Source organism: Hypanus sabinus, chromosome 7 (genome assembly GCF_030144855.1).
Source record: "Hypanus sabinus isolate sHypSab1 chromosome 7, sHypSab1.hap1, whole genome shotgun sequence".
In the NCBI taxonomy this organism is placed as follows: domain Eukaryota; kingdom Metazoa; phylum Chordata; class Chondrichthyes; order Myliobatiformes; family Dasyatidae; genus Hypanus; species Hypanus sabinus.
This window is the reverse complement of record NC_082712.1, coordinates 39310499-39419552: the sequence shown is the minus strand read 5'-3', so window position 1 is coordinate 39419552 and position 109054 is coordinate 39310499. Positions and strand designations below refer to the sequence as shown.

The following is a 109054-nucleotide window of genomic DNA, read 5'->3' as shown; positions in this document are numbered from 1 at the left end:
TTCCAACATGACAGTCCATGGTTGCCTCTACTGTCATGATGAGGTCACACTCATGTTGGAGGAACAACTTTTATACTGTCTGGGTAGCCTCCAACCTGATGCCTTGAACGTTGATTCCTTGAACTCTCAGTAACTGGCCTCCCCATATCCCCTCTCCTTCACTATTCCCTATTCCGATTTTCCTCTCTCATTTTATCTACTTACCTGCCCATCACCTCCTGGTGCTCCTTCCTCTTCCCTTCCTTCCATGGCCTTCTGTCCTCTACCAGATTCCCCTTTCTCCAGCTCATCAATCAACTTCCCAGCTCTTTACTTCACCCCTCTCTCTCCTGGTTTCACTTATCACCTCCTGCTTTGTATTTCTTCCTCCTGCCACCTTCTTACTCTGACTTCTCTTTTTTTTCCTCCGGTCCTGATGAAAGGTTTCTGCTCTAAATGTTGACTGTTCACTCTTTTCCATTGATGCTACCTGATCTGCTGAGATCCTCCAGCATTTTGTGTGTGTTGCTTGGATTTTCAGCATCTGCAGATTTTCACTTGTTTGTGATTAGGCCAAATATCTTCCCATGTTTCACCTTTTCAAATTGAAATGTGAAATGCCCTGGGCCTTTAGTAAAGGCTTCCTGAAAATATGAAGGTCTCGGACTAAATTCCCACAAGAGATGTGCTCCACTATTTTGAATAGGTGTAGCAAGACATCCTTGCTCCTATATTCAAATTTTCTAATGAAGCATATGAGACTGAGTAATAAATAGGCATGGATTAAAAATTGACATGAGTATCAATGGGAATATATTTTTGGGGTTGCAAGCCCCAACTGTTACGTACTACAGGGATGAATGAGGAACAGCTATTCATGATATCAGTGATCTGGATGAAGGAACTATATGTAGTTTGTCAATGACAAGAAACCAGCCTTGTGAGCTAAAGAAAATGCAGAAGCTTTAAGGGAGTTTCAACAAGTTCAATTAGTTGGAAAACACATGACAGATGCAATATGATTTGGCTCAATGTAAAGTCATTAATTTTGATACAGTATTTAGTGTTTCACTGTTTAAATACTTCATCAAAATTGAGAAATATTGGTGTAGAACAGGAACTCCACCCTTTACTAATCACTAGCAAACATGCAGCTAAGTCAAATGGTACTGGCCTTCATAACAAGAGGCGTTGGTTCCTAAGGCTTTCATAGATTGGGAGGGAGGGGACAGGGATGACAGTGGGGATAAGCTCCCACTACTTCTTCAATGCTCCCAATCGTGCATCTCAAAAGGCCTCTGACAGAGTCCAGCGCCTGGCCTTCACATGTGGCTCAGTTACTAAGCCTGGCAAAGCTGCTTCTACTGATAGGAGAAGGGGCAAAGCTGGGTTACTGGTGCCTTAAGATCATTGCTTCGAGCAGATGGGCCTCACCAGCTGTGTTTGGCAGCTCACCTAGGAGAAGGAAAACACTGATCTCAGACTTCCACTGCCTTTGCAGCTATACCCACTCATGGGGAAGTTTTCAAGAGTAAATCCCGAAGAAAAATCCAAAGCTAGAGTCCCTAAGGTAGTCCTATGCTGAGCACAATACTGACTGGCAACTCCTGTGACACTGCTGGTGCCAAACTGTATCGATCTCTGCCGTTCCTTTGGATTCTGCAGCTGCATGGGGTGCTGGAGCCTGCTGCATCGACAACAGCTTGCTCTCTGCCTACAAACCTTTCACTTCTGTTTCAACTCCAGTTTCAAACTTTCCACTCTGAGATTTTACAACCTCCTGTTTGTGTTTGATCATCTTCACAAACTATTGTAACACACATGCAGATGCTGGATATCTAAAACAAAAGCAAATTTCGGTAACCATTCAGTCAGTTAAGCTGCAGCAATGGATTCGACATAAAGTGTTGTAAAGAAGCATCCTTGAGCTGAAATGTTAACTGTGTCCCTGTAGATGCTGCTTGACCAATTAAATGCAACTCTGTACAAAATTCTGATATTAAGAATTCTGATAAGCTCCTTTCAACGGATGCTGCCAGACCTGATGTTTGTATGTGCTGATTTGACCACAGCATCTGCAGTGTACTTTGTGTTTAAATGCAACTCTGACCTGCTACCTAACTATACACATCTACTTGGTAGGCCGCTTGAAATGTAAATAGGTTCATGAACCACTAAAGCAAATTTTAAACCACTTTATAGCCCAAATTCAGGAACAGCTTCTTCCTTATCAACCATCTGATTTCTTAACAGTCCATAAAGATTATCTCATTGTTCTTTCTTCAGCATCTGGCTCACCAGAGGATGTTTGCCATGCATCTTTTCCCGATATTCTAAACTACTCAAGTTTACTGGAAATTTTACAATACGTTGTAAATACTGAATATCACAATAACAAAAAGTATGTTGGGATATTTGTCTGAGAATCATCCAATAGTCCAATGGAAGCTACAAAGTTGTGATTACAACAGATTATCAGGATTATCGTAACATTGTAATAAGTCAAAATAAATTTATTACCAGAATAGACCCATAGAGGAAGAAGTTCTCAAATGGCAGGGGTAGATAACTGTGGCTGACAAAGTAAGTACATAGTAAAATCTGGGACATTATGTTGCAGTTGTACAAGATGTTAGTGAAGCCACATTTGAAATATGTCCAATTTTGGTCACCCTGCTGTAGGAAATAAACCATTAAGCTGGAGAATGCAGAGGATATTTACAAGTATGTTTCCTGGACTCAGGGAAGTGAGAGGTTGAACAGGTTGGGACTTTTCTCATTGCACCATCAGGGAATAAGGGGTAAACTTACGGAGGTGTATAAAATTTCGGTGTATATGTAGAGTCAATGTGCACAGCCTTTTTTCCCCAAAGGGTCGGGGAATCACTAGCAAGAGGACATGGGTCTCAGGTGAGGGCGGAAGGATTTAATAGGAAACTGAAGGGCAACTTTTCCACTAGAGTACACAGTATATGGAATGAGCTGCCAGAACAAGAGGTATATGAATAGGAAAGGTTTACTGCTGGGGTCCACAGGCCCTTGGTTAAAGGTAGGGGTCCATGGTATTAAAAAGTTGAGAAGCATTGTTTTAGAGGGATATGGGCCAAAAATTGTCAAATGACACCAGTTCAGAAGGACTGGGATGGACCAGATGGGTTCAAGGGACCATTTCTGTACTCTATGACTACTGTATGAGAAACAATTTTTTACCCACATCTGTGAAGAAATCATTTTGCATTAGCATTTGCTGCATTATTTTTCCCAATTGATATAAATGGAAATATTTTTGATCAAGCAGTGTTACATTTTTCTTCAATTTTATAGCAATTGCAGTGTTACTGTAAATGTGAGAGCTGCCTATTTTCTAAAGAAAAGTTGGGATGCTGTTTAAATATGCAAATTGTTATGTCAGGTATTCTTGGGGACAAAGAAAACCACATAGTACACTCTCAACCTACCAGTAGCTGAAGATTTGCAGTTCTTTACGGAATTGTTAATGATCACTCAAAGTATAGTATAAATAATTGTTTTGGGTTTAGGAAGAATATATATATTTTGATGTAATTTGATGGTTTACCTTTGAGCTGTTGTGCTCAAATCCATTTAAGGACTGGGCATTTCCCCCATAGCTGTAAATTTGTTCTACTTCTAGTTTCATTGGAGTTCACTGCATCTGTCAGCTCCTGATTTTGTTGGATGAGTTTATAGGATTTGTAATTAAATTTCCATTTAGATTTCAACTTTAGGCTAGGAAACTGGAATTAAACAGGTTCTGCAGGGGCAATATGTCTGTCACCTCCAGCATAACCATGTATATTGTATAACTCTACATTTCAACAATTAATTCACAGCCAATGAGCTTTTCTATTTGGCCCAACAATATATATTTTTCCCCCACAGATGCACTTTGAGCTTATCAATCTAGTGGTGTTGCTTTATTGTGAGTTTTGTAATCCTTATCTACTAAACACTGAGAACTTTGACACTTAAACCTGATACAAAAGGTCAGGCCCAGCAAGTGCAAGCACAGCACACTTAACCAAGTGACTAAATCTTTTTAAAGCTTGATGTAACAACTCCTTGTGCATTTGGCAAATTCTTTGTAAAAATCAAAATGGAGGGTGAGATCCTGGAAGTGTTTTCTTATATGAGATGACTATTTGATTTAAGGAGTTCAATGCAATAACATTTTAGAATAGTTCAAGGATCCTATACAACAAATTTACAGATTTTAAACTGAGAGACAGAGGGACATGAGTGAAATTACCAATAGCAATGTAAAGAAGATGATAAAAAAAATCCTTAATTGGGCCCAAATGTAGTTTTATTCAGTTATTTTGAAAATAACGCTTCTGGTTAGATGCTAACTGCATTTCATTGGCTTTGTATTTGGACTCAGCACAATGACAAAAAAGTTGAATCTAATCAATCTAATCTAATTTAGATAAATAAAGCAGAGGTACAGAGAAAAGTAACACAGAGAGGTCAAAATATACTTTGAAAGTTAAATACAGTATACGACATTGATGGGCCATAGATGGCCTATCAACAAAATTGAAAGACTAGGTTGTAGATGTGCCCGCTTTGTCTTTGAAGCTGTTTTTAATTAATAGAAAATCCAAAGTGTAGCAATCTAAAAAAAAAATTGACACAAAATTTTTGGAAGAAAGAGTGTGTTCTGGGCAGTGTTTTACATGAGCTTCCTGCAAACGCATAATAAAACTAGAGTACTAAGCACAGGAACAGGCCCTTTGGCCCATCTAGTACATACCAAACTGTTATTCTCATCCCATACACCCGCACTTGCACCGTAGCCCCCTTACCCGTCCCATCATTGTACTTACCTAACATTCAATTAAAAGTTGCAATCAAACCCACATCCACCACTTCCACTGGCAACTTGTTCCAGTCGCACCACGCTCAGAGTGAGGAGTGCCTCCTCAGGTTTCCTTTAAATATTGTACCTCTCACCCTTAACTATGACCTCTAGTAATAGTTTCACCAAAGTGCAGTGGAAAATGCCTGCTTGCATTAACCCTATCTATAACACTCATAATTTTATATACCTTTATCAACTCTCCCCTCTTTTTCCTACACTCCAAGGAATAAAGTCCTAACCTATTCAGCCTTTCCTTATTACTGAGGTCCTCAAGTTCTGGCAACATCCTTGTAAATTTTTTCTGCACTCTTTTAATCTTATTGATAGCCTTCCTGTAGGTAGGTGATCGGAACGGCACATAAGACTCCCAATCAGATCTCGCTGATGTCTTATACAACTATAAGACATCATTTTCAGCTGACCTCACAATCCGTTGCAGGGTCTTGTGATCCAAGATGGTGCAATTTCTGAACCAGGCAGTGATGCAGCTGCTCAGGATGCTCTCAATACAACCCCTGTAGAATGTGATGAGAATGGGGGGTAAGAGATGGACTTTCCTCAGCCCTCGCAGAAAGTAGAGACGCTGCTGGGCTTTCTTTGTTATGGAGCTGGTGTTGAGGGACCAGGTGAGATTCTCTGCCAGGTGAACACCAAGAAATTTGGTGCTCTTAACGATCTCTACCGAGGAGGTGTTGATGTTCAGTGGGGAGTGGTCGCTCCGTGCCCTCCTGAAGTCAACAACCATCTCTTTTGTTTTGTTCACATTCAGAGACAGGTTGTTGGCTCTGCACCAGTCCATTAACCACTGCACCTCCTCTCCGTAAGCTGACTCGTCGTTCTTGCTGATGAGACCCACCACAGTCATGTCATCGGCGAGCTTGATGATGTGGTTCGAGCTGTGTGTTGCAGCACCATCGTGGGTCAGCAGAGTGAACAGCAGTGGACTGAGCACACAGTCCTGGGAAGTCCCCATGCTCAGTGTGATGGTGTTGGAGATGCTGTTCCTGATCCGGACTGACTGAGGTCTCCCAGTCAGGAAGTCTAGTATCCAGTTGCAGAGGGAGGTGTTCAGGCCCAGTAGGCTCAGCTTTCCAATCAGTTTCTGATTGTGTTGAATGCTGAACTGAAGTCTATGAACAGCATTCAAATGTATGTGTCTTTTTTGTCCAGGTGGAGGGTGATGGCAATGGTATCGTCTGTTGAGTGGTTGGGACGGTACACAAACTGCAGGGGGTCCAGTGAGGGGGGCAGCAGGGTCTTGATATGCCTCATGACGAACCTCTTAAACCACTTCACAATGATGGATGTGAGTGCAAGGGGACGGTAGTCATTTAGGCAGGACACTGAAGACTTCTTCGGCACGGGGACGATGGTGGCGGCCTTGAAGCACATTGGAACGGTGGTGCTGCTCAGGAAGATGTTGAAGATGTGAGAACACCTGCTAGCTGGTCTGCACATCCTCTGAGCACTCTACCAGGAATGTTGTCTGGTCCAGCAGCCTTCCGTGGGTTGACCTTGCACAGGTGAGACACAGTGAGGCCCATGGTGAGACACAGCACCTGGTCATTTGTAGGAGGGGTGGACTTGCTCGCCGCCACGTCATTTTCTGCCTCAAAATGGGCTTAGAAGTTATTCAGCGCATCTGGGAAGGAGGCATCACCCGCACAGTCAGGTGATGCTGTCCTGTAATTGGTGATGTCCTGGATGCCCTTCCACATGTGCCGCATGTCGCCGCTGTCCTGGAAGTGGCTGTGGATTCGCTGGGCATGTGCACGCTTTGCCCCTCTGATGGCCCGGGACAGTTTGGCCCCTGCTGTTGTTAGGGCTGTCATGCCTAACAACAAGTCATACCTTGGTGACTTAACTAACTTAATACCTTTCAAAAGCCCCAGCATAATGTTATATACTCAAGTATTTCAGTCCGCTGTGACTCATCCCCACAACCCAAGATCCTTTTCATTGGTGAATACTGAAGCAAAATATTCATTAAGTACCTCCGCTACCTCCTCCGGTTCCTTGCACCTTACCACTCTTCACTGCTGATTGGTCCTATTCTCACATGGCTCATCCTCTTGCTCTTCACATATGTGTAGAATGCTTTGGGATTTTCCTTAATCCCGCTCACCAAGACCTTCTCATGGCCCCTTCTAGCTCTCCCAATTTCATTCTTCAGTTCCTTCCTTACTCCCTTGTAAATTTCCAGAGCTCTAACAGTACCTAGTTTCTTGAACCTTTTCTTTTCTTAACTAGATTTTCTACATCTTGTGTACACCATGGTTCTTTTACCCTACCATCCTTTCCCTGCCTCAATAAAACATACCTATGCAGAACACCATGCAAATGTTCCCTGAATTCTGCTGTGCATTTCCCTGCAAACATCTGCTTCCAATTTATGTTCTCAAGTTCCTTCTCAAGTAGTGTTGTCAACAGCAGGGAATACTGTCTATAGCAGGATATTGATCAGTTTATCAAAGTTTTCACAGTTGGAAGTGAAGCATTTGGGAAGTCAGATAGGGGTAGGACACACTGTAAATGCTAGGGTACTAAGAGATGTTGATCAACAGAGGCATCTTGGGATTCAAGTCCATAGTTCTCAGAAAGTGTCAAGACAGAAAGGGTTTGAAAAAGGCATCAAGCTTGTCTTTATTCGTCAAGGATAGAATGGGAAGATTGTGACTTAATATTACAACTTTATAAAATAATGTTTAGACTGCACTTGGAATTTTGTGCATTTCTGGAATCCACACTACAGAAAAGAAGTAGTTGTCCTAGAGAGAGTGTAGAGATTCACCCTAATGATGCTTGAATGGGCGATCTTAGTATGGGGAGAGATGGGATAGGCTGCTTTTGTTTATCCTGGAGTGAAGAAGGCTGAAAGAAGAATACATTGTAAAATTATAAGAGGCACATATAGGGTAGATATTTGGAACAGGGGCATCAAAAATAAAGTACAGGATTTAGGAGAGATGAGTGAGTTTGAAAAAGGATTAGATTTTTTCTAAAACATTGAGCGATTGATATCTGGAACATGCCAGCAGTGGAGGTAATAGACTCAGATACAATCACCATGCTTAAGAGAATCAATTAGATCAGTAGTTCTCAAATAATTTTGGGTTACCACCCCCTTGGCTCCCAGACTCCATCCCCAGCGCACCTCCCTCCCTTTCTGGGTATTTACATGAAAATTATAAAGAAATTTGATTTACAATGGACAGTGAAATAAAATAGGAAGTGCAAATTCAAAGCAGTGACAAGTAATTGCAAAAATGATTCAAACCTATTTAAAGCTACAAACAAAATTAGATTATTTAATTACAATAAAAACAATTTTCATCAACAATTTTAGAGTATATATTAGTAGTCCAACTATTCACCATCACCACATTTTTTTTTACCTCTGAATGAGATGGAAGAGCTTGGTGCAGTAATATCTACTTCACAACATCAGGCTGAATGTCACTCAGGAGCCTCAGATCCCCATGTTCAGTAATTTGTGGTTTGTTTTGATGATTTGAAAGAAATTGGGCAACTGCACTGGAACCGTGCTTTTCTGAATATGATGTTGGAAAGGCAATAAAGAAAATCTTGACTTTCTTCAACAGTGCAGGATAACATTCAGAGATTTCTTTCTGCAACCAAAAGTCTTGATATGATTTTTTAAATCTAGGCTTCAGCTCAGTCATTTTGCAATGAGAGCAGTTCTTCCTCCATCCTCTTTGTTAATTCCTCATTACAAGTGTTTAGGAATAGATTGATTATCTGATCTGGTATTTGGATCAAGATTCTGAAATCTCCCTGATCGGTCTTTATGCAGTCTCACCCAGGTGGGCACAATATACTTGAAGATCATCATCTGGCATTCTTTCTTTCTCTTCCGACGGTGGACTTAAGTCGGGTTAACTTGAACAGAAATGTGGAGATGACCGATTTTACTTTGGTAAGATTTGCATAATTTCCTTGCAATTGAAGATTGATTTAGAAACATACAGCACAATACAGGCCCTTCAGCCCACTAAGTTTTGCCGAACATGTCCCTACCTTAGAACTACCTAGGCTTTACCTATAGCCCTCTATTTTTCTATGCTCCATGTACCTATCCAGGAGCCTCTTAAAAGACCCTATCATTTCCACCTCCAACACAGCCGCCGACAGCTCATTCCACGCATTCACCACTCTCTGCATAAGAAACTTACCCCGACATCTCCTCTGTACCTACTTCCAAGCACCTTAAAACTATGCCCTCTCGTGCTAGGCAATTCAGCCCTGGGGAAAAGCCTCTGACTATCCACATGATCAATGCCTCTCATTATCTTGTACACCTCTATCAGGTCACCTCTCATCCTTCGTTGCTCCAAGGAGAAAAGGCTGAGTTCACTCATCCTGTTTTCATAAGGCATGCTCCCCAATCCAGGCAATATCCTTGTAAATCTCCTCTGCACCATTTCTATGGTTTCCACGTCCTTCCTGTAGTGAGGGGAACAGAATTGAGTACAGTACTCCAAGTGGGGTCTGACCAGGGTCCTACATAGCTGCAATACTACTTCTCGGCTCTTACACTCAATCCCACGATTGATGAAGGCCAATGCATCTTAAGCACAGAGTCAACCTGTGTAGCAACTTTGAGTGTCCTATGGACTCAGACCCCAAGATCCCTCTGATCCTCCACACTGCCAAGAGTCTTACCATTAATGCTATATTCTGCCATCATATTTGACCTACCAAAATGAACTGCCTCACACTTACCTGGGTTGAACTCCATCTGCCACTTCTCAGCCCAGTTTTGCATCCTATCAATGTCCTGTTGTAACCTCTGACAGCGCCTCCACACTACCCACAGCACCACCAACCTTGGTATCATCAGCAAGTTTACTAACCCATCCCTCCACTTCTTCATCCAGGTCATTTATAAAAATCACAAAGAATAGGGGTCCCAGAACAGATCCCTGAGGCACACCACCGGTCACTGGCCTCCGTGCAGAATATAACCTGTCTACAACCACTCTTTGCCTTCTGTGGGCAAGCCAGCTCATTAAACTCTATGAATATTTATGACAAATAAGCAATGTCACGTCTAATATTCTTGAGTTGATTACTGAATGAAGCATTCGAATCTTCAAAGAGTTTCATCAGTTTCAAAAAGCGCATAAAAGTCTCACAATTTCCTTTTAAGAGCAATCTGAATATTGTGTGCAACAGCAAGTGTTCAAACTGTTCATTCTCAATACAAAGCTCTTGAAATAGTCGAGAATTGAGAACACTGGACTTAATTTTGTTTATGAGGTCCTCCATTGGTAGGGGTTGACCATGGATATTGTGTCCTAGCTGTCTACATGGTACACAAGCCAGGGAGAACAAGCTGTTACCATGCTGCAGGCTCCACCTCTCCGCACAGCTGATGAATACAAAGGAACAGCAGAGACGGATACAGTTTAGTACCAGTGGTGTCGCAGGAGTTGCCAGTTAGTGTTGAACTCAACGTAGGACTGCCTTAGGGATGACAGTTCCAGATTTTACTTTGGGGTTTACTCCCACAGCCCCCTCATTAGTGGATATAGCCACAAGGCAGCAGAGGTTTTAGATCGGAGTTTTCCTTCCTCTAGAGGAGCTGCCAACTTCGGCTGACGAGTTCCATCTGCCCAAAGCGACTGGTTTTAAGACACCAGTAACCTACCTTTGCACCTTCTCCATTTCAATAGAAATGGTTCTGCCAGGCTTAGTAGCTAAGCCACATGGATGTCAGAGGCTATTTGAGACACATGCATTGGGAGCATTTAATAGACAGTGGGAGCTTACCTCCACCACGTTTCATCAATAAAAAAGTGATTTTATTTACTGCTGTGATAACAGTATATAATAATTTGTGCATCCAATCACTTTGGTTTTCGTGACACAATGTTGTCTGTGAGTTACACACTGAATGTGTAGCTACAGCTTTTTTCATGGAAGTTATAACCCCACCATGGCATCCTGTCATTGATAGTTCCCCATCCATTGTACAAGCAAGAATATTGGTTAGTAGAATGTCCTTCTCTTTGAAAAATTTTTCAACAACCCAAAATATTGACTCCTCCTTTGTATCTGTCTATAGTCCCATTCAAAGTAACAACCTATGAAACATGCTTTCACCTTTAATGAAGCAAATATAACCAAGAAGGAAAGATTGGCTATTGAGGAATTAAAACATGGAAGAAAACGTCAGACTCCAATCACCCAAGGACAGTGGGAGCAGACAAACCTTTGTTCTTTGTTCTTGCCATGAGGTTGAAGGAGATGGAGGCTGCCATTTTGTAAAATGACTGCGTCCTCCATTTTGTGGACTAATATTGCTTGGCTAAATCAGATTTTTAAAAAAAGTTGACGCAATGATGCTCCAGGTAATCTGCTGGATTAGAGAAAATTTCTAAATAAGAAGTTATTTGTGAGGTGTTCATTGATATAACATGCAGGTTTGTGAATGTTGGGGTCTGTGTCTGCTCTGAGTGATTCGAGCTGATTACTGAAGAGAACAAAGAGCCATAAATTACCAATTGTCACTTGTGGAAAGCAGAGCAATAAATGGATGCTGGCTTGGACCAGAGCCAATTAGAAGGTGTTAAAGGCCAGGCAGATGTCCCATAGCCACTAATGCTGAAATGCAACATTTGAACTCGTAATTAATGAATATAAAAGCAGAGATTTTCAAATACAAGCCAGCGATAACTCTTTTTGGGGACCTACTATCACAAGGAAGAACTCCCATGCCATTGACTGAGAGAAGAAATAATCAATTGTCTGGCCAACGGAAGATCCCCTATTTCAGTATTTTAAATTGGAAAGGTGGTCTGAATGAATATTGGTAGAGAGAACAATAGGATTCATGTTTTAAGTTTTTGTCCCAGGGTCAACATAGTTATATTGCTGTTTGTGCAAAAACAAAGTCCGAGTTTCAATTAATTGAAAGTTGCGTAGTGAATTTCCTAACGTTCCATTGATGTATGCTCAACACAAGCAAAGTTGACTCAACCAACTGCAGAGCAAAATCTTTGTCCTGACTATGTTGCACAATGTGTCTTCCACATTCTCAAGACATTTAATCTATTTGACTTAGAACAGAATTGTTGCAAAGCAGAATCACTTGAATTACTTGGTCAGGAGATTTATGCAAAACAGTACTCAGAACCTCCCTTACTGCTGGCAGAATCAATTTTTCTCCAATTGTATGGGGCTTTACAGATTTAGCAATGAGCAATGAAATGTGTGAAGCACACTGTTTTGTTGTGAGGTGCTGGTAAACATGCTTTGAACTGCTTTTTTTTAGTTTCTGAAAGTTTGCATGAAATGGCTGAAAATAAGCCAAGTTCTTGTTTGCTTTATCAGAGTGTATTCTCTTCAAATGTTCAAGGAGCCCAGACAGTTTCACTGCCTCACTTGAAAAACTTGTTTGCATAACAGTCACATTGGCTGCTAGTGGTTGCTTGGTTCTGGTATAAATCTATATTTCAGATACTCCACTCTATACTGTCTACACTTTTTCATTTGGTCTGATTCTGCCATTTTTATTATGGATCAACGACCACAGTCAATCATCTATTGTTTCAGTCCAACCTCAAGCACTTCCATCAATAAAGGGGAGAGTTATGACATCATCATAGCTCAAGCAAAACATGCCCATCTGCCTGAAGGTACATAAAGTGGGGCAGCGATATTTCAGTCGGGCCATGGGCTAGAGAAATGCAGCCACGACCATTCAAAAGGTCAGATTCTGAATTTTAACCCACTTCACAGGAATTGCATAACTGTGTGCTTACAATATGGGAATTGTACTAGCTAACACTATACTACAGTGGTGAACAGCAATAACGCGTGGGCTGGGCCCAGAAATAACGTGATATCTTCAGTCCAGATTTCTCATGATATACCAAATACATAAGTGTCACATAGTCTTTCAACAACCATTACATGCTTTGAACAAAGCCTAAGAGAATGGTGAGTTAACAAGAAGTGAGGTGATTACGTGATCATTGTAATCAATTACGCACTAAAAATCAAATGCTTATAGTAACTAATTCATTTCTTGAATTAAACCAGTAAACTCTAGCTGCACCCGTCCTCCACCACCCTCTTAGAAACTTTCACCATTCCCTGGGGTGTGGGGGAAGAGGGTGATTTCTATGACTATAAATATGTGTAAAATGACGTGATAAGATTGTTTTTATATTTGGATGCTAATTTGAATAAGAATGTTTAAAGTGAAATTGGACAATCATTCATGGTAATTCTGTTTTTCTCCTAAGAAAAAGCTTTAGCTATGATATTTAAAGTCTCCTATGATTGTTTTATTATGCCGGATACCACATTTTAATTAGATTTATGCCATGCCCAATATTACAACTATTTGATGGTGAATAAATAACTCATGGCAATATTTGCTATCCCTTCTTATTTATTTGACAGAACCATGCTAAGTCTAGTTCTACATCATCTTCTAAGCAAGCCCATTTCTTACCACTGAACTGATCTTTGCCCTTATTAAAGTTGCACCCTCATTTATCCTCTTGTGAATGCTGTGGGCATTCAGATGTAGGGGGCTTTATTTTTGGCATTTTTAACAACTTTTTGTACTTTGACATCCGTTACTGTTCTTTATTTATCCTTTGCCACCTATTCCACTTATTATGCTTCCAGCTTCCTCATTCTGCTCTAATTCCCTGCTATCCAAATTCCCTGAGTTTCTCATCTTCCTTCCAAGCTGCTTTAAGTCCTCCCAATAGCTTCACCTGCTGACCTCTCATTGAGTTCTTCAGCCTATCTATTCAGAGAATTTTCAGAGTAAGTCCGTATTAATAGAACATCACAAGCTGAGAAAATGCTGGAGATATAGAAGAAACAACATTTCAATTCTCCCCTGGTCAATGTTTTAATTGCTTTAAAATGAAATTAGAATTGAGTTTGGACGAATCAGACAAATAATTGATCATTCATCCAGCATTATTTTCTACAACTGAATACAAGAGATTACACATGCTGGAACCTGGAGCAAAAAAAATTGAGGAATTTAGCAGGTCATGCAGCACCTATGGAGGGAATTGAACAATTAACATTTCAGGATAAGACTCTTCATTAGTCTGGTGATTCAAACTGAGAAAGAAAATTCTGCCCTTATTTGTTTTGAAATGCTTAGAATAGTAAATGTAAACTGCTTAAGGGTATGTGATGAAACATGACTGATAGCATTTGAAAGTAACATCATTTAGATACTGCTTTATGTCCATTCTAGCTCAATAATGTGAATTATAGATGTCTAAATTTCAAGTATTGGGAAGAGAATTTAAGTCTCAACAAGCAAAGTCATGAATACTATTACATCTTCCACAATTGTACCTTCAAGTGTAAAATTAAAACTATACTTCAGTTTTGAAATAATAAGGAACATTTACAATAATATCTGAATTTTAACTCAATGGACCCTTTTGGCATATAAATAAAAGCAGTAAAAAAATTTCACTATTAATCTTATTGGGTCCTTAGATTCAGTTGAAAATGTCCTGAAGGGATCTGCCTCACAACTCCTAACAGTATGTACTCATCCCCTCAGTCTTGACAATGACCTTAGTTAACATAGATTGGGGATTTTGAATCATAGATCAATCTAATCTGAAATCTGTCCCAGGAAGATGATGTCTTTTTCCTCAATAGGATCACTGGAACATCGTGTGATACTGCAGGTGAAGTATTTTCAGTTCTAATATGAAAGTGCACCTTTACAGTACAATTTCCAGTATCTGTCCTTACTCAGTTTCTCCAGTTGAACAGGACCTTACATGGTGCCCATCATCTTGTTAAAAAGTACGTTTTGGTCTTGTGAACTCATCCGCTCATAGTTGGACAGCTCCAAAGTGAAAGTAGCGTTGCCCGAGGTTAAAGTACGAAGAACAGTTGAGTAACCCTGCACCAATCAATAAGAAATGATTTGTCATCAAGTGCAGCCATTTTAATCGTGTGCAAAATGAGTTATAGCACATAAGCACAATGTTTTAAAACCTAAAGTAACATTCATATATTTGAACCCATCCTTCCAAATCTGAAGTTTTCAAAATTAGGCAAACTCACTACTGAAGTGTGAAATATATTTGAAGAACACAACATAAACAGCTGGAATTAAAATTCTTCTCTCCACATATGCTACACTGACCTGCAGTTTCTGTTCTTAATTGAATGACCTTCTTGTACAAATAAAGACAAACTCTATGTCTCAATATACCTTTTCATGGCTCCTGCACCTACCTGCACTGCACTTACTCTGTATCTATCATGTAACAATTGCTATTGCTATTGCTTTTCCCTTTCTATTACCTCAATGTACATGTTCAGGATGATCTGTATGGATAGAATACTATGTTTGAAATGATCTGTATGGATGACACACAGAACAAAATTTTTCATTGTATCTGGGTACATGTGAGATCAATAAACTAATTACCAAGGCACAGGATGGAGTCTGGTTTACATATGCAGCCAGGCATGGTATACACCTCCAGAATGAGAGGGTGTCCTAAAACCCCAAATTAAACAACTGCCCTCCTGCAGGTGCATATCCTTCTGACGACATTGAAGCACAGGTTTTGGTGCTGCACTACTTCCTATGGACACAGAGCCATTTGTTGCCCCACTCTGGGTTTCCATTCACTTCACTTAGATTTCTCACATTTCACTTCTCTTGATTAAGGCTGATAAACAGGTGCCATTGATAAACTCTTCTTAGGCTTCTAGCTGGGTACAGGTATCAATTATCACTGACGTTTCAATGACAAACTCTGCCATCTTCATCAGCGATGATGCCTAGGTATCTCCAGTCCAGAGCTATTTATACCCCTATAGTCCGTACCTTCTGATTGGTTAGTCCTCATCCAATCAACATTTCTGTTCTCCCACCTTGTTTACATTTGAATTCCAGTTCTTACTTAGAGCGAGACCTTCAGCTTTGTTAAAAGTTCTTTTCCTCCAGTTTTATTTCAATGGCTTCCTTTACCAGGCGATCCCAAAAGCAATTGGCATGGCACAGTAGTCTTGTGCCATTGAAGTTAATCCTATGGCCGTTGCGAATGCATTGTTCTGCTACCACTGATTTCTCTGGGTAACCCAAACAGATACGTCTCCTGTGCTCCTTGATGCGGGTTTCCACTGTGCATCATCTGGACAATATATGCTGCTACGCATTCACAGGGAATCCTCTGACCCACATAAGTTGTGATTTGAGTTTCCTTACTGGTTTGTGGATGGTATTACTCCAGTATTTCATCAGGATCCTGGCAATTCTTCCAGAAGCTGTGGAAAATAGGGAAGAGAGGCGATAGCTATGGGTTCCTCCTCATTGTTAGGTTTCCTGGATTTTCCGTCGGGCCTTTTAAGGGCCTGATTGATTTCCTTCACCTTGTAGCCATTCTGTGGGAACATCATGTGTAATCTTCTTATTTCCTCAGGGAGACTCTCTGGGTCCAAAATAGTTTTTGCACGGTTAATCAAAGTAGAAAGAACCGCTCTACATTGGGAGAGATGACAGTCTGTGTGAGTAGTTTTCTGTCATGTCCAAGGCTACTATCCAGTTTCCGTTGTATTAGAATGGATGGAGTGTTCATAGGACTGCCCTTGTCCCCAACTATTTCCAATTTTTACATAGAGGACTTTGGGGAAAGGCCCCTGAGTTCATTGTCCTTGTGCCCCAAATGTTTCTTCAGATTCGTCAATGGCACCTTTACAGTGTGGCCTCATGGACTCCAAGCACTCCAACAGTTCCACAACCATCTGAACAATATAAAACCAAAACGTTCAATTTAAGATGGAGAAGAACGGTTGCATTCCATTTCTGGACATTCTGATAGGACGGAAACTGGATGGTAATTTCAGACAGTACCTATTGGAAACCCATAAAGAAGCTCAAATCACAGCTTCTGTAGGTCAAAATTGACCTGGGACTCAGGATGGTTGGCATCAACAGTATTCTCTGTGAATGTAGAGCAGTGAATATCGGCCAGGCGATGCATGGCGGAAACCTGTACCAAGGAACACATCAGCGCTAGCAGAACACTGCATTCGCAACGGCCATAGGATTGACTTTGACAGCACAAAACTACTGTACTGCGCCAAGGCTTTTGGGATCGCCTGGTAAAGGAAGGCACTGAAATTAAAGTAGTTGAAAAGAATTATAACAAAGATAAAGGTCTTCTTCTAAATAAGAACTGGAATTTGATTGTAAGCAAGTTGGGAGAGCAGAGACCTGAATGGATGAGGACTAACCAATCAGGAGGGATGGACTACAGGGCTATAAGTATCAAGAGACTAGACATGCCCAGGCATCATCCCTGACAAAGATGGTAGTTTGTCACTGAAACGTCGGTTAGAGTTGATATCTGTACCTGGCTGGAAGCCTGAGAAAAGTTTATTCATCATATACACCAGGAAAACACTAGATCCTTTATCAGCTGCCATTTATTTTGAAATTTGATAAGGGTATAATATTAAAATAGATCTGTTGGACAGATTTTTTCCCTTTTTCCTAAATGATACCAAGCCATTCATCTAAACAGAGACAGAAAGGATTAAAGACAGAGAATGCTTATATAATAGTTTGAACTTTAGCCTGAGAGAGAACAAAGAACAAACACAACTCACTTGCAAAACTGCTAACAAAATTTTGAAAAGCAAAGGACCACGATGAAAAGATACTGGTTGGGCAATTATATCACCCAGCATCAGGCAGCAGATGTGGAGATTAGTGATAAATGTACCAAAGGCAAATCGCCTGCCAACATGAAAGAGTGTAGCTACATTTCCCATATAAAAGCCATAACTCGATAATCTTGTATACCTCACCAAGACACTCCCTTCACTCGTTCAGAGGGGAAAAAAAACAGTCTATCCAATCTCTCCTCAAAACTAAAACTCTCTGGTGCATGTATGCATGTGAATCAACCAAAGACCACAAAGTGTTGAGCCTATTGTTCAACACCACTAGATACTCAATTTTCAACTTTCAACACTACTTCAATAATCAGTTAGACTCCCTTCCAGCAGGAGGTCACTGCTCTGAGGCACTGGTAAGCTAACAGTGAAAAACGAGGGCAAACAATTAATTTCAAGAAATCACGTCAACAGGAATTTTAGTCCGTTCACAGTTTTGGTTTAAAATTCCACAAATCCCTTCAAGCGCATTATCTACTGAGTGCATATTTAGCTAATTTGCTATCCTTGGTGGTTATATCTTACCATCATTTCTGCAAGTGGCACAGTTGCCAAGACAACCTGGTTGTCTAATCGGTTTTGAATTTCTTGAATGTTTCCTCTTCGCTGAGCCAGATCAGCCAGCACCACACTCAGGCGATCCTCATCCACTATAATTTCCAGATTCATCACAGGCTCAAGCACCTGGATTCCAGCCTGCTTTAATGCCTGGATGCAAATAAAATAGCGTTACATTGATTAATATTGAAATCAGGCAAAGGAGTTGAAGAATATCCAGCTGAGCAGGCAGGGAAACGAAAGGGTTTCCCCTTAACCAAGAAGGTAGAAGCACTTTACTGACTAAATCAAATGTAAAATAAAGATACAGATGAGGATTAAAGAGTGGAAAAGAAAAGATGTATTGGAAAAATAAAAGTCAAAAATTTAAATTTTAGTGCTTTAAATCCTAAAAACAATAAATAATAACTTTATTTATAGATCACTTTTCATACAGATGATGTAGTTCAAAGTGTTTTACAATAGGATGAAAGTACAAACATGAAAATAAAATAAAAAATTAAAATAAACATGAAAATAAAAGGCAAAAAGATGTTAGTTAAAAGCAATGTTAAATAAATAGGTTTTGAGCTGGCGTTTAAAAGTGTCAACTGATTCTGCATATCCTTATAGTTTTAAGTACTGAATTCCACAGTTTAGCAGTGTAGTTCAAAAAGCTGACCTGCCAATTACCTTTCCTTTGAATTTAAGATGCTGGCAGAAGAAAACATGAGAGCTTGGGAAAGATTATAAAATAAAAATGATTCTGTAATATACTCTGGTCCCAGCCCAGCAAGAGCTTTAGAAACAAATAGGAGAACTTCAAACCCATGTCAAACAGATACAGGTAGCCAACACAGAGTAGCTAGTATGAAAGTGATGTACTTCCTCATCAATAGATTGCTTTGGAAAGCTAGTAAAAAATGCATTGTAAAGGCATGAATTAGTTTTTCAGTATTATGTGACAGTTACAAATCTACCTTTTGCAATATTTCTGTGTAGAAATACTGCTCTGGTCACTTTCTTTATGGGAGATTTAAAATTCAAATCTGAGTCAAGTATAATACCCAGGCTAGTTACTTCTAATTTTACAAAGGGAGCCAAGTTCTCAAGTTTACCAAGAAGTTTATCTCTTTTGGCTTTGGAACCAACCAAACACTTTTCAGTTTTACCTTCATTTAGTTTTAGGAAATTATTGCTCATCCACTTATTTATTGCAGCCATACCAGAAGTCAAAAAGTAAAAAGAAAAGTAAATTTAATAATAATAAAGTACATATATATCACCATAGACAACTGTAAGATTCATTTTCTTTGCAGGTATACACAGTAAATCCAAGAAACATAACAGAATAAAAGAAGGATCACATCCAACAGAATGGCCAAACAAGTGTGGAAAAGACAACAAACTGTGCAAATACAAAAGAAAAATAATAATGATCATAAATAAACAAACAATAACTATCCAGAACATGAGACAAAGAGTCCTTGACAGTGAGTCCATAGGTTGTGTGAACCTATGAATGATAGGACAAGTGAAGTTGAGTGAAGTTATCCCTGCTGGTTCAAGAACCTGTTAGTTGATGGGTAATAATTGTTCCTGAACTGAACCATACCAGTTTAGACTTCTGGTATGGCCACAATAAACAAGTGGATGAGCAATAATTTCTGTGAGGCTTCAAGCTCCTGTACCTTCTTCCTGATGGCAGCAGTGAGAAGAGAGCATGGGGGTGGTGGGGCTCCTTGATGATGGATGCTGCTTTCCTGCGACAGCATCCATGGAGATGTGTTCAGTGGTAGAAAGTGTTTGACCCAGAAGATCAGAATCAGGTTTATTATCACCAGCATGTATTGTGAAATTTGTTAACTTAGCAGCAGCAGTACAATGCAACGTGTGATAGTACAGAAAGAAAAAAAATAACCAAGTAAATCAATTACAGTAAATATATATATTATCAAGCCCCCATACCAGACAGTGATATAGCCTGCCCGAATGCTCGGCACTGTACATCTACGGAAGTTTGAGTGTTTCAGGTGACAAACCGAATCTTAATAAAATAAAGCTGCTATCTTGCTTTTGTTATAGCTGCATCGATATGTTGGGACCAGGTTAGATCCTCAGAGACCAGACAGCCATGATTGACTGAGCCATATCCACTATTTTTTTAATTGGTGCCTTCAATACCATACAGCCCTCACTGCGGGGGTGGGGAGGGGGGAAGCTCCATTCAATGCAGGTTGGCATTTCTGTTGTCACCTGGATAACAGACTACCTGACTGGCAGACCACAGTTTGTGCAGCTTCAGAGCTGTGTATCAGACATGGCTATAAGCAACACTGGGGCCCCACAGGGGACTGTAATGATTCCCTTCCTATTTACCCTGTATACCTCAGACTTTAGATACAACACTGAGTCATGTCATCTGCAGAAATTCTCCGATGGCTCAGCAACAGTTGGCTGTATAAAAGAGGACGGGAGGTTCAATACAGAGCCCTGATGGAGGAAGCTGAATTATCTGCAGCTCAACATCAGTAAGACAAAGGAGATGGTGATGGACTTTAGGAAGCCTGCACTATTCTGTTATTATTGAAGATGAGGATGTGAATGTGTACAGGACCTACAAGTACTGGGGATGCACCTGGATGACAGACTGGAGCAGAGCACTAACATAGAGGCTGTGTACGAGAAGGGCCAAAGTTGCCTCTAATTCCTGAGAAGACTGAGGCCCTTTAGAGTATGCAGGCCCCTTCTTCACATGTTCTACCAGTCTGTTGTTCCCTGTACAATCTTCTATGAAGTGGTATGCTGGGGCAATTACTTCAACACAGGTGATGCTAGCAGGCTCAATAAACTGATTAGAAAGGCTGGTTCTGTTATAGGAGTCAAACTGGAGTCACAATGGAGACTGTGGAAGAACAAAGGACCCTAAGGAAAATCCCAGCAATTCTGGACGTTTCTCATCCTCTGCATGCCACCCTGGCTGAACAGAGGAACACTTTTAATAATGGACTAAACAACTACGCTTCTCCAAACAGCGGTATGAGATCTTTCTTACCCTCAGCCATTAGGCTCTATGAGTCAACCTATAGCCAGGGAAGTGATGACCCCCTCCTGTTAAGACTGTTTGAGGTAACTTATTTGTTATTCTTTGTTACTACTCTTCTAATATTTGTAAATCTGTGCACTTGTAATGCTAATGTGACACTGTAATTTCCTTTGAGATCTATCTATCTGTGGTGTTTCCATACCAGGCCATGTTGCAACCAGTCTATATACTTGACAAAGTTTTAGATGTCATGCCAAATCTTTACAAACTTCTAAGGAAGTAGAGGTGCTGCCATGCTTTCTTCGTAATTTCGCTTACGTGCTGGGCCCAGGACGGATCCTCTGAAATGTCAGCACCAAAGAATTTAGAGTTGCTGACCCTCTCCAACTCTGATCCCCCAATCTGTTCTGGCTTATGGTTTCCTCATCCTGTAGTCAATAATCAGCCCCTTAGTCTTGCTGACATTGAGTGAGAGGTTGTTGTGGCACCACTCAGCCAATCTCCCTCCTGCATGCTGATTCTTCACCATGTTTGATTTGGACAACTACAGTGGTGTCATCAGCAAACTTAAATATGGCACTGGAGCTGTGCTTAGTCTCACATTCATATGTATAAAGCGAGTAGAGGAGGCAGTTAAGCCCACAGCCTTGTGGTGTAGCTGTGCTGATGGGGATTGTGGAGGAAATGTTGCCAATCCAAACTGATTGGGGTCTGCTAGTGAGAAAATTGAGGATCCAATTTCACAAGCATTGAGGCCAGGGTCTTGGAATAGTTTCAAAGGGATTATAGTATTGAATGCCAAGTTGTAGACAATAAAAGCATCCCGATATATGCACCTTTGCTGTCCAGATGTTCCAAGGTTGAGTGAAGAGCCAATGAAATGGCATCTGCTGTTGTCCTGTCATGCCAGTAGGCAAATTGGAGTGGATCAAAGTTGCTTCTCAGACAGGAGTTGATCGATTTCTACACCAACCTATCCAAAGCACTTCATCACAGTGGGTATAAATGCTACTGGATGGCAGTCATTGAGGTGAGTTACCACGTTCTTCTTAGACGCTGGTATAATTGAAGCCTGCTTGAAGCAGGCGGGTACCTCAGTCTGCTATAGTGAGAAGTTAAAGATATCAGTGAACACTCCAAGCAGTTGATCTGCACAGGTCTTTAGTACTCAACCAAGTATTGCATCTAAGTCAGATGCTTTCCGTGGGTTCACCCTGCTGAAGGATGCTTTCACGTCGGCCTGAAGAGACTGAAATCACAGGATCATAGGGGCTGTAAGAATTCATAACTGTTCCTTCACGTTTTGGTTCATTTGAGATATACAATTGTGTGCCATCTGCATAACCGTGGAAATCAACTTTATGCTCTGTAATGCTGGCCCCTGCTGCAAATTCAGTTCTATTAATCATGCCTTTCAAAACACTTTAATGGTAAAGCAGAAGTGAGCTAGTGGTGAAATAGCACAGCAACCACGCACAATTCAATTTCACTCAAGCATTTCTTCCTTGCTGTAAGTTTCTGTACAGTTTACACATCAGTATTACTTAATTTTTATCCTGACCCATGAAATTATCTTTGGTAAATACTAGTTCTAATATAGTTGTATTGTGAAATCACAAAATTGAGTTTTTATGTTTAACTGTAATACAGATTTAATGACCACGTAAGAGTACTTAAAGCTACAATAATGGGAGGAAAACAGAATGGTGAGAAACCACTACACAATGTAACCTTATGCAGAACCCACAGAAACTGCATGTGACACAGTCAAAGCAGAAGTCACGTTGGAGCAGAAAAGAAGCTGATGGAGGATACATTGAGTCAGACACCAGCACAGGCTGAATGACTTTTTGCATCTTGACACTGCATCTGTCCAAGTTGAGAAAGATCTCAAGTTGAAACCTCAACCATGCCTCTGCCTTCACCCATGCTATTGAAATTGTTGAGTTCCTCCAGCAGTTTGTGTTTTTTTTGCAGTAGATTACAACATTCTCTTGCATCTCCAAAGTTACATTGGTCTAACTGTAAATGGTTTGTTGTGCAAAATTACGTAAGTCTTCCTGTAATTAAATAGAGCTCTAATAAAATTATATCTGTGGTAATATATGCAATTTTGTTTTCTATATTTAAAAAATATACAACAAATGATTTATTTCTGGGATGAAGAATTGCAGGAGCCTGATGAGGAGAGGGTGAATAGAACATATTTTTACTCTGGAGCTTAGAAACTGACTAAAGGCCTCAGTGAAATACGTAAGATTTGTTCGTGACGAGATGGATTGACTCAGTTTCCCATTTCTGTGACATCAGGAGGTTCTGAACATTCTAATATCTGATAAATGGAGAAATTTGAGCCCAATGTAATGGTTTTATGAGCAGATTTTAAAAAAAAATGTAGAATCAGTTTCAAGTAACACACACAAAATGCTGGTGGAACACAGCAGGCCAGGCAGCATCTATAGGAAGAAGTACAGTCAAAGAAGTACAGAAGTACATCAAGATGAAGGGTCTCGGTCCAAAACGTCGACTGTACTTCTTCCTATGGATGCTGCCTGGCCTGCTGCGTTCCACCAGCATTTTCTATGTGTTGCTTGAATTTTCCAGCATCTGCAGATTTCCTCGTGAATGAGTTTCAAGTTCCCATTTTACTCTGGATTCTTTGTGAAAACTACAGACTTCTTGTAGCTTTTATTTGACAAAGAAAATGTAGATAATCCAGCAATTAACAACATGAAGAAATCATAATCTCAGTTCTGTAAAACTACATAGAAGAGGCACGTTTATTCCCCGACAGAGGAAATAAAACTAGTTTGTCATACTCCTCACATCAGCTGATTTCACAACTTCTTTTATGTCTTGAAGAATGCAATATTCTCCAAAGATCAGCAGACAACTTTCACTCTGGACTCAGGTCAATATTTGAAATTAACAAATGATGTGAACAATTCATCCAGATATTGTTATTTCTAACACTGAAGCTTGGTTTGTACGCTTTACTTCCTCATTTAGATATCTACACTTCCCAATATTGCTGCAGTTTAGGGGGGCTGCATGAAGCTGTGCCTCTGTACCTCCCTCTGTAAATGGATCCTCGACTTCCAAACTGAAAGATCACAATCTGTGAGGATTGGTGATAATACCACCTCCTTGCTGACAATCAACACTGGTGCACCGCAGAGATGTGTGCTTGGCCCACTGCTCTACTCTCTCTATACACATGACTGTGTGGCTATTAGCTCAAATACCATCTATAAATTTGCTGACAATACATACCATTGTTGGTAGAATCTCAGATGGAGGCGAGAGGGCGTACAGGAGTGAGTTATGCCAATTAGTGGAGTGGTGTCGCAGCAACAACCTTGTACTTAATGTCAGTAAGACTAATGAGCTGTGGACTACAGGAAGGGTAAGACGAAGGAAAACATACCAATCCTCACAAAGGGATCAGAAGTGAAGAGAGGGAGAAGTTTCAAGTTCCTGGGTGTCAAGATCTCTGAGGACCTAACTTGGTCCCAACATACCAATGCAGCTATGAAGAAGACAAGACAGCAACTATACTTCATTAGGGAGTTTGAAGAGATTTGGCATGTCAACAAATACACTCAAAAACTTCTATAGATGTACTGTGGAGAGAATTCTGACAGGCTGCGTCACTGTCTGGTATGGGGGGGGATCTACTGCACAGGACCAAAAGAAGCTGCAGAGGATTGTAAATTTTGTCAGCTCCATCTTGGGTACTAGCCTGCAAAGTACCCAGGACATCTTCAAGGAGTGGTGTCTCAGAAAGGCAGCATCCATTATCAAGGACCTCCAGCACCCAGGGCATGCCCTTTTCACACTATTACCATTTGGTAGGAGATACAGAAGCCTGAAAGCACACACTCAGTGACTCAGGAACAACTTCTTCTCCTCTGCCATCTGATTCCTAAATGGACATTGAACTCATGAACACCACCTCACTTTTTTAATATATATATTATTTGTTTTTTTTACAAGATTTTTAATCTTTCCAATATACGCATACTGTAATTAGTTTATTTATTTTTTCCCCTCTTTCTTCTACATTATGTATTGCATTGAGCTGCTGCTGCAAAGGTAACAAATTTCACAATACATGCCGGTGATAATAAACTTGATTCTGATGCACTCAAGATAGAATTGGGTTGGCCTTTAATTTAAAAACAGTATCTAGTTTCCCACCACTTTTATACATCATATTAAACAGGACCTTAACACCACATCTCTACATAAACACTACATGAACCAGGAGGAAGATGGGTGTCACTGCTTCTCCTCCAAGCAACACTCAGGTCAGGAATGTCAGGATATTCACCAATTCCTTTGAAATGTGCAACTACAGCAATTAGGAACCTTGTTGCTAACGTTACATAATAATTTGCCAGCTCAATGCACTGCACACAACAGAGTAGACACTCCCACCACCTCCTTCCACCCACCGTGGTGCAAGAGAAACAATGCATCACCATCATCTCCATATTCTCAGCACATTACCAAAAGTATTCCTTTTGACCCTGCTGTTCATTATCATAAACTCTCCATTTTCTCTCTTCTGCCCTGAGCACTCTCCCAATTTATAAATGGATTCCTTATCAATGCAGAGAGCTGTAAGGTACCTGTCACTGCAAGACAATGACAAGAGGAAATAAGGCCGATGTTTGCTGAGCAATACAATTTGCCATTCTATTGCAGTTTCACCTCAAATCATCAATCTCTCCAACTTAAGTCTTTCTTCACCTGTTTAACACTTCCCTTCGTGCCCCTCCTCTTTCCCTTTCTCCCGTGTCCACTCTCCTCTTCTATCAGATTCCTTGTTCTCCAGCCCTTTGCCTTTTCCACCTCTCAACTCCTAGCTTCCTACTTCATCCTTCCTCCCCCACCCACCTGGCTTCTTACTTCGTCCTTCTTCTCCCACCCATCTGGCTTCTTACTTCATCCTTCCTCCCCCACCCATCTGGCTCTGCCAATCACCTTCTAAGCTGCTTGTTCTCCTTCACCTCCTCCCATCTTCTTATTCTAGCATCCTACCCTTTCCTTTCCAGTCCTGATGTAGGATCTCAATCCAAAGGGTTCACTATTACTTTGTTTCCAAAGATGCTGCCTGACCTGCTGAGTTACTCCAGCATTTTGTGTGCGTCACCACAAATTAATGTGTTTTTAGTAAAACAATGGTATGAAATTAGCCTGTCTTCTACCGTCAGATCAATGTCTTTTTAAGAATCAATCTGTTCTTTATTCTGAGACTGCACATTTTAGCGTGAAAATCAAGGACACACTGAAAATCAAGCAAAGGTGATCACTTGGTCTACTACTGGATTCACCACCGAGATCAACGCAGTTCAAAATCTGTCAGTTACACTTCAGATCTGGCCCCTCAGCCTTACTCCACTCACAGCTAAAGAATCTTGCTCCATACCATTCATTTAAAGTTTGACTTTAAACTTCTTTAAAGTAAACTTAGCTAAATTGTTTATGTTTCTTTATTTGTGCGTAATTAGCAAGAGATGAATGGTTTCTAAAAGCTTTCATTATGTTTTTTTTTCATTTGTTTAATATATTTGATTCTATTCCAAATGTTTTTATGAAGTCTCAAATTATCAGAGACAGATGAAAGGGGTTTTGAGTGACAGAAAGTCGCTCTGCTTGAAGCCCAGTAGCTAGTTGCAGGCTCTTCTGCTTTGCGGGCACTTGAAAAGTGTTGGGATAATTGGGTGCTAGATGACTGCAGGATATAAAAAAGGAATGTACCGAATGTAATTTGGGCCACTCATCTTTCAGTGTGTATGATTTATTAATGAGACATATTGAAAATTGCATTTAAGAGCATTTAACAAAATTATCAACAAAATGAACAGTGTATAAAACTGATGACTTCGATCACTTTTAAGGAAAAAAAACTAATTTCACAGTTAATTGCTGACAATAAAATGCCCTTCTCCAGTATGATGTTGTTAGAGCTGCTCAATCAGCTAATGAAAATACAGAGCTGTCAGTATCTACAAAATTACCATGTTAACTTCCCAAGGCCTTACCTTCTGCACGCAACGTGAAACACAAGCAGAAATCATTGGCGTGGATGTTCCAGGGTATATATTTAGAGACTGTAAGGTAACCACCACATCCTGAACTGGGAACCTTAAAAGAGGACCTACAGAAATAAGCGATAAAGTGATTTACATACCACATACTATACAGTTCACTTTTTATGCAATATACTGATTTATACATTTCAATGAAAAAGATTAACTTATCATGTGGCACCTTGAAGAAATGAGTTTTTGATTCCATTTTCTATAGCATGATGAGTTTCTGTAGAAAGCTGTTTCATTATATGATCTGAAATTTCAACAAGAGGTTTTGTCTTTGATCCTTCTCCCAGCCATGGGTGGGCAGAAAGCTCCACTGTTACCAGATTACGTTTATCCCCCACTGTTCTGTCAAGAGTATCTAAAGGAATACAATAAATTATACAGTTCATTAATTGTTTATTATAGATATAACAACACTGACTCTGCAAAGTCCTCCAATTCACTGGAAAGATAAACAAACTGATGTCAGCATCCTCTCTCAAGCCAACATTGAGTCCTTAGTTATACTCGTCAGCTAGGACGAACAGAATATGACATTCATATGCCCCAAACCAGACAAACTATTACAAGATCTGACATGGGAAGAGATTAACCAGCAATTAGACAAAACAATTCAAGGATTTGCTGAAAGCTTCCTCAAGGGAATACAAACACCGACTCCAGGAAACATCTGTCCCTTGACTACTCAAAGTGGAAACAGTGTATTTGGGACGATACTAAAAAATTTGAGTCTGAGAACCAAGAGCATTAATGCTGCAAAGAGCACACCACCTCATGAATTACCTACCCAGCAATTCCTTCAGCCACCACCTGCCACATCTATGAAAGAGACTACAGCATCCATACTGATTTTATTACTATTTCAGAATGCACAAGAGAACGTCTATCTGGCAGAATTGAAATTAAATATCAAGACAATCTCTTTTAGTGATATTAGTTGAGAGAGGATGTTGGTCAGGAAACCCAGGGATCTTCAAATAATATTGTAAACTACTTAACCCTTACTTGTGCAGGAAGATGGGGCCTCTGTATCTAAAAGATAACAGAACTGAATTGCCAGTCTGGTTTATGTATTCAACTTGTAATACTGTACAGATATTCTTCTACCTTATTTAAATTAAATTGAAAATGAGAGTGATTTAATTATTTTACAATATTGCGATTTTCTAGAGGTTTTCGTGTTTGGAGAATCCTAATATGACTTGGCCGGGTTTCAATTATTGTTGGTGATAAAGGTGGATCCTGCTTTTGTGCTGCATCTCAGCCTCTGAGGGAGAGATTAACTGTAGACCATTCAATTAAAATCTTGTGGGGAAACTGAAAGTACACCTCTTCAGCAACATTGTTAAATGTCAGAACAAATAATTGTCCTCTGCAATCAATATTACTAGTACCCTTCAGTGTTTTATTGTTAACCACAAGTGACTGTAGCACATACATTTTGATGTGCCACATACCTCACTTCACTTTTGGTGTAAAATATCATAAGCAAATGTGGCTGTGTAAAAAAATTAACAGATTTTCTGTGTCTGTTGCAGCAATTTTAAGATCCTATAAGATATGTAACATAGAATACCTTAGTAATAGTAAATTGCTGAACGTTATAGTGAATTAAGACCTTACCACTTGAAATGGAAGACTGTATTATAGTTTCTCTATAGGCCACCTGGAGAGGTCCAAGGTATGTCTCAATTCCATACTCTCGCTTGATTCGATCATGAATTATTTCAATGTGCAGTTCTCCCATTCCACATAAAATAGTCTATCAGAGTAGAAGAAAATAGTTCCACATTTCAAGAAGATAAATAGAATTAAGGTCTAAATCAACCATAACCTAGATGGAAATCAAATAGTTTCAAGGCCAATAATTACCCTGAATGATCTCCACCTACACTTGTTCTCTTGCGATGAATAAATTAATCTGTACTGAGTAGCAGAATGAATGTTCACCACTATATGGAATATTCACCAGTTTTAGCAACAAGCTTCATTTTAAGTGATATAGTGCACTAATCCAGCCAAAGAAGATCAAGAGTAGTACAATGTAAAGACAAAGTGCAAATACATATATGAATGGTAGGGAAAAGGGGACAGATGAATTGACTTTCTAACTTGTTACACTATGTATTAATTCTAGGATTCTCAAAACACATGTGTAATGGCTTCTTTGTAATGTTTCACTGCTAAGGCTAATGTAATGGCTTCTTTGTAATGTTCACTAAGGTAACTGTTTCTCTGTAGCAGCAATGTTTGGGTTATGGCTGGAGATAACAGGACTGTAGTATGCATATTAGCCAATTGGAGATTGTTGCTTTGTCTTGTATATTTGGAAGGATGTTTTTTCATGGTCTTTTGTCAAGGAGAGATGAAGAGGGAAGACACGTGTGGAGAGAGCTGGTAGACCACCGGACGGAGTGGACTGGGATCTGAGGTCCGAAGGTCAGCGACGCTCGGAGCAGACCGATGGTGGAAGAATGACTACAGAGTGAGCTCTAATGTGAACTTTTGACTTGAATTGGGCCCTTTTTTATTTTCATTACTAACCCTATATTCAGATTAAGATTTATAAAGTTCAATCATTTAATTGCATGTGGTGTACTACCTGATATTTTGCGTTGTGGGTTTGTAACTGGGGGTACATTACACAGCATCCACACAAATGTGATTTCCCAGTTTGGTGGGGCCAAAGGCTGATTCCCCTAGACGAACACGAGCTGGGTGAGCCTGAGGGTTACACATGGTTCTTAAAAAAGGGAGAGAAAAGTTCAGACATACAGGTGTCCCCCGTTTTTCGAACGTTCGCTTTACGACACCTCGCTGTTACGAAGGACCTACATTAGTTGCTTGTTTTTGCTAACAGAAGGTGTTTCACTGTCACGAGAAAAGGCAGCGCATGCTCCCCGAACAGCATTCTAGCCAGCATTGCTTAAACACATGCTTTATGTCTATTTATTTTGTGTATCCGTTAACAAGATGAGTTCTAAGGTATCGGAAAAGCCTAAAAGAGTGCGTAAGGGTGTTACATTTAGCGTAAAACTAGACATAATTAAGCGTTTCGATCATGTTGAACAAAGTAAGGACACAGTGAGCTTGGTTAAGGAGGCTGGGTTTGTGGAAGTTGACGAAGATGATGTTGAAGAGGTTTTGGCATCCCATGATCAAGAACTAACAGATGAAGAGCTGATGAAGAGGAAAGAATAACAATTGAAACTAAACGCAGTAGTGAATGGCCCGAAAGTGAAGTCATCCAGGAACTGAACGTGAAGTAATTGCATGAGATTTTCGCTGCAATGATTGCAGAAAAGTATGACTTTAATTTAGAAAGGGTACGTAGGTATAGGGCATATTTGCAGGATGGTTTGAGTGCTTACAAAGAACTGTATGATAGAAAAATGCGCGGGGCTAAGCAGTCAAGCATACTGTCGTTTTTCAAGTCTTCCACTTCAGCCTCAGCAGACGACAAACCTCGACCTTTGACATCGAGGCAGGCAGGCAGACATAGAAGGTGGTGACCTGCCTGCCCCGATGGAAACAGACGACAAGATGACACCCCAGTCTCCCACCATCACACCCTCAGCCTAACACACCATCATCAGTGCTCGCTGTCTTCTCGATTCCAGTAAGTGAAACTACACTGTACATACATTATTTCTACTTTATTAAGGCTGTGTATTTTTATGTGTTATTTGGTATGATTTGGCAGCTTCATAGCTTAAAGGTTACTGGAAAGAGTGCTTCTGCTGAGAGCGCTTGCGTGAGATTTTCACTAAAGTGGACAGTGCTGCAATGATTGCGGAAAAGTATTCCTACTTTATATAGGCTGTGTATTGATCAGATCATTCCTGCTTTTATTATATATTACTATTATTTTAGGTTTTATGTGTTATTTGGCATGATTTGGTAGGTTATTTTTTGGGTCTGCGAATGCTCACAAATTTTTCCTATATAAATAAATGGTAATTGCTTCTTCACTTTACAACATTCCGGCTTATGAACTATTTCATAGGAACACTCTACCTTTGAATAGTGGGGGAAACCTGTACATATAGGGACATTTTTTGCACTGTCAAGAAGTGGTAGGGCTGCAGAGTGGGCTTTCAATTACTCAACATTTCCATGTTTATTTCACAAGATTTCACTCATGCATTCATTCTTCACAGATTCCAATGTAACTTTTAGTAGCCATCAGCAAAATGAAATTAGCTTCTTAGCTACAGAAATTACATGATTACAGTATTGTGAGATATACACATCACTTGGACAATAAACTTCCAATTGATGAGCAGTGAGTGACTTTACCTGACCAGAATCTGGATCAATCTTCACCTTTAAACTGGGATCTTCCCGCTGAAGGCAGGCAAGAGCATGGTCCAGATCTGTTGGAGAAATATGCCGTCAAATACCAATTTGAAAATATAAAAAGACAACAGCAAGCACTGCAAATACAATCTCATTGTTTGACAAGAAATTAAGAGTTGCATGTTAAAACAACTTTGCACAACACCTGGCTGTTTTGCCATAGATGGTGGCTCAATCGTACAGAAGAAGACAGGTTCTGGAATTTCAACTGTAGCCAGTACTTGCTTCTCCTGCTCAACGTGCCTCTTCGCAGAGCCCACCCCTGCTCGATGGGCTGCAGTTGCTGCCAGCGACTTTGACGAAACTATAGTGTCACCTGTGGCTGTCTGCAAAAACACAATGCACAAAAATTCTGCTTGTAATGGACAAAAGAGACTCTGTGCACACCCTCAAAACAAACTGCTGCTTATATTTCCCACCACTAAGTGCCTCCAAAATTACACTCTTAGACTAGGGAAAAGGCTAGATTGCACTTAATCTCCACTGAATAATTAAATGAGGCCAATTTTATATAGTAAATGTTTACACAGCTAAATCTGTGGGAAAACCCTCTCCATTTAAAGCTTCTCTCCACTACGTGGGGTGGCATGGTAGTTTATCAGTTACAGTGGCAGCAATAAGATCGGGATTCCTGCTGCTGTAAGGAGCTTGTACGTTCTCCCTGTAATCATGTGGATTTTCTCCAGGTTTCCTCCCACATTTCAAATATGTACGGTTTGGGTTAATGAGCTGTGCACGTGCTATGCTGATGTCAGAAGAGTGGTGACACTTGTGGGCTTCCCAGCGCAATCCTCGCTGATTTGATTAGATGCAAACAAAAAAAATTTCACTGTATGTTTTGATGTTCATGTTGCAAATAAAAAGCAAATCTTTGTTAGTTTATAAGTCAGCTTAATGTAAAGGAACCCTTAGGAGGCAGTGATCATAATATGATTGAATTCAAACTGCAATTTGAGAGAAAGAAGCACAAGTCACATGTATCAGTATTGCAATGGAATAAAGGGAGTTACAGAGGCACGAGAGGGGAGCTTGTGCAGATGGATTGGAGGGGGATACTGGTGGGGATGACAGCTGAACAGAGGTGGCTGAAGATACTGGGAATAGTTCAAAAGGTGCAGGATAGATATGTCCCACAGAAGAAGTTGTTCTCAAAAGGCAGGGCTAGGCAGCCATGGCTGACAAGGGAAGTTAAGGACTGCATAAAGGCCAAGGAAAGGGCATATAAGTAGCAAAAATGAGTGGGAAATTAGATGATTGGGGAGCTTTTAAAATCCAACAAAAGGCAACCAAAAAATCTATAAGAAGGGAAAGGATGAAATATGACGGTAAACTAACTGATAATATAAAACAGCATACTGTACTAAATTTTTTTCAGTTATATAAAGAATAAAAGGGAGGTGAGAGTTGACAATGGATCACTGGAAAATGATGCCGGTGAGGTAGTAATGGGGCACAAAGAAATGGCACTTGAACTTAAAAAGTACTTTGATTCAGTGCTAACTGTGGAAGACACTAACTGTATGCCAGAGGTCTGTGAGTGTCAGGAGGCAGGAGTGAGTGCCATTGCTATTACAAAGGGAAAAGGGCTAGGCAAATGAAAAGGTCTTAAGATAGATAAGTCACCTGGACCAGGTGGACTACATCCCAGAGTCCTGAAAGAGATTGCAGAAGAGATAACAAATGCATCAGTCATGATTTTTCTCGAATCAATTGATTCTGGCTTGGTTCAGGAGAGATGGGAAATTGCAAATGTCACTCCACTCGTAAGAAGGGAGGAAGACAAAAGAGAGGAAATTCTCATCAAATCCTCAGTGGTTAGAGAAGTGTTGGAACCCATTATTGAGGTTATATATGAGGTTTCAAGGTACTTGGAGACTAATGATAAAATAAGTCAAAGTTAGCAAGGGAATTCTTGCCTGACAAATTGGTTACAAGTTCTTTGAGAACAAAGGAGAGGCAGTGGATGTCATTTACTTAGATTTTCAGAAGGCTGCTTAACAAGATAAAATCCTATGGTGTTACAGGAAATACACTGCCATGGATAGAGGAATGACTGACAGGCAGGAGTCAGTGAGTGGGAATAAAGGGGGTCTTTTCTGATTGGCTGCCAGTGATTAGTGGTGTTCCTCAGGGGTCAGTATTAGTACATTGTTAATGATTTAGATAGCGGAATTGATGGCTTTGTGGCAAAGTGTGCCAATGATATGAAGACAGGTGGAGGGGCCGACCCTTTTTCTTTATTTCATGGTCTTCTGTCCTCTCCTATCAGATTCTCCCTTCTCCAGCCCTGTATCTCTTCCACCAATCAACTTCCCAGCTCTTTACTTCACCCCTTTCCTCCTCCAGGTTTCATCTATAGCTTTGTATTTCTTCCTCCCCTCCCCCCACTTTCTAACTACTCATCTTTTTTCTCTTTTCCAATCCTGATGAAGGGTTTTGGCATGAAATGCCAACTATACTCTTTTCATAGCCTGGCTGCTGAGTCCCTCCAGCATTTAGTGTGTTGCTACTAAATCTATACACAATTGTCTCAATCACTGCTGTTCTTGAAATTCAGGAATTAGAAGTGGACAAAAGTAAGAAATACATTAACAATGCAGGGTTTGACGTGAAATACTGATCATTCCCATGTCATCACAAGGGTTGTGGGAGCAGATAAAATTTTACACAGCAATTTTTTTAAACCCCTTCAATAAATGTCTCATCTTTTAATGCACAGCCCTCAAATATTGTTAGCGAACAAAATCAAACTGTTTCAAAAGATAGTAACTCACTGTGTATTCAGTAGCACATTTTCCCTCCCCCCAAAGATTAATAAACACTTTTGGTCAGAGAAATACAGATAGGATGACATTTCCCTTACCCCAGAAGCACAGAAATAGGCCTATGGTGGGGAGGATACATTTAAATGCAGGGATTTTCCCTCCCCCCCAAAGATTAATAAACACTTTTGGTCAGAGAAATACAGATAGGATGACATTTCCCTTACCCCAGAAGCACAGAAATAGGCCTATGGTGGGGAGGATACATTTAAATGCAGGTAATGTTAAACATTATGAAATAGAAACGGAAAATGCTAGAAATGGCTGGTAGAAAAATAAAATAATTCAGAACGGGGAAAAGTTAGTGGCAAAAGAAAGTCTAAAGATGCAGAGAAAAAGTTAAGGGAAAGTAGAAGGTTCATTGTCATTTGTAATGTAATGACCCATTTCCTATCCCATCCTGATTTGTTGCTCAGATATTATCTTCATTTTTCTGTCTCTGATCATCTCCAGCATTGCCTCCTTTTATTTCAAATTTCTGTAGTGTTTTTCATTCATATTGGAGGAAGTTTAAATTTTAAGAAAATAGACTACTCCACCTGTTTGAGTCCCACAGTCAGCGCAATGTTTCCGGCCTGCAGTGCAGGGATCTCAATTTGCTGATCAGCAAAAGGTAGCAAAAGACGGCTCATCCGTTCTCTAAATAGCACAAACAGAACTCCAATTACAATGAAAAATGCTAACTTTCAAAAAGGTATCTGTGAATATTTAGAGTCAGGAATGCACAACTAGGGGCAAGGATGGGGGAATTCCCAAAGTGATAGTGTTCATAACTTTCATTTATATGGTGCCTCTAGCGGGTCTGGTACCCATTTCATTGGAGCTTTCTATGAGGTGGTTTCAATAAGCATCTTAAAAGGAGAAATGAGCGACAGAGAGGTTTTTTTGCAATGGTTCTAAGTTCAGGGCCTTAGCAGTTGAAGACCTTGCCTCAATGATAGGGTGATTAAATCTAAAAACGTAAGATTCCAGACCGATGGGGGGGGGGGCGGGTGGGAAGGTGGGGTTGATTCAGGTATCCTGAAGCATTAGTGGATTGGGGACCCAGATGGGGAAGAGGTAGACAATAGAAAGATTAAAAACTGAATGAGTTTGGAATTTTAAAACTCATTATTTTGGTCAACTAGGAACTGGTATGCATCAGCAAGCTCAGGGGTAATGAGTGCTCAGAGTAAAGATGTGTTTATACGTTCTGAAACTGAATTTGACACCAAGATTGAAAATAGTCTGGTTCAGTTTCTGACATCTTTGTTTTTAGGTTTAGAATGGCCATTATCCGCACAGTGGAGCAGAAGACCTGTATTTTATAGCCACTAAATAAATACGCACATGCAGTTTTTATTGATGTTATGAACAGCTGACTGAGGTTTCAAAGTCCCAGAGTAGACACGGAGAAATACCAATGGTCCACGTTGTTTATCATGAACAACTTTAAAGGCAAGAGCACAAAGGTCACTCCCATAACAAAGCCTGAAAATAAAATATGTCAACATAAGAAAATCCTTAAAAATAATAACAATTTTGTTTTTATTACATATTCTAGAAATTCATAAAGTAAATCAAAATGACTCATTAAAGCAAAAATATAGAACTTTCAACAGCACATATAACATCTGTGGAAGGAAACAGTAAACATTTCAGTTCAATGGCTTATCATAACTATCAGGCAAGTCATTATTACGTTAAGTGCAGACTAACTCACCTAATCTCTTTACACAAACATAGAGTGTTATGTTGTAACATGTTGCATTCAATGAGTGCTGATAATCAGCTTTTTGCCTTAAACATTGTAGAATAACATTAAAATGTCAAATCCTGCCTTTAGGTCATGGGTTCATAGGCAAAGCTTACAATATTTCAGGGATGCAAACAAAACAACAATTTCCAATTAAATACACCCTTAACTAAGTAAAATGTTCCCAGTGCACTTCACAAGAGAATAAAATTAAAGAATTGTTATTGGAAAGCCAACTCAAAGTTTTAATGTGTTGCTCCGAAGTCCAGGATCTGCAGTCTCTTTTGTCTCCAAAAGTTTTTGACTGTTTGGTTAAGGAGCCCCTTCAGGAAGGAAGGAAGGTAGGAATGATAGAAGTCGCCTTTGGGTTGTCTGTTGAATGGTTCAATGTGAACTTTACATTACTAACAGTTCCTATTTTACTTCAATGTAAGTAAGCCTTGGTAGCAAAAAGTTTACAAAATATAATTGAGAAGTAAACATTCCATTACACCCATAGTGCTTGCACAAATATTTACCTACATCTGCCTTGCAACCTTGCTGGTCCTTAGACTGAGAATGAATACATCTGAAAAATGAGAATTGCAAGGATCTCAAAAGTCCTTTTTCTACTTTTTAATTACAGCACAAACTATTTCTAGTTTATTTTTCAGTTCTATGTTATTACACAGTGCTTGAAGGGTATCAAGTGTTCTAATTGTTCAAAAGAATTCTAATACCCAACCTAGATGACAACAAAGATTCCTAACTTATATTCCCTCCATCTAAATGTCTGGCTATGATCACCTCCTAGCATTCCTCATGTCTTCCTTCCCAAGTGCCACTGAATCCTCATCCTTGCATTTTGTCACTTTGACACTTTACTATTCCATTACTCCTCTGATTGGTATCCAATCCTGCACTTTCCATTCACTTCTGCTCATCTGAAGATTTGACCATACTCTAATTTACAGCAAGTCCTGCGCTCACTAACGTGTCACACTTACTCAAAATCTAAAATTCAATTTTCACACTCAATTGCTTTCACATGCTAACCAATCATTATTTCAGCAGTTACTCTAAAAGTTCTCTCCTAATTCTATGGGCAGTAGAGTAACGTGGCTGACAGAATTGCTGCCTGACATCTTCAGCAGGTGTCTTCAAATCTTTTTCCATTCACACCAGCAAAGGTGACTGTACCTCCATAAATCCTGATTTATAGCAGGCAAAAAAAAACTGCAGATTCTGGAAAGATAAAACGTGTGGAAATACTCAGCAATTGTGACAAATGGTCTTTCACCTAAAGCACTAAATATTTTTCTCTTTCACAGATACTGCCTGGCCTGATAACTTACAATTTTACCACCCATCTAATCCACTCTACATGAACTGCCTCTAAAAGGCTCTTTGAAGTAAAACTTTTGAACCAACATTTAGCGACTCCAATACTGGTGAATGTATTTTGACTTAGTATTAATCTTAATTTGATAATACTAGTGTGAAGGTAAGTACTTGCATTCTTAACACCCAAATACTCACATAAAATCACGCTGGCATTCATTTGGGGCTGGCAGATACATTAAGATGGCATCCATTAACAGCTGAACACCTTTATTTTTCAGTGCGCTTCCACACAAAACTGGTACTGCTGTTTGTGCTAGTGAGACTCTGCGGATGGCTGCAGTTAACTGAATTCAAAATACCTATGGTTAGTTTTTCCCCCACAGCATAGTATTTCAGTTTTAGTTTACCCATTACAATATTGCAATTTCAAGAAACTGCACATCATATATAAACAAACTACCTCTATGTAAACAGTTTTCTGATTTATTAAAATATAAAACAACCAAATTTAATTCCAATTTCTAAGTGTAACTGACCAAACCTACATCTCCCAATGAAATTCTCTCGGTACAATGATGCTTCTTCATAGGAGTGATCTCAATCAGATTTTATTGACCTTAAGCTATTAATACTTAGGTGGCTTATGTTTATTTCATTGTTACACGGTGAGGCTGCTGCGTTTTTGGATGACAAGCTTTCGTATATAATGTGAAATTGAAGACCTATTGTATGTACACAGTGGCTGATCAGAATAATCCAGAAGAGACAAAAAAACTTGCTGACTTTGCCAGTGATGTCCACATCCTGAAAGAAAATGATGAATTGCAACACCATTTCACTGATCACGTGATACTTTGCAGCACCTGTGGAATGTGAAAGGCACCAGGTAAACGTCTTTCTCTGACTCTTACGGAGGAGGGACGGCAAAGTTTCATTTTGGCAGCACAGAAACATAGGTTGTTGACAGAATAAAACATCAAAGGGCCAGCTCAATTTTTCCACTGCCTCACAAATCTAAACCAATGAAATTTCCTCTCCAGGCTCTGCAGCAACCTAAGTGATGGGTAGTGATGCATAAAGGTTAAAGAAACTCACATTTTCAGCTGAAACAGCATCCATGTTCTCACTTAACATTTCCAAAACCAATTCAGCAAATTCATCATCCAAATCTGCTACCTGTATAGAAATGAGTATCATTACAAGTTTGTTGAATTAATGCACATCATTATACAAAACTAATTTTCTATCTTCAAAGTAAAATTAAGGACAATCTTTTTGAAACAACTGAAATCTATCTGCTTACCCTCCAAGAAGCAACAAAGATGTTTATCGTAGGATAACAAAATAACCATTTTTCTGTGCCTTAGTTATTAATATTGTGGAAACAAACATCAAATTTTTCTTAGGTGTAGAAAAGATAAATTGTGACAAGCTTTTAAGTTTACTTTTATGCCCAAGAGTATAGTGGAAATTATAAAATCAATAAAGACAAAAGCGAGCCTAGGGTCTTTTGCAGTTGGTCTGACTTTCACCTTCGGGTCGGATTATCTGAAGTGCCGAGAATCCTGTTTGGAGGAGCCAGGCTACAACAGCAAGAACTAGTGGAGTTTACAGATAAAGAAAAACTGGCACACTGGTCACATCACTCACTGTCAATCAATGGAAAGAATTATGTCATGGGTAACCTCACTGTTGTTGTTCCTGGTGCAAACACCCAACACTCTTTCCACTTCATCTGCAGCTCAAGAATGGAGTTAGTTTAAAGAACCTTTTCCAGAGGGAAAAGAGAGTATGAAATGTACCCAACATGGACCTCATTCTGATGGTTCCCGTTGGGCATGGTTGTACCACGCTGTACATACACTGTGGTTATGTTATACAGCTGCAATGCACGTTACAAGAATTAATGCTACGTATTCTTCAAAATAAACGCCTTTGTATTATCTGACTTTCTTCCCTTAGCTGCAAGTCTGTGTAGTTACTTTATAATAGTGGCTCCAGTTTTGTCATGGTTTGTCAAATGTTCGACACCCATCCACTCCCTAATGATCATACCCACCATAAGCATTTTACAAGCCACATATTTTCAACCTCAAATTAAGATACATTACCTTAGATTAAATAATTCTCAATCTTTGTGATTTATTAAATCTCTGATTCAGTACATTTACACAATCAGTAGTAATCGTCATTCAGGACAAAGCAGCCCACTTGATTGACATCTTAGATACCACTATAAACATTCATTCTCTCAGTCACTGCTGCAACATATTCCGTTTACAAGATCAACAACGTTCATTCTTGGGCTATTCTAACAGCAACTCTCAAAAACCCGACTTCCGCCATCAAAGACAAGAGCACAGAAACATTAACACCTTCAGGTCACAGCATGCTGACTTGCTATAAATATTGGAACTTGCTACCCACTGGTATTATAGCAGTAACTTCACCAGAACGACTACAGCAGGGTCAAGAAGGTGGTTCAACATCACCTCCTGAAGGGCAATAAATACTGGCTTTGCTAGTGAAGTCCAGGTCTTGAAAGCTTTATAAAGCCAACATACACTAAGCATAACCTCAGAAATTACCATTAAGCAATGTCAATCGCACTCATAGAGTTAATCACATATAATGTAGGTTATTAAGTGCTTTAAATATTTACTTTAAAACTTTTACTTGTTCTATGAGGCTATATCTTGCATCTCTAGCTTCTTTTAATAGTCCATGGCCATCCGCTGGAGTCAAAGGATCTCGGCTGAAGACGGCGCCATCATCATTATCAGTAGAGTCTGGGCACCAAAGTACCTTTTCATTTGTGACTACATCAACTACCCCCTTAAATGTCTTTCCTGTTCCAATGGGCAGCTGGAATTAGAGACAAAATATTACAAGAAGGCACCACAAAATGTATCTGGATAATTAGTGACAAACCAGAATCTCTATAACATTTAGAACTAATTGTCAGCAAATCAACATTAAAGAAAGTACTTGAATGAGTGTTAAGTAGAAACCATATAAGATATATATTGCTCGGTATACACATGATACATAGAAATGATTGTAAAGGGCAATTAAAAAAATTGCATGAACAGAAGTAAACCCATCAGATTTTCAAAGTACAAATTAAAAGGAGAAAAATTAAACATTATCCTTTATTCACCCAATTTCTTGGTACTACTCTAGTAATCTAACATTCTCTCCAGAAAATTACCTGTAACTTCACTGATGATATTGAGCGATAATGTTCCTTTTGATTCATCCCTAAGTTTAACCCAGTGATAATATCAAGAATTTGTAAAGTTAATGTGTAAAAATGAAGAAAGCACAGAAGAGCCTAAGTCACAGCAGAGGTTATTGAGTCGTAGAAGAACAACATATTAGAATTAAATCTCTACACACCATTCATCAACTTTACTATTATTGCACAACTCCACCAGTTTCACTGAATATTTTGGAACACAACTCATGGGAAAATGCAGAAATAAGAACAAAAGCAAATAGGGTGAAAAAGTATTTACAGTTAAAAGAGTTGTATTTTATATTTCTGGTAAAATGACGTAGGACTCACACCACCAGGTTCAGGTACAGTTACTACCCCTCAACCATCAGGCACTTGAACCAAAGGAATAACTTTACTTGACTTCACCCCTCCATCATTGAAGTGTTCCCACAACAATGGATCTCGTCATCTCATGTTCTCGATATTTAATTAGCTTATTTATTTATTATTATTTCCTCCTTCTATAGTTGAATAGTTTGTTGCCTTCTGCATTCTGGTTGAATGCCCTAGATGGGCAGTCTTTCATTGATTCTGTTATGGTTATTATTCTATGGATTTATTGAGTATGCCACAAGAAAATGGATCTCAGGGTTTTATACACTGACATACATGTACTTTGAAAATAAAATTTATGTTGAAGATGTCATCTTTTCAAATAAAATTGTTAAAAAGAAAATAATATTCTGGAATCCATTATAGAATTTTAAAATATTGCTGCTGGAGCATCAACTAAAGGAGGTTAGCCACAGATTACTCCAGAATTTAGCATTTCCATTTCAACTGAACCACAGTTATATTTATAGACTGATTAACTCTGAGAAAGACAGTGCAGCAACTCAGCGTCTCAAGTGAGCCCCCTGGTGACTGCACACCAAGTTGCACCAGAACCAATCATTTACAGCATAACCATCCACCTTCCTCCAACATATGTTCAAGTTAAAGCTTACCTGTAGCAAAAGAGGTTTAACTTTCAGCTTCTCTTTAATGCTTTCAATGGAGTAGGAAAAACTGCAAGTTAAAAGAACCGTTATAATTACCTCTTCTATCAGAACCACATCAAACCAATAAATCACAAGATGTTCAGTTAGGACTCTCTAAATATTCTCTGGAATATTACCCAGACCAAAGGCATTTACTAATAATTTTTCTTCTTAAAACAAAAGCTAATGATGCTGAAAGCAGTATTTGCATCCCCTCCCCCATATGGTAAGAGAAAAGCTAACATTTCAAATGTGAGTGTTTACAGAATAAACTAACAATCCAAGTTAAATAATTACTAGCTTGCTTTCATAATTTAATTACTAACTTCAAAACACAAGATGCAGCATTTCATTGTGAAGTGGAGAATCAAAATCAGGTTTATTATTACTAACCTGCATCATGTTGTTTTATTGTAGCAGTACAGCGCAAGACATACAAAGTTATTACAAGTTACAATAAAAAATTAATAATATGAAAGAGTAAGTTAGTGTTCATGGACAGTTCAGAACTCTGATGGCAGATGGAATGAAGCTGTTTCTAAATCACTGAGTGTGGGTCTTCAGGCTGCTGTACCTCCTCCCCGATGATAGAGGAGGTAGTTAAGGAAGATGCAGGTAAATTTTAGAAAGGTTTTGGAATTTTTTCAGTTGATTGGAGTTTTTCATTTGTAGCAACTAGAGGAGCAGTATTCACCAGTGGGATGAACCCTGCCGAATACGAGGGCAGTGTAAAACTGACAGATACCCTATCAATGTTAAGGAGGTGCTGGAACTTTTGGAATAGGATAGTTAAGTCCCCCAGGGTCTGGCAGGATATACTCAAGGTTACCATGGGAAGAAGGGGAAAGACTGCTGTGTTTCTGGCAATGATCTTTACACCCTCACTGGCCACAGGAGTAGTACCAGAAGATTGGAGATTGGCAATTTTTTTTGCTCTATTGAAGAAAGTTAACAAGGATAATTGTGGGAATTTTAGACCAGTGAGTCTTACACTGGTGGTGGGCAAACAATTAGAGAGTATTTTTAGAGACAGGATTTATGTGAATTTAGAGAAGCATAGTCTGACTAAGGATCTGCATGAGTCGTGCCTCATTAGCCTGACTGAATTCTTCTAGAGAGTGACAAAACAAAATGAGGAAGGTAGAGCAGTGGGTGTCGAATATTTGGATTTTAATAAGGCATCTGACAAGGATCCCCATGGTAGGTTCATTGAGAAAGTCAGGAGGCATGGGATCTAGGAAAACTTGGATACATAGATTTAGAAATGGCATGCCCACAGAAGACAGAGAGTAGTACTAAACGGAGTGTATTCTGCCTGTACATTGGTGATCAAATGTTAGTCCACAGGGACCCCTACTCTTTGCAATTATTTTTTAATATAACTGATTTGGATGAGGAAGTGGAGGGATGGATTAGTATTTTTGCAGATGACACAAAAGTTGGTGGTGCTGTAAACATTTGCTGAAGAAATGGCAGGTGGAGCTCAAAAGGCAGTGTGGGAGGAGCAGAGGAATCATGGGTCCATATCCATAGATCTCTCAAAGTTGCTGCACAAGTTGATAGGGTGACTAAGAAGGCACATGTTGTGCTGGCCTTCATTAGTCAGGGGACTGAGGTCAAAAGTCCATCAAAAGTCTTAACTGTCCCAATAAAATTTTGGTTTGACCACATTTGGAGTATTGTGTTCAGTTCTAATCGCCTTATTCTAGGGAAGATGTGGAAGCATTAGAGAGGGTAAACACCAGAGATTTGCCAGGATGGTGCCTGGATTAGAAAACATGTCTTATAAGGATAGGTTGAACGATCTAGGGTTTTTATTTTTGGAGCAAAGGAGGATGAGTGGCAGCTTGACACAGGTATATAAGATGCTCTGAGGCAGAGATAGAATCAACAGACTGCACTTTTTTCTCAGGGTCAAAATGGCCAGTACAAGTGGGTATAATAATGTGAATGGAGTAAAGTATAGAGCAGAGACAGGTTTCTTCTAAACACAGCAAGTGCTGGGTGTGTGGAACGTACTGCTAGGAGCGGTGCTAGACGCAAAAACATTAGGACATTTAAGACTCTTAGATGGGCACATGGATGAAAGAAAAATACAGAGCTATGTGGGAGGGAAGGGTTAGATTAATCTTGGAGCAGGTTAAAAGATTGGCATAATATTGTGGGCTGAAAGCCTGTATTGTGCTGTATGTTCTATGTTCTTGTTACTTGGTGCTCACTAAAACCCTCATGATGAGCTCAGGGAAGCCCTTGTTAAGGGCTTATCTTTGCAACTTAATGTGAAATTCATGACATGACTGCTTTGCCACTTAATATTCAGGCTTTGTATTTTCAGGGAGGGATCCTTCAATGCTAATAGAAGTATATTTTTGGTGTCTGGAATTTGTGCTCAAAAGCTTTCAGACCAGTGTTTGAATTATTCTGTGAGCCAGTAGGGTTGGTTGGTACCATCTGAGGGGAATAATGCTCATAGTTAATTTTGGCAATCTTGTCATTCACAGTTGCATATAGAATCTTCTCCTGTAGCCTTGCTCTGTACTCCACCATCCTCCATTCATGGACTATGAAGCTAACGAGACTATCTTTGTTACTGACTTTGGTCAGGAAGCTCCTCCACTGCCTCACCATCTGTGTGCCTGTGATACCTTGCAACTCATGACCAGTCTCTTTACCCCATAGAGACCTTTCACTATTCTTGATAGAGTTCTCCTTGTATGTGTCGAACACAACATCTATTCTGCTACTCTGACTGCCTTCCCTCAGAGCCATGCCCAGAATTGTTGTGACAACATCTCTGAAAGTTACTTGATCACCTTTCACTCTTTGGACCAAGTTCATTCCATCAACCACTGTAGCAGAGTTTCCTGGGAGTTGCTCTTCTACTGCTACATTTTTCCGCAAGGTTGTGGTTAAAGTAGCTTTAATTGTCTTTCTCAGCAATCCTTCTGGTATGGACAGGGCCCAGGGCAATGGTCCAAGGGGATGAGAAAGGATATCTTCTATACGTAAACTGTACCCTTGTGCCATCACTATGATGTGTTCAAACACATCAGAAAGCTACCATTGCAAAGCTATCATGTAGCGGTGTGCTACATGCAGCGCTAAAATTACGACTCATAGTCGGTAACTGCAGTCGAAGAAAAAACTTTATTCGAAATCCTCAGCCTCACTTTTAAGCCTCCCTCAACCTGCCCCCCATGGCGCAGAGGCTCCAAAGCTCTGTGCTTGCAAACCCCCGTAGGCTATCTAATTGTGAGCCGGTTCAGATGTGCCAGGAAATGGGTCGCCACATAACCCCCCCACAGAACCGGCGATACACCACCCAATGTCCACAGTCCGGGCTGGAACCTGCTTGGGAGGTCGGCCTCTGCGCCGAGGTGCCGGAAACTCGGCCGGTTACGCCAGGTCCACATGGGCCGGCTTGAGGCGGTCCACCGTGAAAACCTCCTCTTTCCCCCCAACGTCCAGCACGAACGTGGACCCGTTGTTCCGGAGCACCATAAACAGCCCCTCGTATGGCCGCTGCAGCGGTGGCTGATGCCCGCCCCTTCGTACAAACACAAACTTACAGTTCTGCAGGTCTTTGGGTACGCAGGTCGGGTTCCGCCCGTGCTGTGAAGTGGGTATGGGGGCCAGGTTACCGAGCTTCTCACGTAGTCTGCCCAGGACTGCTGCTGGATCTTCCTCTTGCCCCCGTGGGGCTGGTAGGAACTCCCCGGGGACGACCAGGGGCGCGCCGTATACCAACTCAGCCGACGAGGTGTGCTGTGCGGATGCCGAGTAGGACCCAGGGAAGCTCGTCCGCCCAGTTGGCTCCTCGCAGGCGGGCCATGAGGGCTGACTTCAGGTGACGGTGGAAACGCTCCACTAGCCCGTTCGACTGTGGGTGGTAGGCAGTTGTGTGGCCATGAGTCCCCAAAAGGCTGGCCATAGCTGACCACAGGCTGGAGGTGAACTGGGCGCCTCTGTCGGAGGTAATGTGGGCCAGTACACCAAAGCGAGATATCCAGGTGGTGATCAGGGCTCGGGTGCAAGATTCGGAGGTGGTGTCGGTGAGCGGGACCGCCTCTGGCCATCTCGTGAACCGGTCCACGATAGTCAGGAGGTGCCGCGCTCCGTGCGACACTGGCAGGGGGCCCACGATATCCACATGAATGTGGTCGAAACACCGGTGGGCGGGATGGAATTGCTGCGGTGGGGCTTTGGTGTGCCGCTGCACCTTGGCCGTCTGGCAGTGCATGCACGTTTTGGCCCATTCACTGACCTGTTTGCGGAGTCCGTGCCAAACAAACCTGCTGGAAACCATCCGGACAGTCGTCCGGATGGAGGGATGCACCAAGTTATGAATGGAGTCGAAAACACGGCGCCGCCAGGCTGTCGGGACGACGGGAAGGGGCTGGCCGGTGGCGACGTCACAGAGTAGGGTCCTCTCACCCGGGCCTACGGGGAGGTCCTGGAGCTGCAAACCGGAGACTGCGGTTCTGTAACTCGGAATCTCCTCATCTGCCTGCTGTGCCTCTGCCAGTGCCTCAAAGTCTACCCCTTGGGAAAGGGCATGAACGGTAGGGCGAGAGAGCACATCCGCCACGACATTGTCCTTACCCGAGACGTGCCAGACATCCATCGTGTATTCAGAGATGTAGGACAGGTGGCGTTGCTGGCGGGACGACCAGGGGTCGGACTCTTTCGTAAACGCAAAGGTAAGCGGTTTGTGGTCCGTGAACACGGTGAAGGGCCGACCTTCTAGGAAGTACCTGAAATGCCGGATTGCCAGGTAGAGCGCCAACAGTTCCCGGTCGAAAGCACTGTACTTGAGCTCGGGTGGCCGCAGGTGTTTGCTGAAAAACGCCAGGGGTTGCCAGCGACCTGCGATGAGTTGCTCCAGCACCCCACCGACTGCCGTGTTAGATGCGTCCACTGTGAGGGCGGTAGGGGCGTCCATTCTGGGATGTACTAGCATTGCGGCGTTCGCCAAAGCTTCCTTCGTTTGAACGAAAGCGGCGGCGGACTCCTCGTCCCAGGTAATGTCCTTGCTCAGACCCGACATCAGGGCGAACAGGGGGCGCATGATCCGGGCAGCTGAAGGGAAGAAGCGGTGGTAGAAATTGACCATACCTACGAATTCCTGAAGGCCTTTGATCATGGTGGGTCGGGGGAAGTGGCGGACCGCATCTACCTTAGCCGGCAGAGGGGTTGCCCTGTCTTTAGTAATCCTGTGGCCCAGGAAGTCAATGGTATCGAGTCCGAACTGGCATTTGACAGGGTTGATTGTAAGACCGTACTCACTCAGTCGGGCGCAGAGTTGACGGAGGTGGGACAGATGCTCCTGACGACTGCTGCTGGCTATGAGGATGTCGTCTAAATAGATGAACGCGAAGACCAGGTCCCGTCCCACCTCGTCCATTAACCGCTGGAACGTCTGTGCGGCATTCTTCAGGCCGAACGGCATGCGGAGGAACTCGAAAAGGCCAAACGGGGTGATGAGAGCCGTTTTGGGGAAGTCGTCAGGATGCATCGGGATTTGATTGTACCCTCGGACGAGGTCTACCTTGGAGAAGATCCATGCGCCGTGCAGGTTTGCTGCAAAGTCCTGAATGTGCGGCACAGGGTAGCGGTCCGGTGTGGTAGCCTCGTTCAGCCTGCGGTAGTCGCCGCACGGTCTCCAGCCTCCCGTCGCTTTGGGCACCATGTGCAGGGGGGAGGCCCATGGGCTGTCGGACTGCCGGATGATCCCCAATTCCTCCATCCTCTGGAACTCCTCCTTCGCCAGTTGGAGCTTGTCCGGGGGAAGCCACCGAGTGCGGGCGTGGAGGGGTGGTCCCTGGGTCGGGATGTGGTGCTGTACGCCGTGTCGGGGGAACTGCGGTGCCAGAACCGATGGGAAATCCGCCAGGACCCTGGTGAAGTTGTTGTCGGACAGCGTGATGGAGCCGAGGTGAGGGGCTGGCAACTGGGCTGCACCCAGGGAGAACGTCTGAAAGGTCTCGGCGTGTACCAGTCTCTTCCTGGGCAGGTCGACCAGTAGGCTGTGAGCCCGCAAAAAATCCGCACCCAGAAGCGGTTGGGCTATGGCGGCCAGTGTGAAGTCCCACGTGAACTGGCCGGAGCCGAACTGTAGCTGCACCTGACGGGTGCCATAGGTCCTTATTGTGCTGCCGTTCACGGCCCTCAGGGGGGGACCCGGTGCCCTGCTGCGGGTGTCATAACTCGTCGGAGGTAAAACGCTGATCTCGGCACCAGTGTCGACCAAAAACTGGCGTCCCGACCTTCTGTCCCACACATACAGGAGGCTATCCCGATGGCCAGCCGCCGTAGCCGTCAGCGGCGGCTGGCCCTGGCGTTTCCCAGGAACTTACAGGGCGGGCGACAACGGCGGGCTTCTGCGCCCCACCGCTGGTGGTAGAAGCACCAGTGTTCATTGGGCCGGGGGTTGGCGGGCTCTGCGGCCGGGCCTGGACTGGTTTGCTGCTGGGAGCGTGGCTGGGAGATCTGTGCGATGGACGCCCCACTCACCTTTTTGGCGTTCCACAGCAAGTCCGCCCGGGCTGCCACCTTCCGGGGGTCACTGAAATCCGCGTCGGACAGCAGCAGGCGTATGTCCTCAGGCAGCTGCTCCAGGAATGCCTGCTCAAACATGAGGCAGGGTGTGTGTCCGTCGGCCAGAGACAACATCTCATTCAGTAAAGCCGAAGGAGGTCTGTCGCCCAAGCCATCCAGGTGCAGTAAACGGGCAGCCCGCTCACGCCGTGAGAGTCCGGAAGTCCTGAGGAGCAGGGCTTTGAATTCCGTGTACTTGCCGTCTGCCGGGGGCGACTGTACGAACTCCGCGACCCGGGCCGCTGTGTCCTGGTCGAGGGAGCTCACCTCGTAGTAGTAGCGGGTGTCTTCTGAGGTGATCTGGCGAACGTGGAATTGGGCTTCGGCTTGCTGGAACCATAGGTTCGGTCGCTGTGTCCAGAAACCCGGCAGTTTCAACGAAACCGCATGAACAGAGGCGGCATCGGTCACTTCTGGTCCAAAAATCGTTTGGACCGTCGGGGTCACCAATTGTAGCGGTGTGCTACATGCAGCGCTAAAATTACGACACGGAGTCAGTAACTGCAGTCGAAGGAAAAAACTTTATTCGAAATCCTCAGCCTCACTTTTAAGCCTCCCTCAACCTGCCCCTCCTTGGCGCAGAGGCTCCAAAGCTCTGTGCTCGCAAACCCCCGTAGGCTATCTAATTGTGAGCCGGTTCGGATGTGCCAGGAAATGGGTCACCACAATCACATATTTTCTCGCACTAGGGGTGTATACCTTGCCAAAAATCACCATAAAGACTATTCCCCCCCAGATGCTACCATTGGCCCAAATTTGGGGTACTGGGGACTAAATATTCTAAAGAATTTGACTAGATGGGATGTGCTGTCATTGTAAATACTTAAATCTGCAAATGGTAACTGTCTGCATTCAAAATTATATTATAGCCATTGAAAATGTGGTTGGTTGCTTATTGTTCTTTCTGTTTTGAAAACAAACTATCACAGTACTATAAATTACGAGGAGATGGAAAACTGGAGTAGGCCTGTTTGTGATGAATAAATACCATTTTTATCAGACATATACAGTCTCCGAAAGACTTCGTTCACAAATTGCTGCAACAATTGTAAGCAGTTTTATTACCCTACATGTCATCAAGCAGTCCTGAGTGTTAGATGTCAAGCTGAAAGCCAAAATAGGAGAAGTCTCAATCCATAACATTGACCATGCTTCTGCCTCCAGAGATACTGTCTAACCCACCGGGTTCTTTCAGCAGGTTACTTTCACTTCAGCTTTCCCTTTTGACTCCTAAGAAAGTGTTCTTATATATCAGCCCCTCCTGAAAATGAAGTCCACTCTGAAAATAAACAGACGGTCTACGCCCATGAAATAGAATAATTTGCGGGGTTACAGGTAAGAAATGGGGGACTGATTGTTAAGTTTGCTTTTCGAGGAGCTGGCAGACTCAATGGATCAAATGACACTGAAGATCAAGTCTGAAAGTCGACTGAAATTCAGAATTCGTGGTCTGATGGCCAAAGCCGGGGGTCCTGGAGGCCCATCCTAGAGTTGGAGGACTGTCTGTATGTGTGGGTGGGAAAGAGGATAAAAGCTTGTTTTGACGTTGTTGATTTGCTACCTGCTGTGTTCTGCGTTGTTCTGCCGAGCATTATGGGCATGCTGAGGTGGTGCCGGAATGTGAGGCGACATTTGCGAGCTGCCCCCAGCATGTCTTTTGGTGTGCTGGTTGTTAACACAAACAACACACTTCACCGTATATTTTGATGTACAAATGATAAACAAATCTGAATTTGGGATCACTGTGCTATGTGCCATGATTATACATCAATTTCTGACTATAGACGATGAAATGTTACCTGGCTCTGGGTTTATCCATCTTGTTCAAGAAACATATACGAGGAATGTGATGTTTGTCTGCCTGTCGCCACACTGTCAGGGTTTGTGCCTGAAATATAAACACCACTTCAATGTGAAAGAAAAGAACAAGTGCTCATGCTTCAATCCATCTAATGAATAAGCCACCTGTGCTCCAATTGAGCAAGATATGCTTAATGTTTGGTATCCATTTTTCTGTTACACGGTAAAGAAACAGTCTTCTTGGCTGCAACTGAGTAAATACTGCTTCTCACTTCATTTCATTTTAAGCACTTTATAAATACAAAAACATAGAACAGTCACCAACGATGACAAAGATGTTGCATTGTGGTGAAGATATCATCCAATTTTACTATTTTCAAGTCAAGTCACTTTTTATTGTCATTTCGACCATAACTGCTGGTACAGTAAAAACGAGACAACGTTTTTCAGGACCATGGTGCTACATGAAACAGTACAAAAACTACACTGAACTACGTAAAAAACACAGAAAAAAAACTACACTAGACTACAGACCTACCCAGAACTGCATAACGTGCACAAAAATAGTGCAGGCATTATAATAAATAATAAACAAGACAATAGGCACAGTAGAGGCAGTAAGTTGGTGCCAGTCCAGGCTCTGGATATTGAGGAGTCTGATGGCTTGGGGGAAGAAACTGTTACTTAGTGTGGTCGTGAGAGCCCAAATGCTTTGGTGCCTTTTCTCAGATGGCAGGAGGGAAAAGAGTTTGTATGAGGGGTGCATGGGGTCCTTCATAATGCAGTTTGCCTTGCGGATGCAGCGTGTAGTGTAAATGTCCATAATGGTGGGAAGAGAGACCCTGATGATCTTCTTGGCTGACCTCACTATCCGCTACAGGTAAAACACACAAACTTTAAAATCCAATAATACTTTTTCTTTTGCTTTCCATTTTAATAACTAATCCTAGCAAATGAAAAAGTGATCTTCCACAGGATAATTTCATTGCCCATATAAATGTTTGATCTAATGGGCATAACACAGCAACGTGACCAGAGGTGAAATTAAAATATTGTATATTTGATATTTGGTAATGGGAGAAAATTGACAAAGGACATATGTAAGCTCTTTACATACCAAAATTAGGATGAAAGAGAGCAAAGAGTTTGGTTCAAAAGATCAGAAAGTAACATCAGAACAGAAGAAGATAAATAACAGGAAGTTTTAAAGAACATTGATGGAAAGGCTTGTAGTTCACCTAGTAGTCTTGGCATTCTATTCAAATTGAAGATGGGTTAAAGGGATGAGAAAATAGTAACAATAAGCAAGCCATGTCTTGATTGGGAAACTTACTGGCGATATTGGAAGAACAAATTAGTAATTCATTTTAATAATGGAAAGACTTGATACAGCATTTAATCAGATTTAGCAAGAATACAATGCTAGATAGGAGAGTAAGCATTATGAAGAACACAGAACCTGCAAAAGGATAGTAGCCTAAAATGTGAATTTAAAAGTTGTTATGTGGTGCATCAATCGGCACTGCATTTGTGTGTAAATCTATTCAAGCTCTGATACTTGCTTCTCATGGAAGAGTCACTCACCTCGACACCAGCTGAAGCATCAAATACTGCTACTGCTCCATCAAGAACACGTAAAGAACGCTCAACTTCAATTGTAAAATCCACATGACCTGACAAAGTAAAAGGTCCAGTAAGCATTCATTAGAATTTACTTTAACTACTGAGCACAATTTGCTGAAGAATATTGCTTATTGAAAGGATATACAAAAGGAAAATACCTGTCATAACTATATATGTTTCAATGTTGTTAACAATCATCTGAATTCAGGAGACAGTCTCCCCTCATCCTGCCTATGCTTGGAATAACAGTGATAGAGTTCCCTACATCCTTGTCTTTCACCACACCAGTTTTGCATCCAGCACATTATTTAGCATTCTTGCCAGATTCAATAATCAGTCACTCTGGATGATTCCAGGAATGAAAGGGTTGCCATCCTGAGAACATTTGATGGCTCTGGGCCTGTACTCACTGGAATTCAGAAGGATGAGGGGGGAATCTCATTGAAACCTTTCCAAAGTTGAAAGGCCTAGACATAGTAGATGTGGAAAGGAAGTTTCCCATGGTGGGAGAGTCTAGGACAAGATGACACAGCTTCAGGATAGAGGGCACCCTTTCAAAACAGAGATGCAGAGACATTTCTTTAGCCAAAGGGTGGTGAATTTGTGGAATTTGTTGCCAAAATGTGGAAGCCAGGTCGTTGGGTGTATTTAAGGCAGAGATTGATAGGTTCTTGATTGGACATGGCATCAAGGTTAGGCAGAGAAGGCCAGGAACTTGGGTTAAGGAGGAGATTAAAAAAGGATCAGCCATGATTGAATGGCGGCAGATTTGATGGGCCAGATGGCCTAATTCTGCTCTTATGGTACCCATTCCCAAGCACCTTAAAACTATGCCTCCTCATGTTAGCTATTTCAGCTCTGGGAAAAAGCCTCTGGCTAACCACATGATCAATGCCCCTCATCATCTTATACACCTCTATCAGGTAACCTCTCATTCTTATTTGCTCCAAGGAAAAAAGGTCAAGTTCACTCAACCTATTCTCATAAGGTACACCCTGCAAACCAGACAGTATCCTTGTAAATCTCCTCTGCACCCTTTCAATGGTTTCCACATCCTTCCAGTAGTGAGGTGACCAGACTGAACACAGTACTCCAATTGGGGTCAGACCAAGGTCTTATATAGCTGTAACATCACCTCACAGCTCTTGAACTCAATCCCACAGTTGATGATTGCCAACACACCAAACGCCTTCTTCATAACTCTGTCAACCTGCACAGCAACTTTGAGTGTCCTATTGACACGGACCCCAAGAACTCTCAGATCCTCTACACTGCCAAGAGTCTTATCTTTCATATTATATTTGTTTTCAAACTGGACCTACCAAAATGAACCACTGCACACTTATCTGGGTTGAACTCTATCTGCTACTTCTCAGTCCAGTTCTGCATCCTAGCAATGTCCAGCTGTAACCTCTGACAACCCTCCAAACTATCCACAACACCCTCACCTCACTTGACAGCTCTTGCCCAAACCTTTCCCCTCACTCCTTTATACTGGACACCTACTTTTTCAGTCCAGACAAGAGGTCTCAATCCAAAACAATGACTACCATTTTCCTCCACGGTTGCTACCTTACCCATTGAGTTCCTCAGCTTGTTTTTTGCTCTACACTTTATGTTCATTTCTAACATTTGTACTTTCTAGCATTTTATGTAACTGTGAATCTTATACTGAAATTACCTGTAATGAAAAAAATAATAAGTGTTCACAATGAGGTTGTTTTTTAAACTATGGTTACTGTTAATGTATCCTTTAGAAACACAACAAAATGAAATTTCACATGTTAACAATGTCACTGCCTTGAAAAAAATGTTACTACTCCTTTTCCCAAAAAAGTCTTTTCCTTGAGAATAATGCCTATTTAAAACTGTCTTACACAAAGCTGCATATCTGTTAGAAATGTCTTTGTTTTCAAGACTACATAAATATCTAGAATTAAATGACCTCTTTTCTCTTCCCAAAATACAAACAGGTTACAGGTATCTTCTTATCCAAAGTGAACTAAGTAGAAGAATGCAAATTTTGACACCAGCAGTTTTATTGCTTCTATCAATCTAGTTAGAACCAAAATAAAATGGCCTAAACAACCATGTACTCTAGTGGTCGCCAACCCGTCGATCGCGATTGACTAGTCGATCTTTGAGACTTTCCCAGTAGATCCCGAAGAAAGAAAGAAAAATAAATACACAAATACCGTTGAGAGATTGTTTCCAGGTTGCGGGGTTTTAGTCCCGTTCTTTCTGCCCGGTGTGCATGGGTGTAGCTCCCCCGCCATGCACTACAGTGTACTTTAGTGTCCCCACTCACTGGGCCGCGAGGAAACGATATGAGTCAGCTGCACCTTTCCTCATTCCCTGTCAGGCCCACTGTTGAACTTGAACCCACGCGAGGTCATTACCCAAGTGCGTCAAGGATCACTGGTTGGCCTTGGGTAACCAGCCACTTCGTGCAGCCGGCGAGAAGTGCCGTTGCTACTGGCCTGGAGTACAGACAGATGGATGCTGCCTCTAAACCTGTTTAGCACACTGAATGTTCATGGGGAACCCGGTGCTAAAGTATTCACAGATGACCTAATTCGGGCTCAGGGTTTCATAAGCACTCGCTGCGATCTACTGAAACAAACTTTTGTCAGCCGTTAGATCCTACAAGGGGGGCAGACGTGCGCCCTGTCGCACTCCTCGCTCAGTCAGTCGGTCGCTCTCTCTGGACTGCGACCGCCACAGCCCCAGCACGGGAACAGCCGCACCTGGCCAAGGCAGCTGGCGGTGGATGGGCAGGAGGCTGGAGCTCGGGACCGGAGGCTGTCTAATGAGGCAATGAAGCCCTCAAAACTGCTTCGGTACCTTGAGTCCAAGCACCCTGCACTTAAAGAGAAACCCGTTGAGCTTTTTTCCGGCGGAAAAAATGCAAGCAAGCGGGACAGCAGCTGAGAGCCACGTAAACTAAATTGCGGAATAGACTGGACATAAGGAACCTGCTTCGAGTATCGCTGTATTCCGGTCACGTTTAACACCCCCCTCCACCCCCAACGGCAGGTCCGTAAGAATATCGTCAATATTAAACTGGTCTGCAGTGCAAAAAAAAGGGTAGTGACCCCTGGTGTTAATACATTATTTCTACTTCCGGGTTGCGGGTTTTACTTCTGGTCTTTTCTGCCCCGGTGCACATGCGTGTAACTAATAGATTTGGAGTCGATCTTGCCTTTCACTAAGGCCTAGATAGGGGATCTTGGGCTTTAAAAAGTTTGGTGACCACTAATATACTCCAACTGAAGATTAGTAGACCACTCATAAAATTCTGTCCATTGAGAATACAGATCTACCGTATATTTGTGGATAATTTAAGATTTAGCAGAAGCAATAATATAAATAGTTTGTGGCTAAAATTGCATGTTGCGCAAGTCCATATCATGGCTGTGAAGGCCAAGCCCTTGGATATACAGTATTTAAGGCAGAGGTTGATAGATTCTTGATTGGTCAGGGCATGAAGGGATATGGGGAGAAGGCAGGAGACTGGGGCTGAGAGGGAAAATGGATCAGCCATGATGAAATGGCTGAGCAGACTCGATGGGCCAAATGGCCTAATGCTGCTCCTATATCATACAATCTTAGGATTGATTCTAGGACCCTATTTGTATATTCTGCTTATTGCTACGTTTCTAAATGGGAGAAGATGGGATATCATGAATCTGAATGCTTTAATAAAAGTTCTGCATGAATCAGGTTAGTAATATTTGGGCCCAAACTTATTCCAAAAGCACTAATCCAATACAGTTAGCCACTTGAAAAAATTCTGAATGACGATATAGCAAGGCTTTTGAAAAGTAACGCCCATTTACTTAAATAAATATTCCCTTTAAATGGAGTTAATGATTCAGTCACATGATCTTGAGTTTTTCCGGATGCTTTGCTCACCTGGTGTATCTATCAAATTGATTCGATGGGTTTTCCAGTCAAAGGTGACTGCAGCTGATTGAATGGTAATCCCACGCTCACGCTCCTGTGTCATGAAATCAGTCACCGTGTCCCCATCATCAACATCTGGTAAAGAATAATAAAAGAAGCTGTAATGTGGCAAAATTATTTGGGCAAATGTTAACTACTCCAAAATTAATGGAACCACACAAAATGGAACCAAGATTGTAACAAAAAGAAATACTGTTCTTAAAAAATTGTGCTAAAAGATAGCCAAAATAATTAGCAATTATCAAAATAATCAGCATTAACATACATTGTGCACATTCAATAGGATAATTTAGCACAGGCATTTAGTTGTTGCAAATAATATTAGCATTACTTTTAGCAAGAGCCACCTATTCCATTCAGCCAGCTTTCCTCTACCTAACCTGTTAATAAGCCATCAGAACCTTAAAACTATGGAGGAAGTTGTTCAGCTCATTGCTAATGTCCCATCTCTTTTAAAGAGATTCCCAAATTGTCTCCTTCCTCTTTCTTGCCAGCCCTGCAAACTTTCCCCAAACAAGCATCTGTTCCATCCTTCTTTGAAAGTGTTTACCGAATTTCCTTCTTTTAAATAGTACGCTGAAATTCTCAAGCTGTATTATTTGGTTTTCCCAGAGGCCATCCCCTCTCCTTTATTAATGACCTGAAAATTGTGACCATCAATTTTATTAGATGATTTTTATTTAGAGAACAATAGAAACGTATCCAAAGCAATAAATAGAAACAATAAATATCAATTGCATGCAAACCATCAACTAAATCATGCACACAAAAACATTAGGAAAAACATAAATGTTCAAGTTCAAATGTTTTGGATACACAGGAAACAGTGCACAACTTATCTGCAATGTACTTCTCAATATTAGATTAGGTTACCAATGGGAACAGTGTGACAAGTCTTTATCAACAGAGCATATCCTCACCCCCAAGTGTCCTGGTGTATCCTGCATAATAAAGTATCCTCTCTGTGGTTGTAGTTTTTCCTGCGTCGATATGTGCCATGATCCCAATGTTTCTTATTCTGTTAATGTTTATCAATAAGGACAAAGTTACACACTTCTTCAAAACTCATTATTATGTATCATAAATGAAGATAACCCTTACCAAACTATGTTTGTCAGTATAGTCGAAATTCTATTTAACTTTCCTGTAAATTTCAACAGTAGAAAAATCTGCAAACTAGCTACTATAAGTTTTGAACAAAATTGAATGCAATCTAATGATATCAACAGATTTACTGAGATTCAACAGCAGCATCAGAATAAATTTAATCAGTTTCAATTAGGATAGGAGAGAAGGTAAAAGGGCTTGGAAGAGGATAAAGCAGCTGTTTTAACGTGGCAAAAACAGCAAATATTGCTGCACACATGTATCTGCATCATATCGTGTTTTTATGCAATTAATTTCAGTGTTTAAGAGAATATCTACTCATAAAATGCTAAAGATGTACTCTGAGATTTTTTTTCTCAGTAAGATCTTTTGAAAATTTTAGAGACATCTAGTTTAACTGTTCTGTGGTCTTTAGTATTGCATAAATTCGTACTTACTTAGAGATGTCAGGATTAATAATAGTGCGCAATGACTTAATGTCCCCTGCAAAGTAGGAAAAACCAAAACTTATTTCTCTGAATATGATCAATACAATGTTAAACACATCTTAAGAAACAAAGTCACATAGCTATACAGCATGACTCTAGGCCATTTGGCCCAACTCACCCATGCCAACTATATATCAACCATTCTTTGAGAAAATGCTGCCCCTTGTTCCCTTTCAAATGTTTCCCTTCTCACTTTAACCCTATGCCCTCTAGCTTTGGACTCTCCTACCCAAAGTTACACTTTGGCTATTCACCCTGCCTATGCTACTCATGATTTTAGGTAGGTAGGAAGCATCCATTAGTCTTGTGAGACCATGGATCTGCACCTGGAAAGTCTTGCTTCAGTCTGTGTTGGTAGAGCAGCGTCTGCTGTGTCTGTAGAGGCCCACACACAAGTGACGGTCTCGGCTGCAGCGTTTGTACTTGAAGGCGCGGTCCTCCAGTGTTGTCTTGGTGCTGTTTTCTTGGCAAGTGTGCTTTTCTTCAGCAGCAAGCCTCAGTTTCTCTTCTCCTCTTTAGACCTCTGCATAGTTCCAGCCTCCAGCGAGAGCAATTGCTTGCAATGTCCTCCCACCTCTCGATGTTCATGTTCAGTGACTTCACGTCTTTCTTGCAGACATCTTTGAAACTTCTAAAGGATTACTCCTCAGCCTCTGGGTGATAAAGTCCTAGCTAACCCAGCCTCTCCAAATGTGGCCGTACCAAACTCTTGTACATCTAGAACAAGACCTCTCAACTCCTGTGTTCAATATTCTGAATCAGCTTCAAGGACTTGCATATCTGAACTCCTAAGTCCGGTCTGCAACACTTCTCAGGACTCTACCATTTATTTTACAAGTGCTACCCTGGTCTGTCTTATCAAATACAGCATCTCCCATTTATCTGCTGGGAATGTATAAAAGATGGCCCTGGTGTCAGCTGGCAACTCTCTGTGGGCTGCAGCAATTGGTACCAGTTTTCCTCTTAACAACACACTGCAAAATTACATCAATGATCTTCAGATCTCACGTTCGATGGTTAAGTGTGGAACAGTTAAGCGCGGCATCTTTAAAGGTCAACGCCAAGGCCAAAGCCGAAAATGCAGCAGGAGAAGCAGGATTCAAATCAAGCTGAAGAGTAGAGGGGTGAGGCCTCCTCTTCCGAGCATCTTACTGGCAAATGTACAGTCACTTGAAAATAAGATTGACAATCTCAAGGCAAAGCTGCTGTATCAGAGGGAAATGAGGCAGATACCAATTGATGGTTGCATTGAGACTTGGTTAACAGCGAACACACTGGATGTAACTATCTGACCAGAAGTTTTTACTATTTTCAGAATGGATCAAACCTCGAATTCTGGTAAGGAAAGAGGTGGCGGTGTATGCTTTTTAGTCCATTCTCATTAGTGCACGGATGGTGGGATTATGTTGACTTCTTGTTCTCCTGACTTAGAATACCTAATGATTAAATGTGGACTATTTGACTTCCCTTGAGAGTTCTCAGCCATGATCCTGACAGCAGTTTTCATACCGCCAGTGGCCGATTATAGAAACATAGAAAACCTACAGCCCAACACAGGCCCTTCAGCCCACAAACCTGTGCTAAACATGTCATTACCTTAGAAATTACCTAGGCTTACCCATAGCCCTCTATTTTTCTAAGCTCCACGTACCTATCCAGAGGTCTCTTAAAAGACCCTATTGTTTCTGCCTCCAACGCCGTCACTGGCAGCCCATTCCACACACTCACCACTCTCTGCATAAAAAAAAACTTACCCCTGACATCTCCTCTGTACCTACTTCCAAGCACCTTGAAACTATGCCCTCTCACTGTAGCTGTTTCAGCCCTTCAGCCGAGTTCACTCAACCCATTCTCATAAAGCATGCCTCCCCAATCCAGGCAACATCCTTGTAAATCTCCTCTACTCCCTTTCTATGGTATCCACGTCCTTCCTGTAGTGAGGCGACCAGAACTGAGCACAGTACTGGGGTCTGACCAGAGTCCTATATAGCTGCAACATTACCTCTCAACTCTTAAACTCAATCCCACAATTGATGAAGGCAAGTACACCGTATGCCTTCTTAATCACAGAGTCAACCTGCGCAACTGTTTTGAGCATCCTATGGACTCTGACCCCAAGATCCCTCTGATCCTCCACATTGCCAAAAGTCTTACCATTAATACTGTATTCTACCATCATATTTGACCTACACTTATCTGGGTTGAACTACATCTGACACTTCTCAGCCCAGTCTTACATCCTATCAATGTTCCTCTGTAACCTGTGACAGCCTGCCACACTATCCACAACACTCCCAACCTTTGTGTCATTAGGGTTAGGGTTATAAGAAAGCACTTGCAAAACTGCTTGATGTTGTCTCGAAACAAGTAACGGCCCATGCCGACTCATTTCAAATTATAGTCAGCGACTGTAACCAGGCTTGCTAGAAGAAAACCTGACCCAATTATCACCAGCACGTAACCTGTTGCACCAGAGGTCCCAACACACTAGACCACTGCTGCATTACGATAAGGAATGCCTGTCATTTGTTCCCGAGACAACATTTTGGCAAGTCAGATCACTGGCAGCACTTCTACCTGCATACAGACAGAGTTGGATTGAATTGAATTGACTTTATTACTTACGCCCTTCAAATACATGAGGCGTAAAAATCTTCTATGTTACATCTCAGTTCAAATGTGCAATTATAATAATTTATAATAAATATTATGTACAACAGGATAGTCAATATAACATAGAAATACAGTACCATCAGCATGAATTAATCAGTCAACAGGTGTAGTTATGATCTCCGTAAAGCCATTTCCCAGGCAAAGTGATGATTCCAGACTAGACTGGAATCAATGAGGGATGCTTGACAGCTTTGGAAGGGTTGAATGCCATAATTTTCTACAAAGCTAAATATTGTGACATAAGGGACAGCAGAACTTCACTTCCAGATGAGTTCAATACCTTCTATGCTCCCTTCGACCACCAGAACAGGGAGGAACCATCGCGCACTCCTACGTCTCCCGATGATCCTTTGGTCTCAGTATCTGAAGATGACGTGCAGTCTGCCTTCAAGAGAGTGAATCCAAGGAAAGCATCCAGTCTGGATGGAGAATCTGGCCAAGTGCAGAAAGTCTGTGATGACTGTTACGAACGTACCACAACTCTGAGGGGCTGAAGGGTACGAAGTAGCCCCCTCCTTTTTGAGAATCGCAAGATCACTATTAAGTCAGTTCAGGAGACCCAGGAAATGAGAGAAAGACATGTAGAATCCACAAAGAGTTTGGAATGTGTCCTGGCCTCCAAAAGGCAGGACCATTGATAACGGCTATTGTCTCTTGGAGACGGGATTGTGTATTGAATCCTGTACGATGCATCGAAGCCCCCAGGCAATGAACCAAGGGGGAGGTTGGTGGAGGGATTGCATCATCCCAACCTGATTGACATCTGAGACCCTGTGAGTCAGGATAAAAGAGGGTCTGTGGGAACAGCCCCTCAGACACACCAGAAGAAACGCTAGATCTCCTGTAACAGCATAATAGCGAAAGCCGGTGGAAACAGCCCACGTGCGTCCCTTTCCACTTGCCTCGGAATTGGTGGGTCTTGCCACGGAAGCACAGCTTTAGCTAACCACAAAGGGGAAACCAGTCCCCCAACGACTCTCGAAGGATTGACATCATAAAAGGAATGGGCAAGTTAAACCTCCGTCTTTCTCTCCAACCAAAGAAGGCTGCAGCCTACAGCTTGAATGAACTAAAGTGACTTTTATATTTCCATCGGACAATACATTATCCCTTAGACAACGATAGAGCTATTTCTTATTGAGTATTATTATACCCGCGCTTTTAGATTTAGTATTGACGACGCATATTATCTGTATGTTTGCATTGATATTATTTTTGTGTATTTTTATCAATAAATACTGTTAAAAATAGTACCATCAGACTTCAACGGACCTCTCTATCTTTGCTGGTAAGTGACCCAGTTACAGGGTACGTAACATGACCAACTGGTTGGAGTATTCACGGATATCTTCAACTGCTTGCTCCGGCAGTGTGTAGTACCCACTTGCTTCAAGCAGGCTCAATCAAATCAGTGCCCAAGAAGAACGTGGTAACCTGTCTAAATGACTATTGCCCATTGGCACTTGCATCCACAGTGAAGAAGTGTTAAAGCCTATCAGTTCCTATCTGAATGGCGACTTTGATCCGCTGCAATTGCCTATCAAAGCAACAGGTCTACAGTAGATGCTATCTCATTGGCTATTCACACAACCCTGGAACATCTGGACAGCAAAGGTGCATACATCAGGATACTCTTTAACACCATCATCCCTCTAAACCTATCAGTAAACTACAAGACCTGGGCCTCAATAACCCTTTGTGTAATTGGATCCTGGATTTCCTCACTTGTAGCCACCAAGTGGAGGAAATTGGCAAAAGCATTTCCTCCGCAGACTCCACCAGCACAGGAGCACCACAGGGATGTGTACTTAGCCTCCTGCTATACTCCCTTTATACCTATGACTCTGTGACTAACGTTATGAAGGTACCACAGCTCTGAGGGGCCGCAGGAGCGGGAGCAGCTCCCTCCTTCCGGAGAATCGCAAGATCGCTATTAATTCGGGACTCGGAAGTGAGAGACAATGCAACGGTTTTGACCATTGTTCGTAGAGGCACCTGTGTCACATGCATGTCCCAGATACGTGACAACTACCATGGACATGAATACCCTCGGGCAATGTGGGGGTGGAGATTGCATCACCCTACTTTGATGGACAGCCACAACTCTGCAAGTAAAGATAAAAGGGGACTGCAGGAGGCAGTACCCCCAGAGAGAGACGCTCCCGAAGAACTCGATTGCTCAACACTCCCGTGAGAGCTGGAAGTCGCGCAACGCCACGTGCGCTCCTAACACCCTTGGCCTAGGCAGTGGGTGGCTGATGATACCGAGAAAGACCTCGAACTAACAACGGGAAAAACAACGCTCCCCTGATTTAACGGAGTGGTCTGCGTAAAGACCCGGGCAAGTTTTCTTTTCGTTTTCCACCGATCCCTCTAAAACACGTGAAACCCAGCGATTCCCCGGAAGTCAAAAGTCTGCAGACTTCTGAGTGACTTTTATATTTCCAACGGACAATATATTATCCCCTAGACAACAGTCGAGATTATTTCATAATGATGATTATTGCTATACCCGCGTTTTAGATTGAGTTTTTACCGACATATATGATCTGAATGTTTGTGTTAACCTTGCTTTTTGTGCTCCCCTTTTGAATAAAACGTTTGAAAATAGTGCCATCAGACTCCAACGGACCTCTCTATCTTTGCTGGTGAGTTATCCAGTTACGGGATACGTAACAACTTGGGGGTTCTCGTCTCGGGATTTGACACCAAATTGGGAGGCCAGTGAATCGGGCTTGTAAATCAAAAACGTGAATCTGGTTACGCGGGTAGCCAGACGGGAAACCAGCAAAGATGGACGTGGGTGAACTTATGGAAAACCCGACTTGTTAAATTTAGCGAAGGGGTTGAACCTCACAGAAGTGAGGTCGTCCATGAAAAAGCGGGAGGTACGAAGGGCCGTAACCCAGTATTACATTGGGAAGAAGGTGTTTGAAGCTGAGGTATTGGGAAATATCCCTGAAAAGGTACCATCAAGTGGGACGGTTCAGTTAGAGGTGGAGAAATTAAAGTTGGAACGTGAAATTAAGTTAAAAGAGCTGGAAGCGGCTGAGAGGGAGAGAGGGAGAGAGAGAGGGAGAGGGAGAGGGAGAGGGAGAGGGAGAGGGAGAGGGAGAGGGAGAGGGAGAGGGAGAGGGAGAGGGAGAGAGAGAGAGAGAGAGAGAGAGAAAGGGAGAGAGTGAGAGAGAGAGAGAGAGAGAGAGAGAGAGAGAGAGAGAGAGAGAGAGAGAGAGAGAGAGAGAAAGGGAGACACAAAGACAGCATGAAATTCACCTAAAGGAGCTAGAAGCAAACGAGAAAGAGAAACAGAGGCAACATGACCGGGAAATTGAGAAGATGAAGAACGTGCGAAGAGATCAAGGGTTAGACCAAGCAGAGCGGTTTAATGTTAGTAGGGAGTTGAGATTGGTGCCCCCGTTCGAGGAGACAGATGTCGATAGTTTATTTCTTGCTTTTTGAAAAGGTGGCAGTAAATCAGAAGTGGCCAAAAGAGCAGTGGGTGGCGTTGTTACGAAGTGTGTTAAAGGGGAAAGCCCAACGAACATATGCGGCGTTGTCCCTGGAGGAGGGAGGAGCGGAGAATTATGATGAGGTAAAAAAAGTCATTCTCCGGACTTACGAATTGGAACCTGAGGCCTATAGACAAAAGTTTAGAAACTTAAGGAAAGGGTGGAATCAAACGTATACCGAGCTAGCCCATGAGAAGGGGGTGCTCTTGGACCGTTGGTGCACCACGGAAGGAGTGGACGAGGATTATGGGCGTCTCAGGGAGTTACTTTTGATTGAGGAATTTAAAAGTTGTGTTCCGGAGGAGATCCGGATGTATTTGACCAAGAGGCCGACTAAGTCCGTCTCAGAATCTGCTAGGTTCGCAGATGAATATACCCTCACTCACAAGACAAGGTTTTCTTCGACAAAAAGTTACCCGAGAGACTGTGGGAATGGTAGGGAAAGCCCGCCGGCTAAGGTGGAAACTCAGCTGGGAGCTAGCCAAAAAAGTGAGGATACCAGGCCAGAAACCTGGAGATTTCCTGGTTTGACCTGTTTTAATTGTGGAAAGGTGGGCATATTGCATCAAAGTGCTCCGCTCCGAGGAGGGAGCCAGAAAAAGGGAAAGCAGCTATTCCTATAGGATGTATCGCGTCGATCGGGAAATCGGCGAGAGGGCCCCTGGTAGATGGAGTACAGGAGGGGCGTGAGACGCTTAGTTCCGAAGGAACCGTGTCCCTGGAGGAGGGAGGCCCACAAATTTCAGTACGGATCTGGAGAGACAGTGGGGCTGAGCTATCATTGATTAGCTGTAAAGTGCTAGAGTTCGGACCTCTGACTGGAGAGGTAGCCCTGAAAGGCATAGAAAAAGGGATCGAAGTGGTACCCTTGCATAGGGTCATTCTAGATTGTGAGTTGGTGTCGGGACCAGTAGAGCTGGGGGTCCTGCCGGAGTTGCCGGGGGAAGGCGTGGATGTCCTTCTGGGGAACGACCTAGCGGGAGGAAAAATGGGAGCAGCAGTGAAGCTAACAACCCAGCCTGCAAGGATTGAGGCCCCTCCCTCAGATCTGGTATACCCCGCCTGCGCGGTCACTCGCAGCATGTCAAAAAAGACAGCTGAGAGAGAGAGCAGATTAAATCCGGCCGCTTTTGATTTGGCTGACACATTTTTACCGACTCTGTACCAGCGAGGGTTCGAGGAAGGTAAACCGGAGAGTAAGGAGGAGGGAGAGAGTAAACAGGGGAAGGTAGACCTGCCACTAGCCAGACGAGAGTTTGTACGGGAACAGGAAAGTGACGAGGAGCTGATAGCCTTGAGAGAGTTGGTTCTTTCGGAGACCGAGGTTGAAACTGAGCCCGAAGGAGGGTGTGTTGATGAGGAAGTGGAGGCCCCCCAAGGTGTCGGTCGAAGAGGACTGGGCGGTGGTACATCAGATAGTAGTCCCCAAAGTGTATCGGGAAGAAATTTTGAACTTAGCTCATAAGGGACCGTTAGGTGGGCATTTGGGAATAACGAAGACAGTGGATCGGGTTCAAAGAGAGTTCTATTGGCCAAACCTGAGAAAGGAGATTATTGAATATTGTAAAAGGTGTCATACCTGCCAAATGGTGGGTAAGCCAAATCAAGTTATCCCTAAGGCACCCCTACGAGCCATCCCCGTGTGCGAGGAGCCCTTCTCCCGAATCATTGTGGATTTTGTGGGATCCCTACCAAAAACTGCGAGGGGGCGGCAGTACATCATGACCATGATGTGTGCCGCTACACGATTTCCGGAGGCTGTGCCTCTGGGTAATATTAGAACCGCTGTGGTGGTAGGGGCCCTCATTAAATTCTTTACCACAGTGGGGCTGCCTAAGGAGATACAATCGGATCAGGGGAGTACCTTCACATCTACCGTATTTAGGCAGATGATGACCCAGCTAGGGGTAGAACAAATTCTAGCCTGCACGTACCACCCGGAATCCCAAGGGGCGATGGAAAGGTTCCACGCTACGCTAAAGACCATGCTTAAAACTTATTGTCAGGAGAACGTTCAAGACTGGGATGAGGCTTTACCCCTTGTTATTTGCCGTCAGGGATACAGTCCAGTGCTCACTGGGGTTCAGCCCGTTTGAGCTCGTTTTCGGTCACAGGCCCAGGGGCCCTCTAACCCTCCTGAGAGAAAAGTGGTCTAGCCCGACCGTTCAAGTCAGTGTGATCGACTATGTTCTGAAATTCCGGGAGAGGCTGCATAAAGTATGCGCCTTGGCAAAGGAAAACCTTAAAGAATCCCAGGAAAAAATGAGTCAGTGGTATAACCCGAAAGCGAGAGAACGAGAGTTTAACGTAGGCGACAAGGTTTTGGTTCTATTTCCGGTAGTTACCCATCCCCTTCAGGCGAGGTTTCAAGGACCATATACCGTGCGTAAGAAAATAGACTCGCTGAATTACGTGATTGAAACCCCCGATCGGCGAAAGCCGACCCAGTTGGTTCACGTGAATATGATGAAAAGGTACCATGACACCCCCTCCGTGATGGTCGGGGCGGCCATGAAAACCGATGAGGTAGGGGAGGATGGTCAGGAGGGACCAGAGCGGGTCGAAAAGATAGGTATAGTCCCCACCAGATTGGAGAACTCTATGGTATTGGCAAGCCTTGCGGATAAAGTTATACACTTACAGCCTGAACAGAGGGAGCAGATAATACAGCTCATTCACCGGCATGCAGACTTATATCCAGATGTTCCCCGAAGGTGTAGTGGGACGCAACATGATGTGATAGTTACCTCAACTCAGCCCATAAAACAGGCACCTTATCGTATGAATTCCAAAAAGAGCCAGCTAGTAGGGAAGGAGATTGAACATATGCTAGCTGCTGGGATAATCCGCGAATCCTCTTCTGCGTGGGCTTCTCCTTGTGTGATTGTCCCAAAACCGGACGGTACCATAAGACTCTGTACCGATTACTGGAAGGTCAACGCGGTCACCCAGACAGATACTTACCCTATTCCCCGGGTGGATGATTGCATTGACCAAGTGGGGAAGGCGAGGTACATCACAAAAGTTGACTTGCTAAAGGGGTACTGGTGTGTTCCTTTAACGGACAGGACTCGAGAGATTTCCGCCTTTGTCACCCCGTCCAGGTTGTACGAGTACAACGTTATGCCGTTTGGGATGGAAAATGCACCAGGGACATTTCAGCGGATGATAGACGCTGTGATAAAGGGGTTAACCCACACCAAGGCTTATCTTGACGATGTGATAATGTGGAGTGACACCTGGGGGGAGCACCTGGAGGCTGTGGAAAATCTGTTTACCCAAATGTCGACAGCCCACCTTACAGTAAACCTTGCCAAGAGTGAATTTGGTCATGCCACTATCACCTATTTGGGGTATGTGGTGGGAGAGGGACGGTTGGCTCCTGTGCAGGCGAAGGTACAGGCTATTTCTGAGGTTCCTGTACCCTACAATAAAAGGGCTCTGAGGCGGTTTTTGGGCATGGTGGGATACTATCGGAAATTCTGTAGAAATTTCGTGGACATTGCGCTCCCCCTTACAAAACTCCTGCGGAAGGAGGAAAGATTTGAGTGGGGTCCCTCCTGTCAGAGTGCTTTTGAAAAGTTAAAAGCCGTATTGTGCCATCATCTGGTGTTAAAAGCACCCGATTTGTTAGCACCCTTCTCCTTGGCAACGGACGCCAGTGATGAGGCTGCAGGAGCGGTCCTCTTACAGCAAGCAGGGGATGGAGTGGAGCACCCGGTAGCATATTTCTCTCGGAAGTTCAATGTACACCAGAGGAATTACTCTACCGTAGAAAAGGAATTGTTGGCACTTGTGTTGGTGATACAACATTTCGAAGTGTACATTTGTCCCGCGCAAAAACCCCTAGTGGTCTATACCAATCACAACCCGTTGGTATTCCTGGCCAATATGAAAAATAAAAACATGAGGTTATTGAGCTGGAGTCTGATGCTGCAGGAATTCAATATTAAGATACAGCACATTAAGGGGAGTGATAATGTGCTAGTGGATTGTTTATCTAGATGCTGAACAAAAGGTATAACTGTATGGCTCTGTAAAAAAAAAAGCAAGCTTGGGTATTGTAAAAAAAAACCCTGTAAGACACGGTACAACTTCGTTTTTTTTAACTGCTGGTAAAAAAAACGCTGTTTAGAGGGGAGGTGTTATGAAGGTACCACAGCTCTGAGGGGCCGAAGGAGCGGGAGCAGCCCCCTCCTTCCGGAGAATCGCAAGATCGCTATTAATTCAGGACTCGGAAGTGAGAGACAATGCAACGATTTTGACCATTGTTCGTAGAGGCACCTGTGTCACATGCATGTCCCAGATACGTGACAACTACCATGGACATGAATACCCTCGGGCAATGTGGGGGTGGAGATTGCATCACCCTACTTCGATGGACAGCCACAACTCTTCAAGTAAAGATAAAAGGGGACTGCAGGAGGCCGTACCCCCAGAGAGAGACGCTCCCGAAGAACTCGATCGCTCAATGCTCCCGTGAGAGCTGTAAGCTGCGCAACGCCACGTGCGCTCCTAACACCCTTGGCCTAGGCAGTGGGTGGCTGATGATACCGAGAAAGACCTCGAACTAACAACGGGAAAAACAACGCTCCCCTGATTTAACGAAGTGGTCTGCGTAAAGACCCGGGCAAGTTTTCTTTTCGTTTTCCACCGATCCCTCTAAAACACGTGAAACCCAGCGATTCCCCGGAAGTCAAAAGTCTGCAGACTTCTGAGTGACTTTTATATTTCCAACGGACAATATATTATCCCCTAGACAACAGTTGAGATTATTTCATAATGATGATTATTGCTATACCCGTGTTTTAGATTGAGTTTTTACCGACATATATGATCTGAATGTTTGTATTATCCCTGCTTTTTGTGCTTCCCTTTTGAATAAAACGTTTGAAAATAGTGCCATCAGACTCCAACGGACCTCTCTATCTTTGCTGGTGAGTTATCCAGTTACGGGATACGTAACACTAATTACAGCTCCAAAACCATATACAAGTTTACTGATGACACCACTGTTGTGGGCTTTATCAAATGAGGTGATAAATCAGTATATAGGGAGATTGAAAACTTGGCTGTGTGGTGTAGTAACAACAATCTCTTACTCAATGTCAATAAGACAATGTCAACAAGGAACTGATTGTGGACTTCAGCAGAGGGAAACCAGAGGTCCATGAGCCAGTAATCATCAGAGGATCAGAGGTGGAGAGGGTCAGTAACTTTAAATTCCTGGGTGTCACTATCTCAGAAGACCTGTCCCGGTCATATAAATATCATATAATGATTAATCATATAATATAATATACCCATCATATTAATATTATTGCCAATTAAGCACATCAGGGCCTCTACTTCCTTGGGAGTCTGCGGAGGTTAAGCACATCATTGAAAACATTGGCAAATTTCTACAGATGTGTGGTGGAAAGAGCTGGCTGGCTACATTATGGTCTGGTATGGGAACAACAATGCCTTTGAGCAGAAAATCCTACAAAAGTTAGTGGATTCAGCCCAGTACATCACAGGTAAAGCTCTCCTAACTATTGAGCACATCTATATGAAACGTTGCCATAGAAAAGCCGTATCAATCATTAAAGATCCCCACCACCCAGGCCATGCTCTTTTCTTGCTGCTGCATTCAGGTAGAAGGCACAGATGTCTCAGGATTTGCACCACCAAGTTCAAGACAGTTACTACCCCTCAACCATCAGGCTCTTGAAGAAAAGGGAATAACTACACTTAAAGGACTCTGTTATATTGTTATTTTATGCTCATTATTTATTGCTATTTATATTTACATAGTTTGTTTAGTTATCAGATCCTGATGTTTACAGTTAATAGTTACTGTTCTATAGATTTGCTAAGTATGCCTGCAGAAAACGAATCTAAGGATTGTGTGTGGTGACGTGTAGGTACTTTGATAATAAATTTTACTTTTAACTTTCAATAAATGGGTTAACCTGTGAGGAGCATTTGATGGCTCTGTGGGAAAGGATTGCAATCCAAGGTCTTACCACAGCAGGCACTGAGGACTGAGTCCTTTGCAAGAGCTATTGACAGGTGTATTGTGGCCACATGAATGGTATTGATGGAAGAATATATTATTGTAACAACTCTACAGATATAAACAAAGCCAAGTACTGACTTTGTATATAATTTTTATGAATAAAGTTAATTTTTTTTAAATTAATGAATTTGTTATCCAAATTTACCCTTTACCCAAATTATAACGAAAACTGTGCCTTTTCTTTTATGGTAACTGTGCATGAACTTACCTGGGGGAGTGCTATACTTCCTGAAGAAAGTACTTCTTACATTTCTTCTGACATTATGTGCAGCCTTTATCCTCCAGAATTGAAGACTCTGAAAGTAGAGAAACAGTCAGAGCTAGCAATTATTTTTAATGCATGTTATAATACTATAGTAATCTACTGGGATGTTTATCGCTTGCTGCACCATTTTCAACTGAATGGGATTTATATATACAGTGGAGTCTGGTTAACTGGGCCACATCGGAACTTGTACATTTTGGCCCAATTATGGCCAAAGTTCCATGGAAATAGTTTAAAAAGGTATAAAAAGAGACAAACTACTGTTCAATGGAATTATAAATTACCTATTTAAATGAAATACAGAACACATTAGAACACTACCAATACTGGTGGTTGCCTGTTGTATTCAATGATAACAGGAAATCTGTGTGGGAGTGTTTAAATTGGAAAAGCCACTGTACTAGGACAGTTCCACTCTCTTGACTTTGGAAGTCTGGGTCCATGGTATGAGTAGATATCAGAAATGGGGTCTTCCCTGTTTGCAGTAGCTGGTCATGACATCTTCTGTGCCTCGCCATGCCCTTCTCTCTGCATGTGGCATTGCATCCTGGCTGTTGGATTTCACTGTAGATCTCATCCACCCAGTCCACCGAAGCTGACTTCACACGCCCTACCCCTATCTCACCGGGGTAGGAGACTCACTGGCTACCTTCGCCCAGTTTAGATTGCCGGTCAAAGTGGTATACCAGGGTGTGGCCACTCTCACATGCAAACAGCTTCTTGGACTTTTAAGTGAGAGCTGAATGTCCAGTGGAGACCAAAGGTAACACTCAAGATAACTGTCTATAGCTGAAAATTCTTTGTAGTTCCTACCTTGGTTAAAGTAGTGAAATCGTTTCATTTGCACACCTGGCCATTTCTAGCATTTCCAAGTCAGGATGCTTGAAAACACAGGAGGCAATACAGTTCTGAAATATCTTGCTGCTTATTTCTCAGCCACTATCAGCGACAAAGATCACTGCTTTTTGAACACAAACACACACGTGATGCTATTTAAGAACTGTTTGCTCTAAGCTGCTGCAGTATCTAACATTAACATCATACACATGACTAACACTAGTTAGAAACTGTTTGGCAATAGTCTCCTGTCCCAATTAAGTGGCATAGTATCCCAAATAACTAACAGATCTAAGTGTGCGAGATATCATTGATGCTGCGTGGGATCGTTCGATGTGGAAAGCCATGATCGCCCAAGCGTGTAACGCACAAGGCAAATGAAGAAGTAGTATTCCAAATAAACAAAGGGAATCCCAGCTATTTTCTCGATGAGGTATTTACTTTAAGATGGCATAAATAAGTGACTGTCCCAATTTAACTGATGGCTCAATAAACTGGAATCCATTGTATTAAGATACTAACATTAAATTCAAATACAATAGGAATTACAGGTTTCCAAGGTTAAGAAAAAGGACAATTTAAAAAAAGTTGAAATAGATATTAACCTTCAAATGAAGAGATAGCATTATAGAAACCTGATGAGATTAACAGATTTTCTATGGTGCAGTCATATATAATTTTATGCTTTCACCCACATTATTAGAAAAGGTTTTGTATCAATTTAAAATGGTAACCTTTAACAAATGACATCCTCTGGAATGAATCCCAAATAAGGGCAATTCCATTGCAAACCACCCCATTCTCCTTGTTACTGGCGAGTATGTTCATGTAAGAGATACCTAAAAAAAAACCACAGAATATTTTTAATGTTGCAGAGGTCAATTGCAGTCTGGACTGCAGACCAGATATAAGCAATAATTTTCTTCCCTGACATTTGGTCTATTATTTGCTTAGTCCAAAAATGTCACCATTTCTCTGATTAGTTATATTTTTGAGAATGGACTTACAGAGAGGAGGGGCAGAGGGAATGTCTGTAATAGGGTTGAATCTAGGTCTTACTATGCGACGCAGTGCTTTGGGTGCCATTTAATTAATAGCTGAATGAAGTAAATTTGAGAGAAAATGACAAACTACCATGCTGAAACTGTGAGATGCAGAACACAGCAGATGAAACAGAAGAAATACTCAAAAACTAAGGCAATATCAGTGAAGCGAGAAAGACTGAACTTATGTACAGGTGAAATCCCTTACTTCAAGACTTCGCAGTTCTTGCAAAAAAAGCAGGAAAATTAGGTCACCTGAAACTCTGAAGATTAGGTGCTTATGTTGAACTTCATTGGAACAGTGTAGGAAGTCAAAATCCAAGAGGTTTAAGAGCTAATATAACCGAATGACAGGAATGGGCAATTTGAAGTTAAGGGTCACTCTTCTAGACAGGATGGAGGTGTACCACAAAGTGTATAAGAGACGATGTTATGAATAACAAGTAGATTATGCCGCGTTGAAAGTGCACCCGGAAGGACTGTTTGGTTTCCTAAGTAGTGGGAGAATCTGTATGCTCTCTCCATGAACATCGGTATGCCCAGCTGCTCCTCACATGCCAGACCAGCTGGCAGGTTATTTGGCAGCTATAAATCAGCCTTAGCGAAGACACCTGACAAAAGAAAGAGGAGCTGAAGGGGATAAGAACGAGAGGGGATCAGGACCGTTTGCAGTCTACTACCAGCATAGCCTTTTCACTATTTCTTTCCACGCCAGTTCAAAACAACTGCCCCAGTCCCACTCCCCTGCGACCTCTCAGACAGCACAGGAGGTCAGGATCGAACCAGACGATTGTAATTCTGAGGCGGTGTCGCTCCTTTACACAGTCAGCGCCTTCCATGATACTCATTACTCACGCACCAGCTGCCCTGCAGGATGCCGCTTCGGCCGCCGTGTCCGGGAGTCCTCCTGGCCGACCTGCCATCCCAGCATGCATCGCAAACCGCACACCGTTTGAGCAATTCCGTCAACGGATTTCACTGTAGTAAATTCTGAACGATAACATCTTACAAAGTTAAGGTTTTTGCACTGTTAGACTTTTCTATAGTTTTTTTAGATGTGTTTAAAAGCAACTCTGTTCGCATTATTATTTTTTGACATTCCGTCTCGTTGGTGTTCGTCGCCGCTCTTGTCCGGTGTGACGCTCCTTGACTTCCTCTACAACAACATGCTGGTCGGGTGAAGGGACCGTCCGTGCCAACGGCAACTACAACAGCTGGAAATTACAGCCTAATCCTTTATTTTTGTGTACCAAGAGTGAGACCAACAGCGCCAAGATGGTGAGTAAGATGAAGGGCGGACTGGGTCAGGACACGCGGCGCTGTGGAGTTCGGGCCGTGCTTTTCCCCAATCTGGGTGCTCTGAGGCCTTCAAAGTTCTTCGCTCCGAAACCTCACTTCAATAGTAGAGTGCGAAGGCAGAACATTAGTAAATAATTAAGTTGTTCAAGATAAAATATCGAGATAGTGTTCATGGACCATTCGGAGGAGAAAGAAACGGTTTCCGTATCGTTGAGAATGAAGGGTCCTGGCCCGGACGTTTATTATTGATTCACATCCATAGGTGCTGCCTGACCTGCTGAGTCCTTCCAGCATTTTCTGTGCGTTTCTCTGTATCGCTAGATAGATATCTGATGGATCTTTGGATGCTTTCAAGAAGGAGCTAGATAGATATCTGATAGATAGGGGAATCAAGGGATATGGGGACAAGGGAGGGACTGGGTATTGATAGTGAATGATCAGCCATGATCTCAGAATGGCGGTGCAGACTCGAGGGGCTGAATGGTCTACTTCTGCACCTATTGTCTATTGTCGTTCTTCAGGTTGCGGCATTTTCCCCTGTTGGTAGTAATGGGAGGAGAGTAGATCCCGGATGATGAAAGTCCTTAGTGATGGATGCACTGTTTAATGATTAAATGATTACGAACATTATGCAAGGCAACCTTTTCACTTCTGTATATATTTAAGATGAGAGAGGGAGAGGTCAAATGAGATGTGTGGGGCAAGTTTATTTACAAACCCCATTTCCAGAAAAGTTGGGATATTTTCCAAAATGCAATAAAAACAAGAATCTGTGTTAAGTTAATTCACGTGAACCTTTATTTAACTGACAAAAGTACAAAGAAAAGATTTAATAGTTTTACTGACCCTTAATTGTATTCTGTAAATATACACAAATTTAGAATTTGATGGCTGCAACACATTCAACAAAAGTTGGGACAGAGGCATGTTTACCATTCTGTTACATCACCTTTCCTTTTAATAACACTTTTTGATCGTTTTGGAACTAAGGATACTGATTGTAGTAGATTTGCAATTGGAAATTTTGTCCATTCGTGCTTGATATAAGACTTCAGCTGCTCAACAGTCCGTGGTCTCCGTTGTCTGATTCTCCTTTTCATGATACGCCATACATTTTCAATAGGAGATAGATCTGGACTGGCAACAGGTCAGTCAAGCACACGCACTCTGTGTCTACAAAGCCACGCTGTTGTAGCCCGTGCAGAATGTGGTCTGGCATTGTCCTGCTGAAATAAGCATAGACGTCCCGGGAAGAGACGTCACCTTGATGGCAACATTTGTCTCTCTAAAATCCTAATATACGCCTGAGAGTCAATTGTACCTTCACATACATGCAACTCACCCATGCCGTGGGCACTGATGCACCCCCATACCATCACGGATGCTGGCTTTTGCACCTTTCGCTGATAACAGTCAGAATGGTCATTTTCATCTTTGGCATGGAGAATTCGATGCCCGTTTTTTCCAAAAACTAGCTGAAATGTGGACTCATCTGACTACAGCACACGGTTCCACTGTCTTTCAGTCCATCTGAGATGAGCTCAGGCCCAGAGAACTCGCCGGCGTTTCTGCATAGAGTTGATGTATGGCTTCTTCCTTGCGTAATAGTTTCAAGTTGCATTTCTTGATGCAGCGATGGACTGTGTTAAGTGACAATGGTTTTCTGAAGTACTCCTGAGCCCAGGTGGCTATAATTGTCACAGTAGCATGATGGTTTCTTAGGCAGTGCCGCCTGAGGGCTCAAAGATCACGCGCATTTAACAGTGGTTTCCAACCTTGCCCTTTACGCACTGAGATGTCTCTGAATTCGCAGAATCTTTTCACAATATTATGTACTGTAGATGTTGAAAGACCTACATTCTCTGCAATCTTGCATTGGGAAATGTTCCTTTTGAACTGACTAACAATTCTCTCACGAATTTTGGCACAAAGGGGTGAGCCACGACCCATCTTTGCTTGCAAAGACTGAGCCTTTGATGGACACTACTTTTATACCCAGTCATGATACCTCACCTGCTACCAATTAGCCTGCTTAATGTGGTGTCTTCCAAACCGGTGTTACTTGAATATTCTGTGCACTTTTCAATCTTATTTTAACTCTGTCCCAACTTTTGTTGAGTGTGTTGCAGCCGTCAAATTCTGAATTTGTGTATATTTACAAAATATAATTAAGTTGGTCAGTAAAACTATTGAAAATCTTTTCTTTGTACTTTTGTCAGTTAAATAAGGTTTCACGTGAATTAACATATCACAGATTTTTGTCTTTATTGCATTTTGGAAAATATCCCAACTTTTCTGGAAAGGTGGTTTTAGGGGACTTTCAGGGATATAGGTAGAAGGCACTTGAGAATATTGATAGAGGTCTAAGTGCGTAGCACCCTGAAATTGGCTTTGTAGCTGGAAAGATTGGTGAAGGAGGCATGTGGCAATCTTGACTGCATAGGTCAGGCATTATCTTATAACTTTATAAGAACGCTGTTTAGGCTGCAATTGAGGTGTTGTGTGCATTTCTGGTCACCATTCTAAGGGAACTATGTGATTTTGCTGGAGAGAGTACAGAGAAGATTCACCAGAATGTTACCTGGATTGGAAGACTTTAGTGATGGGGAGAGATTGGGTAGGATGGGCATTCTTTCGCTGGAGTGAAGGTGATGTGTGATAAAGCATATAAAATTGAGAGTCCTCGGGTAATGATTAGATGTTCAAAATCTCTTTCCCATGACAGGGGTATCAAAAACAAGAGGGCATAGGTGAAGGTAGAGGAAGGAGTTTTAAAGGGATCCAAAAAGTACATTTACTTGCCTAGGGAGTGGTTGATATTTGGAATTTGTTGCTGTAGAAAGTGTTGAAATTGGATACAGTGACTACATTGATGAGGTATTGAGATAGGCAAGGTATAGAAGGGTTTAGGGTGCTAGTAGCAAAAAGAAAGTTTCCTTTATGGAGCTGGTTGGGCAAATGGTTAATTTCTTTGCTGTACAGCTCTGTGACTATAAAACACAAAAGGATGATTTCCCAAAGAGTCAAGAATAACATGCCACCTCCAACGGGATCCCACTACCAAGCAGATCTTTCCCTCCGCCCCTCTTTCTGCTTTTTGCAGGGACTCCCTTATCCATTCGTTCCCCCCCATCGCTTCCCACTGATCTCCCTCTTGGCACCTATCCTTATAAGCGGAACAAGTGCCTCACCTGCCCTTACTTCCTTCCTCACCACCATTCAGGGCCCCAGACAGTCCTTCCAGGTGAGGTGATACTTTATCTGTGAGTCAGCTGGTGTGGTATACTGTGTCCGGTACTCCCGGTGTGGCCTTTTATATATTAGTGAGACCCGACGCAGACTGGGAGACCGTTTCGCTGAATACCTACGCTCTGTCCGCCAGAGAAAACAGGATCCAGTGGCTACACATTTTAATTCCACGTCCCATTCCCATTCTGATATGTCTATCCATGGCCTCCTCTACTGTCAAGATGAAGCCACACTCAGGTTGGAGGAACAACACCTTGTATACTGGCTGGGTAGCCTCCAACCTGATGGCATGAACATTGACTTCTCTAACTTCTGTTAATGCCCCTCCGCCCCTTCTTACCCCATCCCTTTTATATTTAGCTTTTTTGCCCTTTTTTTTTTCTCTTTTTGCCCATCACTCTGCCTGTTCTCCATCTCCCTCTGGTGCTCCCCTCCCTCTTTCTTTCTTTCTCCCTAGGCCTCCTGTCCCATGATCCTTTCCCTTCTCCAGCTCTGTATCCCTTTTGCCAATCACCTTTCCGGCTCTCAGCTTCATCCCACCCCCTCCAGTTTTATCCTGTCATTTCACATTTTCCCCTCCCCCTCCTACTTTCAAATCCCTTACTGTCTTTCCTTTCAGTTAGGCCTAACGAAGCGTCTCGGCCCGAAACGTCGACAGTGCTTCTCCCTATAGATGCTGCCTGGCCTGCTGCGTTCCACCAGCATTTTGTGTGTGTTGCTTGAATTTCCAGCATCTGCAGATTTCCTCATGTTTGCTTAACATGAAAATTTTTTGTTTGCACAGCCAGTGGGTAGAGCTTGCAGTGTGCTGTCAAATCTAGCAGATGAGGTAGATTCAATGATTGTTTTCAAAAGGAAGCTTAATGAATATTCGAAAACATGACATTTGGTGGATGTTAGAATGAGGGCTTGGGAATATTTTCTATTTAAGTGGTCTTTTTAAAAAAAACTATCTTTTTTCAGTGTAACTGAATTGTAATTTTTTAAAGAAAAATCATTAGATATGAATTTAAGTGGGAGAAATAAAACGATGTACATCGGAGCCTTTTATAATTTTTCTGTGGCTCACAGGCAACATATTAAGTATTTTCTCAGCCCAAGAAAAATAGCAACATTTCATTGTGGTTCATGTATCTCAAAAATATCACAGCAAAATATGATACTGAGCCTGAAAAATTTTTATTGTAGGTGATAAACATTTGACCGTAGAAGTAGGTTTTAAGAAATAGTTAATGGAGGAAGGGGAGGTAACAATCTGATTAACTAGAACAGTACAGCACAAGAACAGGCCATTTGTCCCACAGTATTGTGCCAAGCTATTTGAATTGGTAATCAAATTCCTAACTATACTAACCTCTGTGCCTGCACAATGTCCATATTCTTTCACTTCTCTCGCATTCATGTGCCAAAAGGGATACGGAGCCCCTCTTCCCTTTGTTACCCCATCCCTGATATATTTAGGGAATTAAATGTCTCAATTAATTGATCATTTACTTATTTCATTTGAGTTTAATGCAGAGGTTTCCAACCTGGAGTCCACATACCCTTAATAGTATTGGCCCATGGCATAATAAAGGTTAGGAACCCCTGGTTGAATGTATTACTGAGCCTAGAAATATAAAACTTTGAGGGTTTTGTTGTCTGGCAAATACCATTGTTACTTTGAGCCACAACTGTTTCTAGAGTACTGTGGATAAATAGAAGTTCTGAAAGAAAATACTGCAAAATTCTTGGGCTTGGTGTATTTGATGTAGCATATATCATGAACAGGTTTTTATTTTGGTTTACTACAGCCACAGAACGAGTATATCGAATTACATCGCAAGCGATATGGATATCGCTTGGATTACCATGAGAGAAAAAGGAAGAAGGAAAGCCGTGAACCACATGATCGCTCACACAAAGCCAGAAAGATGATTGGTCTGAAGGCCAAACTGTACCACAAACAACGTCATTCAGAAAAAATACAGATGAAGAAAACGTGAGTGTTATGAACTGCATTTTGATAAACATCGTATAATTCTCATTTTATATATGTCCAAATCAAGTTTACTGTCAGGTACTCAAGAACCTGAATGCAGAGGTGCAATGAAAAACTTGCAGCATCATTACAGGTGCATTGCATTAGAGGCACACCATTCAGAAGAAATACTGGATGAATATAATTCAAACTGAAAAATACACAGTCTTTTGTGTTGAGAAGCATTGTGTTGTGCGCGGAAGGTCATGTCTGACAAATCTTATTGAATTTTTTGAAGATGTTACGAGGAAAGTTGACAAGGGTAAAGCAGTGGATGTTGTCTATATGGATTTCAGTAAGGCCTTTGACAAGGTTCCACGTGGAAGGTTAGTTAGGAAAGTTCAATCATTGGGTATTAATATTGAATTAGTAAAATGAATTCAACAGTGGCTGGATGGGAGATGCCAGAGAGTAGTGGTGGATAACTGTTTGTCAGGTTGGAGGCCAGTGACTAGTGGTGTACCTCAGGGATCTGTACTGGGTCCAATGCTGTTTGTCATATACATTAATGATCTGGATGATGGGGTGGTAAATTGGATTAGTAAGTATGCAAATGATACTAAGGTAGGTGGCGTTGTGGATAATGAAGTAGGTTTTCAGAGCTCGCAGAGAGATTTAGCCCAGTTAGAAGAGTGGGCTGAAAGATGGCAGATGGAGTTTAATGCTGATAAGTGTGAGGTGCTACATTTTGGTAGGAATAATCCAAATAGGACATACATGATAAATGGTAGGGCATTGAAGATTGCAGTAGAACAGAGTGATCTAGGAATAATGGTGCATAGTTCCTTGAAGCTGGAATCTCATGTGGATAGGGTGGTGAAGAAAGCTTTCGGTATGCTGGCCTTTATAAATCAGAGCTTTGAGTATAGGAGTTGGGATGTAATGTTAAAATTGTACAAGGCATTGGTGAGGTCGAATTTGGAGTATTGTGTACAGTTCTGGTCACCCAATTATAGGAAAGATGTCAACAAAATAAAGAGAGTACAGAGAAGATTTACTAGAATGTTACCTGGGTTTCAACACCTAAGTTACAGGGAAAGGTTGAAAAAGTTAGGTCTTTATTCTTTGGAGTGTAGAAGATTGAGGGGGGACTTGATGGAGGTATTTAAAATTATGAGGGGGATAGACGTGGATAGGCTTTTTCCATTGAGAGTGGGGGAGATTCAAACAAGAGAACATGAGTTGAGAGGGGGCAAAAGTTTAGGGGTAACACGAGGGGGAATTTCTTTACTCAGTGTGGTAGCTGTGTAGAATGAGCTTCCAGTAGAAGTGGTAGAGGCAGGTTCGGTATTGTCATTTAAAGTAAAATTGGATAGGTATAAGGACGGGAAAGGAATGGAGGGTTATGGGCTGAGTGCGGGTCAGTGGGACTAGGTGAGAGTAAGTGTTTGGCATGGACTAGAAGGGCCGAGATGGCCTGTTTCCGTGCTGTAATTGTTATATGGTTATAAGCAGTTACAGCATTAATATGCTCAGGTAATGATTAGTGTTGTGCGGGTTGGGTTAAGAACTGAGCGTTTGAAGGGAAATAGCTGTTTATTTAACCTGATAGTGTGGGACTTCAGGCTTCTGTACTTCTTGCCCAATGATAGTTCTGAGAAGATAGCATGGCCTGGGATGATGGTGGTCCTTGATGATGGAAGCTACATTTCTGAGACAGCACCTCCTGTATACATATTATCACTGGGGGAGAGGGATGTATTCATGAGATATTGGGCTGAGTCTCCTTAGTAATTGGGTAAATCAGTTATTAGAGAAAATATCATAAAAATATAATGGTAAACATTTCTCTTCATTTTACAAAAATATAATTTTAGAAGGATGTTTTCTTTAATAGACAATAGGTGCAGAAGTAGACCATTCGGCCCTTCAAGCCTCCACCGCCATTTTGAGATCATGGCTGATCAACTACTATCGATACCCAGTTGCTGCCTTGTCCCCATATCCCTTGATTCCCCTATCCATAAGATACCTATCTAGCTCCTTGAAAGCATCTAGAGAATTGGCCTCCACTACCTTCCGAGGCAGTGCATTCCAGACCCCCACAACTCTCTGGGAGAAGAAGTTTTTCCTTAACTCTGTCCTAAATGACCTACCCCTTATTCTCAAACCATGCCCTCTGGTAGTGGACTCTCCCAGATGCAAATAGCAAGCTTTATTACCCTGATAATATTCTCTTAAGATCTTACACTGCTGTATTTGATGTATCTTGTCCTTCTAACTTAGAAGTGATTCAAAACCTTTAAATTTATTCTTGTAACTAAACTTTTGTGAATAAAATATGAATTTTACTGGATTTTCATCTCTGTAATCAAATAGGAAAGAAACTAGTTCTGCAAGGAAAGTGTAAAAATAATTGGCATGAAAGCTTTTTTTAACAGCAAGCTGTTGATGCTTTTTGCTTGAGATGAGAGACTAGCTTTGCCTCAGAAACAGCATCTATTATCAAAGACCCCCATAGGAAAATGGCATGTTTGTTGTGTTAATATTCATGTACATAGTTTATTTTCTTGTTTGTTTTCTTAAATAAAAAGAAGTCATTGAGTCTTTGGAGCAACTCAATTCCCCTACTTCTCTGTAATCTATTTTCTGTCATGATTCTTCTACTACACACCGTCACTAGGGGTACTTTACAGTAGCCAACTAACCTTTCAAATAGCATATTTTTGGAATTTAAGGGAAACCAGATAACCTGGAGGATCTTGTATGCTCTTGAAGAGAACATGCAAGCTCCACATGGGAACACCAGAGATCAGGATTAAACCCAGATGTGAGTTAGCAACTCAACCTTCTGTGTCACTATGCTGCCATACACAGCTGGATGAGACAAATAGGTTAAATTCCATGCATGGTCTCTTAGTCAGTTGTGAATTGCCTAATGTTTCTGTTAGACTTCTGGTACTTCGTAGGAAAGCATTATTGTGTATTGATATAACATTACAACCATGTTGTCTTTTTTGTTATTGTTGAGGAAAGATTCTCCTCAACATTTTTTTGCACCTTGAGGCCTTATAAGTGTTTTCCTCATGAAAATCACATTGGTCTTTGGCAAGGGAAAGCCTTTGCCAAGAAATGTTTTGTTTTAATGCAGCATGTTTCATTTTAAACATGTATTTTATATCTGCAGCATTAAAATGCATGAACAGAGAAAAACAAAACAGAAGGATGATGAGAAAACACCAAAGGGGGCTGTACCAGCTTATCTGCTCGACAGAGAAGGACAATCGCGTGCTAAAGTCTTGTCCAATATGATCAAACAGAAAAGAAAAGAGAAAGCTGTGAGTGAAGGCTGTTCTGCATCTTTGACACAGATCCTTAAATATATGGAAAATTGTCACTGATTACGTGTAAAATAACTGAATATCTGAATGACAACATTTCAGTCTTTTGTTATTGTGATCACCGCTCCCCAGCCTTTAGCATTATCAGGGAAAAGGATAGAATCAGAGAGGACAGGAAAATTTTTAATTGGGAAAGGGCAAATTATGAGGCTATAAGGCTAGAACTTGTGGGTGTGAATTGGGATGATGTTTTTGCAGGGAAATGTACTATGGACTTGTGGTCGATGTTTAAGGATCTCTTGCAGGATGTTAGGGATAAATTTGTCCCGGTGAGGAAGATAAAGTATGGTAGGGTGAAGGAACCATGGGTGACAAGTGAGGTGGAAAATCTAGTCAGGTGGAAGAATGCAGCATACATGAGGTTTAGGAAGCAAGGATCAGATGGATCTATTGAGGAATATAGGGTAGCAAGAAAGGAGCTTAAGAAGGGGGCATGAGAAGGCCTTGGTGAGTAGGGTAAAGGAAAACTCCAAGGCATTCTTCAATCATGTGAAGAACAAAAGGATGACAGGAGTGGAGGTAGGACCGATTAGAGATAAAAGTGGGAAGATGTGCCTGGAGGCTGTGGAAGTAAGCGAGGTCCTCAATGAATACTTCTCTTCGGTATTCACCAATGAGAGGGAACTTGATGATGGTGAGGACAGTATGAGTGAGGTTGAAGTTCTGGAGCATGTTGATATTAAGGGAGAGGAGGTGTTGAGTTCTTAAAATACATTAGGAAGGATAAGTCTCCGGAGCCTGATGGAATATTCTCCAGGCATCTCCACGAGGCGAGGGAAGAGATTGCTGAGCCTCTGGCTAGGATCTTTATGTCTTCATTATCCACGGGAATGGTACTGGAGGATTAGAGGGAGGTGAATGTTGTCCCCTTGTTCAAAAAAGGTAGTAGGGATAGTCTGGGTAATTATAGACCAGTCAGCCTTACATCTGTGGTGGGAAAGCTGTTGGAAAAGATTCTTAGAGGTAGGATCTATGGGCATATAGAGAATCATGGTCTGATCAGGGACAGTCAGCATGGCTTTGTGAAGGGCAGATTGTGTCTTAACAAGCCTGATAGAGTTCTTTGAGGAGGTGGCCAGGCATATAGATGAGGGTAGTGCAGTGGATGTGATCTACCTGGATTTTGGTAAGACATTTGACAAGGTTCCACATGGTAGGCTTATTCAGAAAGTCAGAAGGCATGGGATCCAGGGAAGTTTGGCCAGGTGGATTCAGAATTGGCTTGCCTGCATAAGGAAGAGGGTCATGGTGGAGGGAGTACATTCAGATTGGAGGGTTGTGACTAGTGGTGTCCCACAAGGATCTGTGCTGGGACCTCTACTTTTTGTGATTTTAATTAATGACCTGGATGTGGGGGTAGAAGGGTGGGTTGGCAAGTTTGCAGATGACACAAAGGTTGGTGGTGGTGTAGATAGTGTAGAGGATTGTCGAAGATTGCAGAGAGACATTGATAGGATGCAGAAGTGGGCTGAGAAGTGGCAGATGGAGTTCAACCTGGAGAAGTGTGAGGAGGTACACTTTGGAAGGACAAACTCCAAGGCAGAGTACAAACTAAATGACAGGATACTTGGTAGTGTGGAGGAGCAGAGGGATCTGGGGGTACATGTCCACAGATCCCTGAAAGTTGCCTCACAGGTGATAGGGTAGTTAAGAAAGCTTATGGGGTATTAGCTTTCATAAGTTGAGGGATAGATTTTAAGTGACGCAATGTAATGATGCAGCTCTATAAAACTCTGGTTAGGCCACACTTGGAGTACTGTGTCCAGTTCTGGTTGCCTCAATATAGGAAGGATGTGGAAGCATTGGAAAGGGTACAGAAGAGATTTACCAGGATGCTGCCTGGTTTAGAGAGTATGGATTATGATCAGAGATTAAGGGAGCTAGGGCTTTATTCTTTGGAGAAAAGGAGGATGAGAGGAGACATGATAGAGGTGTACAAGATATTAAGAGGAATAGATAGAGTGGACCGTCAGCACCTCTTCCCCAGGGCACCAGCGCTCGGTACAAGAGGACATGGCTTTAAGGTAAGGGGAGGGAAGTTCAAGGGGGATATTAGAGGAAGGTTTTTCACTCAGAGAGTGGTTGGTGCGTGGAATGCACTGCCTGAGTCAGTGGTGGAGGCAGATACACTAGTGAAGTTTAAGAGACTACTAGACAGGTATATGGAGGAATTTAAGGTGGGGGGGTTATATGGGAGGCAGGGTTTGAGGGTTGGCACAACATTGTGGGTCGAAGGGCCTGTAATGTGCTGTACTATTCTATGTTCTATTGTGCCCACCTATTTGTGAATGTGCTTACTCATGTCACTAAATCTGTTCTGGATCATAGAATTATACAAATGGTCCCTTTTGGCCTACCTGTCTATGCCAGCCATGATGCTTGTCTGTTAATCCTATTCACCCACATTGGGACCCATATCCCTCAGCCATTTCCATTATATTAACCTGTCCAGACAATTGTTAAAGATTGTAATTGAATGAAATCTTTATTACATTTGATTATGATTACATATTGAAATATGATTACATTTCATTCTGTCATAACAATGAAACAAGTTTTTAACTTGTTACATTATGAAAATTATTCCTTGATAGGGCAAATGGGAAGTACCTTTACCAAAAGTCCGTGCACAAGGCGAAACTGAAGTTCTTAAAGTTATTCGCACTGGTAAAAGGAGGAAGAAAGCTTGGAAGAGAATGGTTACTAAAGTCTGTTTTGTTGGAGATGGATTCACTCGGAAACCACCCAAGTATGAACGATTCATCAGACCTATGGTGAGTTAATAACATTACTGGAGGAGAGGATCAAACATAGGAACCAGAAGCAAAGGTGGGCTGTATGAATACTTAAGTTCATGGAAGCTGTGTATTTTTGTGTATTTTCAATTTGTACAAATTGTAAAATTAGCTTCAGTTAAAAGGTTGGTTGGCATGAACATTAAAATTACAAAGAGCTAAGGATAGTGAAGAATGATACCCTAGGTAGAAAAGGAAATAAATCAATTTTGTTTCGGATTCCAGGACAGTTGAAGAAGTGCACCTACTGGTACATGAACCTACAAAGACAGCAAAAGTAATTCTAAAAGCCCGTCAAGAAAGAATTAATCAGTTTAATCCTACCTTTCAGCACTATTTTTGATCCAGTAAGCATCCACTAAAACGTGACAAGGGTTTCTCCAAAGCACCTTCTCGGCAATGAGTTCCAGAATTTTTCAGCTTCACTACCCCTTGATCCTTTCATTAATGATTTAAAATGTGACGCTGGAATTAGTCAATAGGCCAGAACTAGAGTATTGTGTACACTTTTGGTTACTCTATGATAGGAAGGGCTTTCTTTGTTAAGCTGGAAGGAGTGTAAAGAAGATTTACAAGAATATTGCCAGGACTTGAGGGTTTGAGTTATCAGGAGAGGTTGGGCAGGTTAACCATTGGAGCATAGGAAACTGAGGGGTGACCTTACAGAAGTGTATAAAATCATGAGTGGCAAAAGAGCGAAAACACAATCTTCCAAAGGAAAGGGAATCAAAAGCCAGAAGGTATAGCCTTGAGGGGAAAGATTTTAAAGGGTCTGAGGGGCAACATGTTTACACAGAGGATGATGCATGTTTGGATCAGGCTGGTGGAGGGTGCAGTTAAGGCAGGTACAATAGAAATAACATTTAAAAGGCACTTGCACAGAATGGGGAAAGGGTAGAGAGACATGGACAAATATGGTAGAGGTGTGGTGGGGTAAACATGATAGGGCCATTCAAGAGGCTCAAAGACAAGCACATGAATGTGCTGTAAATATTGGGATATGGATGTTAGGTAAGCAAAGGGATTAGTTTAATTTTGATTACTTAGCACAGTATTTTAGGCCAAAAGGCTTGTTCCTGTGCTGTTCTGTTGAATGTTCTATATTACAATTTAAATGTGGCTGTGTAAGAGAGTGAAAAATTATTTTTTCTTTAGGGTTTACGTTTTAAGAAGGCACATGTTACACATCCAGAGCTGAAGGCCACCTTTTGTTTGCCTATACTTGGTGTCAAGAAGAACCCATCTTCACCGTTATATACAACATTAGGTAAGCCATCAAATGGAAATGTATAAACATGGTCCCATAGACAACTGTAATACAAATAATGTTTTTTATATTGTGTCCCTCTAAACTTGTTTCCAGTTCGTCAGTTTTAAAATCAGAGAAGTCTGCAATTCAGTAACTTGTGTGTCCTATGTAAAGATTTAAGTCTAATGTAAACATGTTCTTTTTCAATATTTTAAATTGTTTTGTTATAGGTTAATAGCCTGTGAGCATTGTTATGATTTTGATTTTAATTGACTCTAGTATCCATTTTTAAAAGTTTTATTTGGAAATTTCACAATCAATATATGAATTCACTTCTGATACAAAAGTGGTACCAATTGAAATAATTTTTGAAAGATGATTGCATGGTATCCATATTGTCAGTAAGAAACAAACAATAATGGGTTGATTCTGAAACACAGGCCATATTTTTTGACCGTTCCCCATATTCTTGTTCTCGTAGCATCAATTGATCTTGTGTGTACTCAATACCTGAATATCCGCAACACCTTTGGGCAGAGAATTTTAATGATTCATAACCCTCCAATTCCATGAGTGCTAGATTTTAGATTAGTCTTCCCAGGAGCTTAGTTGAATTTGTGAAATGTGATTTCCCTTGCATGTTTCTTCGTAATTTTTTTTTCATCAACACTATACACTATACCAATTGGCAAAATGCTACCTACTCCAGCATTTTGCTAATTATTATGTCAGATTAACTGATCCCTTTTTTTTTATTTCCGTATTGCAATTTGCTCTCTTTCAGACCGCAATAATTTATGGATTCTCAATGTAGCCAGTATTTTCATAAATAAATATTTTTATTTTAATAATTTTTTTCTATACCTGGAGTGCAGACAATAAGGTTTGTTAACGTTTTATCCCTTCCGTACCGGATGCAGTGATTTAGATCAATGGGTTTACTATACACCATCAGGATAGATCTATAGAGTTTCTCAAAAGCAAAGCTGGAGGAGTATGCCTTATGATCAACTTTTCTTGGTGCACAAATAGATCAGTGTTGCCCCGATTCTGCTCACCAGACCTGGAATATCGAACAGTAAAGTGTTGTCCTTTTTACCTACCACGGGAGTTCTCTGGGTTCATTCTGGTATCAGTTTACATTCCGCCTCAGGCCAATGTCAAGCAGGCATTAGATGATCTGAGCAATGGGATCAACACGCACAAAACAGCGCACCCTAATGCCTTCACCATCGTTTTGGGAGATTTTAACCAGGCCAATCTGAAAAAATCACTAAGCAATTACCATCAACAGATCAGTTGCAGTACCAGAGGAAACAACACATTGGACCATTACACCACTGTCAAGAATGCCTACCATACTATTCCACATTCTCACTTCGGGAAGTCTGATCACCTGGCTGTACTTCTACTTCCTGAGTATAGGCAGAGACTGAAGACTGCAGCACCAGCAGTGAGGATCAAGGAGGTTTGGACAAGGGAACCACATGTGCGCTTACAGAACTGCTTTGAATCGGTGGACTAGACTGTATTCAAGGATTCATCTTTGAATCTGGATGAGTATGCTGCACTTGTTACCCACTTCATTAAAGCCTGTGTGGATGAGTGCGTGCCTACAAAATCTTACTGTACATTCCCAAACCAAAAGCCATGGATGAACCAGGAGGTACGTCATCTGCTGAAGGCTATATTTGTGGGATTCAAGTCTGGCAATCCAGGCCTGTACCAGAAAATCAGGTATGATTTGTGGAGGGTTATTTCATGGGCAAAGAGACAATTTCGAACAAGGTTGGAGGCGACAGCAGATGCACTGCAACTCTGGCAGGGTCTGCAAGACATTACTTCCTACAAAGCAAAACCCAATAGTATGAATGCCAGCGATGCTTCACTACCAGACGAACTCAACGCCTTATATGCAGGCTTTGAAAGGGAGATCACAACTACAGCTGTGAAGATCCCTGCTGCATCTGAGGATCCTGTGATCTCCATCTCAGAGGCCGATGTTAGACTGTCTAAAGAGTGAACCCTCAAAAGGCATAAGGTCCTGATGGAGTACCTGGTACTCCATCAGGCTCTGAAAACCCATGCCAACCAACTAGCGGGAGTACTCAAGGACATTTTCAACGTCTCACAGCTACGGGCAGAAGTTCCTACTTGCTTCAAAAAGGCAACAATCATACTAGTGCTTAAGAAGAATAATGTGAGCTGCCTTAATGACTATCGCCTGGTAGCACTCACATCGACAGTGATGAAATGCTTTGAGAGGTTGGTTATGACTAGACTGAACTCCTGCCTCAGCAAGGACCTGAACCCATTGCAATTTTCCTATTGCCAGAATAGGTCAACGGCAGACACAATCTCAATGGCTCTCCACACAGCTTTAGACCACCTAGACAACACAAACACCTATGTCAGGATGCTGTTCATCGACTATTAGCTCAGCATTTAATACCATCATTCCCACAATCCTGATTGAGAAGTTGCAGAACTTGAGCCTCTTTACCTCCCTCTGCAATTGGATCCTCGACCAGAAGACCACAATTTTGTGTGGATTCGTGATAACATATCCGCCTCGCTGACGATTAACACTGGTGCACCTCAGGAATGCGTGCTTAACCCACTGCTCTACTCTGTGTATACACATGACTGTGTGGCTAGGCCTAGCTCAAATACCATCTATAAATTTGCTGACAATTGTTGGTAGAATTTCAGGTGGTTACGAGGGTGTACAGGAGTGAGATATGCCAACTAGTGGAATGGTGCTGCAGCAACAACCTGGCACTCAACATCAGTAAGACAAAAGAGCTTGTTGTGGACTTCAGGAAGGGTAAGACGAAGGAGCACATACCAATCCTCATAGAGGGATCAGAAGTGGAGAGAGTGAGCAGCTTCAAGTTACTCGGTGTCAAGGTCTCTGAGGATCTAACCTGGTCCCAACAATGTTATAAAGAAGGCAAGACAGTGGTTATATTTTATTGAGAGCTTGAGGAGTTTAGGCATGTGAACAAATACACACAAAAACTTCTATAGTTGTACCGTGGAGAGCATTCTGACAGGCTGCATGACTGTCTGGTAGGAAGGGCTACTGCACAGAACTGAAAGCTGCCGCCCAAAGTTGTATATCTAGTCAGCTCCATCTTGGGCACTAGCCTACAAAGTACTCAGGACATCTTTAGGGGGCGGTGTCTCAGAAAGGTAGAGTCCATTATTAAGGACCTCCAGCACCCAGGGCATGCCCTTTTTGCACTGTTACTATCAGGTATAAGATGCAAAAGCCTAAAGGCATGCACACGGTGATTCAGGAACAGCTTCTTCCCCTCTGCCATCCGATTCCTAAATTAACATTGCTTTGGACACTACCTCACTTTTCTAATATACAGTATTTCTGTTTTTGCACATTTTAAAAAAATTATTCAATACTGGTTTTCCCCCACTGTCCAAAAGTAGTGTTCCTATGAAACCTTTGGTAAGCCAAAGTGTCATAAAGGGAAGAAGCAATTACCATTAATTTACATGGGAAAAATTTTTGAGCGTTCCCAGACCCAAAATATTAACCTACCAAGTCATACCAAATAGCACATAATACTGAAAATAACAATAATATATAGCAAAGCAGGAATGATATGATAAATACATAGCCTATATAAAGTAGAAATAATGTATGTATAGTGTAGTTTCCCTTCTCAGGAAAATTTAGCCGAAACCAATTTGTAGAAAAAAATTGGCGTGTACACACATGCGAACACAGCTGACCGCGCAAGACTTCACGGTCTTTTACAGGGTAAACATAAGTTTAAAGTGGGCGCCCTTTTTTGTAAAAGTGAAAATCCTCTGGATTTATTTTGGTTAGCGAAAACAGGTATTAATGTAAGTGTTTTGTAAAAGCAAAGCGGTGTAAAGCGAACTTCCGTAAAGCGGGGTCACCTGTATATGTTATTGATTTACTTGTTTATTATTTTTTTTCTCTGCTAGATTATGTATTGCATTGACTGCTGCTGCTAAGTTAACAAACATGCGGGTGATAGTAAACCTGATTCTGATTCTGAATCTTTAATTTTCCGAGTGCTTTACTAACAATTAAATTCCTCACAGTCATTTGCTTAAACATTTTTTGTAATTTATACCAGTGAAGAGGAATTTAAAACATCTGTTATACTTCATCACTTTTTAATTCCACTTTTAGTTTTAAATTATCTCATAAGGGTTTCAAATTTATTCTGTATTCCTTTTTAGTTATAAAAGCTTTTAAAAATTTCATTCCGTTTTGAAGAAGGGTCATTGGCCCAAAACATGGACTTGTTTCTATTTCCACAGATGCTACTTGGCAGGCTGAGTTCTGTAGCATTTCTGTTTTGGCTTATTTTTTTTTCCTAAAAAAACAAAGACATAAACACAAGCCTAATCACTCTTGGATATGAACTACTGGACGGCAAGTCACAGTGCCGAGGCACCCAGTTTATTTCTTACTAGTTCTTCAACTGTTGCTGCTTTCTTGTCCTTGTTCTTCTGGTTATAATTCTCTGATAGTGTAATATTTTATTAATATATTTTGCAACAGAATTTTTCTCATGAAATATTTATTTTCAATGCAAAATATTTTAAGAATTATTAGATATTTATCTATGTTAATGTGATCATTATATATAAATATATATCATAATCTGACTTTCCATATTTTTCTTGGTCAATTCAACCTTGGAATATTTGTAATTGCCTTTTTTGAGGATTCTATTTTTGTGACTGAATTGTATACTGCTCAAAGTGAATGTAAAAGTTTATGTTATGATCATTTTCCTCTTAAGGATTTCTCAGTATGGACTTACTGCTTAAAACTCTTGTAATTCACGACCAGCTCATTTCTCTAATTTGATTCATGCCTGAAGTCTGCAGACTTTGATTCTGATCAGCTTTGATTACTACTTTTGATTATGTCAATATAATTGCTATGCATTCTTTAGCCATTAGTAAGTTTTTCTTATGCCTTTGATCAAGCTTCATCAGTGAATGAAATTACCCCACACCCGAGTCACAAAATTATTTTATCTTTTATACTTTATTTAATTTTCAATTATGCCTTTTGTTGTTTTTTTTTCAGGATCACTCCTCAAATGACCTCATACCATCCTTCATTACTGGGCTACTTTGTCTTTTTTTTGCCTAAAATATTAAGTACCCTGGAATATCTAATTATAATTCCCATGCCTGGTCATCAGACTATTGATTCTGTAATGGCATTATATCAGATCCATTGACCTTTATTTGTCTAACAGATTTTATTTAATTCTGTATACTGATAGCACTGTGGTTAACTTCTAACCTGTATTTGATGGGTTTATCTTCTAATTTCTTAAATTTTTAAAAATTACTAATTTTTTAAAAAAATTCTTTGAACACTTGTAATTCTTTAGTCTTGTGATCCTTGCCACATCCAGCTATGTCTGAGGAAGAGTATGCCCAGTGCCAGAGCAATCCCAACCATTGCTTCCTTCATCAACAAAGGATACAAGATTTTGTGATATGCTACTTTTCTTTACATCATATTCTGTCAATAACCCTTTCTATTCCACTGTCTAAAATAAACAATTCAGGTGGACCTATCTTTAAACATGATGCATCTTTAAACACGCAGTTTGAACAACTGTACAGAATTCTGAATCCAGGTTTTTTGAGGAAATTACGAGAAGGGTAGACTAAGGAGATGCAGTAGATGTGGTGTATTTGGATTTTCAGAAGGCTTTTGACAAGGTACCTTACATGACGCTGCTTAGCAAGATAAGAGCCTATGGGATTACAGGGAAATTATTAGCATGGGTGGAGCATTGACTGGTCGACAGAAAACAGAGTGGGAATAAAGGGATCCTATTCTGGCTGGCTGCTGGTTACCAGTGAAGTTCCACAGGGGCTGGTGTTGGGACTACTGCTTTTTATGATGTATGTCAATGATTTGGACTATGGGATTAATGGATTTGTGGCTGAATTTTCCATTGATACAAAGATAGGTGGAGGAGCAGATCGTCTTGAGGAAGCAGAGAGACTTAGATAGTTTAGGGGAATGGGCAAAGAAGTGGCAAATGAAATACAATGTTGGAAAGTGTATGGTCATGTACTTTGGTGGAAGAAATAAATAGGCAGACTATTTAGATTGGGAAAGAATTCAAAATGCAGAGATGCAAAGGGATTTAGGAGTCCTTGTGCAGAATGCCCTGCAGGTTAATCTCCAGGTTGAGTCGTTGGTGAAGAAGGCAAATGCAATGTTGGCATTCATGTCTAGAGGTATAAAGTATAAGAGCAGAGATGTGATGCTGAGGCTCTGGAGACCACACAGAGTATTGTGTGCAGTTTTGGGTTCATTATTTTAGAAAGGATATACTGACATCGGAGAGGATTCAAAGAAGGTTCACGAGAATGATTCCAGGAATGAAAGGGTTACTGTATGAGGAATGTCTAGCAGCTGTTGGGCTGTATTCCCTGGAGTTCAGGAGAATGAGGGGGGATCTCATAGAAACATTTTGAATGTTAAAAGGCCTGAACAGATTAGATATGGCAAAGTTATTTCCTATGGTAGGGGAGTCTAGGACAAGAGGACGCATCTTCAGGATTGAAGGACATCCATTTAGAACAGAAGTGCAGAGAAATTACTTTAGTCAGGGGGTGGTAAATCTGTGGAATTTGTTGCCAGGAGCAGCTGTGGAGTCATTGGGTAGGTAGATAGGTTCTTGATTGGACATGGCACCAAAGGTTATGGGGAGAAGGCAGGGGAGTGGGGATGACTGGAAGAATTGGATCAGCCCATGATTGAATGGTGGAGCAGACTGGATAGGCCGAATGAGCTACTTGTGCTCCTATATCTTACGGTCTAAAGTTCCTTAACACAAAATGCTGGAGGAACTCAGCAGGTCAGGCAGTTGACACCTTGTGCGGAGACCCTTCATCAGAACTGCAAAGGAAGGGGGAGGACACCAGAATAAGGTGGTGGAGGGAAGGAGAGCAAACGAGGTCATAGCTGACACCAAGTGAGTGAGGGTGGGATGTTGAGATGAGAAGGAATGGGTGGAAAAAGTAAAGGGCTGGAAGAGAAAGAATGTGCCGGGATCTGTATTGTATAACTTGTGCATTATGCTTTATCCAGTTTTAAATTATTCAGCTGTTAAATAAAATAAGTTGGGAATTCCTTTTCCCTATTAAAATTACTGCCCATCTTGGGAGTGCAGTTAAGGAGTGGGTCAGGTACGTGTCATTGTTTTATTTTAACTTCAGAATAGTACTTTTATATCCCTGCTCTATCCTCTACTAAACATATTCTCTCACCCTGCCCATCCCATCTCCAAACTTTGGCCAGCTCTTTCTCTTAACAATGAAACACTTAACCTGTCAGTCCTTGAACTCTGCGAGGAAACTGGAGCACCCAGAGGAAATCCACTTGTTCATGGGGAGAACGTACAAACTCTTTACAGGCAGACGCAGGAATTAAACCCAGGTCACCTATACTATAAAGTGTTGTGCTGACCAATATGTTACCGTGCTGCCCCAACACTTCACTCCACTGAAATACATCTGCCTTTAGCTTCGCCTTCACAAATTACAGGGTGAAGACATAATCTTTATTCTTGAAAAGTCCTTCCTCGTGTTTAGAATCTGAATACAATGTGCACTGATAATATCTGTAGTTTATTTTGTAAAATCTGTCTTCAAGCACTAAGTCAATATGTACTACTTTGTAGGTGTTATTACTAAAGGAACTGTCATTGAAGTGAACGTAAGTGAACTTGGCTTAGTCACACAAGGTGGAAAAGTTGTCTGGGGTGAGTCACACATTTGTTTTTCACTGGAACCTTAGATTTGTGGTGATTTTTTTTTTGGAGCCCACTAATCACTAATAAATTGTAATAGTCCAAATTTAATTATCAGTGGTATACTTGCAAGTGGCCTAAGTTGATAAATTTAATCCTTGCCAGGCAATATTTTGAAGCAAATAATTTTCAATTTACTGTTATTAAGTCTCATGGATTTCCATCTGCTTTGTTGAGTTTTCAAAGTAAATTTGTGTATGTACACTCATAATTGTGTTCTCCCTTCTCTGTTTTGCCAAATAATTTCAAATTTTATAGAAAAAGTAAAGGCAGATTGAGTAAAGGAAATATACTTCATTGACCTTGCATGGTTCTCACCTATGGTTTGTCCATCCATTTTGTCCATGCCTGCAACTTTTCTAACATTAATTTTAGGTTTCTCACGGGAGTAGATCTATGCTAATACATCCCCTTAAGTATATATTATATAATATTGCAGCAGATTTTGTACTACTTTATAAAGATTTGTTATGCATTGAACCTAAGTGTGCAGCATTATATCTGGTAGTTTTGCATATGCTTTTTCTTACTTCCAGATTCTCTTTTGCTAAAGCTTTAGTAACATGAACAACCAGTATATCATAGAATATACACTGAAACCATTGCTCATGTAAAGTAATGGGGAATTATTCTTGAAATTCAATACAATATTTCCAGATTAACTTAATGGATGTGCATACAAGGGTCTTTAAGACTGAGGAAACGTGGACCATATTTTAATTTTACTGTAAATGTAAAATTACTCAGACAGCTCCTTAAAAAGGATTTTTGTAAACTGAATAATTTATGATGTACTATGTTTAAGAAAGTGTGTACACAAGTTGATTGTCTGTTTTCTCCTTTCCCTTCAGGTAAATATGCACAAGTAACAAATAATCCTGAAAATGACGGCTGCATTAATGCTGTTCTTCTCGTTTAAATTATCATCTTATAGACCGTGGCATGGACGTTAAACAGACTTAATTATTCAAGTCTGGTTCCACAAGTACTGTTTTGAACACCAAACCATTCAAAACAAAATTAACTATATTTGTTCTTTGAACAATCTAGGGAAAAATAAAGCAGCATTTCAATAAATCTTGTCTTTGTTTTTTTCCCCACCCTTTGAATCTTCTTTAACAAAGATTAATGGAGAATAAACAGAACAGGCTGACATCGTCCCAGTATTGATGAGTTTAGCAGGCTTCTAAAATTATTAACAGGAAAATTGCATATTTCAGGATCCATATTCAGTATAGTTGAGGATTGTAATATTGCTGAGGTCTATCTGGTGAGATTTTAAATTGAATTGCCTGTTCCCATGGCATCATCTAGAAAAAAAAAACTACACAGTTTTTAGTCAATGTCCTAATGAGAAACATATCATTATAAAAAACAAATTGGCCAGTCATTTTCAGCTGTTCTCCTATGTGATTCAATTTCTAAAGCATTTTTGTTACAAGCCCTTTTGCTACACTTGCTTATACAGGGGATTCTGGTCAATACATTTTGGCCCAACTAAGTGGCTGCCCCAGGTAGCTTTCATGGAAATAATTAAAGGTATAAAAAATAAACTTTGATGAAACACAAAACAAACTAGAACACTATCAATACTTCCACAGTATTATAAAACTGTATATTAACTTCTAAATAGTTATTGACAGAGAAGTTCATCCAGTGTACGCTGCTGCATCCTTTTCACTGTAAATGAACAAAGTCAGTGCAAGACACCTAGTGCAGATAACATGCTGTTTTCATGCAATGATTGCATCTTCCAAATCTACATTTTCATTTTAAAATTCAAAATGATTGTCGATAACATTAAGTCTTCTTAGTTCTTAACCTGAAGTAGTGGAATCATTTCATTTTCACTCCTGGCCATTTCTGGAGTTACCAAGCCTGAAATCTTAACTACCATGAGCAAAGCAGTTCTGAATTGTCTTATTGCTTATTTCTCACCAGTTGTCAGTGTCGAAAGTCACTGCTTTTTGAACACAAAGGTATACAACACACTATTTAAAAACTGTTTGAAGCATGGTGTAGTATCTAATAGCCACACATGCATGCCACTGATGCTAGTTAAGAAATTGTTTGGCGGGTTTGCTGGTGACGTCATCGTCGAGAATGGCAGCTTAAGTCACGAGCTCCTCCGGAAAAATGCGTATTAAACCCCGTTAACCCATCAAGTACAATATTTTTCAAAAAATATTTGAACTGAAAAGAGGGGCAAGAATGGCGAAAAGGAATGGAAATTAAAAAAGCGACACTGCGGAGCCTGCGACCGAGAAGAGTGCAGCAAGCGGCTCTCCTACCCAACCGCGTGCTAGCAAGGTGGATGCTGGGCCTCGTTCAGGCGAGGTGGTGAATATCTTCGAAATCCTGAAAGAATGGAGGTCCAGAAAGATATAAAACAGCAGCTCCGTGATATTAAGTCAGAGCTCGCTAGCGTCAATCAAAAAATATTGGTGACAGAGACTCGAATTGAGAAGGTGGAAGATCGCGTTAAAAACGTGGAACGGATACTGAGTAAGACAATAAAAATATTACATCTGTTACAAATGAGGAGCAACTGATGGGCAGAAGGGTGCAAAGTCGCCCCCCCTCCTCCCCTTCTTGAGAATTGCAAAATCACTATTATTTCGGGTCTGATACCAAGGAAATGAGAGAGACAATGCAGAGATACACAAAAGTGCAATGTCTCCTCAGAAAAGCAGAACGGAACCACTGATTGCTGGTATTGTCTCTTGGAGAAGGATTGTGTATTGAGTACTGTTCTATTCATTGAAACCCCTCGGGGCAACCAGAGTGGTCTGGTTGATGGGTTGCATCATCCCAACCTGAGTGACACCTGAGACCCCGTGAATGGGGATAAAATTAAGGTCTGGGGAACACCCCTCAGACACACCAGGAGAGACGCTACGGGGCTTGTGTGTGTGTCCATCCTTGCCTGGGTGATGAGTCCGCCACAGAAGAATGGTCTAGCTAAAGGACGGAGGGTCATACGTGAATGGCCACAACAACGCATCAACGGAGCAAGATCGTAAAAGGAAAGTCGGCAAGTCAATAGCTGTTTCTCTCTCTCTCCAACAATTGCTACACAGGGACCAACAACTACCGCAGCCTGCATGAACTGAACTTTGTATTTCTATCTGACAATTCATTATCCCCTAGACAACGATAGAGCTTATTTCTTATTGATTATTATTATACCCGCACTTTTAGGTTTAGTATTGATGACGTATATTATCTGTATATTTGCATTGGTATTATGTTTGTATCTTTTTACTAATAAATACTGTTAAAAATAGTATCACCAGACTCCCAACGGATACTCCTATCTTTGCTGGTAAGATACCCAGTAACGGGGTTCGTAACACATCACCAAGAAGGTAAACTGCTTGACCTGGAGGGAAGATCACGGCAGAAAAATATCAGAATCTACAACGTTCCCCAAGGAGCGGAGGGCTTGTCTATGACCGAGTTTGTCAGAAGGTTACTGCAGGACGTGCTGGATCTTCCCTTGGCTATGGAGCTGGAAGTCAAAAGAGCCCATCGTGCGCTCATCCCGAAACCTACCCAGGATAGAAAGCCACGCTCAATAATAATTAAATTCCTTCAGTACAGCACCAAGGCGGAGATTCTACGAAGGGCCTGGGGTAAGAAGAGTGTTTTTCGATGATAAATTAATATATTTCAACCAAGATTCCCCCCCCCCCCCCGCGGTCCCGCAGAAACGTAAAGAATACACTGAAGTAAAGCAAGTACTAAAGCAAAAAAATTAGATTATAAGGAGTTTGAGTGTTTTATGACAATGCGACGCAGTTGTACCAGACAGTGGAAGAGGCGACTACAGACGAAGGCCAGAGGGTTACCCGTCAGTGTGACCAAAACGAGGGAAAGATTGGCTGAGGAATTATCCCACTCTGCTTGGGAAATAGTGCTAGAATCGTGAAGGCAGGAGACAGGAGGAGGCCAAGAGAAATATTTCAGGAAGAGACTGGGAGTTTCCCAAAGACAGTCCTCACCCCTTCAGAAGAGCCATAAGGTTTGGCTAATTTTAAAAATGTTGAGAAGCTAAACGGAAGCAAAAGTAGACGGTGATATACCCATCTTGAGAAATACTTATTATAATGTGCATTTTATATTACTTAGTTGTTATTCTTTATTCGCTCACTTAATCCTTTTTCCCCATCAAAATGAGAAAAAAAATATATATGTAATGTGTTTGTGTATATATGTATATATAGGAGTACACAGGGAAATCTTTTCTGTGTAAAGGATTTGCTCACTGATTGTTATGAATACTGCAATGGGGGCCCTCAACTCTCAAGTAGGAGGGGTTATCCCCCACAGCTAGACATTTCCTCTAGCTCAACGCAGGGTCATCCACTAGAGATCTCCGCCTTGGAATCACACGTTCGTTGCCCTTTTTGTTATTATTTGAGTTTCTTGGTTCTTATTTGTTCAGGGAGTAGATCGATTAAGTTTTATTCTAATTTCAATGATACACTGCAGGTAAATACAGATGGCTAAGGACAAGGTAAAATTCATTTCTTTTAATGTCAATGGGCTATTAAATCCAATCAAACGTAAGAGAATTTTATCCAAAATGAAAAAAGAACAAGCCCATGTAGTATATTTACAGGAAACTCATTTAAGTGATAATGAGCATAAAAACCTAAAGAGAATGGGCTTACTAATCTGTTTTTTTCCTCAAACAAATCAGGACAGAGGAGAGGAGTTGCTATCCTTATCTCAAGTAAGCTAAATTTGAAAAAGTATTTGAAATGGGAGATAAAAAGGGCAGATATATTCTGGTAAGGGGGAATATAGGCGGCAATTCAGTTACTCCATTGAATATATACGCACCCCCGGGAAGTGATAGTGGTTTCTTTCAGACAATTACTGATATTATGGTAACGGAATCAGAAGGTCTCCTGATATGTGGGGGAGACTTAAATTTACAATTACAACCAAACTTAGACTCTTCCAATAGAAAAACCTATGAAACAAAATCTTTACATAAGAAAGTTAATACACTTTTTGAGGATGTTGGTTTAATTGATATATGGAGGGACCTTTTCCCTGACAGAAGGGATTACACTCATTATTCTGCTCCCCATTCTGTATATACAAGAATGGACTATTTCATAACATTTGGAAAAGACAAAGACAAAATAAACACCTGTGGAATTGGGACAATAGATGCAAGTGACCCTGCACCTATATATTTATCTGTTGATTTTGACCTATAACTGAAGTTGAATTAAAAGCTGCAATTAGTAGGCTTAAATTAAGCAAGTCACCAGGATCAGATGTGTATATGGCAGAGTGGTACAAAGAATTTAAAAATGAGTTAATTCCTGTTTTACTCCCCACACTAAACAGGGCTCTAAAAAAAAGGCACAAATGCCACCCAGTTGGAAGGAAACGATAATCTCAGCTATACTGAAAGAAGGCAAGGATAAAATGGAATGCGGGTCATTTAGACCAATATCCAATCGTAATGTAGATTATAGATTATTTACCTCCATCGTGGCCAAACGATCACAGGAGTTTCTACCCATACTGATACGTAATGATCAGACAGGTTTTATACAACGTCAGACACAAGACAATATACGAAGGACATTTCACATTATGGATCATATACAAAAAAAAATCAAAGCAATAGTGATAAGCAAGGACGCTGAAAAAGGATTTGATTCAGTTAATTAGAATTTTCTTTACAGAGTTTTACACAGATTTGGTTTCCAAGACACAATTATTAAAACTATACAGACACTATATGACAATCCTACTGCTAGGATTAAAATCAATGGGTATATATCAAATAGTCTTACCCTAGAAAGGGGCAGGAGACAGAGTTGTACATGGTCACCGCCACTCTTCGCATTATATCTGGAACCATTAGCTCAATATATCAGACAAAATGAAGATATCAGGGGAATTACTATTAAAGGGACAGAGCATAAATTGGCTTGTTATGTGGATGACATTTTGACCTATCTCGGGCAACCGACATACTCTTTACCTAAATTGATGCAAAACTTTGAACAATATGGCCAATTATCAGGATACAAGATCAACATAGATAAAACGCATTACTATAGCCCACCAAGAGAAATTTAAAGTCGATACCCCTGGGCATGGCACACAGTCTTCCAAATATTTGGGCATCATTATGCCAAAAGATTTGGCAAAATTATCAGAATGTAATTATCAGCATTTATATAAAAAAATAAGGAAGATGTGGCAAGATGGAACCTGATTCCTTTTTTCAGTCTCAGTTCAAGGATTGAGTCTATTAAAATGAATATACTGCCCAGACTGTTATATCTCTTTCAGACCCTACCAATAGAGATTAATCAAAATCAATTCAATGAATGGAACAAAATGCTATCAAGGTATATTTGGCAGGGTAAAAGGCCTAGAGTTCATCTCAAAACTTTACAATTCGCAAAGGAAAAGGTGGGATGGGGCCTACCTTCACTTAGAGATTATTATTTTGCAGCACAGTTGAGAGCTGTGATACGTTGGTGCAACCTGTCATATGACGCTCAATGGAAAAACATTGAGGAGGGGGGTACTTCCCATCCCCATACAAGCAATTTTGGCTGATAACAACCTGCAAAGGTACATAAATACTATTGATAACCCATGGGTGAAATTGACTCTTAAAATATGGAAAACTACTATAAAAGAATATAATCTAGAGGGAGGTATTGCAATTCTTAAATAGTGTGCATATGACTCTGATTTTACACCAAATAAATTGGATGCTAGATTTAAGGACTGGACAGCTAAAGGAATAACAGTTCTTTGCAACATAATGAAAGAAGGAACACTGTTCAGTTTTGAAATGCTTAAAGAGAAACACTTATTAGAAAAACAAGATTTCTATCGGTATTTACAGATGCCACAATATGTTTATAAAACGCTTAAAAATGTAACCAAGGCAAGTACATGCTTGATAGAGCTCTTTAGAAAAGCATATAATTCAGATAATGGTAGTAGAATCATCTCAAGCATGTATAAGGGGTTGTCAAATCTTAAGACACATTCGACTTCATACATTAAAACAAAATGGGAGAAGGAAGGAGAGATAATTATATCTGAGGAAGAATGGACAACAATATGGAGGTATCAATGGAAGTGTACCAGTTCACAGAAATAGAGGGAGTTTGGATGGAAAAACTTGATATTTCATTACACCCTCTCAGAAATCCCATTATGATAGTAACCTCCCTGTTTGCTGGAGAAATTGTGGAAATCAAAATGCAAATCATCATATTTTTTGGGACTGCCCTGTTATCAAAAACTATTGGAGGGGGATACATAATGCCCTACAAGACATCTTTAAATATGAAATACCCTTAGAGAGTAAGACCATATATTTTGGATATATACCTCAAGAATGGTTGAAAAGAGATAAATATTTAATGAATATACTGTTGGTAGCTGGTCAAAAGACTCTTACTAGGAAATGGTTATCACAGGAGAGCCCAACTTTAAATACATGGATGGAAATTACAATGGACATTTACAAGATGGAGAAGATAACAGCATCTGTTAATCATAAGCTGGAACAATTTGATTCATACTGGGAAAAATGGTTGAACTACATAATGCCTCATAGGCCTGATTTTATTCTCACAAATCAATGAATCTGTTGTTTAAAAAAAAAGATCACTCCCTACTGTAAGTACTGCGTCCAGTTCTGGTCGCCTCACTACAGGAAGGATGTGGAAGCATTGGAAAGGGTACAGAGGAGATTTACCAGGATGCTGCCTGGTTTAGAGAATATGGATTATGATCAGAGATTAAGGAAGCTAGGGCTTTACTCTTTGGAGAGGAGGATGAGAGGAGACATGATAGAGGTGTACAAGATATTAAGAGGAATAGACAGTGGACAGCCAGCACCTCTTCCCCAGGGCACCACTGCTCAGTACAAGAGGACATGGTTTTAAGGTAAGGGGAGGGAAGTTCAAGGGGGATATTAGAAGAAGGTTTTTCACTCAGAGAGTGGTTGGTGCGTGGAATGCACTGCCTGAGTCAGTGGTGGGGGCAGACATACTAGTGAAGTTTAAGAGACTACTAGACAAGTATATGGAGGAATTTAAGGTGGGGGTTTATATGTGAGGCAGGGTTTGAGGGTCAGCACAACATTGTGGGCTGAAGGACCTGTACTATTCTAAGTTCTACTTGTACATAGTTCTTTTGCTTGTTTTTCCTTTCCACTCTTCTATAAATGTATACCTCAGATAAATACTTTGTGGAGATTTGTGATATATATGATTATATGATATATATGTACAATGTCTGAAATACCTTATGGAAATGTTTGTTTGATGATGAACTTCAATAAAAAAATTAATTATAAAAAAAAAGAAATTGTTCGGTGATAGTCTCCTGTACTAACTGATCGGTGTAGTGTCCCATGTGGCTATTTTCCTTGATTAGATTTTGTTCTTTAAGAGTTGTGCCAAATAAGTGACTGTCCCAAATGAAATCCACTGTATATGCATTTCCTTGGGATCTAATAGCTTTCAAAATGTGTTTGAAATTAGTTTAAATGCTCTAAGTTAAACAGTATATATTAGAGGATTCCAGTTAATTGGGACACTTTGGGAGCAGTACATTTTGGTCCAATTAAACTGCTGTCCCAGTTAGCCAAGACTGCTTGAAAATAGTTTTAAAAAGGTAAACTGCTGTTTAAATAACAAATGATGTATTTAAATGAACAGAACAGATTTGAGCACTACCAATATTACTTACAGTACTATAAAACTATTAGTTCTTATTAGTTAATCGCCAAAGGAATCCATAGTGTATGGTGCCATGTTATTTTGACTAAATAAACAAACTAAGTGCAGATAATGAGCTACCTTCATTGCCAAAAGTAGCTGCTTTTTGAACACAGACATGCACAACTGATGCTATTTAAACACCCCACTCTAAGCACAATGTAGTGTGTAATAGCCACACAAGTGCAAGCAATTGATACTAGTTAGAAACAAAGGAAATCCTGACTATTTTCTCAATTAGTTTTTGTTTTTTTAAAAAAAGTTGTTGTAAATAAGTGGCTGCCTCGATTATCCACAATCCACTGCATATGAAAGTGGTTACTGGAGAACCATATGTCAGTGATTGTCAGTATGGTAATTTGAAAAGAACGGTCTTGCATTGAGATAGTGCCTTTCACAAACTTGCTCTAAGTATTTAACAGTCAAAATAATTTAAATGTCACTTCTATTAAGTGTAGCAGCTAAAAACATGGGTCTTCCCTAAGCATTATCTATATGACAATGTACACTTAATATTGCACTCGTCTACTGTACCCTCATTCTTCTGCCTTGAGGTAACCGAACCAAAGCAGGTATTTGTTTGGCTGCTTACATCGAACTCTTATTTGACTATTTCACATGCTGTATATTTTAATAAATATTTTAATAAATTAAAGATTAAATTAGCTTTATTAGTTACATGTATACTGAAACATACAGTGAAGTGCATTGTTTGCATCGATAACCAACACAGTATGAGGATGTGCTGGGGGCCATCCACAAGTGTCACCATTCTTCTGGCACCAGCATAGCAGGCCCAAAACTTACTAAACAGAATCCATACATCTTTTTGGAATGTACAAACTCCTTACAGGCAAGGAGCTGCAACGGAATCCAGATCACAGGCACTGTAAATGCATTATGCTAACTGCTGTGTCACTGTGCCACCCTGATATCGTGTAACAATTGTTAATCAATAAACAATTAGATTGAAGACAATTCACCATACGAAGCTTTATTAATTTGAACATTTAATTTTATCATAAACATAGCTGGAAAGCAAGCTTTTAGATTTTATTAATTCAACATGTGGATATAAATTAGTGCTACTGGGAATTACTGGTTTGAAAAATTAAGTTGTGTAGTTAGTGTGAACGATAATGAGAATCTGCTTGGTTAGAAAGTTCATTATGAGCACAAGGATAGATATTTGATTATATATATTCTTCCCTATAGACAATTTCAGATTTTGTTACATAATCCCATGCATATCGCAATTTATCACACAAAATTATGTAGGTCTATGCAGAAAAATAAACTTTGGATCACAATTTCATAAAACTTATTTGTGTGATGTTTTCCAGTGACCAATAGTGAGCAGAATGGGTGTAAAAACACTCAGTTTAGAGGGAATAAATTCATACTAATTTTGATTCTTTTAGAATTCTAAATTTGAGGTATGCTGTGCTATGAAGACTACAATAATGATCTGCATTTTTAGCTTTAATGGGTTAAAATTGTGCTTTTATGAACATTTTTCCATTCTTGCAGGAAAGACCCACATTGGGAAGTCGGTGTTTCGCATTTAGCAGTCAATTTCACAAGCGTTTGGAGGTTTAAAGGGGAGGAATAATATGGAACAACCACCACAAAAAAAAATCACGTTCTTATTCTAACAGGTTTTCTACAACTACAATGCTCCTTCCACCTAAGCCACTTACTCTGCTGGTATCTAATTGTAAAAGGTGCATTGAGACACATATCAGGAGAGATTCTTACTTGTGGTATGCCTACTGTAAAAACAGGAAACAAAAAATAAAAGCTGATAAAATAAGACATGAGAAATGAAGGATACCTGCAAATGGTAGTGTTGATTTTTTTTTAGAGTTGTTGCTTTAGATACAATTTGCAATTACAGCAAGCTGCCCTAATTCTCCAAATCCCTTTTTAAAAAAAATCCTATTCAAACTCATGCTGAACTACTAGAAATTCTAAGTAGGAAGTAACCTATACAGAATAACATAATCACAACATTGTTTTTCATAACTGTTTACTACCTGTGTAATTCATTCAAAGCCAAAATCCAGGAGTTAGTTTGACACACTGGAGCCAATTTTGGAAAACTAATTTTAGAAAAATTGCATGGGAAGTTTTTAGCCTGCTTCAAATGTGTGCAAACAATAAGCTTGCCAAATAAGATTTATTCTGGATCACTGACTAGTTTCTGGTGGAAACTTCCACTTTTCCCCATTAATTTTGCCTGCATTTTTAGCTAAATTTCTCTTCTGAGCACCTCAAATTTTAAATTGCTTCTACTCTACTATCCATAAGCATTCTTCTGAGCTCCTTCAACCTTCTGTCCATATCTCCCTAATCTCCTTATGTGCTTAGTGTCAGGTTTTGTTAATGCTCCTGCAAAGCACCTTGCAATGTTATGCAACATTTCAGAAGGTGCTATATATGTTACTTCATCATTAGTAGAGACTTTAGTATGGCTTTTTCCAGCAACTACCTTCTCACCTTAGTAAAAGAAAATGTATTAAAGATTGTCAATGATGATAAATGTATTCCTTTCATCATGTTCTGGTGGATGCACGAATGTGGCGGACCTACAGGGAGACAAAATAAGCTTAAGTTAAATCCTTGAAATGGATCATACTGGAAAAGGTCTGCAGATTGTTGTATAAATGGGGATAGCTTTCCTCAATGCAATTAGGGATGCATCTAGTCTATTCCAGATCAATAATGGCCAGCATGCAAACAATGTTATGATTCCTCTACATTAAATTAAAAGTGCATCTTTACAAGAGGCCTTTCAGGCTACTTACGGAAATGAATTACAGAGCAATTTTAAACCTGATTGGGAACTTGGAGTATAGGAATTGTTTTTCAGGGCCAATCCTGATCTTTCGTCCTCCCATAATTTCATTTCGAAGTTCAAGTCTTAACACTCCTCAATGGAAGTAGATAATACTGATAAATACGCCATCATAAATATGTTGAATGCAGCCTCTACTGAGGCAGTGGTAGTATTTTAAATTTGTATGTGGGCTTTGCACTAAACAGAGGGAAAAACTTTGGTCCAGGACTGACACAAAACTTTGAAGATTTTAGTGATACAACTTTTGTTTTGGCTCTTTTAGGTCACAAGTTTGGGAATTATGACAAACTTAGCAGGTTACTAGCAATACCCATCAGAACAGCAGTCACAAAGGTATGTCATTAAGTGGAAAAGTACATCCCAAAAAAAGATGCAGATGCTAGAAATCCAAATAAAATCAGATTATTAACGCCATCCAGCAGTTCAGGAATTACTAGACATTACTAGTGCTTCAGACTGAAGGGCATTCTGATGCAAGGACACTTTCTTGGTGTTATTATTTTCTGTATTTTATATTCTCTAGGCAATTGAACTTGCAGATGATAGGAAGTCAGAGAAGCATGTTCAGCCTCTGACCTGCCTTTGCATCTACAGTATTCAGCAGGCTCACTCAAGTTTCTGGTCAATAGTAATCGAATATAGCAGGGTACCAGTGACCAGTGGATATTAAAAGCAAAATGGTTAACTACTTGATTAAGATGGTTATTGCCCCAACTGAAATGCCAAGTAACATTCATAATAGATACAAGTTCTACCTGAATTGCCTAAGCTTTGATAAATAAAGGCATAAGCTAGTTCATTATCTGAGCAGTCTTAATATAACAGAATACCATGCCATCATTAACAAACATTCCCACTTCTAACTTCATGAAACAAGAATACCAATTAGAAGACCACTGGACCCAAATGCTATCTGAATCCCTGCAGCCAAATCATGGGGGTTGGTAATTGGCTTCCAACTTCCATGACAAATTAACTTTAAAACATAATAACTAATAGTGCAAGTTAAACCCACCCTCTGTCCAAAATGATGCTGGAATTACGGTACTCCTTTTCACCTGGGTGCCCATAGCCTTCACCTTTCCCACTTATTCTCCTGAAGATATTCAGAGCTCCAATGAGGTGTCAAATTACATAAAGTATTCCAGTACAGTATTGAAACAACAACTCTGATTCAGCATCACCTACAGTAGTTTCAATATCCTTATTCATAAAGCCTCCAACTGGCAAGATGAAATAAGCAGTAGAATAGATACCGAGCTATCAAGGAGACAGATTTTAAAGAAGAGTCCTGGAGCGGGAGAGGCAAAATGGAGAGGATAATCAATAGTAGGAAGTTGGAAGAGTCAGACATCAGGATTGTTGAGTTTGAGGAGCTCAGAGAGAAAAATGGTCGTTCTCAAAAGAAATTAAGTATTAATTAGAATTTTAAACCACTCACAATTGCCTAGGTTATTTCCCTAACTTAATGAAATATTGTAATTTAAAGAGTCAAATTATTCTCATCCTAATTATCCAACATATTAAATGAACTTCTCAGAAAAAGGAACCTCACATATGCATTGTAACAAATGTAAAGATTAGTTAAGGCCAATGTAAAAAAAAAACAATTGAGATCTGTCAATTAAGAAATATCCAAGTCAGGCTAGTACTTTTATAATTAAATGGAATTCTGTTAAAGATCAGCAAAGTAGTGCAATGTGACAAAACCTGGCCAGAAAGAAAAACAAATTTATTATGACAGACATCACTGTAAAAATTGTACATAATACAAAAAATATTTAACTGTCTGGTACCAATGTTATTTAAGACATAAAAGTCATTTACTCAACACAATTAAAAGATTTCAATACCCCCTTCCTAGAAGTCCAGTTAAAGTGAATTACAATATAGTGCTGTCAAATTATAAAAGACAATTGAATAATGTTGCATTCCTAACAAACAGAGCAGATATTAGTAAGACAGTATTGACATACCACACCAGACTGGAAGATATAATCACAATGGGGTGTATGTGTACACATCAACCCCACCCTTGAAGCTGTCTAATAGGTAAGCAGCTTCAAATGCATGTGAGAGATCACATTAATTACTCCAGTTATATGTTTGTCATTTTGAATTTTTAAAGGTTTGGATGGTTAATTATACAAATTAGTCTGTAAATAAGAGCACTGGGCAAGAAAGTAAAAAGGTGAGTTTTCATATAGAGGTTAAAGCTTTAGTAAACATGGAATCCGGGATATTTAAGAAAGGCATTCTAAGCATGTCAGAAATATAGAAATTTTATGGATTTTGGAGCACTGACATTCAGAAGAAAAAGTTGTTAGTCTCTAGAACCTGTTTCTAAACATTACTTGGAAGCAATTCTGATAATTATGAAAGCTTTGCCAATTAGCTTTACAAGCCTGATCACTGGATCCCCCCCTCTGTTCTTTCATATTGAAAAAGTATGAACTGTTTTAATATTAGATATAAAGTATAAGATCCAAACATGACTATGAGTGGAAAGTTCAAAACATCTGAGTGTTATGACATAACTATTTGAAATTTTAACTGACATTAGTGACATAATCGCACTGAATTAAAAGACCCAGACTAAAATTGTGATGCATCGAACAGGCTAGCAATACAAATACTGTTCTTTGGATTACCATTCAGAGCACTGGAGTCAAACAAACTAGAACTAAAATACTATTAACACACTACAATTTTGCGCATTAGGTACAGTATTAAAAGATTACTACCAAATTGAAGTTTAAAAATAACTTCAAAATTAAAACAAGCTACAAATCAGCTAATAAATTTGGTTTTTATGGGTCATGTTCCTATAATATGTCAATCTAAACATTTGTAGGATCATTTCATTCCATCATTAACATTCCAAGATTAATAAAATGATGCTTATAAAACAGCTTCCTTGTTGCAACCTGTTTAAAATGCAACATCAAAAATTGGCATTAGAATTGAATTTTTATTTAATAGTATTGATGAAATGCAAGTGTCTGTTAATGAAGGACAGGAAATTAGGGCTTGTGTTATCCCACTATCACACAATATAGCTGTCATTTTGCATCTTCTGTAACACAGTGGAATACAATTAGTTACACAAACAGTGTAACTTGGATTTAAGCTGCTACCTTGCTTCGTTTCTTGGGAGGTCCTTTGTTTCCTTTGACTTTTCTCCTCAGATTTCTCCTATCCATAACTGGTACTTCCATTTCCATTTCTTCTGAGCTACTGTCAACACCCTTTTCAGCGACAGCTGGTGACGACTGATCTTTCAGATCAGTTTCCTTTGTTTCATCTGTTGATGGATGGGCAGGCGTGGCCTGCTTCAGTGAAACATCCTCGAGTTCAATCACAAGTAATGGACCAAGAGTGAGATCCACTGGGACACTGGACTCCTCTGGTTCACCTTCCTGCTGTGCCGACGTAGTCTTTGTAAGCCCAGAAGTGGATTCACCCTCTGTACCACTATGTTGAGACGCTTCCTCATGAACAGATTCGTGACCATTATCTGGTGCATGGGCATCATGTTGTTCTGTGCTTGTTGGAAATGTAACATCATTTGGGTCAGTATCATTGTGGTTGGAAGGGCTGCAGTTAGCTGCTGGATCCTGCGCTGGTTCAGATTCTTCGCTGTCATTCTGTATGGGAATATCTTCATCCTGAACAGAAAACCAAATAAAAAGCTGTTAGTCATAATAACATAGCAAATTAACACAAATTGATTCCAACAAGTTTAGATTAACAAAATTGTCTTTAATAATTTTTCCTCTAGTTTTCCCAAACTTAAACATTTGCTGGATTTGCTATTGGACAGTGCATGAAAAGAATTATTAAATTATGTAATTCTAACCAGGAATAGAATA

At 41.0% G+C, this 109054-nt stretch overlaps 3 protein-coding genes across 6 annotated transcripts in view; 1 reads left to right on the top strand and 2 right to left on the bottom strand.

The window, feature by feature from the left end:
- Window positions 1–8293: 8293 nt before the first annotated feature.
- On the bottom strand, window positions 8294–72698 carry gfm2 (GTP dependent ribosome recycling factor mitochondrial 2). 3 transcript variants are annotated; one of them, XM_059974545.1, is made up of 21 exons: window positions 72589–72698; window positions 71425–71529; window positions 69797–69884; window positions 57295–57340; window positions 56671–56768; window positions 55700–55825; window positions 51746–51834; window positions 50161–50249; window positions 41732–41792; window positions 40181–40369; window positions 38600–38680; window positions 37700–37848; window positions 35776–35916; window positions 34986–35085; window positions 31770–31950; window positions 31565–31641; window positions 28889–29027; window positions 27438–27623; window positions 27209–27324; window positions 18101–18283; window positions 8294–14783 (listed from the first exon to the last, which is right to left on the bottom strand). In XM_059974545.1, exons 2-21 carry the CDS (start codon window positions 71488–71490, stop codon window positions 14655–14657), a joined length of 2334 nt encoding a protein of 777 aa, XP_059830528.1. In that variant the 5' UTR covers window positions 71491–71529; window positions 72589–72698; the 3' UTR covers window positions 8294–14654. The 3 variants fall into 3 exon arrangements, with proteins under 3 accessions (XP_059830528.1, XP_059830529.1, XP_059830530.1); XM_059974546.1 differs by having other exon boundaries at window positions 72593–72673; XM_059974547.1 differs by lacking the exon at window positions 72589–72698 and adding an exon at window positions 72414–72577.
- A 158-nt stretch (window positions 72699–72856) lies between these two features.
- nsa2 (NSA2 ribosome biogenesis homolog (S. cerevisiae)) lies at window positions 72857–94613 on the top strand. The gene is made up of 7 exons (XM_059974548.1): window positions 72857–73011; window positions 78075–78262; window positions 81429–81579; window positions 84237–84416; window positions 85593–85704; window positions 93408–93488; window positions 94388–94613. The coding sequence occupies exons 1-7, from the start codon at window positions 73009–73011 to the stop codon at window positions 94453–94455; spliced, it is 783 nt and encodes a 260-aa protein (XP_059830531.1). The 5' UTR covers window positions 72857–73008; the 3' UTR covers window positions 94456–94613.
- Window positions 94614–103300: 8687 nt separating this feature from the next.
- Window positions 103301–109054, bottom strand: part of fam169ab (family with sequence similarity 169 member Ab) — a 102136-nt gene continuing 96382 nt past the window's right edge. For both annotated transcript variants that reach the window (XM_059974542.1, XM_059974543.1), the window contains exons 13-14: window positions 108320–108850; window positions 103301–104910 (exon numbers count right to left, since the gene is read on the bottom strand). In XM_059974542.1, the coding sequence (XP_059830525.1) occupies window positions 104878–104910; window positions 108320–108850 (564 nt within the window). In that variant the 3' untranslated portion in view covers window positions 103301–104877. The remainder of the gene's footprint in view (window positions 104911–108319; window positions 108851–109054) is intronic.

What these genes read in the sequence shown, in the direction of transcription:
- gfm2 (XM_059974545.1), bottom strand. Translation starts at nt 71,490, where the DNA reads ATGGGGTGGTTTGCAATGGAATTGCCCTTATTTGGGATTCATTCCAGA. An exon ending in ATGGATAAACCCAGAGCCAG is followed by an intron (nt 41,793 to 50,160) that starts GTAACATTTCAT and finishes TTTAACTTGCAG; the next exon opens with TTTTTCCTACTCCATTGAAA. An exon ending in CAAAAACTCATTTCTTCAAG is followed by an intron (nt 27,325 to 27,437) that starts GTGCCACATGAT and finishes TTATTTCTGTAG; the next exon opens with GTCCTCTTTTAAGGTTCCCA.
- nsa2 (XM_059974548.1), top strand. An exon ending in AAAATACAGATGAAGAAAAC is followed by an intron (nt 78,263 to 81,428) that starts GTGAGTGTTATG and finishes TTATATCTGCAG; the next exon opens with CATTAAAATGCATGAACAGA. An exon ending in AACGATTCATCAGACCTATG is followed by an intron (nt 84,417 to 85,592) that starts GTGAGTTAATAA and finishes TTTTTTCTTTAG; the next exon opens with GGTTTACGTTTTAAGAAGGC.